The 144,179-nt window shown below is 43.4% G+C and overlaps 1 protein-coding gene across 3 annotated transcripts; it reads left to right on the plus strand.

Moving 5' to 3' along the window:
* Nucleotides 1-5,819: 5,819 nt before the first annotated feature.
* Nucleotides 5,820-111,607, plus strand: Alpk1 (alpha kinase 1). 3 transcript variants are annotated; one of them, XM_085835536.1, is made up of 15 exons: nt 5,820-6,152; nt 48,441-48,671; nt 53,304-53,458; nt 83,979-84,177; nt 90,805-90,864; nt 92,081-92,167; nt 93,083-93,159; nt 93,959-94,054; nt 95,328-95,432; nt 98,374-100,465; nt 102,221-102,374; nt 106,575-106,737; nt 107,511-107,697; nt 108,985-109,173; nt 109,246-111,607. In XM_085835536.1, exons 2-15 carry the CDS (start codon nt 48,551-48,553, stop codon nt 109,302-109,304), a joined length of 3,744 nt encoding a protein of 1,247 aa, XP_085691662.1. In that variant the 5' UTR covers nt 5,820-6,152; nt 48,441-48,550; the 3' UTR covers nt 109,305-111,607. The 3 variants fall into 3 exon arrangements, 2 of the variants coding, with proteins under 2 accessions (XP_085691662.1, XP_021013894.1); XM_021158235.3 differs by having other exon boundaries at nt 108,985-111,607; XR_015046667.1 differs by lacking the exons at nt 102,221-102,374; nt 108,985-109,173; nt 109,246-111,607 and having other exon boundaries at nt 107,511-107,658.
* The last annotated feature ends 32,572 nt before the right edge of the window (nt 111,608-144,179 follow it).

Consider the following 144,179-nt stretch of genomic DNA (forward strand, 5'->3'; position numbering starts at 1 on the left):
AGGTCCATCCATTTGGCTAGGAATTTCATAAATTCATTCTTTTTAATAGCTGAGTAGTACTCCATTGTGTAAATGTACCATAATTTCTGTATCCATTCCTCTGTTGAGGGACATCTGGGTTCTTTCCAGCTTCTGGCTATTATAAATAGGGCTGCTATGAACATAGTGGAGCATGTGTCCTTTTTACCGGTTGGGACATCTTCTGGATATATGCCCAGGAGAGGTATTGCTGGATCCTCCGGTAGTACTATGTCCAATTTTCTGAGGAACCGCCAGACTGATTTCCAGAGTGGTTGTACAAGCTTGCAATCCCACCAACAATGGAGAAGTGTTCCTCTTTCTCCACATCCTCGCCAGCATCTGCTGTCACCTGAATTTTTGATCTTAGCCATTCTGACTGGTGTGAGGTGGAATCTCAGGGTTGTTTTGATTTGCATTTCCCTGATGATTAAGGATGTTGAACATTTTTTCAGGTGCTTCTTTGCCATTTGGTATTCTTCAGGTGAGAATTCTTTGTTCAGTTCTGAGCCCCATTTTTTAATGGGGTTATTTGACTTTCTGGAGTCCACCTTCTTGAGTTCCTTATATATATTGGATATTAGACCCTTATCTGATTTAGGATAGGTAAAGATCCTTTCCCAATCTGTTGGTGGTTTTTTTGTCTTATTGATGGTGTCTTTTGCCTTGCAGAAGCTTTGCAGTTTCATGAGGTCCCACTTGTCAATTCTCGATCTTACAGCACAAGCCATTGCTGTTCTATTCAAGAATTTTTCCCCTGTGCCCATATCTTCAAGGCTTTTCCCCACTTTCTCCTCTATAAGTTTCAGTGTCTCTGGTTTTATGTGAAGTTCCTTGATCCACTTAGACTTGACCTTAGTACAAGGAGATAGGAATGGATCGATTCGCATTCTTCTACATGTTAACAACCAGCTGTGCCAGCACCATTTGTTGAAAATGCTGTCTTTCTTCCACTGGATGGTTTTAGCTCCCTTGTCGAAGATCAAGTGACGATAAGTGTGTGGGTTCATTTCTGGGTCTTCAATTCTATTCCATTGGTCTATTTGTCTGTCACTATACCAGTACCATGCAGTTTTTATCACAATTGCTCTGTAGTAAAGCTTTAGGTCCGGCATGGTGATTCCACCAGAGGTTCTTTTATCCTTGAGAAGAGTTTTTGCTATCCTAGGTTTTTTGTTATTCCAGATGAATTTGCAGATTGCACTTTCTAATTCGATGAAGAATTGAGTTGGAATTTTGATGGGGATTGCATTGAATCTGTAGATTGCTTTTGGCAAGATAGCCATTTTTACAATGTTGATCCTGCCAATCCATGAGCATGGGAGATCTTTCCATCTTCTGAGATCTTCTATAATTTCTTTCTTCAGAGACTTGAAGTTTTTATTATACAGATCTTTCACTTCCTTAGTTAGAGTCACGCCAAGATATTTTATATTATTTGTGACTATTGAGAAGGGTGTTGTTTCCCTAATTTCTTTCTCAGCCTGTTTATTCTTTGTGTAGAGAAAGGCCATTGATTTGTTTGAGTTAATTTTATATCCAGCTACTTCACCGAAGCTCTTTATCAGGTTTAGGAGTTCTCTGGTGGAATTTTTAGGGTCACTTATATATACTATCATATCATCTGCAAAAAGTGATATTTTGACTTCATCTTTTCCAATTTGTATCCCTTTGATCTTTTGTTGTCAAATTGCTCTGGCTAGGACTTCAAGTACTTTGTTGAATAGGTATGGAGAAAGTGGACAGCCTTGTCTAGTCCCTGATTTTTGAGGGATTGCTTCCAGCTTCTCACCATTTACTTTGATGTTGGCTACTGGTTTGCTGTAGATTGCTTTTATCATGTTTAGGTATGGGCCTTGAATTCCTGATCTTTCCAAGACTTTTATCATGAATGGGTGTTGGATCTTGTCAAATGCTTTTTCCGCATCTAACGAGATGACCATGTGGTTTTTGTCTTTGAGTTTGTTTATATACTGGATTACGTTGATGGATTTCCGTATATTGAACCATCCCTGCATCCCTGGGATGAAACCTACTTGGTCAGGATGGATGATTGTTTTGATGTGTTCTTGGATTCGGTTAGCAAGAACTTTATTGAGGATTTTTGCATCAATATTCATAAGGGATATTGGTGTGAAGTTTTCTATCTTTGTTGGGTCTTTTTGTGGTTTAGGTATCAGAGTAATTGTGGCTTCATAGAATGAGTTGGGTAGAGTACCTTCTGTTTCTATTTTGTGGAATAGTTTGTGAAGAACTGGGATTAGATCTTCTTTGAAGGTCTGATAGAACTCTGCACTAAACCCATCTGTCCTGGGCTTTTTTTGGTTGGGAAACTATTAATGACTGCTTCTATTTCTTTGGGGGATATAGGGCTGTTTAGATCATTAACCTGATCTTGGTTCAACTTTGGTACCTGGTATCTGTCTAGGAACTTCTCCATTTCATCCAGGTTCTCCAGTTTTGTTGAGTATAGCCTTTGGTAGAAGGATCTGATGGTGTTTTGGATGTCTTCAGGATCTGTTGTTATGTCTCCTTTTTCATTTCTGATTTTGTTAATTAGAATGCTTTCCCTGTGCCCTCTAGTGAGTCTGGCTAAGGGTTTATCTATCTTGTTGATTTTCTCAAAGAACCAGCTCCTTGATTGGTTTATTCTTTGAATAGTTCTTGTTTCCACTTGGTTAATTTCGCCCCTCAGTTTGATTATTTCCTGCCATCTACTCCTCTTGGGTGAATTTACTTCCTTTTGTTCTAGTGCTTTTAGGTGTGTTGTCAAGCTGCTAATGTGTGCTCTCTCTAGTTTCTTTTTGGAGGCACTCAGAGCTATGAGTTTTCCTCTTAGAAATGCTTTCATTGCGTCCCATAAGTTTCGGTATGTTGTGGCTTCATTTTCATTGAACTCTAAAAAGTCCTTAATTTCTTTCTTTATTCCTTCCTTGACCAAGATATCATTGAGAAGAGTGTTGTTCAGTTTCCACGTGAATGTTGGCTTTCTATTATTTATTTTGTTATTGAAGATCAGCCTTAGTCCATGGTGATCTGATAGGATGCATGGGACAATTTCAATATTATTGTATCTGTTGAGGCCTGTTTTGTGACCAATTATGTGGTCAATTTTGGAGAAGGTACCATGCGGTGCTGAGAAGAAGGTATATCCTTTTGTTTTAGGATAGAATGTTCTGTAGATATCTGCCAGATCCATTTGATTCATAACTTCTCTTAGTTTCACTGTGTCCCTGTTTAGTTTCTGTTTCCATGATCTGTCCATTGGTGAAAGTGGTGTGTTGAAGTCTCCCACTATTATTGTATGAGGTGCAATGTGTGCTTTGAGATTCACTAAAGTTTCTTTAATGAATGTGGCTGCCTTTGTATTTGGAGCATAGATATTCAGGATTGATAGTTCCTCTTGGAGGATTTTACCTTTGATGAGTATGAAGTGCCCCTCCCTGTCTTTTTTGATGACTTTGGGTTGGAAGTCAATCTTATCAGATATTAGAATGGCTACTCCAGCTTGTTTCTTCATACCATTTGCTTGGAAAATTGTTTTCCAGCCTTTCATTCTGAGGTAGTGTCTATCTTTTTCTCTGAGATGAGTTTCCTGTAAGCAGCAAAATGTTGGGTCTTGTTTGTGTAGCCAGTTTGTTAGTCTATGTCTTGAAGGCCAAGCTGCACATCTGCTACATGTGTGTGGGGAGGTCTAGGTGTAGCTCATGTATGAGTTCTGTGGTTGGTGGTTCAGTCCCTGAGAGCCCTAAGGGTCCAGGTTAGTTGACTTTGTTGGTCTTCCTGTGGAGTTCCTATCCCTTTTGGGGCCCCAGAAATCCTTCCTCCTATTCTTCCATCAGACTCAAATAATTTCTAACACTTCTTTTTCTTGCCTGCTCCCAAACAGAATTCTTTTAAAAAAAAAGTCACATATATTGAAGTTGATGTTTGTTTTTTATTATAACTTTAAATAATTACAAAAGATCTCTGTGTGGTTTTCCTAAACAAAACTCTACATGTCCTTCCTTCCTTCCTTCCTTCCTTCCTTCCTTCCTTCCTTCCTTCCTTCCTTCCTTCCTTCCTTCTCTCTCTCTCTCCCTCCCCCCCCCCTCTCTCTCCTTGGGACCAGATCTCACTATGTAGTCCTCTAGGACTCACTCTATATGCCAGACTGGCCTTGAACTCACAGATATTCGCTTGCATCTGCCCCACCCCCAAGTGCTGAGATTAATGGTGTGTGCCATAAGGCCCATGCATATTCTTTTAAAGGCCAAGCAAAATTACATGTCAAATAATTTGGCACCCCTAACATCTCTCTATAAAGGCATGAAGTTTTCTTTTTAACAATTGTGAAAATTTATATTATTCTATCTCTCTAAGTTTCTGTTTCCAATATGTTTCCTTCATAGACTTTTCTCATAGTACAAAACTTGCTCTTATATCTTTGTGTTTTCCTCATTTATATACAGTAAAATATATATATTAAAATTATTTCTCTTCTTTGCTACAGACACTATTGAATAAACATTCTACAGACAGGCCTATTCAATGCTTACAATACATGTATTTTTAATTTTTAATTTATTTAAAATATAAATACAAAGTTACATATTTGATGAATGCCAAATAACAGAGTGCTATTTAAAAGTGCATTTCTCAATGAGATTGATGGTATTTAGAAGTTAGTTAACAGATGCACATTATCTATAGCTACAATAAAGCAACATTCCAAGAAAGAACATACATTTAAAAAGGATACTCTTGTTATGTAAATAAATGGAAAGTTTTGTTATAGCAATTCTATATTCTTACTTGAACAACTTTTTTATTTTTCCTGTTTGCTTTTTCTTTTTCAAGACAGGGTTTCTCTGTGTAATCCTGACTGTCCTGGAACTCATTAATTAGACCAGGCTGGCCTTGAACTCACAGAGATCTACCTGTCTTTACCTCCTAAATACTAGGATTAAAAGAGCACACCAACACTCTGGCTTGCTGAACAACTTCTAAAGTCATGGGTGAAGAATTATTGCCAATCATAAGTCAGTGTTTAGGCAATCTAGCGTTTGACTGCTTGGATCGTTCCTTCCACTTGGTTGAGAAGCAGAGCTGGAATCCGTCCAACTGGCTAAAGCATTTGCTGCCCAGGTTCGGAGCTTTTTGTGTTCTCATTTTCTGGGTCATATATCAAAGGCTTTACCCAAATGCTTCCTGTTGGTATTACTATATCCATTCCTGCCCTGGAGAGTTGGCTCAGCGGTTAAGAGCACTTGTTGCTGTTGCCCTTGTAAAGATGCCCAGGTTCGATTCCCAGCACCCACACAGAGGCTCACCACCTCCTCAAGCACCACACCATGTGGTGCACAGACACATATGAAGGCAAAGCACTCGTACACATAAGATAGTAAAAATAAACCTTAAAAAGAAAAGAAAGTCCATTCCTATTCTTTCTAAAGAAACTTCCTCAGCACAGCAGGCTCAGAAAGGCTGGAGAAAGTTAAAATATTGTTGACCTCTTAAAACTTTTCCAATAAAAAAAAATGTTTTTTGATAAACATTTTAACATCTTTTCGTGTACTTTTGACATGCTTTTTGTCAAAACTTGAGTCTCAGATTTCATTTGCTTCATCCGTTGAAAGACAAACCAGTTATCAGAGGAGTTCCTTTCCTTGTGAAAGTTCAGGGAAACTCCTTATTTGGACTAGGGCAGAACGGAGTCATCCAAGAGTGAAGGAAGAGACTGCCAATGAGAAACCAGGAACATAATGACACTGTTTTGATGTCATCAAAAGACAAGCTCTCCTTGTCCCCTTTCGGGGGTCGATCTCTGAATTGGAGCGCAGAGGAGAAGTAGGCGTCGCAGAGGCACGTGTATCAACATGTTTATTTGCACTTGAGGCAAGCTGGGGTTTTCCTGGTGGACGGTGCCAGAGTCAGTAACAGGACTCCCAGAAGACCTTTCCCGCAACAGTCCCTAACGGGGCGTGTCTTGGCGTGGCGTTACACAAGCACGTTCTGAGCAAGGAAGGACTTTTCTTTTCAGATTCCGGTTTCCTGAAACAGAAGCTGTTGAGGAGAAACGCTGTGTTTCCGGGAGGTTGTACCGGAATAAAGAGTCTCCGGAGTCAGACTGCTGCTCTGAAGTGGTTTTCTGAGTGAGTATCAGCTTACAAATGAGAACTTGCAGGAGGTGAGGTGCAGATGCTCGCAGCATGGGGGCGGCAGAGTTTTCTCAAAGGTGATTATGGTAGACTTGGTGCCTCCTCTGTCTCTGTTGCTTTTAAGTAACTCTTGAGCCCTTAGAAAGGTTTGTGCTTCTAGAAGTTCCTCAGAAGGGACAGGGGGCAAAAAGAGCAGAGGAAAGGCTACCTATGGTTCAGTTGTTGTGAAGAGGAGAAAAATATGAACCCTTTAATGTATATATATATATATGGATTAATAGCAATGTACTTAGTCACAAAACTTGCCAGACCTGCTAGCCTTACTGCTCACAAAATCAGTGTCTGATGAAGGCATTAAAGGATTGTGGGGATTACTTATTTGAAACTGGGTTTGGAGCACATAGGAAGCTATCAAAGACGCTGCCACTTGTATGATGGAGTCAGTAATTTCTTGACAGGGCACAGTTATGTGAATGTCACTCAGCATACTTGGGAAGTAGGGACAGAAATTCTGGGTGTGGGCAAGTCTTGGTTACAAAGAAAGCGCACATAAAAAAAATTAAATTCCTTTGGGTGTCTAGGTAAAATGGTCCTATCATTAAAAAATTGTAACATTTGAAAGTAGCACTCTAGCCTGGAAAGTCACAAATTAAAACCTCTGAAGTTGTTAGTATTTACAGTGGGTACCAGCACAAAGGCAGGACCAGATGAGCAAATTTTATGTCACAACACAATGTCACCTCCATCCTAATACTTGCTTCTTGGCATTTGAAAAAATCTTTGTGCTTCTAACACTCCTAAAAGCGACAATATTGACCTTTGCCTGATGAGACCTCATAGCTAAAACCTATTTCAAAGTTTCCTGTGTCTGTTTGTTGCTTCTGCTCAAGCCTACACATGTCTCCATGCGCCTTACTTTGCCCTCAATGTTCCTGAACATTTGAGAGCATTCGTGACTGTAGAAGCTTCAAACATGAGTCACACTGTCCCCAAAGTATAATACCCATGCTACCAATTTTACATGACACCTGCCAAGCCCTTACCACTAAAGCATTAGATTACATTTTTAGTTTAACATTCATTATACATCCCATGATTAATTCTGGAGACATGGGTTGTTATCAAGCCTGATGACCTGGGTTCAGTCCCTGGTACCTGTATGGTGGACGAAGAGATAAAATTCTCACATGTCCTCTGACCTCCATGTGGGCTGTGAAGGGTGGGGGAGGGGCAGGCAGCTGAGAACACTGCCACACACTGAATGTCTCTGATTTGAAATACTTGTACTTGAAGTATTTTGCAGTTTGGGCTGACATATACAGAATAAGATATTTTTGGCAAAGATGGTCAACTAACAAAATCCACTTATAGTTCTTCCATGGTTACTCATAACCTGAAGGTAATTTTATAGACCTATATATATCATGAGGTCAGGTATGGAGTTTTGCACTTGTGACGTTACGTCAGGGTTCAAAGAGCTTTAGAGTTCTGGATCCTTTTGGATTTCAGATTCTCAAGTTAGGAACCTTCGATCTGTAGTTGACATTTCTTGTGGCTGTCTGTCTGCACAGCAATCCCTTCATAGTTTTCACTGAAATCTACTTAACACTAGTTTGTAGACAAGGGGGGGAAGGGGAGGAATATAAACTTTGCCTGCTATGTGTGCCAACAGCACCCTAGTCAGACTCTGTCTCTACAGACCTCTGTAACCTGGACATATTCATTTGTGAGTGTTAATATTGTGTCTACATTTAATTCTCGTATCTTGAATCTCCCCTAACCCAGTTTGTCTGTTTACTGTAGAGCCACCCATTGATCCATAAGCATCCATCATCTGTCAAATGGCAAGAAAATCCTGTCAGTTCGCCATTGTGTTTCTTTCATACTAAAAAAAAAATTTAGAAATTTAGCATGGTTTATTTTTCGTCCTGTGTTGTTCCGTTAACATAGGCTGTATTTAAAGTTCAGACACTGCAGGCTGTCATTTTCCAAGGTAATGATCTCAAGATTTGCTCTCTTGACTCATGTCCTCCAATAATTATAAAGACAGGAGACACTGGGAGTGGGTACCGATGAATCATGCCTGGTGGCTATTTCGATGTGAGTTGCTGGTGATTTCAGTAACTCCTCTGTGTCCAGGTTTTCTATCCCCACTCCTTTCCTGGTGGGCAAGAGAGACAGGCATGAGGATGTTGTGCCATGGGGGTAGCTTGCCAGGGCCTCTCCGCAGCCATGAGAGAAACCCTCGACACTCTCACTTTGTGCTATATGGGCAACAGCTTTTGTCTATCGAGGAGACTGGTCACTTCGTACTCTAGCTTTCTGGGAGCACCTCTCTCGATGTATTTCCACTCAATAATATGAGAGCATTCATCATGTTATGCCCAAGCAGACGGTCTGAGTACCAACTTCATGAAGGACTTAGGGGACATAGGTACCAATGCGTACATCACTTCCTCAAGCCCCCACTGCTCTTTTCCCTTGTCTGTGTAGACAAAATTTCCTTTGGGTCTTAAGCTTTTCTGCCCCAGATTATCTCTTCACCCCATCCCCACTTACTTTTTGAATCAGATCCTGGAGTTGGCAGTTACTAAGATACACTGTAGCTCTCCATTCTAGTCTTTCTTTATTACTACTGCTACTATTATTTATTTATTATATGTAAGTACACTGTAGCTGTCTTCAGACATCCCAGAAGAGGAGAGCAGATCTCATTACAGATGGTTGTGAGCCACCATGTGGTTGCTGATATATGAACTCGGGATCTTTGGAAGAGCAGTCAGTGCTCTTAACTGCTGAGCCATCTCTCCAGTCCTCAATTTTACTCTTCCATATATATATATATATCCCTTCCTCTTCCTCTTCTTTGCCTGTTATCTGTTTGGTATTGGTGATAACACCTCTATGTTCTAGCCTACTTTTCAGAAGGGTTTAATACATGTTAAAGTTACAAAAATCATAATCAGTGCTATCAAACTGCCACTATCATTCAACTAATGCTTTGACTATGCCCAGGTGTGCATATGTGTGCTTTTGTGTGCAAATGTGTGTACTCACATGCGTGTACACACATGTCTGTAAACACTCATACACATACCCATGGAGGACAGAAGTAGAATCAAGATTTCCTACTTTGTCACTGCCCACTGGTCAATGGAATGATTCAATGTCCCCAAGTTGGCCAAAGTGGCACAGATTTCATTGCATTGCTCACAAGAATATGTCACTTAAAACCATGTTTGCCTCTTCTTTCTGGAAGTTTCCATTGAATATTGTGAACCACAATCAACTTTTGAGAAATAAAGATAAAATATAGATATTTTATATAAAATCTTTATATAAAATAAAGATAAAAAATATCAATCCATGAATAAGAAGGTTGCTGTGATCGTTGTAAGTAGAACGCATCGTTCACTGAGACATACATGTTGACCAGGTCGTATGGGTCAAACATTCAGGTCACATGGGTCAAACGTTCTACTACAAATTGCACATGCTTTATCTTGCTCAATACCAACTCAATTTTATGAGTCAGGCACTCTTATTAGTAGTGCTTGCTCAAGAACCGGAAGGGATTGCCATCCCTTCCTCCTTACTGGTCTGTAGCACCACTCAGTTCCTCATCTTCATGTTGTATACTCCGTCTGCAAGCCCCGTCACTTGCCACTACTTTGTGGGTTTTCTGTATTTGCTTCATGAGAGCTGGCATTCTCTCCAGACCAGACATTTCCCGGGATAGGAGGATTCTTTCCCTTTGAACGCTGGTCCTGGCCTTAGGCACTCACATCCTCCCCACCACCAGCAACCATGAGGGCTCTGGATTAGGATGCAAAGGATGTGTTACTGGGACAGGCCGTGTGTGTGTGTGTGTGTGTGTGTGTGTGTGTGTGTGTGTGTCGGGAGAGATGACAAGTTTTAAAGAAAATCTGAAAGAAAGAAGTTTGTACCCATCAAAGTTGTCCAAGTCCTTAACAAGGACACAAATGAGAAGCAGTAACCATCATTTCTGCACACACCTGAGCATTTTAAATCAGACTGCTTGGGTACCCTCAATCAGGGAGTATTACATCAAAGTTATACTTTATAAAACCTCACTATAACTATAACTATAGCTATTCTGAAACATAAGGATGTAAAAGATTTGTGATGCTTATTTCTTGGTGGAACCATAATTAATTTTTATTTTCTTTTTATGTCAAACTTTCCATGATAATAGTTTTTGCTCTCATAAGAATACAGTGTTTTGATTTTTTAGACTTATTTATTTTATTTTTATGTGTATAAATATTAATCTACACATAGGCATGTGTGCAACACATGTCTGGGACGGGAGGCTGTCAGAAAAGGACCTTGGGTCCCTGCAGCTGCAGTTATGGATGGTTAGAAGCTGCTGTGTGGGTGCTGGGAACTGAACATGTGTCCTCTGTAAGAGTAGCAGGTGCTCCTCACTATGGAGTCATTTCTCCAGCCCAAGAATACAATGCTTTAAAAGTCCATAGTTTTAAAAAAGGCCAAGAATCTTTATGACTCTTGAAGACTTTTATGACTTAGCCCTCTCAGAAATCTGGGAGCATTCAGTGTCTTCTCTTTCCAGGTAGCTACAGTATATGAAAACGGAAGTCAGAATAAAAAACAAGAGGAGAAAATATAACTATTATGCAATATATGGCAGAAGTTCCACAGTGTCCTAACACAGCTATCCCTCAATAACTGTGGGTAAGAAAAAGCCTTTCTGATGGGAACTGCACATTCATGAAACAAAGTATCAGACTGTGACCGAGAAGTTTGTTGTGAGCATTTTAAGTGGACCTCACTGTTCATTGAGACAAGTTTGCTGAGTAGGAGCAGTAGAACATGCAAGGATTCCTAGCCGAGTTCTTTGCACAGGGTCCAGGGTGTATCCCTTCAGGTGCTTGCATCTACTCCTTAGAGCAGCAGTGACCACATCCATGAGCAGGATACCCTGAGGCCTCCACAGAAGTACAATGTGGACATTTTAAGGATGCCATGTCTGGGGATGGAGAGACAGCTCCATGACTAAGATCACTGGCTGCCCTTCTGGAAGACCTGAGTTCAGTTCTCAGAACCCACATGGTGGCCCCACAACCATCCACTCCAGGAGATCTTGGACCTTCTGGCACACATACAAGACACTACACACGCAGGCAAAATACTCATATATAAATAAAATAATCACCAAAGAAAATATACCAATGACGTTCAAGAGAGAGGTTTGGGCTGGACATGGGAATCAGATGTTACAGGGTGGGTGTAGTGGCACATGCCTTGAATCTCAGCAGTTGAGAGGCAGAGGCAGAGGCAGGAGGATATTTGTGAGTTCAAGGTCAGTCTGATCTACATAGCAAGTTCCAGGGTAGTCAGTGCTACAAAGTAAGACTATATTCATCTCACAGAGCCCCTTATATCTGCAGCTTAACTCTCCTACTTATGTTGACCTAGTTTCCCTCCTCTGAGGCCCAGGCCATTTCTGTCCCACTTCTCAATGATCCTGACTGTTCAAAGAACCTCAAAGAACTGGGCTTAGACAGCCACCGTCCGTTTGGGATTTGTTTCTTTCGCTTAGTTCAAGACATCTATGTTTCCCCCATGCTGTAGCATGAGTGTTTCCTGTTCATGCTCACTGTATGTATGTATGTATGTATGTATGTACAGATTTGGGTTACCTGTTGATGAACTGTGGATGCATACGTTGCTGCCACCTTTTGGCTATTGCAAATACCATCAATATGAACATGAATATGCACAGCACCGTCTTTGAGACACTACTTTCAATTCTTTGGGAGTACACATTCACAAGTGGGATTGTTAGATCAGATGGTAATTCTAGGGTTCCAACTTCTCCACTTCCTCCCCAAACACTTGTGATTTTTCTCCTCATAGTGGATATCTTAATGGATGTGAGATGATAATGCATTGTGGTTTAGGTTCGGATTTCTGTAATGGTTAATGGCAATGAGGACCTTTTTTTGGTGTTCTTGTTCATTTGTGTATCTTCCATGTCTGTTTAAGGACTTACCCAGAATTTTAAAATTAGGTCATTTTTCTTGTGTGTTATTGAGCAGTAGGTGCTCTTTATATATTATGGATGTTAACTCCTTAGCAGAGATATGGCTTATAAACATCTTTCCCATTTTGCAAGTCTCCATTAGGCTGATAGTATCTTTTGACACACAGACGGTTTGAATTTTGAATTTTTTTCTTCTATTGCTTGTGCTTTTGATGTCCCATCCATGCAGTGATTTCCAAGTCCAAGGTCATGAAGCTCCACTCCTATGTTTCTTTTTTTTTCTCTAAGAGTTTTGTAATTTTAGTTCCTACTTTGCATCATTTTGAGGTAATTTTTTTGCATAAGGTAAAAGCCTAACTACATTCTTTTGCCGTGTGGTCATCCGGTTTCCCCAACATTATTTACAGAAAAGAATTGTACTTTTCTCCCTAAATGTTTGCATCACGCTTGCTGAAATCGCTTAACCACAGATATGGTGGTCTGCTCTGCAGCCTCTCCTTGGTCTGAACGTTTGTATATTGTGATTTTTTTTTTTTACTATTGCAATAGCTTTGTGGTAAGTTTTATTTATTTTTTTATTTTATGTATATAAATGTTTTGCCCACATGTCTGACTGTGCATCAAGTTCATGCAGGTGCCCCAGGAGGCCAGAAAGGGATGTCAGAGCCTCTGCAACTGGAGTGACAGACTGTTGTGAGAAGCCGTGTGGGCCTGTGCTGGGGACTGAACCAGGACATCTGAAAGGGCGGCCAGGGCTCTCACCCCGCCAGTCATCTGGCCAACCTCTATAGCAAGTTTTAAAATTAGGAAGTATGAATTTTATAATTTTATTCTTCTTTAAAAAGATTGTTTTAGCTGTTCATTCAGGGATACTTCACTTTCTATGTGAGTGTTTTGCTGGATTTTTAAAAAATTTCATAAGAATATTGGTCGTCTTCAATTAATTTTTAATGTTTTAAATTTAAGTTAACATACAAAGGGGGGTGTTTTGCTGTATCATTTTTATACACATATATCATGATACATGTTTTAGTTCATTCTTCCTCCTTTTAGTTTACTTTTTAAAAAAATAGCTGCTTTCATTATATAAGAAATTTGTGTTTACTATATATTTACATATAATATTTATAGTATCTTACATTGTGTTTGCTATTATATTTACTACATATTTATGCCATTCAAAGAACAATACAGAAGCATATTTTCAATGATTAAGCACAGAGCAGTACACAAACGGACGAATAGTGAAAGGCTTGTAGATATTTTATTTCAAATCACATGGTCTTTGTAGACTTTAGATGCTACACAAGGGAAATCAGATTGGTGACATCTCAGTTTTAGAACACAGAATTTATACTAAGAAGGAAAGAATCCAAGAGTTTTATTGAAGTATAGGCCTATATTAAGTTTGAGAAACCACAGCAATTCTAGAATTTATTTACTTACTCAACAAATATTTCCTGAGGTTTTTATACCTGGAGAACATGTATTACATAGAGTCTTTGCTTTCGGAGGAAATAAATACCAAGCAATTCTAAAATTGAATGCACACCTAAACATGTCGTGAATTTTCTCTCTCATTTGTAATGTTTTTTTATAAATCAAGGGAGTAGTTTTAGTCTCATTGAGACACCGATAAAACTAGACTTGGGACTATACCTTTAGTAGCCCAGTACTTGCCTAGCAATCATGGTGCTTAGGATCAATCCTTAGTACCACCAAATAAATGACTAAATTTAACAATACATAGTAAATAGATACGATGAAATTAAAGGTCACTGCAGAAAATCAGATCATCTCACAGACAGTGGCACAGTTAGTGGCAAGGCCAGGAGACAAGTTCAAGGTTGTCAGCTGTCAGCCCTCAGGCATCTGCTGTCAGCTTTTTACTCACTACGGGGGTTTCTCTATGCACTTAGGAGATAACTTCTGTGAAGTGAACACAAATGTCATGTTTGGCCATAGATTTCCCCCCTATTAGAGGCAATGACAAGGCTGAGAGAAAAGCTGACGGTTTCACTACATTAAGACGGAGAGAAGACACTCCACCCATTTATCCACACGCAGCCCTGCACTGAGCTTCTTCAGTGCTGGTCACAGTATTAGACACGGAGATCAGAAGAGAACCTGTAGGATGCTGCTGCATCAGCAAGAGGCGCTGTCTCCTGGGAGGAGAGTAGATTAACTTCTGGTAGAAGGTGGTGTCAAATCCTGTCACAGAGTTGGAAGCAAAGCATAGAAAGCAAATGGGCAAGGGGGTGGGGTGAATATGGGCAAGGTACAATGATAGGTGTACGAAATATCATGCTAGGGGCCGGTGAGATGGCTCAGTGGTTAAGAGCACTGGCTGCCCTTCCAGAGATCCCGAGTTCAATTCACAGCAGCCACAAGGTGGCTCATAAAAGGGATCTGATGTCCTCTTCTGGCATGCAGGTGTACATGCAGACAGAGCACTCATATGTAAATGAATAAATAAATTTTTAAAAGTTTAAGAATTATCATGCTAAAACCCATTTATTTATACTACTACTACTACTAGAAAACAGGTATCAAGGACACATTTCCAGGGCACTAAGGTCAAGTTCAATATTGCAGAACCTATACAAATGACAGGCCATGCTAAACCAGCTGATTAGAGTTGAGGAGCTTGGAATTCATTTGGTAGGCAACACACTCTTCTTTTAAGCAACAAAGTAACATTTTCTTTTTCTTTCCAAGAAGCTACCTGACAGCGCAAGAAGGATGTGCTGTGGGAGCTGGAGAGATGGTAGGAAGGACAGTTTGGGAGTTAACAGTCTACACTGGGGATTGACAGAGCCTGGCACAGGAGACATGAAGCAGGCTTGAGAGGCAAACCACATTTATGAGGTGGCGTTAGCCAGCTCCATCAGCTGTCAGGAGAGGAGAGAGAGAACAGAAACTTGGAGCGTGTTCTGAAGCACGTGAAAGCTCCCTGGAGCATTTGATAAATATATAAGGCTCTTTGCCTTATTGATGTTTTCTTTACGGACGTAGCCATTCTAAAATAGTTGTCTAATAGATACCCCTAACCCCCACATGCACACACAAATAGTTTAAGTATCCACAGATTTGGTGGCAAATTCTGTCTCCATAGATGGCATAGAGATGGCCTTTGTCCTCACCACACTGAAGCCCTATAGATTGTTGAGATAATCCATTAGTAAGTTGTTTTCCAAGACGAAGTTGTAGACAGATTAATGCGTTGTTACAAAAATGAATCCCCAGAAGATTATTGATCAGGTTAACAATATACAAGGATATTTTAATGCCTCATAAAATTTCCTCTGGGCCCTCACTTGTCTTGTAAACCACAGGAGTGGCTTGCTTTATGTATGTATGTATGTATGTATGTATGTATGTATGTATGTATGTATGTATGTATGTATGTATGTATTGATTCATTTATTTATTTTATTTTTGCTCTTTAGAGCACCCTGTTTGTTTTTGTTAATACGGAAATAGAGTTCAAGTGTATGCTGTTATGTTCCACCACTAGAGGGCGGCAGTGGTACTGTAGGAGGAATGGATTTAAGCAGCTCTGAAACTGGCTTTAAAACAGGCAGGATAATGGAGAGGGCACAAACAGCCTGCATCCTGGGTCCTACTCAGAATGGACTCTCTTTCAGTTCCAGAAATAAGCTGGCTAAAATTCCAGGTCATCTTATGAAATACCGTAGTGTACCGAAGTAGCATTTGTGGAAATTTCTGTTAATACTGACAAGGACTGAGATATTCTGAAAAATTTGCAATTTTTTCTTTTTCTATTTTTGTAGAAAAAGGTTAGAGAGTGACTTAAAATTAAGATTTTGGGTCTTGTTGGGAGTAGAAAGAAAGACTATAATAGTTGAAAAACTAGTATCTTATTTCCTTGGAACATTGCAGATGTCTTTGAAATAAAAGGGCATGTTTCCAACTTATTAACAGTAAGAGATGCATAGGAACAACCACCTTGTAGTGGTTTCCCATTGGAACCCACACTGAACAGCAATGGTGGGGTTGTCTCAGAAGTACGAGAAACTAATGCTAATATTAAGAAACACTACTACTGCCAGGTATGGTGGCGCACGCCTTTAATCCCAGCACTGGGGAGGCAGAGGCAGGCGGATCTCTGAGTTCGAGGCCAGCCTGGTCTACAGAGTGAGTGCCAGGACAGCCAGGGCTATACAGAGAAACCGTGTCTCGAAACAAAACAAAACAAAACAAAACAAAACAAAACAAAACAAACAAAACAAACAAAAGAAACACTACTACTAGGTTCATAGAAGGAAACAAGACAGATTATTCCTGGCTGTCTTAGAATATTACATTGTTGTAAGGAAGAAAAATATTTAATAGAACCGAATAATTTGCTGGTTACAGTTGAGAGAAATTTAAAAAAAAAAAAAAGAAAGAAAGAAAGAAAGAAAGGAAGAAAGGAAGGAAGGAAGCCAGTCTACTGAAGTGCTCCAAGTCAGAGTTGATGTTGAAAGTGAAGTGAAATTGAAATAGGATTCAAGGAGAAGCCATTTTTAAGTCAGTTAGGTTTTTTTTGGGGGGGGGGGATTGAGGGAACTGGGTTGCACTCCTGATCCTCATGCTTCTAACTCCTGGAGCCAAGATTACAGTCAGTGCAGTGCAATTCCCAGCTGCTGAATTTAAGGTTGTGTGTGTGTGTGTGTGTGCATGCTTCAATTCCAGAAACACATTTGCTAAAATTTAAGAAAATCTTATGAAATACCATAGTGTGACAAAGTACATTTGTGGAGATTTCTGTTAATATTGATAATATCTATCTATCTATCTATCTATCTATCTATCTATCTATCTATCTATCTATCTATCTATCTATCTATCCATCCATCCATCCATCCATCCATCCATCCATCCATCTATCTATCTATCTATCTATCTATCTATCTATCTATCTATCTATCTATCTATCTATCTTTTTGTCTGTCTGTCTATCTATCTATGAGGGAGAGAGAAAGAGAGAGAGAATGGATAAGGGGCAAATTCTTGAAAATCGGTAAGTATTGATTAATTGTTACAACAACTTTGCCAGCTTACAGAGCTGTAAAACACCCCAAGCCCCCCACCTCCCTGTGACTGTCTTCATGATTCAAGTCAGGTGTCACTAACATAACCATAGCTGGAAAACCTTTTCTTTTTTTTTTTAAATTTATTTATTTATTTATTTCAAGACAGGGTTTCTCTGTGTAGCCCTGGCTGTCCTGGCACTCACTTTGTAGACCAGGCTGGCCTTGAACTCAGAAATCCGCCTGCCTCTGCCTCCCAAGTGCTGGGACTAAAGGCGTGCGCCACCACGCCCGGCTTGGGAAACCTTTTCTTAGGCCACTCATTCAAAGCCCTGATTCCACCCCGGGCCCTAAGGTCTTGTGTTCCCTGTCTTTATGGGCATTATCTTCACCCTCCCTAATTTCCAGTCTGCTGAGTCTGCCTACATTTTGCTGACCACGTGAGTTGGTTGTGTTTTTACAGTTCCTTAGACTTGTTCTGCCCCTTTCTGTCATGTCAGTTCCTGGACCTTGGTTGACTGAGCAACTGGGACCAGGTTGGAGACAGTGCCCAGTTGGCTCTGGCTGATTTTGGATGAGCCCCAGCTGGCTTTCCAGTACACACCTTGGCTCGTTCGTTCTCCTTCTCCAATTGTGTCTAGAACATCTATTTCAATGCCCAAACCCTTTATTCCAAGCCATACTCCCTCCTGCTACCTAATGCCCAGATTTGCCTCTCTGAAGTTTAGGGTCCCTGGTTCTCTAGGAAGAACTCTTGGGTTGCCTGTAAACCAACAGACATTATTGTATCCTGCCCTCAGTCTTGGGGAGACACATGTTCTGGTTTGTATCCAAGCCCAGTTCTCACTAGTTGCTCCGGATCCTCGTGTCACTGTTTGGGTAGAAACCAAACTAGGACAGGAATAAACTTCCCATGTATTTACCACATGCAAACTCTGAGGTTCCATCTTCTGTAGACCTTAAAGGCAATTTGTAAGCCGTGTGGCCTGTAGATGGCGAGCTTGGATAATGGAAATGCTGAGCAGTGCCAACCTCCTGGAGGAGAAAGCGGGGGGGGGGGGGGGAGGGGGGTTGGAGTTTGCAAAAAGGAAGAAAAGAAAGAGAAAAAAGAAAGGAAAAGAAAGAGAAGGAGGGAGAGAGAGAGAGAGAGAGAGAGAGAGAGAGAGAGAGAGAGAGAGAGAGAGAGAGAGAGAAGAAAGACTAAAACGGGTACATTAGTAATGGTTGATTGTGGGATTGTGGTTCTACAACAAAAGGATTCCTTAGGGCACGAGGGAACCTTCTCTGAAGGGACCGTTCATCTGCCCAGGGAAGTGATTTTGCTCTGTGACACACACTGTTGAGGGTTAGGAGGAAGGGTCTGGCTGAGAGTCCACACTGGCTGTGGTGTCTGAGGCTACAGAAAGGTCTGCCAAGCAGAGACCAGAAGCAGCTTCAGCAGCAGCCTCTCCAGTATATGAACACACCAGTACTGGACAACCCAAATCCAAGCTGTGTTCCCAGGGTCCGCACCTTTTTTAGCTAGATAAATAATTATGTATGCCGGGCGCTTGCTTGGGGCTTCTGGTGAGTGTTTGTTCTTCCAACTCCCCGAGGTAACCCTTTAGAGACCAATTCTCATCCTTTATTGACATCGTTTTCTTGCTGGCTGACAGAGATTTCCCCAGTGACACACCAGGCGTTCAGCACTCCTGAGGGATCTCTTTAACACTCTCAAACAATCTATTTGCTCTATTGCTCTACTTGAGAAAAAAAATTTTTTTTTCCTCAGTTAAAAATTCTACCTCAGAGTAAGGTAGAGTTTTTACCACCCCAGGCCACAAAGAAATAGCTGTGAGTTTGGGGGGTTGGGGGGGGGGGGGGAGCCGGCACAACTTTCCAAAGTGTGCGTATCCGTGCAGTGGCCTGAGATGTTTTGTTGGTCCTTTCAGCTAGGAAAGGCCTGCAACTCCCCCAACATGATAGATGGGTGACCTTTTGCTGCATTACGAATCAGGGTCACTGTTTCCAAAGAGCCTCTTGGCTTGTGGGTCAGGTGAAGGGACATCTCTGGGCTTCCATGGTCCGTCTGCCCGGCCATTTATCACTGGGATGTAGTTATCAGCGCCCCCCCCCGACACACACACTAGACTCCCCACCAATGCGTGCTTCTGGAGTCCACACAACAGAGCCTTAGTTATCTGTCTCCTCTTTGCTTCTGTCTGGCATGCACCCTGGAAAATGCTCTGTGGGTGGAAGAATAAAGCCTCATGCTTGAATATGGTAAGAGAGGGAGTAAGGTGAAGATAATTTTAGAAGGGGGAATACAAGCCAACTGCTTATGGATAATACCCAATATATGTAATATTAGACAATATAATTCCTCAGAAATAGAAAAAATAAGATAAGTAGGGTGTGCTTAATCTAATTTATTATTTTTACCCATCACATGCTCAAGAAGCTGAGGTAGAAGTGAGTGCTTGGCGACTATTTCCCAGCATGCCGCCTGCCACCTTCATGTTTGCTTGCTTTTATCATTGTCCTTTCCTAAATTGTGAGTTTCATGTCTTCAAAGTAGAACTCTTAGCTCTCAGCATGGGTGGTTTTGGTTTGCAGGCAGCTTTTAAGTCCTGAGGGTACAGTTCACTTACGATATGGCAAACCTAGAAACTACCAGAAAAACTTGGAAATGATGCTATGTCGGAGTGGATTTGGCTCAGCAGTTAAGAGTGTGTACCGACCTTACAAATGACCCAACATCCGTTCTCAGCACCCACTTAAGACAGCACACAACAACCTGTAACTCCAGCACCAGGAGATCTGATGTCTCTGGCTTCCACAAGCACCTACACCCCTGTGCATGTACCCTGACGCATGCATACCTACGTTCACAGATGCAAATGAAATAGATACCCTTTTTAAAAGATTGGATTTTAAAATGCCATCAGTGAAAGACAGACAGGAAAGAGAGATGGTTGAAGAGGAATTTCAAGAATCAGACTCTTACTGACAACCCAAATAGAGATAATGTCCATGTCACCCCCAAGTAGTGGCCCTAGAATGGACAGTGGGGTATCTGGCATGAATATAACAGACAAGGACACAAGGACACACACACACACACACACATGCAGGACTGCAGTGTCTACCTATGGCAAGCACTCAATAAAGACTAGTTAAACAAGCTTAGTGGCAGAGCCACTAAGTGAGCAATGAGTGGTCTCGCTAAAGGCAAGGCTTATTTATTTGCTTATATAGTAGTTACGTAGGTACTGCTATAGAGGAAATAGCATGCACTATTAAAATGTACTTCAGTAAGTGCAGGAGAGACTAGTGTGGAAACTTGGGTGGCAGGGACTGGGGAGATGGCTCCGTATTTAAAGTGTTTGCTGCCCAAGTGTGAAGACCTGAATTGATATTCTCATAAATAAGCCCCACATAAATAGCATAGTGGGCACAGCCGCCCACCCATAAACCCAGCTCTCAGAAGATAGAGACAAGTCAGAGCAAGCTTACTAGCTGGACTAGCGGAATAGGTGAGCTCTGAGTTCAACTGAGAGACCCTGTTTGGATGAATAAGATGGAGAGAAGCCAGCACTCACACATCTGTATGCCCACACACATGCGTGAACGCCACACATGCATACACACAAGGGGAAAAGAAACTTGTACAGTAAGCTATTTAAGACAGAGCCAATACCCTGGGAGGGGAGGCGAACGGATCCACACAACAGGAATGATGAGACGTGTCGAGCCCTCTGACAAGCAGTTAAAAGGGAAGCATTGCTAGAGCACATGGCTCTTAGCGGCTTGCCAAGGAAGTGTGCCCATTTGTCTGAGATGCACACACCCTCTCAGAAGTTATCTCTAGCAAGAATTTACTTATCAGATACGTAGAGACGAGAAATAAGCAGTCCCGTGAACACTACATATGTGCCGCTCTGGACTACACTATAGAGTTAATGAGCATCAGTATAGCCCATGTGAAGCAGCAGACATCAGTGTGTGTGTGTGTGTGTGTGTGTGTGTGTGTGTGTGTGTGTGTGTGTGTGTGTGTGTGTGTAACTCGTGTGTGGGAACTGCATACCACTGCACGAGCAAGAAAGTGTGAACACTGGCAATAGTTCGTGATTTCACGACTGAGCGTGAGGCTGGATTTATAATTTACCGGATTGCAAGGTGTAAAGTGGGACTTTCACTCAGTGGTAGAATGTTGGGCTAACCAACATGAGGCCCTTAGTTGAAAATCCATTACACTTCCTCCACCCCCCCAGTGCGAACTCTATTAAATTTAGTCTTCTTGCCAACGAAGAGAAGGGTCTGTATACGCCTCCCCCAGCCATTCTTGTTGCCAGTCTTTCAGTCTTCTTCCCTCCAGCTTTTTTATCACTAAATCTTAGGGGTTTGTGTGTTTGGATCAGCACTGTGGGTAGTTTTCCTTTGGGGCAGAACATACAATTGCATTCATGGGTGGGAATTCCCATCACTGGGAATGTAGCCTTACTTACCATTCACTGACTGTATTAGGAAAAGCCTTTGTGCAGTATTAGTTTACCTATGGAAGGCATTTTATGTATAATCACCAGAAAAATCAGTCTAAGATTTTCTCTGATCAGAAAGCCATCTCCAGTAGGCTGTATATGTGGGCAGAAGCGGTGTCATTATGAGATTGGGTGCCATGGGAATTTAAACCAATATCAAAGAAACTACTGCGTGCCTACTAAAGTCTGGTTTGTATATGTCACTTAGTGTGATGGTGTAGAGTTACTAGTTTCACAGCTCTTCCCATTCAGAAGGGCCTCTCAGCTCCCATGCACAGCAGTTCACTGCCTGAGACCAGGAGCTATCAGGACCCACTAACAGACATCAGTGGATTTTTCTCAAGGGAAGCAGTTGTTTTTTCAAGGAAATAAGGGTTTACTCTCAACTCTTAGGGCTGTACTGGGTTACTTTACATCAGAACTTCGTTAGCTCCATATATATCCAGGCTCACCACAAACGTGTGTACACTGTATTTCCTTCCTTACAATATCTAATTGGTTTATCCTTTAAACTGAACCATCTTTGTTTGGGGGTCTTCCTCATGTGTACAAAGCTCATGGTTTATTAAACAGGTAACAGGAGCTGTGCAGTATCAGCCTTGCAATATCATTTTGGTGGGAACTCACCAAATCTATATACCTATTTCCCCCCAAATTGCATGTGAACTATCTTGCACAAAACTCATATTAACGGGTGGATTTGTAAATCTCTGGTCATTTGTTGGGCTCCTCTCTGATCCTGACACATCCTTTGTCAATGCGTAGTCTGGACTTGACACACTCCCTGCTAGCATGCTCGTTGATTTATTTTCCCCAGTGGAAGAAAAGCAAGATGCCCAGGTCCTCACATGCTAGCTAAACGATGTACAACACTGGCCAGGGGCCAATGCAGAGGCTCTAACTAGACAGGCTACCTATAATTCCACATCTGGACTTGGAAAATAAACACAGCCTAAATCTGGAACGACCACTTTGAGGTGTATTCGGCCCCAACCTCCACTTACTGACCAATCCCCTTAAAATAAGGTTCTGGGCTTGAACATACTGGGCGAGTACCTCATGAGCTACAGCCCCAGCTCTACCTCATGTCTTTAGTCTGGGTGGGTTGTGTAGAAAGGATTCCAATAATAGCTAACAGATCACTGTTTTTGTTTGTTTGTTTGTTTGTTTGTTTTCTGCTTTACATTCACCCCCTGAAAATCACCTCATAACTCCCCAAGCTACTTCCTCAGGGCTGCCCAGTGTGTCAAACGCATCGGCTCTGGAAGAAAGTAAGAGGTTTTGGATCTTCACTGTGTCCACACAAGTCGCACTTCCATCTGCCACGTGGGGACTTTTGGCTCAAGTAGACCTCAGTGGCTGCCCTTCTGTTTAAGGTGAAGCAGAAGATCCTTGTTGGTCAAACCACTCTGATTACTGTCCTGACTCTGCCGCTGCACAGCCCTGTCCGAGTTGCCTCCGGCAGCCTCCAGGCTCCAGGCTACCTCTTTGATAGCCTCTCAATTCCAAAGAGAGTCTGTCTGCAGCGCATTACAGTAACAGCATTCATCCATTCCAGACGTAAAGACTCAGCTGCCATCTTGCTTTATGGTGATGGTAGGGGTTTAAGGAATGGTAATGAAGTGCATTAGTAAAGGGCTGAAAGAAGAGACCATTATAAAAAACATCCATTCTCACATTCAGTCTCCTATGTGCGTGCGTGCGTGCACGCATGTGTGTGTGTGTGTGTGTGTGCGCGCACATGTGTGTGTTTCTTAAACATTTTACTAAATTTCTAGCATCTTGACTTCATTAACTGTGGGTCACTGCTAAGTGCAACCTGAGTGATCACAGGCACCTCTGATGGTTGATATCACTGTCTGTTTGACAGTCTCCAAAGGACCTCTGGGCATACCTGTTGAGGATTCTCTTGATTCCATTCATTGCTGTGGGAGGGCCCATCTTAACTGTAGGCAGGACCACTCCCTGGGCAGCGGATCCAGGACTGTATCCGTGGAGAGGGCAGACTGAGCCCTAGAAAGCAACCTGTTTCTTGACTGTGCGTGCAGTGTAACCCGTGGCTTCCAGCTCCTGATGCCTCAACTTCCCCACCACAACGAGTCATGCCTCAAACTTTGAGTCAGAAAACACTTTGTCTCTCAGCTTGCATTTGTGGAGTTATTTTGTCACAGAAATAGGAAAAAAATGTGTGATCTAAATATCTTGGGAATAACACATTTCTAAAACGGGAGGCAGAACTTGACATCACAGTAACTCAACAAATGACAAACGAATTCTTCATTAGATCGAAGGTTAGTTTTCTTCTTCAACCAGTTTTAATAGTCTCTCAAATTCTTCCTTAAAAATATACATATATTTCGTGAGATTTTAATTAGATTTGTATAGACCATTTTCCCCCCAATATGGTCTCATGTAGCTCAGACTGACCCTCCTTGAACATGCTGTGTAGCCCAGGATGACTCGGACCCTTCGATCCTTCTACCTGCATATCTGAGTACTGGGACTGCAGACCTGCACCACCATCCCGATTATTCAGGGCCAGCCCTGGGCTTCCTGCATGCAAGGTTATGTTCCAGCCCATGGTAGTTCTGTTTGTCTATTGTTTTATGTAGTTATTTTGTGATTGTGTCCATTCAAGCCCCTGGCTGTTGCCTGTGAGTCTCTTTCTACTGCTTTGCAATGAAGGCTGATTTTAAACTTCACTGTCCCTATTAGAGACTATGAAGCTATGACTTTTGATCTGACTATAGTTTGGTTGCCATGTTTAGTTCAGAAATGTATTGAAAAATGATAGGATGGTGTCTAGGGGGTATTGATATTTCCAACTGACTTGATTATAAAATTTTAGTTCCCTATTAATAGCATAATGCTTTTACACATGAGTCCAGATTTTTCTCCTCTTGCGAACTCATAATATTTCCTTTGAGCCTGCTATAGTATTAATTTTTTGAGCTATAGTATTAATTTTAGTAAAGTTCATTAGTTCCATATTTCAAACATAAATGCACACATAGACACACATATATTTATATAACATTCTAGGGATATACTTTAAAAATAATTTTGATTAGTGGACTATTTTATGTCTTTTTTATTGTTAAATATAACTATCCTCCAAGTCCATTTTATTTTTGAGTAACTTTTCTTGAATAGATGCTCAACTATTCATTTCTTATGCTGCGTGTGAGGAAGTTGACCGAAACACACCCTCAGGCCAGAGCCTGAGAGAACTGGAGCACTCTTGGAAACGCTGGCTGATGGCTTTCTGAGCTGCCCAGGCTCAGGAGACACACACACACACACACTCCCAGCATGGGAAGTGACTTGCTATGTGGGACTCTCTCTGGGGTGGGTGTCACTGCAGGGAGTGATTACATCTGCTAGAGAAGAGACATCTGCCTCATCGTGCCAGGCAGCTCCCATGCCCACAAGGCTGAGTTTCTGGTGCATTTCTCAAGGTACAAAGTGAGCTGAAAGAACAGTGATATAGTTATCAGTGCGCTCCTGCCTCATGGTCACCTCAGCGGAGGAGATGACAAGTGTGTACCTGACAGCAGCTCTTAGTCCTGACTGCCTTCCTGTGATCCATGGAACTTATAACGCACACGGCCATATTTAGTATACTATTGAAAAAACTATGTGCTTGAAGCTGCATATGCTTTTGGCTTATTTGTTTTCTTGAGATGTGTGTGTGTGCATATGCATGTGCATGTGTGTTCGTGTGTGCATGCCCTGGCTCTCCTAGAAGTGAGGTCTGCTGTAGAACAGGCTGGCCTCAAACTCAGAGATCAGCCTGCCTCTGCCCCCTGAGTGCCGGGATTCAATGTGACTGCCACCGCCACCCAGCAAGCTTCATGCACTTTAAAAAAATACTTGAACTTTTTCTCTCTGGAAGACACAGATGTGTTCAGTACTACTGAGCGATGGGGAAGAATGAAGAGCCAGAGTCAAATGTTTTATACAAGGCTGTCCACGTGAGAAGTGCTTGGAACTGAGCACAAAATCTAGTTCTGAGTTTCCTGGGCCTAGAGGCACATGTGATGACGAGGGTTAGAAGTTTATAATCAATTGCACCATTTGGCATGGAAATCAAAGGGTCGCTTCTGTTGCAGTCATAGAAATTATGGGGTGGACTTTAAGGAAAATCATGTGACTAGTATAACAGACCTTAAGAATCAATTTTTACACTGTAATTTTCAAAACTGCAAACCAATAATTTTACAACCAATTATATATTTATAAGTTAGTTATCAAAAATAAGGAAAACATGGCCAGCCTTATTTTGTGATGTAGGACTGTCTTGTTCTTATACAGTCTAAATATTAAGGGAGCATCATGTAAATTTCTGTGTGTGTGTGTGGTATAATGTGTGTATGTGTGTATGTACATGTATGAGGTGTTGTGGGAAGTTATGCGTGTAGTATGTGTATGTAAGATATGTGTGTAGTGTGTGTGTGTGTAGTGTATGGTATGTATGTGTACATGGTGCGTATATGTGTATATGAGGGATGTGTATGTTGTGTGTGTGTGTTTGTGTGTGTATGTGTATAGTATATATGGTGTGAGTATGTGAAATGTGTGTGTGTGGTGTGTATGATATGTGTGTGGTGCGTGTGTGTGTAAGGTAAGTAGTGTGTGTGTGTGTGTGTGTGTGTGTGTGTGTGTGTGTGGTGTGGTTGTAGTGGCATGTGTATATGAGAGATGTGTATGGTGTGTGTGTATGGTATGTGTGTGGTGCGTGTATGTGTGTGTATGTAAGGTATGTAGTGTGTGTGGTGTGTGGTTGTTTGTGGTATGTATATGTATATATGAGGGATGTGTATGATGTGTGTGTGTGTGTGTGTGTGTTTCTTCATGTGGAGGTCAGAGGACATCTTGTGAGAATCTGATTTCCCCTTCTGCTCTGGTCCTCAGGTTTGGCAGCAAACACCTTTGCTCATCCATCTTAGTAGCCTTCTTTCTTTGTTTTCATTTCAAGGAACAAACAAGCAAACAAACAAACAAACAAACAAACAAAACAACTCATGTTTTTTCTGCAACGTTATACAATTTCTCATTTGTTCTGTTTGTTGGCTTCTGATCCCTGAATTATCTATCTACTTCTTACCTGGCTGTTGTCAGCTCAGCTGTCTTGTGGGAAAGTGAGCTACCTACAAACTGCATAAAAGTTTAATGCTATCCAGTGAAGTCCAGGGAGAGAGGCTGGTGACATCACTAAGCCTGCCTCTCCTTATTCAGGAACAGATTCCCTGGTTAGAAGATGTGGTTAGCACTTGATCCTAATCAAAGGACCCAAAATACTTGGATCTAGTTCATTTTAATCTTAGTTGAAAAGAGCGTGGATGGACACTTAGGAGAAAGTGAAGGCAGCATAATATCTCCCCTTCAAGTGCTGTGCAGCCTTCAGAATGGGGCGTGGATTTCGGCCTCGTAATTCTCCTTGAAGCAAACAGAAGGGTCTCACAGCACAGAAAGCAGCGGTTTAGGAGGGCCGTACAGACAGCCGCACAAGAGGACTCTGTTCATGGTCTTCAAAGTGAGGCAGGGAAGGCATGGCTGCTGCTGTGGCCACATGTAATATCGCCTGTAGCTCTTTAAAGAGGATTAGCCCAGCGTGCTGAGACCATTCAGAGCTGGATTTCATGTAGAGCCGAATATGCTAATGAGATGGTAATGTGTAAGGCAAACATTTCGTAATATCAAATCCCCTCCGAACTCAGCTTTGTCCCTTCCACAGTGGGAAACCAAACTTTATCATATCAGAAGGACTAGTTTTCCTCCCTTATTTATCTGCTAAGATAAAAGATGGAGATAAATATATGTACAGTCATATTTAAGATAAATTCAATTCCAGTGTAAGCTGAAAATTAAAGCCTGTTTATAGACAGTCACTCCAAAAATAACTACGTCTACCTGCCCACAGGGTTGAATGTGAAATAATTTATCCTTGCAGAAAGTAATAGCTATAACATGGAATTTTAAAGAAAAATTTAGGAACACAGAGGCTAACTAACAGAGACCACATTCTCCAACTTCTGTTTAGAATTTTTTCCCTGGCCAGTATTCCCCTGCTTAGAGTTGGGAAGTGCTGCATCTTCCAGATGGTGTCTCTGCTCCTTTAGATTAGAGATTTGCAGTTTCTTAGAGGTGGTGGCTACCTGCTTGACTGAAGACACATCAGTTTCTTTCAACTTGGTATTTCAGTTTCAGGACCTAGTGGGCAAATTCATTGCTAGGATGTGACTACAAGCCACACGTAGCCACGTACATCATCTTTGCGAACGTGCACATGGCTCTCGGAGATTGAAAACCCCCTGAAGATTTCCTAGCAATGCCTGGGAAATATGGAGCCAGCCAACACATGGCGCCCGCTGCCCCTGGCTCCATTTCTAATGTGTGAGCTTTCATCAGCTATGATCGTTTCGCTGCACTTGACTGAGGGGCTTAGAATCCCTTGGCTTTTTGTTGGTTAGAAATGGTGTGTGTGTGTGTGTGTGTGTGTGTGTGTGTGTGTGTTTATCAAAGTTTTGAAGGGTTTGTCTGTGGACACAGAAGGACGGTGATACATATTCATGAAAGAACGCACTCTCCACTCCCTGTTAGCACTGACAAAGCCTTAGCTGTTTCACACAGCAAGCTGACTGGGATTGTGTGTGGGGGGCTGCATGGCCAGATTAGTGCAAACAGCGAGCCCACTCCTCTGCTTGTTAGGCCTTCCCTTCCTGACAATTTCCCCAATTGTCGCTTGTGACAAGGCTGTCACTAGGTGATGGCTTCTTTTGGCCATTTTCAGATAAAGATAATTTCCTTAACTTCCATTTTATTTGACAACAAGCACTGTGGGCGAGAGAGGAAGTGCTTCCCAAGGGTCAGGGCTTTGCCACTTCAAAGGCATCTTTGATCTAAAAATATGTGCTGTACCAAATTCATTATGTCTTTCCTTAAAGAGCTTTTAAATTTATTGATCTTCTCCTCAATTCTTCTCCTTTTACATCCAGTAAGGATGTATAAGGCGCAGTGTTGGGAAGAGCCTAAGGAGGAGTCGGGGGCTGCAGCCAACTGGCCACTTCTAAGGTCATTACAAGAACCAAACAACAGGTGCTTTTGTTTCCCTTCTTCTGAGTCCCTGAGCAACAGAGCCCCACTCCTGCTTGCCAGTGCTCTTAGTGATGCCAGCCCCAGCATATAAGACAGAACAATGTTTGATATTGCAGCTCAATGAGGAAAAAAAAACTCTATAACAAACTTATGGCAATGGTCATCTCGCACCGTGCCCGCTCACACCACGCCCCGCTGTGCCCATGATGTGGAAAGGCAGCTCACAGGGATGGTGCCGGGATGGAGAGACTCCTTTGTGAATGAAGAATTTGACTTCCACCAGGAGCACGCTTCCCCTGAGCTGACGGTTAGCTTGCGTTAAGTTTACGTAATTGCACGGACAGAAGATTATACAAGGCAGAAAACGGGATAAAAATCTCTTCGTAAACACATGAAAATGTCCTTTAAAGTAATAGCTCAGGGCTGATCTGGGAGGGGCCCCAGGAGCAGTGAGGGGGTGATATGGTCAAAATACTTTGTATGAAATTCTCAAAGAAGGAATAAAACACCTTTAATGCAAAAAATCGTCATTTTATTCATAGACGAAATATTCGGAATGGTTTGAGAAGAATGTCTTGTGGTATTTTTAACTTACTTTCAAATAGTTTAAATCCATACACATGCATACATACATATATAAATAAGTGTATGTGGCAAAATGTTATGCGCAGGGTAATTAATTAGACTTCATTATTCTTTGAACTTTACCGTATATAAATTTAAAATTTTTCATAATACAAAAAAATTCAAAATAAAATATTAGAGGAAGAGAGAACAAGGGCTTCAGTGCGAGGAACATTCATCATGTGGGGAGTAGGCCCTCTTCCTGGAGGCTTCGCCTCTGTGGATTTCCTTTTGTGCTTGCTGTTCTGAGCCATAGTTACACGAAATCGGTGTTTTTAAACAACAGAACAAAGGGGGAAACAGGTCCCATGAGAAGTATCACAATCAACCATTCACATCAGAAACTTCACATAGAACACTCAGTTTCCAACCAAGCACAGTCCCAGGGTTCCTGCCTGCCTGCAGGGAAGAGAAGTTTCAACAGCTTAACCCCAGTTTTCTCGCCCCAAGTACACTCTCCCTCACAGTTCCAAAATACCTAGGCATTTCTGATGGTTGGGAAGATAATTTTGGCAAGTCATAATTTCAAAGTCTTAGGCATTAAGGAAATGATGTAATTTCTCCTCCCAGTGCTGGAGATCAATCCTGGAGTCTTTGCTAAATTACATTCCCAGTATGGAAACATGAAAACAAGGGGCTTGGAGAGATGGCTCAGCAGTTAAGAGCACTGGATGCCCTTCCAGAGGTCCTGAGTTCAATTCTCAGAAACCACATGGTCGCTCATAACCATCTGTAATGAGATCTGGTGCCCTCTTCTGGTGTGCATGAAAACAGCAATCCTATACATGAAATAGACAAATTAAAAAATAATTTTTATCATGTATTGTTAAAACTTGTCTTTAGGCTTCTAAAAGCAACAGAAATTGCTTCTTTTGGAAAAATCACTTCCCTGAATTTGTCTTGAAAGGGAACCAGTGTACCTTCGTTCCAGGGTTCCCATAGCATCTCCCTGTGTTAGTCAGTTCAACCCCACTAAGAGGGAGATACTGTGATTAGCTCAGGTTTACCCATAAGAAATCGGAGGTTCTGAAAGCCCTAGTGATGTACCCATTTCTCACACCCAGTCAATGGTACAACCAGAATTCAGATTTGGGAGCCTGGGATCTCAAACTGTGTTGCTAATGTGGGGCCAGAAGGCATAGGACTTAAGCTCTGCGAACAGCCTCTCCTGTTCGCCACTAACACCAAGCAAGGGCATGTTGCACTGTCTTCAGCCCCAATTCCTTTAGCTCCTCCCAGTCTCCTTCCCTGTGACCTCCCGACTTAGACTGAGATGTGAAGACAAGGAGGGCCGAAGAGGAACCACCGCTTCTCTCTGGTTTCTCTAGCGTTCTTTCTCCCTCTTGCAGACACAAGAGATTGACCTCTGAGGTCTGCTCAGTGGGACCACAGGATTCAGGATCCACGGCTTTGTGTCACAAACAGCCACTCATCGGTCCCTCTAATGAAGACCGAAGGACTCTGATGTGATTTCTTTCCATGTCTGTGAAACCCAGAAACCTTGATTTTGCTTTCCTTGTGAAATTGGTGAAAGGAAGAAGAAGGTAGCCTGGTCTACAGAGAGGAAAGAAATCACATCAGAGGCTTTCCATCATCGTCGGAGGGTCTCTGCACAGAGCAGGGTTCACCTGCTCTGTGACATGTAAATGAGCCACAGAAGCTGGCAGACAGCAACACCATCAGCCTGCCTCGGAGGAGACAAAAGTAAACACTCTCAAAGAGATTGCGCCGAAATATGATATCAGCTGCAAGAGAGGGCCATCTCCTCCGGTCAAATGAGAAAAATCATATTATCCTCACTGTGGTATACAAATCGCTTGTAAGCCACATTCCCCATTTTGAATGGTGACAATGAAGTGCTAACCTCGAGGCCGCAGGCCAGCCTGATCCCATCTCCAAACACAAACACTTCTGCCTGGGTTTTGGCTTGGGGGCTGTGCGGTGGCCTCCCAACCCTCCCCACCTCCCCCCCACCCCCTGTTAATTGGCTGAGACCACCAGAATTCGGAGGACACAGATGTTACTGATAGCTTTCCTAGGGAACACATTCATGCCCATCTGTTGCCGCCGAGAAGGCTGTTCATATATCCACAAGGCCTTCATTTAATTCTTGTCAGAAAGTAATGTAAATCCAGTTTACCTCAGAGGTCGCAGCCGAGATTTACGCCAGTGAGCCCCCTGCAATTTACACACACTGTAGTTGTATAGGATGAAAAGAAAGCCTTTCATGTTGGTGCATATTAAGAAGAGCGTCTGCCTTCCGAAAGGCTTTTTGACTGAGCTCCCCCCTGGTTTTAATACAGCCCATGCCAGTTGGTGTACCCAGCTTTGGAGGGGGAAAAAAAGAATAAGAAGGAGGAAAAGAAAACCTTAATCTCTAAAGTTTCTTCTTTTATAAGAGGCGCAAGCGAAGGAGAGAAATCCTAGCAAGAGGCAGTAACTCATCGGTAATTATCTGTTAGGAGACAGGGTGCCCCCGCCCTTTGAGAGACTCTGACAGGAGAGCTGTTCTGGCTTGAATTATCGAAGTAGAGGTCTAGAGAGAATTCAGTTGTGAGCAATTATCTTTCAGTGTGAAAACGGCAGGACTGTCCCATTGAATTAGTCTCCTGACTTTTCAACTGTCTTTTTTTAGTATAGATGGAGGGGATGGATGGGATTGGATTACTTTTATTAAGAACAAGGTAGGTAGAAATTGATTCATTGGTAAAAGTGGAAAGAGGTTGTGATTTTGGTGCAAGTCTGAGAGCAATTCAAAGAACTTCAATGGATCCTGTCTTTCTGGGTATTGATATATTTTGAAATATTCAGGTTTGTGGCCATAGGCTGGTGGGCAAATGGCTTTGAAAATACACTTGGGATCAAAGTGGCTTTGAGATTCCGATTACAGCCCCGTTAGTGTGTATGATCTTGGCAAGTTATTAACCTTCATGACCCTTAATTTTCTCATCTCTAGAGTGGGGATGAAGCCCACATCTTACAGATTTGAATCTAAGGTGGACAACACAATATCTACACCACAGGAAGTACTTAGCCACTGGCAGTTGTCTCTTCTTCCCTGTGCCTGGGACAGCAAATTGTATGTTGAAAAGGAGGTGACAATAGTACAAAAGCCTTTTTTTTTTTTTTTGTTCTTCTGATCACTACAAGGTTTTTCCATATCTTAAAAAAAAATTAAGGGGAGATAAAATTCCTTTTCACCGTTCATAACTTTTGTTTTCAGTTGTTGAGGTTGTTTGTTTGTTTGTTTGTTTGTTTTTCTGTTCTGTTTTGTTTTTCTGCAGATATGCATACACCTGGGTCAGAGAAAGCCTGACTCCTCTCCTCGTTCAGTTACAGCTTCTGACTTCCCAGGACGGTGTCACTGGGCAGCATGCTTCCGGGGAGACCATGTTCATTTGCTTGTACTAAGCTTTGAAGTATACTGGGATGATTGCTTTGTGCGTTTAACCTTTTGTTTGTATTTTGCTTAAGATAGTATTAAACCCCGGTGTGATTTCCAAGCACACACTAATGAGACCTTGCAAACAGAGGAATCTAAGAGCGTTCTGTGGCAGGGCTGGAGGCCCTTGGGCCCTGATTGAAAATACAGTGTATCCTCCGTCACACACAGAGTAGATGGTCCAAATGGGCTCAGTGTGGGTTTAATTGCAGAACCGGATGAAGTAGGAATTGTATTTTGTAGGCAAATAGGCACGGGCTGACATCCAAGGCTGTTTACTACCAAAACCAGGGAGCAGAAAAAATATATATATAATTTCAGAATGGAGGGTACAGGGTGACTTAGTGAGTATGTTTCCTGTGCAAGCATGAGGGGCTGATTTCGAATCTCTAGCACCCACATAAAAATCCAGGCACGTTGCATGAAACACTATTATAATAGATTGTGTATATTATTTACTATTCGAAAAAAAATATTTTTTCTAACCAACCCATCGGCTTCGAATGAAGTTCGATGTGTGAGGCCATTATATACGAAACAGGTGGAAGTGAGCCTGTTCTTGTGGCCTTGCTGCCAGCCATCCCTCTGAGTCATCTCCCCTCGCGTGGAACACGGAGGTTTTAGAGTGCAAAGGGCTTCTTATAGATGGACACTGTTCTCCTATTGTGATGTCAGAACAAGGTAAACCTGGGGCGGGGTGCGGGGAGGATGGTGGAGCAAAAACAAGTGGGCTGGGCTTGTGACAGCTTGGACCGATTTATTTCCACCCATGTTCAGCTTCCTGTTAAACAAAATGTTTCACTTAAAGTTACAAATGGATTCATCACAATGGGAAAGAGCCAGTGTGCTCATAAATAAGGACCCCACTTCTCAGCTCACTCCATCGAGGCCTCCTGGGAAGAGGTATATTGCCTTCTGTCAGGGTTAATCTATAAACGCCTTCAGTACTTAGACCTCATTAGTCTTTGCTCCCTTCATTGGTCCCTCTGGAGTCATATTGTCACTTGTATCAGGTGAAAATTAGGATCCTTTCTCCCTGGGAACAATGTATCATTTAGTACTTCAGAGCTGAGCGTACACACTTCTGCTTTGAGTGGCCTGGATTGTGGATGTGGATAACGGAAACCTTGCTAATCAACGTTTTCTCTTTAGGGGCGGGATTCTTACATTCTTCCCAAGGGGAAAATTAGACGCACAGATCTCATGTTAAACCATGGATTGGATCTAGCTCATGCCCTGTAATCCAAAAGAACTCTTGTTTAAACTCGAAATATCTTTGAACCTTTGAATTTTTACAAGGTTTTATGTGTGTGTGTGTGTGTGCTCACACACAAGGCCCATGTGTGTGTGTGTGTGTGTGTGTGTGTGTGCGCTCACACACAAGGCCCATGTGTTTATCTGTGCCTTTGAGAGTGCATGCACATGTGTGTAGAGGTGCCCTAGGATGTCACCAGGTCCCTTGGAGCTGGAGTTATGGGTGGTTCTGGATGTTGGGATCTGAACTCTTGTCTGAGCATCTGATGTCCTTGACTACTGAGCTCTCTTCAGTCTCCAAACTTCTGAGTTCTCAATTTTTAAATAAAGGCTTCTTGCTGCCAGTGTTATAATGAGTTCTAATGAATGGTCTCATCACAGTTTTGTAACAGCAGGATCATCAACCCACCTTTTCTATTTTCTTTGTCAAGATCTAAGTGTTTGCACTCTCTCCTCTAAGTCAGGCAGTGGTAAGATGGATGTTGTGAGTTATAAGGCTTCTCTTAGTTTACACAAACTGACCCCGTACAGGACTGTTGACTAGGCAAACTTATTTAGAAGTTGAATTATGTATGTGCGTATTCCCAGATATTTGTCACTGTGGTTGAAAATGTTTATTTTGATTCTCTGGTAGGCTTCAAAACCATTACACACAAGATAATACTGTGTGTGTAAGTCAGCAAATGCTAAATGTTACTTCAGAGTTTCCAGATAATCTGTCTGAAACTTCTAAATTAGTTACAAATGCAAACAATGGGAAAGATCTAGGAGCCTGGTGCACGCCTTTAATCCCAGCAATCAGGAGGCAGAAGCAGGCAGATTTCTGAGTTCAAGGCCAACCTGATCTAAAGAGTGAGTTCCAGGACAGCCAGGGCTACTCAGATAAACCCTCTCTCAAAAACAAACAAACAAAAACAAACAAACAAAAAATATAAAACGTAGACGTCTAAGAAATGATCATTTTCATCAAATTGTATAAAAGCTAATGTTTCATTGTGTACTTTTATTTACTTACTTTAACATTTTTATTGTATCCCTGTTAGTATAACACCGCCAAATATTTCATTAATTAAAAACAAATAAGTGGATTCATACTGTCTACGATCAGCATCCACTTTATTAGGAAAAGAAGAAAATGAAAGTTCCACTCCCTGCACAGCTACCAAGAAAAAAAAAAATAGAGTACTTCAAAATCAGATTCCCCTCCCCCTCCCAAATCGGATGTTTGATGCTTGAAGCATATTGTTGTGTAACTCAGAAGTATTTCTGCAGAAATAGAAATCTCACAAAAAACAGAAGCCAAAAGCCAGGAAGCTGGCTTAGTGGGAACAAGTGATTTTGGCCCAAGCATGAGGACTGGGGTTCAGAGCGCCATCCCCACATACAAATCAGGCATGCGGTGGGTGTCAACCTGGTGCAGGAGGATAAGGACAGAGGATCCTTGCTGGTCACTGGTCAGCCAGTCTAGTTCAGCTGTGAGTTCCAGCTTAAATGGCTAAAGTAGATGACAATTGAGGAAGATACTCAGTGTATGCCTCTGGTGTGTGTGTGTGTGTGTGTGTGTGTGTGTGTGTGTGTGTATGTGCCTAAAGGCAAACAGATGATTACACCAAGTTATCTAGGCTTGATTTTTTTTCCTTTTTTGTTTTAAGCACATTTCTCTTCAAAGATATCTAACCAGCCATACTTCCCAGTTTGCTAATAGAATCTATATTTGTTAATCAATTGTGGTACCGAGGAATTGTTTAAAGGGTGATTTCATCTTCATGTAGCTTAATACTGGTTTAAAAAATGAACTTCAAGTTTGAATGGATGAGCAACTCAAGTTCCAGGAGACCCGATGCCCTCTTCTGGCTGCTGTAGGTACTGCATGCAAATGGTGCACATAACATTCATCAGACACACGTAGTAAACCATTTTTACTATGCCGTATTGCACACCTGACAGCTTCCTACCAGAGTACCCTATATGCCATCTTGATAGATGTATGACACCATCACCTGGCTCTCTTCCTCCAGCCCACATAGATACACAGCATTTTGTCATTTAATTGTTAATACAAGCTGGGGATTTCCACATCTCACCCACTGCAACACACAACATATAACCAGGCCATGCCATTTCTTCTCCTAAAAAGTGACTATCTTCCATCAAGTTATTCTTGTTGGGTTTTTTTTTTTTTCCTGGTACTATTTAACAGGAAGCGAAATAGCAATGTGCTTTGAGGTCCGGGTGCTAAACTTTTATCGGCTCTCAGCTTTCTCTGCTCAACCTTCCTTCTCTTCAAGTGTCTTACCTAGAGTTTGGGTAGATGGTGTCTGCATCTCAGAGAGCAAACCTTAAATGAAAGCTCTTCAAAGTTTACAAAAATACTTTCCTTCTTCACGAATGTGCCTCACCTCGTGGAGTCTCTGGATTAGGAGATATATGGAGTATGTCTCTAGCTGTGCTTTCCTGTCAGTTAGGATGCAAGTATGCAGAGGCAGAGCTACTGGAAGGACCACTGCCAAGTCATCAGATCAGGAGCCTGGAGCCAGGACCAGATGGCAGGCTTGGCTCACCTTGACCTGAGACGAGGCTCTTCAGCCATGGGACCAGGCTAATAACTCTTCAGATGTCACCATGGCTGATGGAGCAGGTAACTGTAGCCGGGGAGCAGCCACAGCTGCCCCTGCAATGTGGCCTTTTCTTTTCCTCTTCTTCCTTCCTGGGGCCACTGCCTAGCTCATTTGTGAACCAGAACACTCTTATTGCATTTTCGTGCACAGTCAAGTTTGGAATTGGAGAGGGTGGGCATGGGACAAGAGAGGAGAGGCAGAGCCATAAGGCAGCTTTGCCAGGCAGTCTCCTGTCCCTGTAAGGTATGACCCATAGGCTGGAAGTGGATAGAAAGAGATATGAAAAAAAAAACAAATTATTTTCACTTACAGAGTTTCATGAAATCTATTTGTCTTAAAAAAAAAATCAAAACACACCTTTGTTTTTGTTTCCCACCCGAGGAGAATGCCGGGATGATTGAAGGATTTCATCTTCAATTTAGAGTTTGTTTACCTAGTGGTTCAAACTGCCCATTAAGGCTTTCCGGGACTTATTTATTGTCTACCACAGGAGAGTCTTTGCCCATGTCATTATCCAAACCCCACCCTGACCACAGTTCCCTGCCCAGAGCCGCCTCTGCTCCGACAGGCTGTATCTCTAACCATATCTGCCTGGAGAAATCTGCTCCAACCCTCAGGGCAGTAGCTGGTATTTCTTAGCTGTTCAGTACACCCAGGCTTCAGTACAGCTTTATACTTTTGGAATTTTAATTGTCAAATAGACATATAGACATATAGACTTCCCAGACTGACGCTATATGTGTGGAACACAGCAAGCACAGGAACAATCTGGGTTAAGCAAAGCAAAAGAGCGTACTGCCTCATGGTTACTATTATATCTCCTGTGATCAACTCAATCTTGACTTCTTCCCCCTAAAAATCCTTCTAAAAATCCACGATTCTAGATAGCGACTTTATCATTCCTTTTGATTTTTTGAGATAGAGTTTCTCTGTGTAGCCCTGGCTGTCCTGGAACTCACTCTATAGACCAGGCCAGCCTCAAACTCAGAAATCCACCTGCCTCTGCCTCTCAAGTGCTAGGATTAAAGGCGTGCGCCACCACTGCCCGGCTCATTCCTTCTTTGAAAACCTTTAAATTATTTTAATTAGACACATCTGTAGTACAGAGTGTTAGTTTGGTGAACGTAGATGATTTCTTGTTTTACTTTGTGACTTGGATGCCTGTATCTGTACCCTGCTACCATCTATTGCTTAGACACAGTGTTTATGAGATGTACATCCATCCGTGCCCACGTGTGACCCACTGGCTGTTTATTTTCCTAAGCTCCACTGTGGTGTTTCCTGAAACTGCTCGGCGTGCCTTTGCTCGTTCTATTCCAGTGTAAGGATGTTTTGTCTCCTGGCTAGTACAGCTGGCACCACTGAGGACATCGTTGTGTGTGTCAGCAGGGCTCAGATTGGAGAGTTACTCTAAGCTGGAGTTCAGACCTGAGCGTGGGCAGTGGGGATGATGTCCATTTACGATTAATTACATTGGATGATGCCAGACCGGAAGTCTGGCTGTGGGGCATGGGGTAAGCAACACTGTTCTCCTCAACAATAACTATCGTAGCTTTTTGAAAGTGTTTTCTAATCAAGGGTCAATAGTTTTTCGTGGGACAGAGCCTCACCCTTCCTGGTAGGTAATGAAGTTGAGCATTTTCCGTTTTTATGAGCTGATTGATGTGCTTCATCTAGTGTGAAGACATTCCCAAGTCCTTTGTGTATCCTTTCCTCACTGCACAGCAAGTTCTTTTCTTGTTGGCTAAGGGGAACTTTTTTTTTTCTTGTTGGCTTATAGTCTGGGTGAAAATCTTTTGACAGTTACCAAACTTACAACTTCTTCCTTTCCCAAGGCATGGTGGTGCAAGCTTTTAATCCCAGTACTCAGGAAGCAGGCAGATGAATCTTTATGAGTTCAAGGCCAGCCTGGTCTACATAGACAGTGTGAGGCCAGCTAGGTGTACCTAGCTGAACCTTGTCTCAAAAATAAACAAACGAACAAACACTTTTTTCTGGTTTGTGATTTCTCATTTTGTTTCCTTTAGGTTGTGGTTTTATAACTCAGAAATTTGTCTTTTGTAATTTAATTAAATATATCTTTTCCCTTATAATTTTCCTCTCTATTTTTTGGCAAGTATTTAAAATTTCTTCCTTAATCAAAGGTGATTTGAAAAAAAAAACCCTCTTAGATTTAACACCTTACCCACAGTATTTTGTATGGCAGTGTGAATACCAACCACATTCACAATAGAAACATGAAGTCAACTGAAATGTGGCCAATGTATGAACAAGGTGGCCACTCAGCCATGAAGGGAAGCGAATTGCTGGACTGGGGATGCAGCTCAGTTGGTAAGGTGACTAATATGCATGAAACCCTGGATTTGATCTTCAGCACCAAATGTATACCAGGAATGGTGGTACTAGGAATGGTCGTGCCAGGCACATGGGAGGTAGATGCCGGAGTAGCAGAGAGTCAAGGTCACCCTGGGCTACAAATGGAGTTACATGTCAACCTGACATACAAGAAGTGCTGCCTAAATAAATAAATACAACACCAACAACTCCAAGAAGTGCAATACTGATTCATGCTACAGCACTAACATGGGAATAGCATGATACTGCCCAAGAGAAGGGGAATAAGTGGTGTGGTGTGACCCCATTTCCACAAATGACCGGAACAGGAACAGGCACATTCATGGATCTAGAGAGCAGATTGGTGGATGTGGGGAGGCGAGGGAGGATGCACAGTGATTCCTAACTATGTATGAACCTCTGTTTTGATGCTGTAGAATATTCTGGGGATATATTCCAGAGATGGTCATACTGTCACCCACTGAACTGTAAACATCACAGTAGCAGTGTTTGGTATGTGAATTCTACCTCAAAAAGTTGTCTTCACTTTGGAATTGAATAAAAATTTTAAGCATACCTCAATCCTTCAGTGAAATCCTTTAGAAGCACAGTTTTACTTTTCACGCTGGAGCCTTTAGTGCTGATTTTTAGAAAGTAGCATTTTAGCCCAGTGCCACACATTTCTCTGTAATGATCAAGCCTCTATAGAGGTGTGGCTTTCTGTTGGGCTCCTTGTGGATTTCCTAGGTTGATTTCTCTAAGTGCTAATAATAATTTCTATAATAATTTCTATAATCTAATATCATTTGATACTAACTATTGGCATTTGGTGTTGCAATTTTCTCTCCTCCATTATTTTTTTCCATACCTGTTATGTCTAGGTTCTGTTTTAGTTGGTTTAACCCAGCACACTCTACCACGGAGCCACATGCTTAACCCTTCATTATTCTTCAGTATAAATTTTAGGGTGACCTCTGAAGTCACACATGAATACACATGCAGAGATGTTGGGATTTTTATTGGCATTACCTTCAAGTTATATATTAATTTGGGAGGAATTGGGTATCTTAACAATACTGAGTTCTTCAGGACACACATGTGAACTACCATCCCATGAACCTGGGACATCTTTCAATTAAGTTTTATATATCTCCTCTAAGAGCCCTGCACATTTGTTAAAGTATCTAGGCACTATCTATATAGATAGATATAGATGTATAGATAGAGATATAAACACATGGTTTTTATGATACCACATTGTGTATTTTATGCCATGGCAACTGTTTACCGTTAATTATATTTTACTTTTCATAACTCATTGCTTTTAGGATTGGATCTTTGGTTTGTTCATTATATGGTGTTCCTATTGTTCTTTCATAGAAAAAAATTTAAGTTACTCACTAAATTTCTTTAAGATTGTAGAATCATTTCTATTATTTCTAATATTTTAAATTTATTTATTTTATTGCACATAATTGATGTTTTGTTTGCACGAGAACGTCGGATACCTTAGAACTTGGAGTTACAGTCAGCTGTGACCTACCATGTGGGTGCTGGGAATTGAACCTCTGTCCTCTGGAAGAGCATTCAGTGCTCTTAACCACTGAGCCATCTCTTCAGCTTCAATTCTAATATTTTATTAGCTTTAAAAAAGACTCTATAATATTCTCTCTCCAGATTTTTTATTCCTGGTCTAGTTTTTTTGTCTCTGATATCTTGTTTGTCAGCTGTTGGACAATGTTAGTCTTCCTTTGACAGAGTCAGTTCTTAATTTTGTTGGTCTTCCTGTTGAATTTTTTAAAATCTGTGTCTCTGTACACAGGTGTGTGTGTGTGAGCATGTGAGTGTGTGTGTGTATACACACGTGCACATGCATGTGTGTATGTACGAGAGTCAGCCCATTCCTGCTTTGGCACACTTGTGGAGGTCAGAAGACAACCTCAGATGTCTGTCCTCACCTTACACTTTGAGATTGGGCCCCTTCTGCCACTGTGTGCTGGATTAGGAGCCTCTCAGCTCACTGCAGGAGCAAGGTTGTTCTAGCTTCTGTGGGTTCTGGGGATCTGACCTGAAGCCTTGATGCTTGTACAGCAAGAGCTGTACACTCTCAGCCCTTATGTAAATCTCTGCTGTTTATTCTGTTCATCTTTTCAGCCTTTTCCTATTTGCCTCAATGCCCAGTTTATGCAGTGCTAGGAATTGAATCTAGGGTCTCATGCATGTTCAGTAAACACTCTACCTACTGGGCTACAGCCCAGCCCTCTTCTTGAAGCTGCGGGGGCATGTGTGCACGTGTGTGCATGTGTGCCTGTGTGTGAGTGCATGCCTCTCTCTCTCTCTCTCTCTCTCTCTCTCTCTCTCTCTCTCTCTCTCTCTCTCTGTGTGTGTGTGTGTGTGTGTGTGTGTGATGCTGGGGATAGAGTTATCTCGAAGCTTGTGTATGATAACTAAACAACCCAGCACCTAGCTCTGGCAGCTTTTGGCTCACATGTATTAAGTCTATGAATCATGCACACAAGGTTAGAAGTGCTGTGATTCCTGGTAGCCTGACCATGAATCTAATGATTTTTGTCTGTAGCAGTAGCTTGTGCCCATCCGTGTATTTTATCAGATGTCTTGTGCAGCTGCATTGGTTTCCTCTCTGTTGTCTTTCCAACACATCTTTCCCTGCCTTTCGGGGTTCTTTCTATATTTTTCAGCACTCTTATGCTCTAGAAAATGCAGATAACTACTCTAGGGAAATTTCAATGACTTTTTATTTCACATGTATGGGTGTTTTGCCTGAGTGTATGTATATGTGTATGTCACTTGCTTGCATAGTGCCTGTGGAAGCCAGGAGAAGGAATCTGGCTTCCATGGAGGCCAGAAGACGGTATTGGATCCCCTATATCTGGAGGTACAGAGTGTTGCAGGCTGACATTGAGTGCTAGGGAATGGAATTGAACTTGTGTTCTCTGGAAGAATAGCCATTGCTCTTCCATCTCTCCAACCTCCACTTCTAATGCAATGCATCTTTACCGTTTAACTGAAACCATTTTTAGAGATACTAATATTTTTGAAAGTTTGTCCTTTGAGTTCGTTCTTACTCGTCCTTCCTGGTTTCAGTTTCTTCCCCAATATTCATTTTTTATTCTACTAGTTTCAGAGTTTTGTGTTTTATCTCAAATTTTATGAATTGTGTTGGACATTTTATTACTGTCTAAATTAAACTCTCCCTCCCACCTGGCCAAATTACAGACCTAAGATCTTGTGAATGTCAATTAATCTTACGATATATATATATAATGTTTGTTATTTTTCACTTGTGTGTTTTCTTTGTTTTGCCCCCATGCATGTGTGTGCGTATGTGGTACCCAGGGAGGTCAGAAGGCATTGGATCTGCTGGAACCGCAGTCACAGATGGCTGTGAGCTGCCACTTGGGTGCTGGAACCCAGAACCTCTGGAAGAGCAGCCAGTGCTCTCAACCATTGAACTGTCTCTCCAGCCCCTAATCTGTTCTTTTTCCATTGACAAAGTATACAGCACTGTGGCATGACTCAGAAAAGCTTAGTGGTGTGTATTATTATGTATTAATTTTTGTGGTGAGATCACTTAAAAATTCACTCAGCAGTTTTCAAGCATTTAACATGACATCGGCTATAATCACCACACTGAATGGTAAGTCCCTTACCATTCAATTAGACTCATGTCTAACTGAACATGTATATTCTTTGGCCAGCATCTCATTCTACTCTCTCCATAATGCCATCCACATTGACGATCATCATTGCTCCCTCTGCCCCTGTGGACTTGACGTGTTTACATTGTACACACAAGGGAGGTGGTGTGGCACTTGCCCTTCTATATCTGGCTTGCTTCATCCAAACCCATGTCCTCGAGGTTCAGTTTTATTGTCACAACTGGCAGGTTTCTTCCTTTTTCACAGTTAAGTATGGTTCCATTGTGTACAGCTGACAAGATGGCTCAGATGGTAAAGAAGTTTCCCGTGAAAACCTGGTGACTTGGGTTTCCTCCCTGGTACCCACATGAAGGTGGGAAGGAATGAACTGGATGCACAAAGTTGTGCACTCACACTAGGAAAATTTGTACTTTTAAAAGAAAATTTACATCTAGCTAATTTCTTGGCTTAAAAACCATCATTCTATGTCCACCTGACTTCATGGTTGATGACAGATGAGATTTTCATATCGTTTCTTAGCTTTGTGTTTCTGATGTCTTGACTGAACTGTGCTGTGGGGTTCTACTCTGATCATGTCTACTGGAGTCGAGAGTGCCTCTGTGTTCTTTCATCTTTCTCTTCACTCTTTTTCTACCATGAGTAGTAGTAGTAGTAGTTGGTTGTTGTTGTTGTTGTTGTTGTTGTTGTTGTTGTTGTTGTTCTTCTTCTTCTTCTTCTTCTTCTTCTTCTTCTTCTTCTTCTTCTCCTTCTCCTTCTCCTTCTCCTTCTCCTTCTCCTTCTCCTTCTCCTTCTCCTTCTCCTTCTCCTTCTCCTTCTCCTCCTCCTCCTTCTTCCTCTTCCTCTTCCTCTTCCTCTCCTCCTCTTTCTCATTCTTCTTGTTCTTGTTCTTCTTGTTGCTGCTCCTGTTCTCCTCCTCCTCCTTCTTGTTCTCCTCCTTCTTCTCTCTCTCCTTCCTTCTTTCTTTTCTTTTTTACTTTTTCCCCTTTTCCATTAATTTATTTGTTCACATCCAGACTTCAGCCCCCCACACAATTCCCAATACTCCCTCTCATCTAGTCCTTCTCTTCATCTCCTCACCTCTGAGAAGGGGGAGCCCCCCTCAACCAGGGTACCAGCCTACCCTACAAAACTAGGCTCATCCTCTCCCACTGAGGCCAAACAATGTAGCCAAGTTAGGGGTACAGGATCAAAAGTAGGCAGCCGAGTCCAGGACAGTCTCTGCTCTAGTTATTACAGGACCTGCATGAAGACCATATTTTTACCACATATGTGGTGGTGGTGGTAGTGGGACGTAGGTCCAGCTCTTTGCTTGGTGGTTCAGTCTCAGAGCCTAAAGGTGCAGGTTAGTTGACTCTGTTGATCTTCTTGTGGAGTCTCTATTCCCTCCAGGCTCCTCAGTCCTTCCCTTGACTCTTCCACAAGACTCCCTAAGCCCCATCTAACATTTAGCTGTGGGCCTGTGCATCTGTTTCAGTCAGCTGCTGGGTGGAGCCACTCAGGGGAAAGCTATGCTAGGCTTCTGTTCATAACAGAGTATCATTAATAGTGTCAGGGATTAGTTCTTGCCAATGGGATGGGTCTCAAGTTGGGCCAGTCATTGATTGACTATTCCTTCAGTCTTTGTTCCATCTTTGTCTCTGCACTTCTTGGAGGCAGGACGAATTTTGGGCAGAAGGTTTTATGGAGGGTTAGCATTCCTTACCCCTCCACTGGAAACTCTGCCTGGCTATAGGAGGCACCACTGCAGGCCTCCATATCTTCCACTGCTAGAAGCCTCAGCTAGAGTCACCCATATAGACTCTCTGGAGCCTCCCCATCCCAGGTCTCTGACTGTCCTGGAGATGCCCCATTCATTGGGGATTTCCATTCACTGTCTGGGCCCTCTCTGGCCAGCTCTCCCTGTATCTGATCTCCTCCTCCTGTTCTTCTCTCCATCCCCTCTCACACCCAGTTCCCTTCCTCCCTCCACCTCTGATCACTATTTCCCCTTCTGAGATTCAGGCATCCTCCCTTGGGGCCTTTTTGCTATTCAGCTTCTTTGGGTCTGGTCTACCGTGGACTTTTTGGTTTGATTTCTTGATAGAATTCCAGGTGTGGGCATTGTGGTCTGTGATGGTTTGTATATTCTTGCGCCAGGGAGTGGCACCATTTGGAGGTGTGGCCTTGTTGGAATAGGTGTGACCTGGTTGGAGTAAGTGTGTCACTGTGGGTGTGGGCTTAAGACCCTCAGCTTAGTTGCCTGGAAGTCAGTCTTCCACAGCCTTTGGATGAAGACATAGAATGCTCAGCTCTGCCTGCACCATGCCTGCCTGGATACTGCCATGCTCTCACCTTGATGATAATGGACTGAACCTCTGAGCCTGTAAGCCAGCCCCAATTAAATGTTGTTTTTTATAAGACTTGCCTTGATCATGGTGTCTGTTCACAGCAGTAGAACCCTAACTAAGACATGGTCATTCTTCATGTGGTCACATGGAGGCTGCCTGTGCCTTTACTCATATTTTCTATGTGGTTATTTAGTTCTATGACCAAATTAAATATATGATTTGTAGCCTATACCTGCTGACTCCAGTAACTAAGCTCTGTGGGTCTGATTTACTAAGTATTGTTTCTCCCTCTCCCCCTCCTCCTCCCCTCCCCCTCCCCCTCCCCCTCTCCCCTCCCCCTCCCCCTCCCATGTATATTTTGTGAGATTTGTCCTTGCCAAGGGCAGTTCCCCTGGAAGATGGGAGGAGGAGTGAAGGTTTGTTGTTCCTCTCCTCACACTAAGGGTGCAGATTGTTGGGACCTAGGGTATGGGTGGCAGTGCTCTCTCACCTTCTTACCTTGGGGGATATTATCATCTCTCCAAGACAGGGAAAGCCAAAGTTTAAACTCACAGGGTTTGGTAAACACACATTTCTCATGTTCACATGCTAGTAAAGGCAGGCCTGTGCGTGGCAGAGAAATCTTTCCATTTCAGCATTTGGTTGGCTTTTGGTTTGTTTGATTTTGTTGTTGTTGTTGTTGTTGTTGGTCTTTCAATCTGGTCCTTGACATAACTACCCCTTTCCTATGCTGTTAATCCATTTGTTTCTGGAGATTTTTAAAGGGATCTTCTCACAATTCAGTGGAGAGGTTGATAAAGCCGTTTTCTGCATTGCTGTAAATAGAAATCTCTTTGAGTCATTACAACTTTCTTTTCCAACTTTTCCTCTTTTGACAAAGCTTAAAAATGCTAACAAATGGCTCAAGAGCATCCAAGCCCCCCATGCCTTATTCTCCTTAGAGTTCATCTTCTTCCTGTCCCACTCTGTGCTATCTCCTATCAGAAGCTACGTGCTGGTGGTGGTGATGGTGATAGTGGTGGTAGGTTGTGTACATGTTCGAGTGCTCATACACATGTGCATGTGCATGCATGCGTGTGTGTGCATGTGTTAGTTGCTCAGGGAAAATGAACCGGTGAGAGGCTAGGTTGTCACTGTCAGTGTCTATAACATCCAATATTCCCAGCAGTCTCCATCCAACTTCAAACCAGGCCTGACCCAGCTTATCTTCCATTTTCAGGATGGAACAGCTATAGACAAGGATTCTGTCTCTGAGAATCTCCTTTCTACTTTCTTTTCTTATGAGCTCTACAAGACTATGGTCTTCCCTTTATAATCAAGGATGCTAAGCTACTAGGACCCTATTGTAAAACAATTTTTTTTTCTTTCTAGTTCTCCACATTCCATTGTTATGTAACCCTTTCCCCCACCCCCACGGAAAGACAATGATTCTAGGAAAGATAGCCTGCTTCTTGCTTTAATTTGGGATTTGAACAGCAGTGAATACCCAACTTGCCTGCAGGTCAGGTCCAGCCGTTTTCTCTTTCCTTTCTGAAGTGCAAGATGCTCGTCTCACTCGCTGAACTTAAGCCCCCATTGTAGCCAATACCTTCCTCTTTCCTGGATGGTGGGGATGTGATGTTACTGGTTACAAGGTCCCTTGCCCACTCCAGTCCACTAATTACCTCTTGTTTGCTAATTGCAGGACTCAGAGGGTGTGAACAGGTCTTCATTTGTTTGTAACAGAAGTCTGAGGATAAAATTCTGACTAGCCCTTGAGACCTGTTCTCTTTATAGCTAGACACAGTAATGGCCATCTGATTGCACAAAACATCATGACTTACAGACACTTGATTTAAAGGGGGACTTCAGGCACAGTTTACGGCAACAACAACCTCATTTGTGCAGGAATCCTTTCTGAAACACGCTAAGTGAAAGAGAGAGTAAATAAATTTACATTCAAGCTTAGATAATTCCAGTAGCCAATTCCTCACTCTCTTGCTTGTGTGAGTGCTCTTGGAATGTGGTAACATTTTTAACTCGAGAATTTTGCCTGTGTTCATTAATAACTACTTGATTATTTTGAGTGGAATAAGTCTCTAATACCCTGTTTGATTTAAACAAAGGTCAGGGGGTAGAAGGGCACATTTAATACTAACTCAGAAATTCTGCTTTAATGTGATTTCTTCATTGCATGAATGAGCTGAGTATCATCATTCTTGTCACTGGTACCACCTCCCCTTTCAGACTGTGCTCTGGTAATACACCTCTGTATGCCACCCCACTCCAAGTGTCTAAACTAAGCTGGTAGTAGTGGCGCACACCTTTAATCCCAGCACTTGGGAGGCAGAGGCAGGTGGATTTCTGAGTTCGAGGTCAGCCTGGTCTACAGAGTGAGTTCCAGGACAGCCAGGGCTATAGAAAGAAACCCTGTCTTGAAAAAAACAAAACAAAAAACATAACAAAACAAAACCAAGTGTCTAAACCAGAGAAATGTCACTCCTTATTCTGGGCAAAGAGGATAATTTCTTTTGTTCGCAAGGGACTACATCAACAAAAGGAAGATAGACCAAAGTATTTGTTAGCCAAGTATTGCTTCTGTCCATTGGCTAGGCATATTCATGGTGCTGGTAAATTATTTTGTCCACAGAGTTACGTTGACTGCCACGGGTCCTTCTATCTCCTTCACATTCTGCATAAGGAGTCTACTGCTTACCTGTTATCTGGCAACATCCATCAACCCATCCATCTACATGATGGATCCATCCACATCGGAGCTCCGGGAAATTGAGTTTTCTGGAATACCGTGTTTCCACTTCTCTTGGCAGAGTGCCTGGCAGTGAAGAGCTTTAAATTTGGCATCTGTCACTGCCTGTCTTGGTCCAAATGATACCGTGCTAAATACCATGAAGAATACTGCACAGGGGAAATCAGTAGTGGCTTGTGAGATTGGTGAACTTCATATTACCATGGGGCTATTAGAACTGTTAGCCAGATGCTTCCTGTAGACTTCCAGAAAGGGGAAAGCTCAGGGCTACTGGGACCCAGAGGCACCGAGTGAAAGATGCAGAAAGTGAATAAATCACAGGGCGCATTCATTTCATTCGGCCCGTGTGAGTTCACCAACCTCGCCGTGGGTGACCAAGCTCTATAGCTAGCCTCTCTCCCTTCTGCACTGTGTGCCTTCGAGGTGCTGCCGTCATTTCACACACTCCCCGAACAGCATCCTCAGGACCCGGCATGTATTTTCATGTGTTTGCTCTATTATCCCTCCCTGCTTGAGACTCGCAGATAATTGATGATGCTTTAGTTAATCATCCTCCCCCCTCTTTTGTTCACCAGGTACCTCAGCCTTCAAGGGCCTTCTTTATTGAGAATCAATGCCTCTCCTAGGTAATTGATCACCAAAGACCCAGGGAGACTCAATTCATCCTGGAGTGTGGGTAATCGTCATGAATAATCAAGATGCCGTGGCTTCGATACTGCATGAGTGCAAGCAAGCACTGGATCGTCTCTTGTTGGAAACGCCAGATGTGTCTACAGAGGACAAGAGTGAGGACCAGCGGTGCAGAGGTGAGGTTCTGATGGGAGACACCAGGGCTCGAGCCGGCAGGTTCAATGCCTGCACCCTTGCCTGAGCGACATATTCTCCTCTCTGCCCTACTTTTCTTCTCCTGGCAGATGACCACCGAGAGATGAGTGGATTTCTAGGGCATGAATGGGAAGGGCTGCGGGGAAGAAGCCCACTTTGTTGCAGAGAATTGCTGTCAGTTCTAATTTTAGGCTTCAGTACACTTGAGGCTACGAGAAACAGTTTAGTTCAGGAAAGAACAAAAGGGTCCAAGTTGGCCGGTGCACGCAAATTTCAATTATTAAAAAAAAAATGGAAGCAACTTCTGAATGGTGGCACGCACTCATTCTCAAACAAGGATTTTGTGCTTCATCAGTTTCCATAGACTTCTGTGGCTTCCAGAAATATGTCACCTCGATACTGAGAGCAGTCTCTGTTTTCTTGGTCCCCAACAAACTCCTTATTCCATTTGTAAAAAAAAAAAATTAAAAAAAAAACAAAACATTGATCTCAAAAATGACTCTTTACATCACAACCATGATCTGGATTTTTGCCTGCTTCCTGGTTCGTGCTGTCTATAGTTACTGATATTGCTTGAGAAGAAGTTTCAATCACAAAATCTAGAAAGCTACAAAAGACGTATTTCTTCTTCGGCCAGCTATGGAGAGGCTCCCTCTTTAGGTTCTTTTTAATCGTTTGAATAATTTTCTTTTCATTTGTTTAGCATATTCTTAATATGTGCCCTTAATATTTTTTCTAGTGTACGTTAAAGTACTCAAGACACTAAAGTGTTTGGGTATTTCATTTGAGAATAAGATGCCTGAGTAAAATTGTCTGTAATGGGAAGCTTTCCCTTAGTGGTGGTACACAGGCACATATGTGTCTGACAGGCCATTTTAGGTAGCTATGACACTCTAAGCTATGTAACCTGTCATTTGACTGCCTTCTGGGTGAAGCCCTGTACGTGTAATCAGTCCTCAAACCAAACCGCAGTGGCTTGTGCTCCCATTCTTTCCTAGCTGACTCAACAAGCATGTGATTGTCTGCTTGCTGCATGTGCTAGTCAGCCTGAGATCACAGACCCCTCATGTCAGCGCCTGGTCCTCAACTATAGTTTCTAGGCTCCTGGCCAATAAGGGATAGCTGGCTCTCTGTCTCCCTGGGGCTAAGTGTCAGGTTGGGTTGTTTTTCTTGTTTCTCTGAAAGTTTTCTTAGTGTCCTCTTCCTGTTACGTGGTGCGTGCCCTCATTTAAGCCTCAGAGTCTCCCTGTGGACGTGCAAGGCCTCAGTCAGGTGCCATTTTCTTCCCAAGTGACACAGAATAGGAGAAAAATCAATTTAGTCTCAAATAAGGCAAGTCAAGGCTGTAAAATCTTCAGACAGACATGGCCTTTCAGGTAAGCTTCTAAGACGGGGGCCAGATAGCTAGTGAGAGAGGAATCCTCACACACAAGAGTGGAAAATTGCCCAATCCCTACTGTTCTGTGGCCTGCATCTGTGCAGAACCACTCCTGCTCAGGTGGGCTGATGGTGGTGAGTGGCTTTGGTCCTTTGGTTGTGGCATTACTGCCTGGGATCAGAGAGACAGACATTAATACAGAGTCACTTTATGTGCACAGCAGCTGGTAGACTTGGGGACACCGACACAGCATATTCTCTTGTCTCTCCCCTTAACCCCATCTCCTTCCTCCTTCCTACAAGCCTGGAGAGCTTTGAGCTAGCACCTGGGAGACGGGGAAAGAACTGGAATTGAGAACTGAAAGACAGGTCAGCTTGAAAACCTTTGCTTTAGGGGTACACTGTATTTTAGTGTGCCCCACTGGTCTGTTTACAGTTTGGCAAGGGAGACTAAAACTATTGATAAAGAGCAAGCTTTCTATAGGCTGGGCATGGTGGTGTATACCCGTCATCCCAGCATGGGAGGATCAAGAGTTTGAGACCAGCCTACGCTGCACAGCCATACTATGTCCTGTTAAAGTCATAGAAGAAGGCAAAAGAAGCACTCTCTAGTACTGTGAAGAACGTACCCATTCCACAGCATGATAGAAGCCTATGGACCCAGAAATGGGATTTCCAGTGTCAAGTGACCGGCCTTCTCTTTGTGTCTAGATGTTGGCCATCCAAATGAGACCCCGAGAATGGAAAGGGACATCTTAAGTCCACTTGGACCACACAGGACAGTGCTCTCCAACAGTCATCTTACCCACTGACATTTAGAAACCCTCTTGAAGAAACTGCGCTCTACACGAACATTGCGTTTTCAGAAACGGAACACTGTTCACTAGCAGTAACACACAGATTTTGCAGCCAGATGTGATCACATTGGTCCTCACTTCTAGCGCTCTGTTTCCATGGGGATGTTCCTGTGGATGGAGTAAGGGTCCAGGAACTGGTGGTCTGGGAGTCACAGGATCATCTCTGGTCATCGACACGGGTCACTCATTGGCATGGTGCTCTCAATGACAAAGTGTCTTTCCCTGTCTAGAAGCATCCTTATCTTTACTCATGGGGTAGCAAGTTCACATAAAGATATCTAGGACTGAGACAGGCTCTCTTCCTTCTTTCTGTTTCTGCTCTTCTGTCATGTCTGTTTTCTCTGTTTAGTGTGTCTCATGTACATTTAGTGCTATCTTGGTCTTTTAACTGTTACCCTGTGCTACCACTGTGATGTGGTCTACCAAAAGGGATGAGCTATGAAAGATGATGGTTGTGTTGAGGATGCTTCCAGCCTAGGAAGGCAAGGAGATGTGATTACAGAACATTGGGATGCAGCCTAAAGGGAACATACGCCTGTGGGTTTGGAAGTACTTGGAGGAGGTATTTCAATCCACTGGAAGGTGATGACAGACTAACAGGAGTGAGATAAAAATGTCTGTTTTGAATGCCAAAGACAGTGCGCCTGAGTTTGGTCATCAGGCTTTGGGGGTAGAGCAATTACAAAAAAATATTGTCCTGGTCTACTTTGTTAGAGGGGGAAGAGGGGATCAGCAATAAAAGAAGCTTGTGAGGGTGAGCTGGGACTATCAAAAGGAAAGAGAAGATGAGTTTTAGGATCTGTGGGATTTGACAGTTAAGTTGATTCAGGGAGGGAAAGCAAACAGCTAGAAGGGTAGACTTCAGATCTGGGTGACTCAGTGTGTGGCGGTCCCATGCATCCAGGGAGAACATGGAAGGAGATGGGGTTAGAGCAGAGCTGGCTGGAGGGGTTCTAGCCAGCTCACAGACATGGCTCTGGCAGGCCCAGCCCTTCTCACCGATTTCTTCTGCCTCGCTAAAACTATTAGATTACATTCCTGATGCTAACCCCGAAAGTCTAATCCCTTATCTGGCCAGTTTCTCCTCCTCAGGCTGACTACAAGGTTCAGCTAAAGAATTAAAGTCCAGCAATCAAAACCCTCCTCTGACTCACCTAATTAACGTGTCCAATTAAAATTAGACACCTCACCCGATGCAGTTTACCCCCCCCTTTGCTTTGATAAGCTACCATTTCCTTATGCGCTTGTGTGTCTGTCTCCTCTCTGTACAGAGGCTGTCCTTTGTTGCCTGTCCCCTCTCCCTTGTCCCCTGTCTCCTGTCTTTGTCTCTTATTCCCTGCCCTCTGGAACAAATAAATCTCCTTTGTGCTGAGAACTTGGTCTTGGGCATCCTGAGCCAATGCTGGTCCTTACACTGATGAATTCGCTTCAGAATGTGTTTTCTTAGAGACACAACACACACACACACACACACACACACACACACACACACACACAGAGAGAGAGAGAGAGAGAGAGAGAGAGAGAGAGAGAGAGAGAGAGGTCTATGAAGAACTTTGTTCAGATCTGAGACTGTTTGGGGAAGGCTCCTGTGGAGCATGTACCACATACTACGATCTTAGTCAAAGCAGATGGTGGGACTCTTGTGTATAAGGATAGAACTTCTTGCTGTGAAAGTTTGAGTGTCAGTAAGATAAGAAGTCCTACTCAATGCTGCCGGGGTTTGGTTGTCAAAATCAGAGGGAACACTTCCAGTTTCCGGGTCTCTTTTGTGTTTCTGACGTTTGGACAGGAGACCGTCAGCCCAAATATTTAAGATTGGCGCACACGGAGATTTAACACAGTCGCTAATATGAAATGGGACCATTTCACAGTGAACTGGTATCACTCAAATTCCCATTTGTGGGGTTGTGCTTTTTGTCTGTACTGAAGCATCCTCAGTAGTGAAAGGGTAAGATGGGTCTAGGTTTCGAAGAAGCAAAACAAGGCTGAACAAATTGATTGACTTCTCGGGTGCCACAAGCTCCAAACGCTCTCTTCCACTTGAGCCCGGTTCTCACTTTACAGGGAAAAGAATATTTCCTCGGTGCCTTTCTCTGATTCCTCATGCAGAGACAGTCACTCAAGTGCTTTACTTCCTGTGAAAAACCTTTCTTAATGCCTGACTACCCCAATTTACCTGTAGGGCAGAGTAGACTCAGGCCACCCCTGACAGATAGCTGCCTGCTATTATTCTTCAAGGCAGCTCCCAACAGCTTGGACCAGCCAGGGACAGATAGGAAAAGTGTTTTAGCCACTGAGGTGCTTCATCATAACATGGGGAGCTCAACAGCCTTTTCTTTGACTGCCATTCCCTTAACTGAACTCTGACCTTTTCAGCCTCACTCCCCAGCGAGTTAAGGACCCTGATCCAGGAGGCAGAGGAAATGAAGTGGCCCTTCGTGCCTGAGAAGTGGCAATACAAACAAGCCATGAGCCCAGAGGACAAAACAAACCTGCAAGATGTGATTGGCGCCGGGCTGCAGCAGTTACTGGTAAGGAGAATCCCACCACCTGTCCCTCTGACGTCCCCAAGAGAGGCATTTAGAGTCTAAGTGGCCTAACGGATTAAATTTCTCTGAAGTACAAGATAGCTCCTGCTCTTATGGTCAGCTCTGCCGGATTGACTAATGTGGGGGAGACGGCTATTTAGAAAGTGTCATTTTCCTGTGTTAGAGAGATGAACCTAACATGAATGATGAAGAGTGGGTGGAGGGTACGGAATGAAACCTGTCACCTTGAAGTAGTCCCATCTTCTTGGCGAGCCTGACTTGATTTGGTTCTACTGTGCCTCAAGACATTTTTATTTTGAAATGACACTTTCTAGATGTTGGATAAATAATAAAAATAGTAATAATAGTAATAATAATAGTAATAATAATAGGCTTCGCCCATCTCATCTTGATTTCTAACCTATTGGTCCATGTCATGTTCATCCTGCCTACCTGTTCACTCTCTTAGCACCTCATGACTAAGTCTGTTCTAGAAACATCAAGTCACAGATGTGCTTATTTTTCACCTACAAAATAGAAAGAAACCAACTAAACCAGTGGTTCTCACCCTGTGTGTCTCAACCACCTTGGGGCCACATAGCAGATACCCTGCATATCAGATATATACATACAATTCATAGCAGTAGCACAATTATAGGTATGAAGTAGCAATGAAATAATTTTATGGTTGGGGGTCACCACAACCTGAGAAACTGTATTAAGGGTCTCAACATTAGGAAGGCTGAGAACCACTGAACCAAACTGATACCTCCACCGTGCATGGGAAGGGTCATCAAGGAGAGCGTAGGGATTATTAAAGAAGAAAGAAATCGTGAAGTTGGGACATCTGGGAAGAGTCGTGGAGAGGAATGGAGAGGTGAACATAGGATCAAAGTCTAATCCATGCGTTCGTTTTCAAAAACCTATAAAAAAATTTACATTTTGTAAGAACAGCGTAAGAAGCCAGGTCAGGCTGGAGACCCAGGCCTGTGTTCTAGGGGAGTACCATTTTCTTTTGTGGGAACATTACTTTTTAAAAGGGTTCATTTCTTTTTCTTCTATGTGTATGGATGTTTGCTTGCATATATGTCGTAGTGCCACTTGCATGCCTAGTGCTTGCGGAGGCCAGGAGAGTGTTTAATCCCCTGGAACTGAACTTAAGATGATTGTGAGACACCATACGGGTGTTGGTAACAAAACCCAGGTCCCGTGTGAGAGCAGTGAGCACTCTTAGCCACCAAGCCATCTCTGGAGCCTCGTGGTAACATTATTTTTTTTTACCTTTAATTTCTCAGATGACCATCAAGGAAATTTACTAACTCAAATGTATTTTTTTATATATATCACATACAAGATCTATTTGTATGGAGATTGGGTATAAAAGCAATGACAAGAATTTTCACTTTGCTTACATGGCTTAATGTTTAGGGATTATTCCCAATGAATGAATAGATAGTTTTTCTCTTGTTGAAGGAAAAACTCTCATAAAGACCCCTTAATCTATGAGCACACAAGAGCATCTTAGGGAACTCCTAGAAAGGGTAACGTAGGTTAAATAGACTGGAGATTATTGGCAGAGGGAATCAAATCCTTGTAAAGAACTAAGTGCTGACCTGTGGGTTTTGTTTGTTTGGTAGCCCAGGCTGGCCCTGAACTCTAGATCCTCTTTCTTCATTTTCCCATGATGGAGATTAAAGGCGTGTGCCATCAAACCCATCTTCAATGGGGAATTTTAGTAAGTGTGGTGGCTATCAGGGTAAAAGTAGAATGAAATAATAACTAATAGTTTGCTTATTGTGGAATTTACATAGGCATCAGATCTTGCTGATCATAATAGCCCTGTAGTGAGTATTACCGTGAGCAACTTCTTGGTCAGGGGACCAGAGAGGACTCCTCTGTTTTGCTTTGGTCTTCTACCAGCAAGTCGACGGTGAAGCATCGGAAAGCCAAGGCTGTTAATCGTGAGGGCAATGACTATGAGCTGTCCACAGAACTCTTGGCAGCCATGGGAGTATTCAGCATTTGAGCTTTCCAATATGGCAGCCATTAGCCACATAGGGGTCTTGACACCTGAAGTGGTCGGTATGGCTGAAGAAATGTATTTGTAGTTTTGTTGACGTCTTATACATTTCTCTGTGCATAGGATGTCAACAGACATTGTGTTTGCCTGTGGAAGTTAAGTGGCCTTGATATACCCAAGAACATCTCAGGCAAACACCAGAAATGTCAGGGCTGTCATTGTCGTTCACTGGCTAATAATACATCCCTCTACAAGGCACAGGACTGTGTTAGAATCATGCAGCTAATACATGCCTAAAGCACTGGTTCTTACAGTGAGACCCCATGCACAAACACACACACAGCATGCATCATGTGGGGATTTGGGGATTCAAATTCTTTCCCCCCAATCAAAACTCTTACTGGATCAGGTGGCAGGATGCAGTTTCCCTCCCTGGATCCAAAGCAGATGGTGGCATCAGGGGAAAGCAGAAGCTGCGGGGATTAAGGGTCCAGTCTCTGGATTTGGCTTTGCCACGGTGAGTTAGGAGGAAAACTGTTCCGGGGTTGTCCGAACCATTTCAAGAGTAAGCATATTCTTCCTCCTACTGTACTCTGTAATCCATAGAACTCTATACATTATACCGATTCCCAGCTGTGGAAAGAGAGGCAGCAAGAATAGGAGTTTGTTCCCTTCACCGGGTCACTCTGGGGCAGTCGTAAGAATTAGCCCACAGGGCCACCTCTAGACCCTAATGCATTTAACCTGGGGGCTTTCTGGACTCTGAGCATCGTTTTTTTTTTTTTTGTTTTTTTTGTTTTTTTTTTCTTTAGCTTCCCCAGCAAGCTATAAATGAAGCCACCACACCTCCTCAGAGGTTTAGGATGCTTTCCTGGTGGGCCAGACCCCAAGTGCCCAATTGCTCAACTACTCGGTTTCTACATAGAGAGAACCACAGCTCTCCACGGGCTGTGCTCGCTATCGCTTTCTGCTTTTGAGACTGCAGCTTGCTAGGAGTGGCTCCAGCAAACCCCGTGGCTTGTTTGGGTCCAGTATACTAACCATGTCAGGGTCACAGTTTGAAGGAGCTGAGTTCTCCTATTTTAATAACAACCATTGAACCTTCAGACTCTGCTCTCACAGGAAACATAATTAAACATCTCACGCTGCCTTTTTCCACTATTATTTCTTCTTACATTTCCTATATAATATTACCAATCTTCCTCTCCAGTCTCCAAAAGAGGCATTTTGCTTAGACTGTAAACATTTTGTGCTTCCGTTTATCTCACAACCAAGAGAGCCAAGCGAATTATAAAATGCTGGAGGAAAAAAAAAGGAAGCCACAGACAGCTCTTCTGCCATTTCTGAGCTGGTAAAACTGAGGGTCCTTTAGCTTGGTGCTGGCTACACCTCCATGTCATCAACTATATTTTGTGTATCTTGTTCTCTGCTCTCTGGACACCGCCAACCCGCCCCTCCCTCCTCACCCTTTCTTTCCTCCCCCCGACCCCCGAGTCTCCAATCCTTTCCCCTTTGGTGTGTGGCCACCGACAGAAATTTATGACAGGGGCCAGCCTCCTTTGCAGTCCACACAAAGCTCGCTCACTTGAGAGACTTTGTCAGCGCTCTCCCAGAAGAAACACCTGCAGGAAGCTCTCTGAGAAACCTGGAGAGATGGGAGATTAATGTGGCTGTAATAGCCGGGCAGGGGTTTGGGTATTATACCCTCTCCCCAGGTAGGTGGGTCTTTTCTGAGATGATACCAATTATTTATAGCTGAAACATCTGTTGATAACTGCAGCTGCCCTTGTAAAACAAAGGATATCATGGGGTCACAGGCTACAGGGACCTAAAACCCTACCTCATGCTAGCTTTGGTCTATTGAGTGCCACCCCCAAGTCCATGGGTTACCGTCATCTTTAATGTCTCATCGTGCCATGGCAAACACTTTGTAAACACCGCGCTGCCCTGCCCTGTGGGCTTTGAAGCATTATTTCATCTTCATTGGTAATTTATATCCCAGCGCCGTTGTGCTGTGGGAAAGAGAGGGGGAGCCCTTTTTGTCTTCCATTTAATTGTATATTGCCTGACACTTTGACCTGTATTATTAGTATCAGTCAGAAAAAGGATTTTCTCTCCCTCTTATTTAAAAATGAAATTTCAAGGGAAAGTCAGCACTCCTTCAGCTCTTTTCACTCACAACAATGTTTACACTCCAAGAGGAGAAGATGAAAAGCGAGAGCAACTCTTTTTCAAGTGCCCGAGCAGGCCAGTGCAGTTTCTGAAAGAGAACAGTACGGCCCTTATAGATATCATTCAGGGAAACCTTTGATGGAGTTTTCAAAACCCAGTGAAGGCATTTGGCTCTGGCTTCTGTGGAGCTCTGCTTGGTCGCAGCGCGGACTAGGAAAGCTTGTCTTCCCTCCTGAAGCACAGGAGGAAAACGGGTCCCAGCTGCTGTGTAGATGCCTCTTTGGGGGTATGTTACCAGTGGCCTTCATTTTCCTAAAAGTAACAATTGCTACTTAATCAAAGAGGAATCTGGAAATCAAGCATTTTTTTTTTTTTTAAGGACGGGGAGAGAGAGCCGGAGTTTGCATGTCTATGGCAGTTGGGAGCAGAGTTGATTGCTCGACCCTGACTTAGAAGTTCCCTGCCTTGAGTTGGGAGTCCAGTTGGTGATACTAGACAGGAAAAACCCACTTGTCTCGGAGAGAGGGGAACCTGCCCTTAGTCATGCCTGTCTTTAGTGTGGCTCCCCATGCAGGAGGTAGGCTTGAAGCTCATGGCTTGACACAAAATTACAGTCAGAGAAGATAAAGCAGGCTAAGGGTAGATTCTTTTTTCCCCCTATTTATTTTTGTGCTCCAATATGGGTAGTCTATAGTATTTTGCTGCAGAAAAAAATTTGGAAGATTTATGCTGTGTAGGAGTGATTTCAAAAGAATTCTCCTCCGGAAAAAAAAAGTTTGATTTTTTTCCCTAATGTTTAATTTGAATAATAATAATTAAAAAAACCCTCTGGATAATACATTTAACATCCAGAATATTTTTCCAAAATATCCTTGATGTTCTTTAGGTAGCCTTAGTGCCTTTAACTTCTGATCTGTAATTTTTAACTGCTTGAGATACTAAAGGAACAAGAGCTAAAGCATAGAGATGAGTAAATCTGAGTTGGTCATCTCTAGACCATAGGGAAATACTTGTAAAATGTCAGCTGTGGGTTAGGCAAGATGGCACGGGGTCAAGGTTCTTGTCACTGTACTTTGAGTCTTGAGTTCCTTTCCTAGAACTTAGCAGAAGGTGATACCCAGCTCCTGAAAGTTGTCTTCTGAGCTCCATGTACCTAGTGTGACAGCCACATGCTGAAAACCCTATACACACACACACACACACACAAATATGTGTAGAAAAAAAATCTCTGTTATAGCCAACCCGAGCCAAGGAGGACGGAAAGAAGGGGATATTTAGAAATGAGGTGGGTAAGACAATGTAAGGCACACACAGCAGCTTAAAGGGCTAGAGACCACCGGTGGGAACAAGAGGGCCTCACCCATAAATGCACTATGGTTAAAAGATATTCTTAAAACTAACTAACTCGTTCGTTCCTGTTACCAGCTTTCCTATTAGAGGGTGACAGTTAGATTATTGTCCACTCAGCAATGATTTTTCCCAAACTAGCTTTCCAACTTCAACTGTGTGGTTTGGGCTTTATCGATGCAAACCTTTTTCATTTGGACAGGAGGGATGCATGGCAATAAACTACAACTTCACCACCTTCTCTACCAAATCTCAGAGTGTTACCACATGCTGGACACTTGGCATCAAACACTGAAAGGTGACAGCATGGGGCTGGAGAGATGGTTCAGTGGTTAAGAGCGCTGGCTGCTCTTCTGAAGGACCCGGGAACTCTGGGCACTCACATGGCCACACTCTCACCTATCTGGAACTGCAGTTCCAAGGTCCTGACGCCCTCGCCCGAAGCATGCAGGTTAAGATGGTTACTGCCTCTTACCAAATACCTAATCTGTAAATGGAGCAATAGATAGTCTTCTAATTGTCATGTGAGTGTCATTAATCTTTTTTATAGTTAAGAAAATGAACACTCAGAAATTTTATAACTCAGCCAAGACTATGACTTGTTTTCACCATATGAATATCTCTACTCTTTCCATTCATGGCCTATTGCAGACCCAGGCTGCCCTTTGAGATGCTGAGGTACCAGAGGCTGAAAGTAGCCATTACCCAGAGCCTCCCACGCCACATTCCTTCCCTGACGAAGACCCTCCCGCTCATCTCCAGGATCTGAAAATGAAAGGGTAGACTCCACTTGAACCTGCTCCAGTCAAGTGATGTGTCCAGGATTTCAGCAAATATTAAATATTGATAGGTCTGATCAGGAGGGCACACATCTCAGAAGTAGAGTTAGATGTGGGGTTCATGCTGGCTGGGCTTTATAGCTGGGTGGTAGGCTACTTGCCTAGGATGCAGAAGGCCCTGGGTCTAACCCTCAAATCTTCAAAATTTCAACAAAACAAAATAACGTGCACAGAAGAATAGACAATATCCGTACTAGTAGTCAAGGTTCAGTAGAGTAACAGAAATCTAAGCGTGTGTGTGTGTGTGTGTGTGTGTGTGTGTGTGTGGTATTTATGGGATTTATTATTAGAATGACTTATAGGCTGTGGTCCAACTAGTCTAGCAGTGACTCCCTATGAACAGAAGAATCCAGTAGATGTTCAGTGCTTGAGGCTGGATGTCTCAGCTGGTCTTCAGTGTATGCTGGAATCTGGAAGAAATGGGCTCTAATACCATTAAAGGAATGGGCTTGCTGTTGTGTTTTATAAAAAGAAGCCAGGATATGTTTGGTAGAGCACAGTACGGTGAGTTGTGGGGGTGCCTCAGTGGGGCCAAGCTGATGCATTCCTTCCCCCTGAGGTACCAGCCATACAAGGGGTTTATTTAGGGCATGGGAAGGGAAGTTGAGATGGGAGGAGAGAGAGAGAGAGAGAGAGAGAGAGAGAGAGAGAGAGAGAGAGAGAGAGAGAGAGAGAGAGAGAGAGAGAGAGAGAGAGGAAGGAGGAGGGGAAGTGTAGAGAGGGAGAAAGGGGTCAGGGAGAGAGGAGAGCAAGAGAGGAAAGGGACAGAGAGAGAAGAGAGTGAGAAGGGGCCAAATAGCCCTCTTTATAGCAAGTCAGGCCTACTTGGCTGTTGCCAGGTAACTGTTGGGTGGAGCTGAGAAGGAATGCCAATGCTTGCTAGCAAGGCAAGAGCAAGTAAGCAGAGAACAAAAGCTTTCTTCTTCCATGTCCTTACATAGCTTCCAGCAGAAAGGATGGCCCATCAGAGATGCGTTTTTCCCACCTCAAATAGATCTGGATTAAGGGTATGTCTTTTCATCTCAAAGATCCAGAAAAAAGGTGTGTCTTTCCACCTTGAAGTGGATCCTCCCTCTTCAAATTAAGCAAAAGACCTCACAGGCTTGCCACTCCATGTCTGGGCTTTAGTTAATCCCAGATGTAGTGAAGGTGACAACCATGAATAGCCATCATCATAGCATGTGCTAGCCAGTTGCATGTGGGTGGCAAGCCCCATGATAGGTTCCCAGCCTCAAGCACAAAGGTCTTGGCATGATTTCCTAGGGAAAAGGTACTGGAGACAGAACTGTGTGTTTCTTTGACTTCTTGGGCCTCTTCTAGGCACTCAGACTCACAAGCCTTCTCTGCCCGGCTTCCAGATAGAGTCCTCGTCTAGATTGCACTGAGTGGAACTGCCAGCCACTTAGTAGCACGCAGGAAACTTCAGTCATTTTCTACTCTCTTGCCTGCCAGTAGCTTTTGCTTATAAATAGCTCACGAGTTCGCTTCTACCCGATCATTATCTAACAGGGTCTTCATGCTGTTACCTCTCAGCAGATGCGAAAGTGTAAGAGAGGTTGGAAATGAGAAGGTAAACCCGCTCTCATTATAACTAATCCATTGTCACGGGATGATCAAGTCCTCTTGGCCCAGTCACTTCCCATTAGGCCCCATGTTCAGACACTGCTGCACTAAGAACAGGCATTACACACATAATTCAAGGGAATCATTCCAACTCCAGCACCTCAAGCTGCACTCAGACCTTGACAGGGCCTCCACCTCTGCTTCCTGAGTTGTCCCTCATGTCTCCAGCTCCACATCCTTTCCCATGAAGAGAGCAACGTGCAGGCTAAAAAACCTGGTTGTACCGCCTCAGTCTACCTAGGACCACCCAGCAGTACAACACGGCCTGCGGCCCACCAGATGCAGGCCTCACCTCTGCCATGGCTGCCCACAGGACCCCGTTCATCCCACACTCCTACAGTGGTTATTCCACGCGCGCAGCTGCTCTCCATTCCCGCAACACTCTCTGCCTTCGATGTGTCTTGTGTGTCTATCCTCCTTGAATTTATTCATCACGGAAGCTGTCTTTCACTTTCATGCCTGGATGAACACTCTCGGGTCACATATTCTATTACACTGCCACTGTGTGCTTACGTTGGTTAGAGGAACTTCTTTTATTGTTATTTCTCTCTCCTACTAACAATCAGCTCCATGACAACAGGGGCCCTGCTTGTCATGCCTTGTTTCCATGACATTTATATCTCTGATATTTTCACAATAAATGCCGTTGGTTCTCTTCTTCCATCCTGTGGAATCTATAGGTAGAACTCTCAGGCTTGGTAGCAGGCACCTTTAACCTCTGAGCCATCTCACTAGTCTTTGAATATAAACATTGAACAAATGAATGAGTGAACAAATGAATGAATGAATAAATGAATGAATGAAATGTATATTACACATGATATCCATATGGAGTGGTACTTGGCATGCATGTATGTGCCATACAAATTAGGTTGTCTTGTGTAGCCTACACACAATTGCCTGGGCAGAGGACAGGGTATAATAACAACATCTCTCCTCAGAAATGGAAAGTATTTGAATAAATGCTTTCTTTACAGGCTTCCTGACAGGATTAAATAACTAAAGAAGGTAGTCGTATTTGCTGTGTGTATTATAAATTGAAATTCAGGGGGGAGGGGAGGGAGTTTTTGTTTGTTTGGGAATACACATGAGACAAATTTTCTAAAGACGTGCAGATGGATATTTCATTTACGTGGTGGGGCTCCTGGTTACTTATATTTCCTTGATTCTCCACAGCAAGCATAAAAGTAAAAGATGGAAAGAGAAAAGGGGGAGAGATGGAGATGGAGACTTGTTAATCTGGTATCTTTAGCTCCAGGTAGGCTCAAACATACATAAGCCCACTTTTCCCATTTACTTAGCAGTTACAGGAAATGCTGAGCTGTGCATTATCCCAGCAATGGAGGCGCTAAGACCCCAACTGACTCTGGCCATGCCTCTTGCCACCAAATGAAATAAGAATTCTGAGCACAGCATTTTGATTTCTGCATTTTTTTTCTTAACATGGTGGGTGGCTTGCTACAGGCTGAGTCTCATCACTCCCCTGTGTACCTTCAGAGATCGTTGTGCATCCACAGGGACTCACACACACACTCTTGTGAATGAATAAAGTGGTCGGGGGCTGGAGAGATGGCTCAGTGGTTAAGAGCACTGACTGCTCTTCCAGAGGTCCTGAGTAAAATTCCCAGCAACCACATGGTGGCTCACAACCATCTGTAACGGGATCTGATGCCCTCTTCTGGTGTGTCTGAAGACAGCTACAGATGTACTCACATACATTAAATGAATAATTCTAAAAAGAAAAGCAGTGAGTTGGAGATTCTCTCGTTTAAGTCCGTTGTTGGATCACTGAAGAAAATAAAACACAGAAAGATTAAGTGGACACATTGTCATGACAAGGCAGCAGGCTTCCTACCTGCTCCAGGAAGCTCCCTGTCTACACAGACAGAGCTGCTGTTGGGCCTGGGACAGATTTTTGGGTTTGTTTGTTTGTTTGTTTGTTTGTTTTGGGGGTTTTTTGTTTGTTTGTTTTTTGTACTCCAGTTCTCTCTGCTAATAGTAACGAGGCCTTCTGTCTTTCTAGTTTTTGAACAGAATTAATTTTAAAAGAAATTTATAAAAGCTAACCACCAGTATTTAAAACTTTAATTTCTGGGCCAATGAGATGGTTCATCCTATAAAAAAAGACTCTTGGGGGACAAACCTGACAACCTGAGTTTTTGATTCAGACTCCCACAAGTTTCCCTTCGATCTCCACGTATGTTCAATAGCACGTGTTTGTCATTGTGTTCTCTCTACGTATGCACAGTGGTATATGCTTACCATGTACACACACACACACACACAAACACACACACTAATAATAATAATAATAATAAATTAAATTTAAAATTTTGACCCTTAATTTTTTTTTTACTGATTATGCTAGTTCTTGCTGTGAAAAGAAGTCAGAGAAGAACTAAATGTTATTTAATAAGTCAAAAGGTGCTGCCAAGGGAATGGGACTATGAAAGAGAAGTAGCAGTCTGAAAGTTTATGTATTTTCAGAACTTATATATTTAAAAAAAAGAGTATGACGAAATCCACTGAGGATTTAAAGCCTACTCTAAAACTCTGCCAAGGGGTGGGGGTGGGGTGAGCTTTTAATAAAGTGCTCTCAAGTTTCAATGGAAGGTAAATTAAAATGGTGTGGCTTGTCTTTAATATTCTACCAACGGAACTCTGGTTGCCACAGAATCAGGCATGCAAGTTATCCCTTTGATGAGGAGGGCTCACCCTACAGTGTGAATTTCATGTCCTCTAATGAGGGCAGAAACGGAGCCAAGTCCTAGAAGGATTGATGCAGCCCCAGACGTGTAGGCAGAGCAGTACCGTGCTAAGTGCTAGCAGAAAATGAGCAAGGTCCAGTGTCGCACAAAGAGGCAACCTTCTGAAAATACATCGTACCGGGAGTGTGTCCACCCACCCTTGAAGGCAAGCCAAGCGAGGCTACCTCTCAAAGTCGCTGTGGTGAGGAGCTTTTATGAGGAGCTTAAGCAATAATATCATCTTCATTGATCTGGCAGTTTACGCAGGCTGAAGCAAACGAAAATGTCACCGTTGTGCATCAACATATCAAACACTGGATTTCGTATGACTGAGCTGACAGTCTTTATGACATATTTTCCTGACTTCCTAAGAAGTCCTGAGTGGGATTTCTTAGGTCCATTTTGAAAATGAGGTGAGGCATTTGGCTTCATGTGCTACAAAGATGCTCCAAGCAAAATGTCAAATGCACTTAAGAAGGAAATGCATCCTTGTGCTCCCTTGGTGCCCTGTCCCTGCATCCCCACCCACCATGCCCTGTTACCTGCCTGCTCATAGAGCAAGCTTGCCCACACACAGAAGAAAACAAATGTTCCCCTTTTTTTGGAAGTTTATACAGCACAAGAGGTATTTCCATGTTCCCATTGATGTATTCATGGTGAATTAATTATCTGTACTTTTTATTTCTCATCCTATGAGTAAAAATTTATTTCTCTCTCCCTACCATCCCATACCCCAGGTGTGTGTGTGTGCATGCGTGTGTGCGTGCATGTGTGTGTGTGTGTGTGAGTGCACGCATGTGGGTGTGTACATGTGTGTACCTGTGCGTGTGTATGTGTGTGTGTGGGTGTTTGTTTTGTGTTTCAAGGTGAAATCTCACTTTGTTACCCACAAATGATGGAATTCTAGGCTTGCACTGCTGTGTCTCGAGTCCATCAGTAAAAATTTTGAATAAGCACCATGACAAAAACTCCAATTATACGATATATTTATAATACGTACATTTTGAGAAAACAATGCCCTGTATCGTACACACACTGGCTTTTTAAACTTGTGATCCTCCTGCCTCTCAGATATGGCTTACTTATTTAACTGTGTGCATGCCTTGTTTGTTTTGTTATGTAGGTTTCTGTAAGCTATACAGTGAAAGCTGAGACAGACTAAATCGCTATCTAAAAATAATTGTTATGGTTGCATTACTGGCATAAGTATCTTTTTGTTTATGTCAACATTGTGGTTGGCTATATTTAGTTACAAAAATCTTGATTAGCGCTCTACTTGGAACCTGTGGCCAGGACAATTTATTTTAGTGTGTGTTTGACTTTAATTGCTGTCACTATTGAAAAATTACATCCACAGATAGGTAGAGCCAGCTATGCTCAGCTATGCTCAATTCATCCAGCTGTAGGGAGGAATAAATCGGCAACACCATAAACACTGGAAGAACAGCCACAGTAAGCAGCTCTAAGGGCAGGCATAAGCAGTTCTGTTGTGTTATATACCTACCACTGTGCTTGCGCGTGTTTGAGGTAACAATGACAAAGCTGGTCTGGATAATTTTTGACGGTAGAGTGGGACTGGGACTTTTGACTATGGACACTTGAATCTGGCACTGCCGGTTGTTAGCCTGGAGGACACTGAGTTCCACTTCCTTCACCTGTAAAAACAGCAACTACAGAAGCATTCTGCGGGGTTGTTGCTTTGTTTCGTTTTTTAGAATTAAACAAGTGGCTAGCAAGCACCCCACATTCAAGGAATGGAATCACCACTAGTTGGTTGACAAGCAGACAAAGCTTGGAGTGAAATAGAATTTTTTTTCTTTTTTCATTTGTACATATATGGGTGTTTTGTCTGCATGTGTGTCTGGCTACCATGTGCATGCAGGGCCTGCAGAGCACCAGAAGGTGTCAGATTCCCTAGAATGAGGGTTACATATGCTAGCGTGGGTGCTGGGAATTAATCTAGAAGAGCCGCCAGCGCTCTCCTCTACTGAGAATCTCTCCAGCCCCCTAGATAGGACTTTTGTAGTCAAGAGGCCAGACATAAAGAGGCAACAATTGGAGCAGCCAATCCTCCTACAGAATAATACTGTAAGGGGTGAAAACATATCTGTGACATCCATGTGATATCACAGTGATCGAACTGAGCATGCAGACTGTCTTCTAAAGACTGCAAGCCACTGAACACTCAGGGTCATGTCTGTGAACCTGACAGTGTGAGGTCATGGTCCCCTCGGTCAGTACCATTCCTTTTTTTCCACCGATCAGGCTGGCCTCCAACTTACAGAGGTCTACCTGCCTCTGCCTCCCTAGCACTGGGATTAAAGGTGTGTGCCACCATCAGCCTGGCTATTATTATTATTATTATTATTATTATTAGCATGTATCACTGATGTACTAACCTATCTATTGGAGAACCTCAGATGGCAAGATTCCCACTGGCGGACTGACCCTTCCAGAGCAGTGCACTAACAGACGCTAAGCTAGCTGAGTCTGTTTGATGTAGTACCCTGGATGATCTGTTAGACTGTCTATGAGGAAAGCCTGACATTCCCTTGTCTTGACCCTGATACTATTTATGTGGGATAGATGTAGTTCCCAGGAGATAAAACAAAAAACAACAAAACAAAAACAAAAAATGCCGCCATCCCTTCATCAGTCGCACTGGTTTACATATTACATAGGACATTTCTTTCCTTTTGATCTGTCTCCATACCTCTTCCTGGAATCAGGTGGAGAGATTGGGTTCTGGGAGAGAAAGACATCATCTTCATTAGGAAACTCTCTTGGAAATCTTCCTATTGACTCACAGTCAATGTTAGGTCACAATCTTAAACTTAAAGTCAAAATCTTAGATTATTGTTTGAAATGCTGGCATTAGTCCATTTTTCCTTGCCTCAAGTTTATTTGTAAAAACAGCATAGGACACTGGTCATCTGCAAACAGTGTGTAGGTAGGTGTGCCACAGCAGTCTGTCTGTCTTCTCACTGGCAGGAGCCTTTTCTATGGGGCCTTCACAGGGGCCTGGGCACCTTTGGGAGCCTGAGCTGGAGCTGAAGCCTGAGTCTTAGCTGGAGCTGCAGCCTCTGCCTTGGTTTGAACCTTGGGCTTTGGTTGGCAGAGCCTATACCCCTTGACCATGTAGCTTTAAGTCTGCTTCTCAAGCTTTGGGTGAGCAATGAAAGCCAGACCGCTGAGTTTGCGGCTGGAGCCTTTTGGCATCTTGGGCTTGACGGCCTGAGGCTTCACCAGGGCCTTGATGGCCTCTACGCACGCACGCATTCACTGCCTTTGTATTGTTGGCCTACATCTTCTCCAGGCCTTTTTTGTTGAGCTCTTTGACAAAATGCATGTACCCCAGGAACTGGGGGTCAGCCACTTAAGAGTTTTATATCTTTGTTACCGGGGTTTCTTGATGCCGTTTCTGTGCCATTTGAGAGACTGGTTGTGTGTGGTGTGGTTCTTGGACTTGGCCATGGCTGTACGATAACCCGCTGCTCCCGCAGCGCCTGGGACCGGAAAAGCCATTTAATTTTTTTTTAATATATATACCAGTCAACAGGCAGAAATTGTCAGCCTCTAAATGCTCCTAAGTAAGGTGACACACCATGTCATTCTCCATTACTAATGTGTCTTCAGTGTCTGTCACCTGATGCTTGGTGGCAGAATGAAGGAACCACTGGTGTCTTCTACCCAGCATCACTAGGGAGATACCTGGGTGCCGCTGCTGTTTGCCCATAGTAATGGAGTACCCTGCAACAGGGAGCTCTTCCTCGTGGTTGAGATTTCAGCTCTGCTTTGCTCTATGTTGCTGTGATTTAAAACACCCTAACCAAAATCAGCCCGGAGAGAAAAGTATTTAGATGTCTAATTCCTCAGAGTCGGCTCTGGGGAGAAGCCAGGGCAGGAGATCAAGGCAGAAACTGGATCACTGATCATGGAAAGAAAGCTGCTTAGGAGCTTACTCCCTCTGGCTTGCTCCGCTAGCTTTCTTCTACGTCCCAGGCCATCGCCATGCCTAGGGACAGTACCACCCATAGTGGACTGGGCCCTCCTATACTAATCAACAATCAAGCCCAATGGCCCATCTGAACGAAGCAAGTCTATAACTGCAGCTAACTCTTCCCTGGTATGTCAAGCTGATTACAGAAGCTGACTATGGTCCTACACAAGTCAGTTCTGTTCTTGGCAAAGCGTTTTTGTGAACTGATATGGACTTTGATCTTACTTTCTATACGGTCATTTCCAGTGGCGAGATCTCTACATAGAATTTTCCTGAGGACCGGGAGGAATACTCATAGTTAGAGACCCTAACGTAGATGCTCCACATGAACAAAATAAATACACATTTTGGGAAATTCCTAACCAATGCTAAAAGCCAGGGCTTTTAGGGTCAGCTTTCTCTTTTTGTTCTGACAGAAACTAAAATGGAAGCCAGGCCAGGGTATGACCCTGCTGTTTTGTATTTATTTATTTTTTCTTTTTATTGTGTGCTTAGACAAGCTCTCTCACACTGAACCCATATCCCTAGCCCTCAAAAGCCTATTTTTATAGGTGTCTCCCTTAGAAAAACAAATATATTCTGTCTTCCTTGTTGTATGCTTCTTTCTTTATTAATTTCAGTTTCATTCTATTCCCCAAATTTTTGGTCCACCGATATTTTTTACTTTCATCTCATATAACAAAGAAATTGTGATCTAAAAACTGAGGTGTCGCTGGCTAGCCATCCATACATATGTGAAAATAACCAAGTCAGCAAAACAGCCAGAGAGCTGTGAGCCCAAGTCACCTATCGCACTTACAGCTTCTCTTCAAGCGTTGACAACGCAGCCGTGCACAACCAAAATGCCTGGTGTTACATTCCATGAGATTTAGGAGCTGTGGGAAGATAGGAAAGAGGTATGTTCTATAAATGACATTACTCATAATTGATAATTAATAGTAATTAATGATATTACTAATGCTCTATTACTGACTAGTGGAGAGCAATCAGGGCTATGAAGGTCAAAACAGCAGCATCGTGGGACAGTGGGTACTGTGGATGTTTTTTAGAGAAACTTTAGGGAACTCTTTCTAGAAAGAGCGACTGGAGTTGAGGCTTGAACTGGGAGCTGTGCTGACAACCAGCGCAGCGGCCTCGCAGATGGGGAGCAGCCAGTGCAAATACTCAAGCTCACACTTGGCTTGTTCTACAGGCAAAGCAAGGAGGCTGGAAAAGAGAAGGACATGATGGGAGTTAGAGGAACTAGGTTAGCGACCCAGGAAGAGATGCAATAGTAGGACAACTACTATTTAGTCGTATTAAATTCCACTTTTCCCATTTATTTGTGACTGTGTGTGTGCCCACGCGCACACCAGTGTACACCCACCTACCTCTAGGAGCGTGAATGAAGTGAAGATCAGAAGGAGTACATCGGACTTGGACTTTATTGGCAACCTTAAGAGAATGTGTTTAATAGAGTGTTGAAGATGTGAGCTATGGGAAAAAGAAAGTTTGGAAGTGAGGGAGGGAAGAGAAAGAAATGAGATGACTCTTGAATTTGGCACTACTGAAAGACCATGAAAAACAGACCAGAAGGCCCATTCTCTACAGCCGTTAGGCACCTCACTGTCAAAATGGCAAGTTTGTTTCAGTATGTTTTGTTATTATAACTAAAGACTAGTACTGGATAGCATATGAAGCAAAAAGGTTCTAAGGATGCAAAGTCAAGGCATTGGATTCAGAAATCTTTTTGATAGTGAAGACTTGGTGTACAGTCCCAGGCTGACATAAAACAAGATCATCAAACACAAGAGTTTGTGGGCAAGTGAGATCAGTGTGCCAGATAAATCATCAATGTGATTATTGAACTGGCCAAAATTTATATCTGAATTCAAGAGGCCAAGAGTCCAGAGTCCAACAAGCAGGTGGCTCAGCAGTTCCCAGAAGACACAGGTGGTAACAAGGTTGCCTATTTTGATACTTTGTTGTTCCCTAGTTAGAGTCACACCAAGATATTTTATATTATTTGTGACTAATTTGAAGGTTGTTGTTTCCCTAATTTTTTTCTCAGCCTGTTTCTCCTTTGTGTAGAGAAAGGCCACTGATTTGTTTGAGTTAATTTTATATCCAACTACTTCACCGAAGCTGTTTATCAGGTTTAGGAGTTCTCTGATGAAATTTTTGGGGTCACTTATATATACTATCATATCATCTGCAAATAGTAATATTTTGACTTCTTCCTTTCCAATTTGTATTCCTTTGATCTCCTTTTGTTGTCTAATTGCTCTGGCTAGGACTTCAAGTACTATGTTGAATAGGTAGGGAGAGAGTGGGCAGCCTTGTCTAGTCCCTGATTTTAGTGGGATTGCTTCAAGTTTCTCACCATTTAGTTTGATAGTGGCTGCTGGTTTGCTGTAGATTGCTTTTATTATGTTTAGGTATGGGCCTTGAATTCCTGATCTTTCCAAGACTTTTATCAAGAGGGGGTGTTAGACTTTGTTGAATGCTTTCTCCGCATCTAACAAGATGATCATGTGGTTTTTGTCTTTGAGTTTGTTTATATAATGGATTACGTTGATGGATTTCCATATATTGAACCATCCATGCAGTCCTTGGATGAAGTCTACTTGATCATGATGGATGATCATTTTGATGTGTTTTTGGATTCGGTTTGCGAGAATTTTATTGAATATTTTTGCGTCAATATTCATAAGGGAAATTGGTCTGAAGTTCTCTTTCTTTGTTGGGTCTTTGTGTGGTTTAGGTATCAGAGTAATTGTGGCTTCATAGAACGACTTGGGTAGAGCATCTTCTGTTTCTATTTTGTGGAGTAGTTTGAGGAGTATTGGAATTAGGTCTTCTTTGAAGGTCTGATAGAACTCTGAACTACACCCATCTGGTCCTGGGCTTTTTTTTTTTTTTGGTTAGGAGACTATTAATGACTGTTTCTATTTCTTTAGGGGATATGGGACTGTTTAGATTACTAATCTGATCTTGATTTAACTTTGGTACCTCTACCAAAGATTCGAGCAGAGGAAGTGGTGGTGGGGGGCTGGGGGCAAACCAGTGTGTTCTCTCTAGGTCCTGAGATGCAGATCTCACAACTGTTGTCGGTGAATCTGCATTTTCCATTGGTAAAAAGGAGAGTTTGTGACAGTTGACAGGCCCTGGGCATTAATCTTAAGATGTGTCTGTTTTTTTATTGTTTCCCTCTTTAGTAGGTAGACTAACGTGGAACATGCCACATTTGGTCTTCCTTTGACCTTCAGTCGTCTGCTTTGGTGGGTTCTACACTTATCCCTTACTGTTGTCTGCCTTGATACACTCCCATGCCTACATCCATCACTTTTCATTGGTTTATTTTGCCAAGTCCTCGCCTCAGAACCTGCCCCTCCCCACTTACATCTTCTTCTTTCCTTTTTCTCCATCCTCCAAATTGTTATGCCGCAATAATTTCCCTTCACGCCGCTCCAGCCAATTACAGTGCCAGATGGCACGGAGACCCTTCACCCAGCCCCTTGAGAACAGCTGCCATTGTAGTTGCTGTGAACACGTTGTGGCTTTGAACTTGTAGCTGGGACCCAAACTTGAGGCTCAGAACTGGGAGGAGGGGCTGCTGTACAGCCTCGGCCCTTAAAAAGACAGGGCTCGTTAGCATTTTTTTCAATCTTCTGTGTATCGAAATCTCTTTGTGGAGTTTAATTCCTTCACCACCTGACTCGGCTTCCTAGCCATGAAGTTCCTTTTGTGCCTAAAACTCAATTAGAATCCCGTATTTCCCATCCCACAAACAACTGTGGCAACACAACTCTATGTTTGTGGGCTGTCGGCACGTGTAGCTTTGTGTGCGCAAGTGTGCGCCTGTCCCCTTAGGAATCTAGTAAAGTCTCTTCACCGTCTCTAAGTACCGTATTTAAACATGGTCACTCAGCAAGAAGAATACAGTTGCTGTCTGTTCTGTCCGGGAAGACAGCCTCTGAGGAAAGATAGAGGGGTAGGATTCATTTGTTTCTGAGCATAAGATTGCTGGGGTCACAGCAACACAGAAATTCGGTTGCTGTGGCATATGATCATAATTTTGAGTCACCAGAGATGGCAAGTCAGTCATGGGTCTAAGAACCCAAACTACCACTACCAACAACAAAGATTCATATGTGTGAACCAATATCCATTTCAAAAGCACTACTCTATTGTAAGCCATTGGACGAGAGGAGTGTGTGTGTGTGTGTGTGTGTGTGTGTGTGTGTGTGTTTCTTTCATTTGGGGGGAATTGGGGAGGGCCAGGAGCTCCCTTTCATTTTAATCTAATTGTGCACAGCCCAGGCACATTTTGCCACGCAGGGAGATTCCTTAGTGTCCCTTCCCTACCACACACTCCTGCGTCTTTCATTCTTCCCTTCTCATGTCAGAGCATACCCCTCACCCTCCTCCCTGCAGCCTAGCCTGTGGGGAGATTCCCAGAAGGCTGATGTATTCTGCCTCGCTGCTGAGGAATGTACTGTCCCCTCACTTGGCAACAAATGAAAGTGGGTATTAATTTCTCGAGAAACAGAGAAACGGAGAGCCGCGCTGCAAGAACCACACCACCCAAATCTGCACGTAGGACGCAGCACGCTGCCACTTCAAAGGAGAGAGGCTGAGAAAAAAGAGAGCGAAGAGGAGAGTCTCCTGACTTGACGTCCTTGTACTTTGCTTCATAGGTTTTGGATAGAGATGCGAGAGGTTCGGGCCCCGAACGGAGCTAAATTATGCAGCTGCGGGGACGCCAGGGCCTCCAGAATAGGATGCTTCGTTTAGATTTTGCACAATGCTATTGAAGTGCTTATTTTCCTCCTGAAGAGACACAAACAGATGCAAACTTCTGTAAACACTTTAGAAATGAATTCAGTGAGTTTGGCCTCTCAGCAGTGCTCAATAGCTGACAGAAAAATGTCTAATTAGTGCAAGTGGAAATAATAGGGCCACTTGGATTCCTTCCATCGTTCTCCAAGTCTCCTTCTCCAAGAAACTCAAAGGCCCTTTTGTCTGGCAGGTCACCCTCTCTCGGGCTTTTGTGCTCCGATCTATTAAGAGTAGAAGGGGAGAAAATAGATTAGGCAATGTTCCCTGCTCAAATATATGGCGCGTTCGGGAGGGATGCAGAATGTGCCTACAGGTGCTGGGGGAGGGGTTTCCCGGTTTAGTGACAGCAAAAAGTAACGCGCACGCGCAGGAGAGCGCTGGGAGGGTCCCTTGGAAGAACTTGCTTCCTACATGCTCCAGGAACACAGGCTGCACAGCTTCCTTTTTCTTTCCCAGTCTCAGAGAGGTTAGTACTCAGGGTCGGTGAAGGGACGAAAAGATGAAAATGACGTGTGAGGTTTCCCCATGTTCCTGGAGAAAATTTATAGATTCAATTTGTCATTTCTGTTTAAAGTATTGAAACTCCACTGCAGCTTACGCGGGAGCGTAGGGGTGGAGTTTCCATGGGTTTATATTTTGCTACACAAGAGAGTGGCGCTGAGTGACAGATTTGGTTGGTTGGTTGGTTTTCCCTCATGGTGTCTGTCGCCTCGTTTATTAAGCAGCCCCACCATACTGAACACTCAAGGGGGAATTTTCAATAGTTCTGAAACCGCACTGCAAATAGCAACGATTCAAGATCAGATTGGGGAGATTATGCCATTTGCTAAGGCAACCCACAAGGAGCTAGGATACAGAGGCAAGTAGAGAGGCGCCTCTGTTGGTGCAGGGCTCAATTTCATGCACGAGGCCCTACATTTCATTCCCAACACCAGTACAAACAAATGAGCCACAGACAGCTGTGGCTTCATCTCAGGAATTACTTTTTTTGTTTTGTTTGTTTTTTGAGACAGGGTTTCTCTGTGTAGCCCTGGCTGTCCTGGAATTCACTCTGAAGACCAGGCTGGTCTCGAACTCAGAAATCTGCCTGCCTCTGCCTCCAAAGTGCTGGGATTAAAGGTGTGTGCCACCACTGCCCGGCTTAGGAATTACATTTTTTAACCTTTGATTTAAATGATTTTTTTACATCTTGCATTTGCATACCTAATTTTTACTCTACCCTCTGGAACAGTCTCAAACAAAGCTGTGATAACTGCCTGTCCTTTGGGGATTACTTTCTATAGATTGTATAGAAAGTGCTTCTTTCACAACTGGTAACTTCAATTCATGTTAGTCTTATAAATTTTACCTTATCTCATGGTGGGTGTTTTGTGGATTTCTTGATTTTTGTTCTGGGAAGCAGCTTAGCTCTCATGAAGCTAGTTTATAAGCATCCAGACTCTGACGTCATCTCATCTCTAAAGCCAGCCCTTCCAGAACACACTGTGCCATGCTCTGTGAAAGGACAAGACTAACAGAAAGACAAGCTGCTTAAGACCTAAAGAGGACTTGAGTTTTGATCCCCAGCACCCGTGTAAAAACCCAGACACAGAAGTACATGCTGACAGTCTCAGAACTAGGGAGGGAGTCTGCAGGAAGGAACAGAATCCCTGGGACTTACTGGCCAGCGCAGCTAACCAGTCATTGAGCTCCAAATTCAATGAGAGATCCTGTCTCAAAAAATAAAGCTGAGAGCAAGAAGGAAGTAACTGATCTAGGATGTTGGCTTCTGACCTCCACACAGACACATGGATGCCTGCGTACCTGTATACAAGTAAACAAACACACGTGAAAAACACTTGTGTAGATACACGCAGACAAATACATGAGCACACAAAGAGTTACTGTACATCCGTGCTGATGTCGGCACCATTTGCAATAGCAGGAATTAACCTGAATACGTGTTGATGTACAAACAGATGAATAGCGCACATTGAGTTCATACACACGGGAGCACACTATTTATCCTCAGCAGGGGAGGGAATTCGTCCTATCCTATGAGGATGACATTTAAAGGAATCACACTGAAGTATGATGTCACAAATAGACCAATGCTGTGTGATTCTACTAGATATCTGAACCAATGTAAGTCTTAGAAACAGGGGGCAGAATGGTGCTTTTCAGCAATGGAAGCATTGTTACGTTTGTTCTTTCAAATTCTCAAGATTAAAAAATAAATGTGTCTTGAGCATAACTGAATTTTGCACTTTAAAATTGTGACAGTAAGTGTTGAGAGAGATTGGAACTGAGCCTGGCTCCTATATAGCTCTGATGCATTTGATTTGTAACTTAAAACAAAACAAAAAACAAAAACAAAACGCTTAACCTCTCATCTCCCTTTTTAGTATCAATTCTAAGGCCACTGCAGAGTTCTGGTGAGAATGGTACATGAGGATCTCGCAGAAAATAGACGTTGCCACTAAGATGGGACTCCGTAGTATTGATGAGGAAAGAGTGGGGACCACATCTGGAAAGCAGCTTGCCCCCAAACCTGGGTTCCGAAGGCTGCTGCAACTGCCTGAATCAAATGGACTCTGAGGAGAAAGGAGCAGAACTATAGGGGCAGCATGTACTGGAGTGCCATGTCAGAGCACATCACGGAGGACCTTCTAAGGTACAGGGACATACACAAGCTGACAGGAAGAGAGTGGTTCTGAGCAAACTATGAGGGGCATACAGTAAGAGAAAGTTCCTGCCACCTGCACATGGTAGCCGAAGCTGCTAACCAGAGGACAGCCTTCATACGGTGCCCACAGAAAGAGTTCTCGATCAGACACTGGCCTTATCAGACAGACCTGAGTATGCGTATAGCTGTTAACTTTCTTTTCTCTTTTGAACCTACCCTTTAGGACACTGAGACAACCGAACTGGTTGTGACATTTGTTTCTCAGTGTGATGTTTACTTGAGAAATAAAGAGCTCAGTAACATTATATCTTTGCTCGTTATTGTGGTAAATAAACTCAAGCAAACTCAAAATAGCGTCCATAATCCTGAAATGAAGATAGGCTGACAAAGGGAAAATGTGACTTCGAGACTGCACTCAGGGAGGCGAGGAGCTGATGGGTCATCCTTGAGAGTGAGTTCTGCTCCTGCAGAGAATATGGGTTTGGTTGCCAGCACCCACATCAGGTGCCTTGCAAATACAGCTCGAGCTCCAAGGGATCTGATGACCTCTTCTAGCTTCGATGGGCACATGCATGTGTGTGTTTATGTGTGCATGCACACACGCACACGCACACTGAAACATGCACTTCTTCCCCTCCTGAAGTGACAAGTGATGTCTTTCTACATGTCTTAGTTTGACATTTCGAGGTTCACTTTCCCATGGTCAAAACCATGTGTCACACAGCTATTCTCAGGTTTACTGCGCTCAGGTGGGGCCAGGGGTGGAGAAGGATATCAAGAAGCAAAACGCATGGTTGCTTCAAAGACAGGGACATGGACTATGGGTGACTTTTAAAAGAAAGGTAGTATTACTGTCATGATCTTTGAGAATATCCCATAAATAATCTCTCTTCCTATGCTGGATTCTGAAAGAATTCAAAAACAACTCAAAGGTGTGGCCAATAAGATATTAAATATTGTCATGTGCGTGTTTTGTGATTTCTATGTGTATATGTATACTCTGTACCTTATTCCGGTGAGACAGAGTCTCTTACTAAACCTAAAGCTAACCGTTCAGTCAGGCCAGTTAATCAATGAGCCTCCAGGATCTACCTGTCTCTGTTCCCTCCTCACCCTCTGTACTGGGGTTACGAGAGAACACGGCCACATCTGCCATTTGTGTGGATGCTGGGATCCAGAGACAGATACTGCTGCTTATACCGCAAGGCCTCTTGGTAGCTGAGCCATCTCCCCATTCTAAGAGATTAAGTGTTACCTTCAATCTTGACAAAGGCCAGGTTGGGCAATAAAGCTTCATATTAGAGCATAAGAGAGCTACCATGTGGCCTGAACGATCGAATATACTTCCATAGTCACAGAAATTGCCCAGCCAGGCAGAGCATCCCCTGTAAGGTGGCGACTTGCCAGGTGAGACTTGTCATATAGAAGAGCAGAAAAAGATCTGTTTCTTTAAACAGCTTGTTCAAAATTAAAAAGGAAAATGAGCGAAGACCCTCAGCTATGCTGACTAGTTCCAGTCGGAGTCACTGTGCCTCCCATGAAGCAAAATAAAGAACTGGAAGCCAGAAATGCAGTAGCCATTGACCTCCGGTAACGGGAAAGAAAATGCTGAGGCAAGGTGCGAGGTTTGCAAACTAATAAACAAGCGGAGGAGGAAGACGAGGAGGAGAGATAAAGGCCGGGATTTTCTCTACTAATGAAGACTTAGGACAGCAGGATAAATTTAACTAGAGACTATCATTTCCATACTAGTGAAGGAATTGATGCTTAATGAGCCAAGAAACCATCACTGTGAAAGAGTGGAGTAGTTGTACTGTCATTAGTAAGCACTGAATGATTCATGAATGCTGATGTACAGAGAAGGGGAGGGGACGGAGAGAGGCAGAGGGGAGAGGGTGGAGGGAGAGGGAAGAGGGGAGAGGGAGAGGGAGAGACACACACACAGACACACAGGACATAGTCTATGCTTAAATGTTATTTTTTATGCAATGCTGTATAGATCTTTAGATAGAAACCAAAATATAACCCAGAAATCAAGCCATGTAGACAAATACCATAGCTAAAACCCAGCATAGACCAGAAGTAAAAGTTTAGGCCTATTTTACTTAGAGTTATGCAAATTGTTTAGTTAGCGTTCCATCACTCTCAGGAAAAAAATGACTCACACATAGAACAGGGTTGTTTGGCTTCACCGTTTTGAAAGTTGTGACCCACAGTCCATTGGATCTGCTGCTTAGGGGTCTCTAGTGTGCATGCTCACTAGCGACTATGGACATCAACTGTTCTACTCTTGGCCAGAAGAAAAAGAAAGGTGAGGGTGGCTCCCACCATCTTTCTCGGGGACACAACTCCAGTACCAGGACCGCCTTCCACTAAGCCTTACCTCCAAAAAGTGTTCTAGCACCCTACCTGGGAACCAGACCTTTCCCATGTAAGCTTTGGGGTCAGGAGAAAGTTTCAACATGCAGACTACAGCCTGCAGAGCCCTTGCTAGGAAGGTTTAATGAGCAGAGAGCACTTTCGATGAGAATGCATCTTTTCTTACTGTTGACAAGGGAGAAATTCTGAGATAGTCTAAATGTAAAGACTTGGTTTTATTTTTTATTGTGTGCATATGTGAGGGGTGTGTGGGTGTGTGTGTGTGTGTGCAGGCATTGGATCTCCAGCTGTAGTTACAGGCTGCTGTGAGCTGCCTGTACTGGCTAGTTTTGTGTCAACTTGACACAGCTAGAGTTATCACAGAGAAAGGAGCTTCAGTTGAGGAAATGCCTCCATGAGATCCAACTCTAAGGCATTTTCTCAATTAGTGATCAAGGGCAGAGGTCCCCTTGTGGGTGGGACCATCTCTGGGCTGGTAGTCTTGAGTTCTATAAGAGAGCAAGCTGAACAATCCAGGGGAAGCAAGCCAGTAAGGAACATCCCTCCATGGCTTCTGCATCAGCTCCTGCTTTCTGACCTGCTTGAGTTCCAGTCCTAACTTCCTTTGGTGATGAACAGCAGTGTGGAAGTGTAAACTGAATAAACCCTTTCTTCCCCAACTTGCTTCTTGGTCATGATGTTTGTGCAGGAATAGAAACCCCGGCTAAGACAAATTGGTACCAGCATAATGGGGTATTCCTATGACAACCTGACCATGTTTTGGGGAGGACTGTGGAAGGACTTTGGAACTTTGGGCTAGAAGATCAGCATTACAAGCTCTGTGGGATGTTGTATAGGAGCTTGGAAGATAATGTTGAGAACAGTGCAGAAGATAGAGGCCTGGCTTGTGGAATTTCAGAGGGAAGATTAAAGACTCTTATCAGGGCCATTGATGTTTTTGATTGTGAAGATTCTGTAGTTCTGGTTAGCTGGAGCTGAAGAATCAGCTGTGATTAACAAGATACCAGAACTACTACAGCAAAAACTTTGCCTTACTGGGACTATTGATGCTGGTTAGCTGGAGCTAAGAAATTAGCGATGATTAAGAAGAGACCAGCATTGTTGAGGTGACATCTTCTGGGAAATGTTTTCTGAGAGCACAGAGGCTGTTCCAGAGATAGCCAAGGTTGTACCTCATGCTGCAGTGGGACTTAGTAATGTGTAAGAGTCACCCAGATGGTACTGGTTTTGAAGGCATGAAGGGGTCATGCAAAGCAGCTGAGGCTCCTCACTGTGAGAGGCCATGGAAGGCTATTGGTGAAGGTGCAGCCTCAGTTGCAATTGATGGCCCAGGACTGAAGGGGTCATGCAAAGGAGTTGAGGCTTGGCACCGTTAAGAGAGCCTATTGTTGAATCCAAGTTACAGTGGAAGACAACAGCATTTTGGAGATGCCAGTACCATGAGATGACCACTAAGAACAACAGCAGCAGTGGAGTACAGGCATCTGGAGCTTAGAGGAAAAGCTGTGTGCTACAAAGGGCATGGCTGGAGAAGTGACCCAAGCCCTTGGAGGAGCCCAGAAGATCGTGAGTTGGATCCCAGACATTGGACAGTTGGAGATTGATTTTTGCTTTTGATTGTGACTGTGCCCTGATATTTTTCCCTCTTGAAGGAAGTTTTTTAGTGAAGCCCACAGTTAAGTGACTTTGAATTTTAAAGTACTTTGAATTTTAAAAGATACTGGATATTTTAAAGAGATTGAACTTTTAATATATAAAGACTATGGTACTTTTAAAGTTATTTAGATCTTGGAGATGAATAAGAACTAAGGGTTGAGGCTTACTAGTGATGTGTTTGTGTGTCAAGTTGACAAGGTGTCAATTGTACTGGCTAATTTTGTGTCAACTTGACACAGCTAGAGTTATCACAGAGAAAGGAGCTTCAGTTGAGGAAATGCCTCCATGAGATCCAACTGTAAGGCATTTTCTCAATTAGTGATCAAGGGCAGAGGTCCCCTTGTGGGTGGGACCATCTCTGGGCTGGTAGTCTTGGGTTCTATAAGAGAGCAAGCTGATCAAGCCAGGGGAAGCAAGCCAGTAAGGAACATCCCTCCATGGCTTCTGCATCAGCTCCTGCTTTCTGACCTGCTTGAGTTTTAGTCCTAACTTCCTTTGGTGATGAACAGCAGTGTGGAAGTGTAAGCTGAATAAACCCTTTCCTCCCCAGCTTGCTTCTTGGTCATGATGTTTGTGCAGGAATAGAATCCCTGACTAAGACACTGCCTAATGTGGTAATGGGAACCAAGCCTGGGTCCTCTACAAGATCAGAGCATGCTCTAACTGCTAGGCCATCCATCTCTCAGCCCTGATATGTCCTGAATTTAATTAAAAGGACTCAAGGATGGACAGAAAGGGGAGCAGAGGGGCTTCACTATTCTACAAGCTCAGGCCAGGAGGAGCAAAAGTCATTCTATATATTTTTTTTCTTTAAAACCTTAATTAAAATCCTGTCACCAGCGCTAGGTGACACCATCTCTTACTTATGGCCTAACCAAGTAGGAGCATGAGTCTCTGCTCCCACAGGGTGAGGGTTTGTTCTCCACCTTGTGCTTTCCCACACTTCCTTTATAGCTAACCTGTGGGCACCGTGTGAATAACCTTGCTTCTCAACATAGAAAACTGTCTTAGCTCATGTTTCACTGAACAGTCTGCACTTCTTACCTGGGCTTCCTGGTGAGAGGAGGTGAACTTGGCCAAAGAGTTGGTCCTTTTTCTTGCTAGCTAGCATCTATAACTACTACTGCGTTCCTCCAAGATGCTCTCTGAGTTTGGGTTGAACTCTTTCCGAGTATTGAGTTGCATCCTGCTTAGTTCAGCAACTACTGCAATCCTGACTGCATCTATGGTACTGGCAAGCATGATTATCAAGTAATTGACATCTGTCAGACTCCTCTAGCTATCTTAAGACTAAGAGATAGGAGCTTGGTTGATCTGTATTCACCTAAGCTCAGCTCCTAGGCCCAGGTCTTGTAAGCGTGACTTCTTTGAGCCTTCAGGTTTCCCTGTTGTAAATGGGATTGATAATGGAATCTGCCTGGGACTGGGGGATTGCTGTGGTAACTGGACAAATTATTCACAGAATGTATTTAGTGCTATGCTTGGGTGCCTAGTTCAGTACATCAAGGGTTAAGAATCAGAGCTCCCAGGGACTAAGCCACCAACCAAGGAGCACACGTGGCTCCAGCTGCATATGTAGCAGAGGATGGCCTTGTCAGGCATCAATGGGAGAAGAGGTCCTTGGCCCTCTGAAGGCTCAATAGATGCCCCAGTGTAGCAGAATCAAGGGCAGGGAGGTGGGAGTGGGTGGGTAAGTGGAAGAACACCCTCACAGAAACAGGGGGATGGGGGATGGGATAGGGGGTTTCCAGGAGGGGGGAAACCGGGTAAGGGGATAACACTTGAGACTTAGAGTGTGGTTATGAAGCAAGCAGGGCTGAGTGTGGAGCTTGTTGAGGTCAGAAATCACTTCCAATGCTTTCCAGGCTTCATGTGGGAGCAAAACAGCCTAGGAAAAGACCCAGGTGGATTCTGTGCAGAAACTGGTACTACCCTCACCCACACTGACATAGTGATCCTCAGCCTTTCCATCACTACTTTCGTATAGTTTATGTCGCGGTGACCCCCAACCACAAAATTATTTTCACTGCTACTTCATAATTGTAATTTTGCCAAGTACAATTATTTCATTGTACGTCATAACTGTTATGAATTGTCTTAGTTAGGGTTTCACAACTGTGAACAGACACCATGACCAAAGCACCTCTTAAAAAAGAACATTTAATTGGGGCTGGCTTACAGGTTCAGAGGTTCTATCCATTATCATCAAGGCAGGGAGCATGGCAGCATCCAGGCAGGCATAGTGTAAGAAGAGCTGAGAATTCTACATCTTCATCTGGAGGCTGCTACCAGAATACTAGCTTCCAGGCAGCTAGGATGAGGGTCTGAAAGCCCATACTCACAGTGACACACCTACTCCAACAAGGCCACACCCTCTAATAGTGCCAAGCATATACAAACCATCACATGAATCCTAACAAATCTGTGTTTTATGATGGTCTTAGCTGACCCCTGTGACCCGCCCCCACGGGGTCATGACTCACAGGTTGCGAAATGTTGCCCCAACAGATGGCAGTATTTTCCATACAAGTTCTTCTTGTTTATTTTTATTTGTCTTAGTCTTTTTTGTTTTTCAAGAGAGTATCTAGCCCATGTCAACCTCTAACTTGCCATGTAGCCAAAGGTGACGTTGAACGTCGGCTACCACATCTGGTTTATACAGTGCGGAGATTCAAACCCAGCACTTCACGTGTGCAAAGCAAACATGCTAGCAACTGAGCCCCAGCCTTTGTTTTCACTTCTCTCTCATGCTCCACTTCCAAGTCATAGTTGTTTTCCCCCTTTGCTTCTAACCAGTTATATGTGACTTATACTAACAGGACAATGAAAATCAAATTTACATTTTGAGCTAATATACTGTCTCTTAATTAAAATATATGTAATAAGGGTGGGTGTGACAGCCCATATCAGTAATCAAAACACTTAGGAAGTTGAAGTGAGAGGGAGGATCAGGAATTCAAGCCAGCTTATGTCAAATATATGTGTACAGTCTGCCCAGACTCTTGTCTGTTGCACCAGCTCCTGCCACAGACCAACCGGTGCAGAATAATTCCGCCCTCATTAGGAAGGCTTCTTTCTGCAGTAAAGGTCAGTTGAAATGAACGCCAGGTCAACGTGCTCAGCCCTAAAAATGGGGCAGCTTCGACCAAGCTGAGGGATCACCAGAGGCAGTGGACATCTGCTGTGTAACAGTGTGTGCTGTTGCACGTATGAGCTCACAGCAGCGGTGACTGCGTACACAGTACCTGCACGTGACCAGGCTAGCTGTTATCTTAGCATGAATGAGGAGGTGCGTCATGAAGTTCCATCGCTAGCTGAGGGGCTATTGGCAATGGACAGAGACTCTTCTTTAGGGATGTGGTCCCTGGCCGTGCTCCAGTGCATTGTCCTGCTCCCAAGCACACTAAGTGGACAGACTTGGAGCTTAGAAAGGAGAAGGAAGAGTGGGGAGGGGGAGAAATTGGAGGAGGGTAAGGGGGTGGGTTCGATCAAAACACATATGCATATATAAAATTCTCTCTCTCTCTCTCTCCCTCTCTCCTTCTCCCTCTCCCTCTCCCTCTCCCTCTCCCTCTCCCTCTCCCTCTCCCTCTCCCTCTCTCTCTCTCTCTCTCTCTCTCTCTCTCTCTCTCTCTCTCTCTCTCTGTGCGTGTGTATAACGCATCCAATAAATGAAGGTAGTTGTTACAAATTGTGTATGAAAGCTCTCACTGATATAATGATGCCTAAAACTAAGAGGCCAGGAATTGTACAGCCTGATATGAGTGATCTCATTAATGAGAGACAGAGAGGGAAAGAGTCCAGGCAAGATGGAGAGTCAATTCTTGTCCATGTATGCATAAAAGAGAGACATACCTGCTCAGATGGGATCTGACCTAAATTATCATCATGGAGAAGGGAAATCAGAGGAGTCAGAGGGAGAGAACAGAAATAAATCTGATAAGGAGTTGGGTTATGGTATACTTTAAGTCTGTGCCTCACTTCTGTATTGTTTCACTTAAAAAGCAATACGTTAGACATAAGAGGAAACTCCTATGAAGACGATTATTTATCAAGCGTGTTGAACTTTTTCCCTGGTTGTTGTTTCCTTCTTAGGATTTGATCGCTCATTAAAGTATGTTTCTCCCCCTAGCTACAAGCTCGGTTGTTGCTTTAATGAGAAGTACCTAGATGGCTAGCTAGGCTTGGTGCAGGGCAGCCTTCTTGCCTGCGGTGTTGTCTCTGGTTCATTATGTCCTGTGGTCGCTTCTGCAGGCAGCCTTGCGAGCCTCCATCCTTGTCCAGGACTGCGCTGCCGCCTCCGCTATTGTCTTCTTGATGGACCGGTTCCTGTATGGACTCGACGTCTCCGGAAAACTCCTGCAGGTCGCCAAAGGCTTGCACAAGCTGCAGCCCGCAACGCCCATCGCCCCGCAGGTGGTCATCCGCCAAGCCCGGGTCTCCGTCAACTCAGGTGGGCTCCATCGCTTGGCGCCGGCTGGTCCCCAGCCCGCCTGCTCCCGGCTACTTGACCTCTACGGGCGCCCACGGGCCCCTGCGGGCACCGGCGGGTGCCACCTCTGCCGCCCCAGCCCGCGCTGCCCCAGCACCCGCCTCTCGGCAGGCACAAAGGCCTGGCGTAAAGGGTTTCAGAGCCAAAAGCAGTAGAGAAAATTGTGAAAGGGTGTGGAAAATACTAATTGGAGCCTTTGTCTGCTAACAAATCTGTCCCGCTGCTTTCAAACAGGGGCATCTGAATTGCTATACTTCTGACCAAGAGCCTTTAAAAAGCAGATTAGAAATCGACTCCTTTCTCTTAGCGCTCCTGTCTCCTTTCTGTAGGGCCACTTGACTAAGCCAACAATGGAGCTGACAGCCCACTGAAGCAATTTGAGGGGTTTTCATCATTGAGAACACCGGTACAGTACCTGATTAGGGCTGAAAGTATCTTTTTTTCCCCCTGTCACTTTGAATGAAATGAAAACTGAGGCTGACAGGCCAACTTACGTCGTAGAAGGGGAGTATGGGTAGGGTGGGGGCTGGGTGTGCGGCAGCACAGCCCGCTCCCACACAGGTCTGCAATTATTTGAATTACTTATAATCTGTAAATTTAGAAACACTGGAGTATGAAGACAGAAGTCAAATCACCCCTCTCAGAAATGACCACCTCCACCCTCCCACTCCCACCCACCTTTTCTTTTTTTCTTTTTTTCTTAATTTCAACTATTGCTATTATTTTAGTACTCTGGTCTGTAAGAGGCTAAAGTTTCTTTACTTCATTTCTTTTGAATGGGAGCTGCAGTAACTATACTACATTTAGCTATTCAGTAATTAAATGGGACAACTGTCTGGTGCAGAGGGGACAGAGATAAGATAGCCCGTTTTGAAGGCCCGGGTTCAGCTCCATGTAGAGCCACTTACCTGGCATAGGTATAGCCCGGAGTCAAGTCCACTCTGGCGAGTTCTAACTGCCAGAACTCTAATCATGCTTGTGCTTGTGTCTCATTCTTGACTTTCCCAGAGTAACTCTATAGAAAGCTGCACATTGGGAAAACATCTACTCCCAGATGTCTCTGAGGCATTGATGGTGTTTGGTGCATGAGGGAAAACTACCAATCAATGTGGTTTCTGGTGGTGTCTAAGGACAGTGGCCTGTGAAGAGCTCACTCTGGGGGGGACAGGCAGGTGATACTAGATGCAACAGCAGAGTTCTAGTGTCGGCTCCCATCAAATTGCCCTTGCAAGAGAGCCATGGCTCATTTTTTGTGCACACAGATGCGCTGTGATATAGAATGAAAACAGAGGTCAGATGATAGGAAGGGGTGTCCACAGCTTTGTCTTCTTTTTTATGTTTTTATATTTTTTATTTATTTTTTAAAATTTTTATTCTTTCCATATGTTACATCCAGAGCCCCCCACCACACACATATACATGTACACATTTCCAAAACACATTCAAGATATGAAAATGGCAGGTATCAGGGAGACAAGTGAAAACTCCCTGGGTCTGCTGCTCCGCTCACAGTGAGACAGGAAGCAAGTATTTCAAACCACAGTGGCAAAGAAAGTCACAGACTTCTGGTTCCATAAAGATGGAGGACTGAGCCAATACAGAACCTTCCCCCATTACAAACATGTAAATACTGCGAAGTAGAGATTTTTAAGTGCCTGTGATATAGTGGGCGTTCAGGGTCAGTCTAGTTCAGAACCCTAGAGTATGGCTCTATACAATATACATTCAAAGGCGTTTGTGTTTCCACACATACATAGCCCTAAGGAAAGGGATTGTGGTTTGGGTCCCTGTGCAAAGGCCAAAGACTGGACTCTGATTCACCCAGGGGAGAAAAAAAAAAAGCAGATGCAGAAAGGTGGAATTCCTAAGGCCTTGCACAGGCTGTGAAAAGAGACTGGTGGCTCTCCCAGACACTGTGGAGAAGTTACAAGGAAGGTTGCTCTCTCCCCAAGCTCTATGCTAGAGACAAAACACACAAACTTTCCAAAATAAATAAAAATCCAAGTCTATGCTGCATGCAAGAGAGGAATTTGAATTTATCTGAACCACAAAGCTAGAAATCTCCACCAGGAATAATGATGATGATGGTATTGATGATGATGATGATGGCGGCTCAAGAGTGAGATCCATACTTCTGAGATCCATGAGAAAAGTAAGTATAAACTGTGCTGAGGAAGAACAGCCACACATCAGGGCAGGAGAAGCCCACAGCAAAGTAGCCTTGGTGGGTGATAACTTTCTATTAAAATTCACAAGGAGAGAAAGAAAGCAAGAAAGCAAGAAAGCAAGCAAGCAAGCAAGCAAGCAAGCAAGCAAGCAAGCAAGAAAGAAAGCAAGAAAGCAAGAAAGCAAGAAAGCAAGAAAGCAAGAAAGCAAGAAAGCAAGAAAGCAAGAAAGCAAGAAAGCAAGAAAGAAAGAAAGAAAGAAAGAAAGAAAGAAAGAAAGAAAGAAAGAAAGAAAGAAAGAAAAGAGAGAGGGAGGGAAGGAAGGAAGGAAGGAAGGAAGGAAGGAAGGAAGGAAGGAAGGAAGGAAGGAAGGAAGAGTATGTGTGAGGGATCAAAACTATATATAATAAGGAGGGAAAGTAAGGTTCAGAAATGGAAGAAAACATACAGAATAAGGAGAAAGACTCAGTCTTAAAATTAGTATGCTCAAATGAGTATGGTGTAACAACAAAAGAAAACGAATTTACTAATCTGAAGGGAAAAAAACCTAACTAAATCAGGCATACGTACTGACTGGATCAGCCAATAACACTATATATTTGAAGGTAGAAGGATCAGTTTATTGCCCCTTTGGGCTGTGGGACCCTGTCTCAAAATCAACAAACAAACAAACAAGCAAACAAACAAACAAACAGCTGCTGAATTTACCGGTCAACACAGTAATCAGCAATTAGTTACAGGGGTCGAGAAAACCCACAACAAGCAGGTCACACATGTGCTGTTGGCTTTTTTATTTGTCCCTAGATAAGGGATAAAAAATTAAATCATAAAATTGTCTGGAACAGTGGTTCTCAACCTGTGGGTCATGAGGTCATATGTCAGATATACTGCATATTAATATTTACATTACAATTCATAACAATAGCCAAATTACAGTTAATGAAGTAGCAACAAAATAACTTTATGGTTGAGGGTCACCATAACGTGAGGACTTGTATTAAAGAATCACAGCATTAGGAAGGTTGAGAGCCACTGGTCAAGAGAGCTGGTGAACCCAGAAGATCTCCCCACAGATGGGCTAGGCTGCCAGCATCTCATGGACGAGAAGGATGCCCAACTGCTGTTGAGGTCATGGCAAGATAAGTGAAGAAAAAGGGAAACATATTTTAAAAACTTAAGTTTCAAAAGTTATGCACTTGCTGGGCAAATGACAGTCAAGTCTTTCAGTCTCCTTTCAATCCATTCATAAAAAAATGAGCAGCAACTGGGGCTCTGGAGCAGTGCTGCCTGACTTCTATAGACCCTGGGGATGTGATGAAATGACATCAGATCTGAAGGTCTAGGGCTGGTGCTGCTTACTGGAGGAGCCAAGGACCATCTGACATCATGTGCTTGCTGTGCCCCCAGGGACCAGCTGACATCATGTGCTTGCTGTGCCCCCAGGGACCAGCTGACATCATGTGCTTGCTGTGCCCCCAGGGACCAGCTGACATCATGTGCTTGCTGTGCCCCAGGGACCAGCTGACAACATGTGCCTATTGTACCCCCAGGGACCAGCTGACATCATGTGCCTACTGTACCCCTTACTGTGTAACTGGTAACAACCTGGAAAGGAAGATGCACACTCCCTAGGTGCTCCAACCCTGACCTCATTTCCTGTGTTCCTGCAACAGCTCCAACTGCAGGAGGGAATGACACAGCTGAGCATTAAACATAAAGAACATCCTGAGAATTAAGAAGGGAGATGCAAATGTGAAGGAGAAGTCTGAAAGCTAAAAGAGCATTAAAAAAAAAAAAAAACCACATACACACAAGAATGAGAGGATTTACAGAAGGATCAAGTAGATCTAGAAGCAAGACAAATCTAGACCCAGTGTGGCAAAATAACACAAAAACCAACAACAAGAAAATCTTAAAGAAATCAGAAAGAAAAGACAAATCATTAACATGGAAAACATAACTAGACATGACTAAAAGCATTACATCAGAAATAGCCCATAGTGGCCTAGAGGGATGGCTTAATAGTTAAAACTACATGCTGCTCTTGCAGAGAACTTGGGTTCAGTTCCCAGCACCCATGTTAGGTGGCTCACAACAACCTATAACTCTAGCTCCGGGGTATCTGATGCCCCCTTCTGGCTTTTGTGAGCACCTGCCCTCACATGCATATACCCTACCCACTCCCATCCCCTCCCCAAACATACACATACATTCAACATAATTAGAAATAAATCTTTCACAGGTATGGTGATATATACGCCTTTCATCTCAATACTCAGGAGGCAGAGACAAACAGATCTCTGAGTTTGAAGCCAGCCTGGTATATATGCAGAGATCCAGGCCAGCCAGGGCTACTTAGTAAAATCCTGACTCAAAACAACAGCAACACAAATCAAAACAAACAAACAAAAATATAAAAAATAGTCTAGAGAAGAAGGAGGAGGAGGGAGAGGGAGGGAAGAGGGAGGGAGGAAGGAGGAGGAGAAGGAAGATGAAGACGAAGATGAAGGAAGGAAGGAAGAAGGAAGAAAGAAGAAGGAGAAGAAGAAGAAGAAGAAGAAGAAGAAGAAGAAGAAGAAGAAGAAGAAGAAGAAGAAGAAGAAGAAGAAGAAGAAGAAGAAGAAGAAGAAGAAGAGGAGGAGGAAGAAATACTTCAGAAAGCACTGGAATTAACACAAATCTAAGACAAAATAACTTGAACCTAGAATTTTATAACCAGCAAAACTATCATGTAAAAGTGTGGGCAAAGCAGACATTTTAGAAGATGATTTTCCTAAGGAGAAAACCAAACACAGAAAGATGGACCTCTTACTGTGCCAACTAGGTAAGATGCACAGTGTCTATTAAACCATGTGTCACTGCTAAAACAGATCACAAGGCCAGATTATGGTCAGGAAGAGAAGAAGTGAGCTCTGTGGTCCACTGGTTAGTGGGGGGACAGGGGTGTGAATGGAAAATAATGCTGCGGTCTTTAGAAACACAACTGACACAACCAATCTGTGTGATCAGGTAAAGCTGGAGGAGACGATGACATTTGGAGGGCTTTTTTGTTTTTTTTCTTTTTAATCTATGTGTATGAGTGCAGGTGCCCATGGAGGCCAGAATTGGATATCACATGCCCGTGGAGCTGGAGTTACAGAAGACTATAAGCCACCCAAAGGTCTGGGACCTGAAATCTGTGAGAGCAACAAGTGCTTTTAACCCAGTGGTTCTCAGCCTGTGGGTCACCTAAGACCATAAGAAAATACAGATATTGACATTACACAACATTCATAACTAGTAAAATCAGTTATGGAGCATCAGTGAAAATGATTTTATGGTTGGGGTCACCACAACATGAAGGACTGTAATTATTATTACTATATAAAAACAATTTTATTGGAGGCTGAAGATTTCATCTTCATTGACATTTTATGTAGAAAGCCATAAATGGCACACCTATTTGCATGGCATCTGATGTATGCAATTCCTGGCCTGATTTTAGAGTTGGCAATGGGGGCAGAGTCACACTACATAGATTTAAGTGATAAGGAACTTATTAAAGTCACAGCATTGAGAAAGTTGAAAACTACTGTTTTAACTGCTAGATAAATCATGGCCTCAGCCCTATGACAGTCACATTCTAAGGAAGATTAAAAGAAAGAGAAGGGTGAAGGGCAAGTCTTTCCAAATAGTTGTGAGTCTGGTGACCTAGATGTGAAAGCTGGGCTTAAAGAGCCACAGGGTAGCAACGGTGACAGAGCAAGATGAGAGGGAGAAGAGAGAACTCAAGCGTGAGCACAAAGTTGGAGGTGAGTCCAGGCTGGGCGGGGCTTCAGGTTAGGTGGGGACGGGGTGGTAAATGAACAAGCGGCTGAGATTCCTGCTTATGAAAAACAGGAACCAAAACAAACAAAACAATTTGAAAACAGAAAGAAGGAGGAAGGAAGGAAGGAAGGAAGGAAGGAAGGAAGGAAGGAAGGAAGGAAGGAAGGAAGGAAGGAAGGAAGCTCCAAACCTGAAGGATTAGGGATGGATAATTGTGTGCAAATTATGCTGTTCTTGGGTAGCTGTAATCTTTTGTCATACAGCTTTCACAGAGAGAGGACATGCCACCTTTGACCAGGGTTTGCCTCTGCCATTCAGCATTTCTGTATCTATTGTGTGTGTGTGTGTGTGTGTGTGTGTGTGTGAGAGAGAGAGAGAGAGAGAGAGAGATTACCTCTTCAGAAACTTATAACTTCCCAGTTTGCCAATCCTAGAAACATATCTTTCTTTCTCAGTTTTATATATGATGTAGTTGTTGACTGAAATGTTAAATCTGAGTGTTTCCATAAAGAGGGCAGGGTCCCTGAAAACAGCGCATCAATCCTAGAGCAGAGGCTATAATTAACTATGCAGATGGTTGAAACCAACACTGTGCTGTGTGCTTGCTTGCTCTCAGGGAAACTGTTGAAGGCAGAATACATCCTGAGCAGCCTGATAAGCAACAACGGAGCAACCGGTAAGTGTCGGGAATCCTAAGTCGGCACGTTTTCCAAAAAGACTTTGAATGCAGCTGTATGTGAGCTTTGAGTTCAATGGGCTCAGATACATTGGCTCTTGGTTCTTGAAATTTGTGGAGAGCTCCAAGAGGAAGATAGGCTGGGGTGTGGATACATCCTCTCATTTGTGGCCCCCGGCACCAAGCCAGTGTTCGCATATTCTGTCTTCTACACTATACACACACCAGACAAAGCCATGTTCACACACACATACCCTACACAATTCCCCCACACAATAAGCACACACCCCACATACATACATATATACATACATACATACATACACACACATTCCCTTCACAGTTCCCCCACACATACACACATTCACACACTACACAACAACACACATCTACATATACACACCCTATACGCACACACAGGAACTAGGACAAGAACTGTGCAGTGTGGCAGAACACTTAAGAGCCCGATTCTGTTTCTCACCATTGGCACTTGCCATCCGTTTGCCGCCCACTGGGCCAGCTGACAAATTAGAATAAAATGAATAATGGAGTACATAATGCAGTATATTATATGTGCTAATACAAAGTTGAAAACCTAACCTACTTGCCCACAGACCACAGCCCAACTTCTCAGAACTTTACCCACCTCACCCAATGACCACCATAAAAAAATCATAGCCACTCACTGCTCCCGTTACTCAGCCAATGACCAGCCTGAGTGTCAGCTTGGCTCTCCCTGTCAAGTCACTACATGGGTAATGAATTTTTTCCTAAGATTTTTTTTTTGTCTGTGTGGAGTCATCACCTTCACTATAGAACTGACCCTGCAGTCTTCCAGACAGACACAAATGGTGGGGTCACTTTGGGCAGGGTAACCTGGAGTTAGGAACCTGGAGAGCCTTCGAGACAAATAGCACTGAATCTGGGACCTGAGAAAGACAAGGAACTCTTTAAGACTCCAGAGAAAAAGATCCCAGGTGGGGATGAGGAGAGTACAGTGCTTGAAGCGGGAGACACAGATGAAGGCCTTAGGGATGGAGAACTGTTCATAAGACAGTGGCAGACCACATGGAAGCCATCTCCTGTGGAGTCATGAGGAATAGAGCTGTCTCTCAAATCTAAGTCAAGTGTGTTAACGAAGACGTCTATGAAAATCGGTATGCCTTACCTGGCTGTTTCCTTACTGACTACAGGCTATGCATTCCTTTCATTGCAGGTACCTGGCTGTATAGGAATGAGAGTGACAAAGTCCTGGTACAGTCGGTCTGCATACAGATCAGAGGGCAGATTCTGCAGAAGCTAGGTACTGACTGACGTCAATCGTCAGCCCCCTCGGAGCTCACAGCAGAGGCTGGCTACAAGAATTTACTAAGGAGTTTTCTTATTGTATCTGGTTAAAGCTGTGACACCCCCCTTCCCATAGTAGTCCTCTTGAGAAGAAAATGACATTAGGATACCTGGAGCTGAACTGAGTGTGTCTATGCACACTTGTGTAGCCTGCTGTGTAGACTGAGGAAAGAAAAGAGCTTGAGGCTGGAGGTTGGGGCTCGCCTGGGCAGCATAGCAAGAACTCATGTCTTTAAAAATAAATCCTATAATTGTTAAGGTTAATAGGAGAAAATATATTTCTGTTTTGTTAATGAAATTTACAGTTGTGAATTGTCGCTAGTCACTGACTTTCATTACTCATCCATCCCTTGGGATACTGACAAATTTTGAGCAGTTTTCAAACCCTAATTAGACTAAAAGGTAAACCAAAGCATTTGGATTTTTTAATATAAGATAGCAAATATTATTCTTACAGTGGAAATGACTGTAAATTGGGCTTCTGTATATGTGTGTGGTTGTGTGTGTGTGCCTTGTGGCAGGCTCCTGCCCTGCCTAAGTTCCTGTCCTGACTTCCTTCAGTGATGGACTGTGATGTGGAACTATAGCCAAGTTGCTTTGTTTATGATGTTTCATCAGAGCAATGGTAACTCTAATTAAGACAAATACCGAAACGTATGATAGTTCTTAGTTTCTTGGTGACAGTTGGCTTTGTCGGTCGAATCTAACCTGAGTCTTCCTAACAGGGTCCCATGACTCTTCCTAATATATTTCCTTTCTAATTTCTTCCTACTTATTTACTTCTTATAAATGTAAACAATTATGATTTACTTATCTGTCCACTGAGGCACAGATACTAACAGTCCATCCCTATTCTCCCCTTGTGTTTTAGGCATGTGGTATGAAGCGGCAGAATTGATATGGGCCTCCGTCATAGGATATCTGACACTCCCTCAGCCAGATAAGAAGGTTTCGTGTCTACATGCAGTGTCGACTCTCCTCGCTTGTCTTTGGATAGTTGTCTTTTTACAGCACAGTTAGCTCCATCCTTTATCAATTCTGTCTGCACTGTCTAATTTATTCTACACAAGCACAAGACCAGGAACATTTAGGAACCTCTTTCTGTGTTGTGGTTAGACTCTATCTATGATGGGCTTGTGTAATAATCTCTAACCATCCAATTATAAATTTAGGTCTCTGGCCCACTGTGTGTATCCTGTCACATTATAGAGCCTTCACTTGATTCTGTGACAAATTGTGACACAATACTATGTGTAAAACCCTTTTCCAAGAGTCAATCGAGGAGAAACTCCCCTTAATTGTTGATGTAGCAGCATCTTTAGGAAACTAAGAATCAACCTTTGCTTTGATGTTGGTAGTTTCATTCTCTATAATTTTGGCACTGTCCCCTCGTTAATTGAACCCTCCATTTCCCAGAGATCTGTCATTGATGTGAGGCCTATCCTTCTTTACAACACAGACAGAGAATACTATGAAATCTCTTCCTGTACCAATTGTTCAGGCCTGTTATTTAGATAAATTAACACCGATAACCCAGTAGAGCCCAACTTCCAAGTAGCCATGTTTCGATTCATCCTCAAGTCTTAGGCTATGATGTTCTCTCAGTCCTGGTGATGTTAGTTCAAAAGTATCTCCAACGTCATAGTCACAGAATAATAACAAGCAGATAGTTCTGGTGGTATGGAGTCCTTGGCTGTAGGACATGAAATGAGAGAATTCCAGTCTGATTTGTTTCTTTTCCTGACAGGGCATTTCCACATCACTGGGCATACTGGCAGACATCTTTGTTTCCATGAGCAAAACCGACTATGAAAAGTTTAAGAAGAGCCCAAAGGTTAACTTGGTAATTGTCGTTTGTCCAAAGCACAGTTCTGAGTGGCATGCCTGCACACCTGTCAGGGCTGTTCTTGGTGCTGGTTATCTTCTCTCTCCCAGCAGAGTGGGTGTTGGGAGCTGAGTCCCTCCTAGATTAATGGGAGCAGCTCTAGTAGGTTCTATTTATCTTGGTTATCCCAGCCTCTCTCGATGAATCAGATATACAAAAGGGCACCAACAATCTTCAAGCAAAAGAATAATAGAATATCCTCGGAGTTTCCCGTGTATTTCCTTTCAACATGAACAGAATTCAGTGTCTAAACTTGGTTTTAATTAATAAGTTAGTAAAGTAATAAGTTAATAAGTAATAAGTTAAAAACATAAAATATTATGGTGATGATCAAGGGACATGACTCAGTTGGCAGAGTGTTTTCCACATAAGTGTGAAGACCTGAGTTTGGTCCCCAACACCCACATAAACGCTAGGCATGATAGCATGTCCTTGAAATTCCAACCCTGGAGACATAGAGGAACCTTGGAGTTGCTTGTCAGCCATTGTAGCTAATCTGTGAGCTCCAGGTCCCAGTGAAAGACTTGTCTCAAAAAAAAAAAAAAGTGGACATGTCCTGAGGAGGTCACCCACCCACACGTGCACTGTAAACATGTGAACACGCTAAAAAATGGGGTTTGTTGTGCAAATCATACAATTGAGGACTTGCTCCATATTCTTAGCCTAATATTACTGCTCTTTTTATAACTGTACTGATCATTTCTTCAACCCAGTAGAAAATAAGCTCCTTGCAAGCTTACAGTCACTTTATCTTCAGGGCTAGAACTGTGTCTGACCCATTATGGTGCCTAGTATATGCTCCCAGAATGAATGGATGGATCCTCATTGGTGTGAAACCATAAGAAGCCCTTTGTCAAGGGCGACACAGAGATTATCGATCAGTCTGCATGCGAAGTGTACAGGTTCCATGGAAAAGGAACTGTCTCTGTCTCCCAGGGGGGCTCATCTGGTTTACATTGCCTAACTGTTGTACATGCTGCACTCTCAGGGCTGGGTATGCAGGATGGGGATGTGGGATGGAAACGGTTGCTAGGGGAAAGGACGCCCAATGTTCTTGGGTCTTCCAACCCTCTTAGGTTTTCTCAGCACCATCCTGGTAGGTTCCTGAGGGTTCATGAGGAAAATAAGGAGTCCTTCAGAATCTTGAAAGAAAAGCAATGGGATGTCACAGGCTTTACTTGCTCGTGGAGAAACAGTGACTGCTGCTTCACTTTCCCCGCTTTCCCCACAGGCCCTGCTCAAGGAGTTTGACCACCATTTGTTGTCAGCCGCAGAAGCCTGCAAGCTGGCAGCTGCCTTCAGTGCCTACACACCCCTGTTTGTGCTCACGGCTGTGGTAAATACAGGTTGTCCCATACAGCCAGCGGGAGGGAAAAGTCTATCCTTGAAGTAGGTGCTGGCTCTTCATTGGCAATTATGACAAGACTCCACACCTGGGGTTGGGGGTTACTATTAGTTAGAATGACCATATCCTGACTAAGTTATTTCAGTCCAAATGTATAAAGCTGACTATTCCAGGACAAGGGTCCCAAAGGCTGGCAGCAGATCAGAATCACCTACAGAGCTTTTCCAAGACACACAGATCCTAGGATCTACTCTATGCCCATTATATGCATATCTCTTGGATTAATATTACAAAAATCTTGCATTTTGAAATATAGTTAACTTTGGGATTGACAAGCGGGCTCAGCAGTTAAGAGCAAGTACTGCCCCTGCAGAGAACCCAAGTCAGGTTCCTAGCACCCATATCAGGTGGCTTGCAGCAGCCTGTAACTCCAGCTCCAGGGGATTCACCATCCTCTTCTGGACTCCATGGGCATAAACATGTAAACAGACACACATACACACAAACGGTTAATTAATTAAAGAATATATATGGTCTACTCTATATCTGCAATTCTACACCCTTGCGTTTCATCAACTTGGGATCAAAGTTTTTTGCATCTGTACAAAACACATACAGACTCTTTGTTTTTACCATTCCTAGACAGTGAAGTAGTGACACTGAGTTACAGAAGTGATCTACAGATGCTGTGTGCGCATGGCTTATATGCATACTGTTTTACGCAAGGGACTTGAGCATCTACAGATTTTTTTTTTTTTTTTTTTTTTTTTTGGTTTTTCGAGACAGGGTTTCTCTGTGTAGCCCTGGCTGTCCTGGAACTCACTTTGTAGACCAGGCTGGCCTCGAACTCAGAAATCCGCCTGCCTCTGCCTCCCGAGTGCTGGGATTAAAGGCGTGCGCCACCACGCCCGGCCGCATCTACAGATTTTGGTGTCCATATGGTATAAGGAACTGACTCTTAGCCAGCTGGTTCCATACACAAATTTAAAATCCACTACTCTGTTGTTTGGGTTATAACTAAATCAATAGCTTTATTGTATAGATAAATTAATTATGTTTATGTCCTGGGTGGGTGGAAACTGTTAGTGAGACTTGTTACTGTGCCAAATACAAATACTGTGAGAAACAATGTAAAGGAAGACAAGGACTGTTCTTTTTGTTGGTGGTGGTGATGATGATAATGTTGTTGTTGCTTTGCTTTGCTTTCTTGTTATTGTTGATATTGTTGTTTGCCTTTTTGCTAATAGTTCCAGAGGTTTCAATCTGTGGTTCATAGACTCTACTACTTTGGCCCCAGGATAGGATAAAATATTATAGTAGCAGGAGCTATTAAGAACAGAAAGTTCAGCCTCAGTGCTAGCAGGCATCTGACTTCCCCTTTCCTCTTTTGTTTCAAACTCATTCCTGGTTATTGGATTGTGCATCCCACCTTAAAGGGGGTTCTTCCACCCCTTAGGTGATTGTCTCTGGTAAGTCTTCACAGAGTTCTCAAACCAAGCAAACAGACAATCCAACCATCATAAACCACTTGCCAAAATAACAAACAACAGCAGGATCTGCCATGCTCAGGCCACAAGCATCAGGGTCATGGCAGGATGAAAAATAAAGATAATAATGTTTTACTCCCCATCTCAGTCAATGGCTCAAGGCTCCATTGCTTCTCACCCACCAAAAACAAAACAAAACCCTCACATCCTCCATTAAACACTCATGAACCTCCTTTAGAAAGTCTGTGTTGTGCATTTTCTTTTCTGTAATATTTTAAGTGATTGTCCTCTGGGTAAAAGGGTTGCTGGGTGTGGTGGTGCACACCTTTAATCTGCACTTGGCGGGGCAGAGACAAGTGTGTGACTGAGTTTGAGGCCAGCCTGGTCTACATTGTGTGATCTGAAATAGCTAGGGCTACATAGAAAGACCCTATCTAGAAAGAAAGAAAGAAAGAAAGAAAGAAAGAAAGAAAGAAAGAAAGAAAGAAAGAAAGAGGGAGGGAGGGAAGGGGAGGGGAGGGGAGGGGAAGGGGAAGGGAGGAAGGAAAGGAAAGGAAAGGAAAGGAAAGGAAAGGAAAGGAAAGGAAAGGAAAGGAAAGGAAAGGAAAGGAAAGGAAAGGAAAGGAAAGGAAAGGAAAAAGGGAGGGAAAAGGGGAGGGAAAAGGGGAGGGAAGGGAAAAGGGGAGGGAAGGTAAAAGGGGAAGGAAGGGAAAAGGGAAGGGGAGGGGAGGGGAGGGGAGGGGAGGGGAGGGGAGGGGAGGGGAGGGGAAGAAAGAAGGGGAAGGGAAGGGGAAGAAGGAAGGGGAAGGGAAGGGAAGGGGAAGAAAGAAGGGGAAGAGGAAGAAAGAAGGGGAAGGGGAAGAAAGAAGGGGAAGGGGAAGAAAGAAGGGGAAGGGGAAGAAAGAAGGGGAAGGGGAAGAAGGGGAAGGGGAAGAAGGGGAAGGGAAAAGGAAAGGGGGGAAGGGAAAAGGAAAGGGGGAAGGGGGGAAGGGGGGAAGGGAGGGGAGGGGAGGGGAGGGGAGGGGAGGGGAGGGGAGGGGAGGGGAGGGGAGGGAAGGGAAGGGAAGGGAAGGGAAGGGAAGGGAAGGGAAGGGAAGGGAAGGGAAGGGAAGGGAAGGGAAGGGAAGGGAAGGGAAGGGAAGGGAAGGGAAAGGAAAAAGGGGGGGATAGAAGTTTGTCCTGATTCATATCTAGTACCCAATGCAATAGGAGGGGGAGGGGGAGGGGAGGGGGAGGGGGAGGGGAGGGGAAGGGGCAAGGAAAGGAAAGGAAAGGAAAGGAAAGGAAAGGAAAGGAAAGGAAAGGAAAGGAAAGGAAAGGAAAGGAAAGGAAAGGAAAGGAAAGGAAAGGAAAGGAAAGGAAAGGAAAAAGGGGGGATAGAAGTTTGTCCTGATTCATATCTAGTACCCAATGCAATATCTGACCTCATTTGCTGTTTTCCACAGAATATCCGTGGCACATGTTTGTTGTCATATAGCTGTTCTGCTGACTGCCCTCCGGAAGTGAAAAGTGTGCATCTGTGTGAAGCCAAAGAAGCTTTTGAGATTGGCCTCCTGACCAAGAAAGATGGCGAGCTGGTTAATGGCAAGCAGGAGCTGCACAGCTTCATCAAAGCTGCTTTTGGCCTCACCACGGTGCACTCCAGACTCCATGGGGAGACAGATGCAGTTCTCGCAGCAAGGCAGCTATGCAGTGAAGCTGTGGGCAAGCTCTACACCTTCAGCACTTCTCCCACAAGCCAGGACAGAGAAGGCCTGTCTCAGGAAATCATGTCTCTCATCAGCCAGGTGAAGAGACATCTACGAGTTCAAAGCTTCCCAAATTTAGATGCTCGCTCTTATGTCCCAGAGAGTTTCAAGTGTGGCTTAGATCGACTCATCTTGCATGGACACGTGGATTTCCAACAAATTCTTGAAACCTATTCCCAGCACCATACCTCAGTGTGTGAGGTATTTGAAAGCACTTGTGGGAACAGCAAAAGCAACCAGAGAGACACAAAATTGGAGGTCTGTATCACCACTCTGAAGACAGAAACAAACACCGCAGATACTATGGGTGCTACTCTAGAGAGGGTGAGTTCCCAAGACAGCAGGAATACAGCTTCTTCCAAAATGTCTAAGAAAGATCAAGGGAAGCTCCAAAGAGAAAGGGGGAGAAGCTGGACCCATTCCAAGGCATTCAGAGTCTCCCTGGATCTAGATATGGGGACTGAGACTGAGCCACCAAACCACAGCAACGGAGGGACAAATGTTTCCAACAAGTCTCTGAGAGACAACTCTAGCTCCAGTTCTTGGGGCAGACTGTCAGGGCTCAGCTCTTCCACAAGCTGGGAGGAAGTGAACTGCGCTGTTCAGGATGTAGTAAGGGAAGGGTCTGGCCAAGAAGAGCATCCTGTGGAGGCGCAAAGCTCCTCGGCAGCGTCTGAGGAGCCCAAGAGGAACAGAAGCAGCAGAGCTGTGTATTTGTCTTCAAAGCTCCCTGGTGTCTCTCTTCAGACAACTGGAGATGACAACTTAGAGTCTTCACCAAGTCAGTTACACAATCACACGTCCATCCTTCCTCTCAACGCAAAAGATACTTGTTTGGCCTCGGGTTTAGGACTGGTAGAAACCGCTGAAGGATCTAATAATACTTCTCTTCAGTCCAGTCATTCATGTGGTTCTGAATCCTGGTCGTTGTCTAGTTCAGGCAGGTTCACGGATGTGACCACGAATCCTTCAGTTCAGGAAGAAGGACCCTCTGGAATAATGGGTGACTTCCCAGAATCCAAGTATGACTTTAAAGACTGGCATGGAGAAAAGAATGGGGGGAAACTCACTGAAATATGCACAGGACCTGAATTAACATTTGCCCCCTCTTCAGTTGACCCAGAAGGAGAAACAGCAGAAAGCACAGACGATGGACTATCACCCTCTCAGGTAGCCCTAGGATGTTTAGAAGGCAGCCATTCAATGTCTACACGTAGAACTTTCTTTCCGGATGGGTCAGTTCAAAACGCTGACTCAGCAAAGACTGGCTGCTCAGTCAGAGACCAGACTGTCGACCCTGATGCCTCAACGGTGGATGAGGAGGGCCAAATGCTTGACAGCACAGAGGTCTGCTCCATTAGCCAGGATGGCGTTCACAGACCACGTGCTTTGAGATCCGGTCAGAGTGCTGAGGGGCCAAAGTCCTTTGTAAATGGCTCCCGTCCTTCCCTTGTCTTCGATGAAGACTTCAGCACCACAGAGGAAGGAGAGGAGCTTGGGAGCATGCTGAAGAGCAGCCAGAACTCCAGCTCATGCTCACCATGGTGGCTAAAATCACCAGCCTTTTCCCGCAGTTCGTCAGATGGGGAAAGCTCCTGGTCTCTGCTGAACTCAAGCAGAAGTTCCTTCGCCTCGCTGGCAGGGCAGACCAGTCAAGAGATCCTTGAGGCTCGAACCCTACAGCCTGATGACCTTGAAAAACTTCTGGCGGGCGTGAGGCATGATTGGCTGCTTCAGAGACTGGAGAATACTGGCGTTTTGAAGTCCAATCAACTCCAACAAGCCCACAGTGAGTACAATCCTCCCAGTCTCTAGCTCCAAGTTTTAGGGAGCATCTGCTAGAAGCCTCGGGAAGAGCTGGCTGGGGAACACGATCATAAAGGGTGAACTTTGTGAATTGCCGGGAAAATTGCCTTTCTAGACATGCAATTTCCTGCCTGTGAGAAGTGAGATTTCAGGACCACATCTTTTTTTTTTTTGGAGATAGGCTATTCCCCAGTTGTTGTTGTTGTTGTTGTTGTTAATTTTACTAATAAGAATTAAAAGTCAAAAGGGATGGAATAGGGGCAAAGTTTTAGAATATGTTCTCCTTCCATTCTCTCCTCTTGATTCATCATCTCAGATTCATCTGTCACTGAATGTGAGCAGCTACATCACCTTCTCTTTCCATCCCAGCAATACAACTCCCATTACTCACTCGACTGGCTGGAGGTCACTCCCTTCCCACACCTGTGGATTTCTTTTAAGTATTTTCTTCTGTTTACCTCTCCCAAGTCACCACACAGCACAGAAGGTCTTTGGTCACTCAGGTTTGTTTTTGTTGTTGTTATTGTTGTTGTTTGTTATTGTTATTTTTGTTTTTAATGTACACTGTCGCTGTCTTCAGACACACCAGAAGAGGGCATCATTTCCCATTACAGATGGTTGTGAGCCACTCAAGACCTCTGGAAGAGCAGTCAGTGTTAACTGCTGAGCCATCTCTTGAGTTCTGGTCACTAAGTTTTAATTTAAATATCAAAATAGCATACATGTCTTCTGTGGGGTTCATGTTGACCTTTTCCCTGTAAGGGATGCTTTCTAGTTTTGTGCTTTTTTCTCTCTTGGTTTAAAATGAAGACAGTGTTACTTTTTCCCCCCTTCACCATCTCTTTCAATAAAGTTGGCATCTTTGTTGAGTAAAAGATGCCACACTTTCTGATGTGGTTTCTCTATCCTCCTGTCCCCAATTCAAAAGGAGTAAGAAGACATAAGGGCACACTGCAATATGCAATCAAGAATCCCTGGCATTTCTGGGAGCCTGTGAAGCAATATTATTTTATGTTTGTGTGATCTGCCCAAGGTGGTAAACTTGGTCCTCTGCTGTTTCCAGATGTTAAGACGTTGCAATCACATGCTACATACGCCAGCACAGTCTCTATAAGTATCTATAAGCCTTCGTTTTTCTATGCTACATACACCACAGCACAGTCTCTATAAGTATCTATAAACCTTTTTCTATATACTTTCTATATATTTTCATGCAGAAGCGCGTCTTAACTTTGTCTTTGGCCATATTTAACGGAGCAAGAATCAAAAGCTATTCCTTTTTGACACTTATAAAGTATCACATTTTCATTGAGCTAATTTTTTTGACCATTTTTTTTAAGATTTATTTATTTATTATATGTAAGTACACTGTAGTTGTCTTCAGACACTCCAGAAGAGGGCGTCAGATCTTGTTACAGATGGTTGTGAGCCACCATATGGTTGCTGGGATTTGAACTCAGGACCTTCGGAAGAGCAGTCGGATGCTCTTACTCACTGAGCCATCTCACCAGCCCTGAGCTAATTTTTAATAGGAGTTATAAAAAGGCAAACTATGAGGGAGTACAAGTTGGACAGTTCTGATGAGGCAATTTAGGACTCATGTTCATTCAGCATATCCCATGATACCAGTTTGAATCCCTGGAGCTGCCAGGACCCTACAGTGAGCATGCAGAGTGTGCTTGCTGGTTACCAAGCCCTGTTCAATATGGTTTAAGGAAGCCTTACCTTTTATTCCCAGGTGCCCTTCTTCTAAAATATTCCAAAAAGTCTGAGTTGTGGACAGCGCAGGAAACTGTGGTGTATCTGGGAGACTACCTGAAAGTGAAGAAGAAGGGCAAGCAGAGAAATGCATTTTGGGTCCACTATCTCCATCAAGAGGAAACCCTGGGGAGGTATTGCTGGAACCCATGTGTTTCGTCAACTTATGTCAGGCTAGTTCTCTGTTTGGTGAAGTAGTCACTCATGAGATTTTGAAAGGGTTGAAATGTGGCCCAAATATATGACTTCTCTTCTCCATCATTAGTCAATTGACAACAGTTTTCATACATCACAGAATAATGCCAGATGAGTGTCTGGATGCTGTATATACATGAACTCAAGCCCACCATGGAAACAGCTTTAAACCCACTGGATACACAAGAAAATTAGACATCTTAGCCATATGGTTGATTGCCATGTTATTTGTATTTTTTAAACCCATGAAAAAAATAATGCATAAGTCTGCTGGGCAGTGGTGGTGCACACCTTTAATCCCAGCACTTGGGAGGCAGAGGCAGGCAGGCAGATTTCTGAGTTCAAGGCCAGCCTGGTCTACAAAGTGAGTTCCAGGACAGCCAGGGCTACACAGAGAAACCCTGCCTTGAAAAACAAATAATATAATAATAATAATAATAATAATAATGCATAAGTCCAACTTTTAAAGTTGACGCTGTTTGTCATCTAAACCCTAATAATGTATGAAATCGGGGGAAAAAATAGAGAAATTGGGTAAATCCAAGCAGTTCTAGAACAGCTGAAGGTTACAATAATATATGCCCCAGGCCCTATTTGAAACGACTTATACTAATTCAGCCAGTTTTCAAACACCCTGTAAAGTAGCATCAAGACTGTTTGTCTTGATTTTTACAGAGATGACAGTTAAGCCCCAGTAATGTTAAGAACTTGCCCAAAGTCATATTTAAATGATAGAATGAGATGTTACAAGTTGAACTGTGTCATCTCAAATCCATATGTGGATGTTTCAGTAATCATATTGGGGAAACGAGAGCAGTTCCAGCTGCAGTTAATATAAAGTCATACTGTAGTAGGGTGAATCTGTAACCTAACACAGCCAGGTCTTAGTCACTGTTTATTGGTGTAAAGTTAGCTATAACCAGGGCAACATGTACAAAAGAAAACATTTAATTGAGGATTTGCTTACAGTTCAGAGTGTTCGTCTATTATCATCATAGCAGGAAGCATGGCAGCAGGCAGGCAGGCAGGCATGGTCCTAGAGCTGAGAGCTTTACATCCTGATTCACAGGCAAAGAGTGGTGGAGGGAGGGAGGGAGAGAGGGAAGGAGAGAAGGAGGGGGAGAGAGAGAGAGAGAGAGGAAGAAGAAGAAGGAGGAGGAGGAGAAAAAGAAGAGGAGGAGGAGGAGGAGAAAAAGAAGAGAGAGATGAGAAGGAAGAGAAAGAGGAGAGAGAGATGAGAAGGAAGAAGAAGGAGAGGGGGAGGGAGAGAGAGAGAGAGAGAACACCTGCCTAGCATGGGCTCTTGAAAACCCAAAGCCCACCCCTGGTGACACACTTACTCCAACAAGGCCACACCTCATAATCCTTCTAATTTTTTCAAACAGCTCTACTCCCCCACAAGTAAGAATTTAAATATCTGAGCTTATGAAGACCAGTCTCTTCTCATTCAAACCACAATAGCTGTGTCCTTTAGGAAAAGAAACTTGGAGGTAGGCCTGCACACAGTGAGAGTTCATGTGAAGATTAGAACTATGCTGAAGCAAGGCAAGGAAATTCCACAAACCAAAGCAAGGCCGAGGGCAGAGCTTTCCTTCTGCATTTAGAGAAAACAGTGCCCCACTGACATTTGATTTGGGACATCCAGGCTTCAGAACTATGATAGAATCTGATTCCTGCGTGTGCTCCATTATGGAAGCTAGTGCACCAAGGTATTGCAGGATGTTCTAAGATGAGAAATAGATTGGATATGAGAAAAATTCAGAATGGAATGAGGGTGTCTAAGACACATCTGATTGGAAGAATATAACGGAGAAAATAGAACAAACGCAATGCTGGAGCAGAAAACTTCTGGTTACTTTCCAGAACTGCCAAAATACACCAGTCTTCAAAAACGAAAATCAGATTGGACTCAAACGGGCTGTAAGATGAAATGAAAGAAACAGGAAGGAAGGAAGGAAGGAAGGAAGGAAGGAAGGAAGGAAGGAAGGAAGGAAGGAAGAGAGGGAGGGAGGGAGGGAGGGAGGGAGGGAAGAAGGAAGGAAGGAAGGAAGGAAGGAAGGAAGGAAGGAAGGAAGGAAGGAAGGAAGGAAGGAAGGAAGAGAGGGAGGGAGGGAGGAAGGAAGGAAGGAAGGAAGGAAGAGAGGGAGGGAGGGAGGGAAGGAGGAAGGAAGGAAGGAAGGAAGGAAGGAAGGAAGGAAGGAAGGAAGGAAGGAAGGAAGAAGAGAAGGGAGAGACTTCAGACTTCTTGAAACAACAAACAATCTTAAATCTTGCAGGCAATCAAAGCAGTAAAGCAAAACTATTCACATACAAAGAAATGTCACTTAGACAGCTGACTTCCCAGTAGCAGAAATAACAATCGTAAACAATGGAAGTCTCACACTTGAAAGTATCTAATGGAAGAAATGTTAAAGACATTTGCATATTAAAATAAAAGTGACCACAGGAGACCGATGCTAAGGAAAAACCGCATAAAATGAAAGAAAACAGCGTCTTCCTAGCCACTAGATGAAGACCCATAATCCTAGAAGAATGTTCCAGAAATGGCACCCTACATGGGTAACCCGTTTTTGCACACTGCTGCTGGTCTCAGTCGATAAATGAAAAGCTGATAAATGAAAAGCTCTAAATTGTTTTGAGCCTTCTGCAGGCCTGCACTCAGCACTCGGATGCCACTCTCCGGATGCTCCTTCTCTCTGGGATGCACTCTAATACCACAGAGGCTCCATCTGGGTGTGCCCTTCCCACTGCCATTGCTCCCATCCTCCCGAGTCTGAATGGCCAGGACTGTAGCCTCCTTGAGTATATTAGATTCAGAGAGTTCTGATGCAGATTTGCCTCATGGTGGTCTAGGATGTTGGCAACTCCCTCTGATTTTGTAGGACCCTCCAAGCACATGTGACATGACTCATAAATTCATACTAACTTATAGCAAGTATAAATTACTACAGTGACATGTAGTACTGTAATTATGTGTTATTTAGTTACTTACTATCTTGTATAGTCTCTGTCCAATTATACTATGAACCCTCGAAAGTTACATATCTAATAGCTCATGATAAAATTGGTAAAATATCTAATAGCTCTTGGCAAAATTGGTATTCACAGAATGAAATCATCATTTCAAGAGAGGAATAGAGGAGGTACTGACTAGGTGACACAATTAAGGCCACACTGCAGATGAGACTGTCAGGCTCCAGAGTCTGACCATACTCTGGTACATTGTGCTGAGCCGTGGTTTACACACAGGCATGAAGAACTACCACCCTGACTGGATCGTTTCCCTCCATATTAACATATGGAGGTCACATAGCAGGAGCTGTGCTCTCTTGTAGACAAGGCTGCTATAAAATGATTTAGATCTGCAGTTGAGAGAGTTGATATTGATTAGATAAGGAATAGACATTATCTTTTCTAAAAAGAGATTTATTTCTCTTATGTATATGAGTACACTGTAGCTGTCTTCAGACACACCAGAAGGGGGCATCAGATCCTTTACAGATGGGTGTGAGCCACCATGTAGTTGCTGGGACTTGAACTCAGGATCTCTGGAAGAGCAGTCAATGCTCTTAACCGCTGAGCCATCTCTTCAGCCCCTGAAATTGTCTTTTATACTTCATATTTCTCCTTTTTTATTAGTTTATTTATTTATTCACTTTACATCCTGATCGCAGACCCCTTCTCCCAGTCCCCCATGTACACATAGTCTCTCTGCACTGCCCCCCATCCCTCCTTTCCATCTCCTCTGAGAAGAAGAAGCTCCCCACCCACCTTAGGTATCAACCCACCTCGGCACATCAAGTCACTGCAGGGCTAGAAGCATCCTCTCTCACTGAGGACAGACAAGGGAGTCCAGTTAGGGGAAGAGAATCCACAGACAGGAGGCAGAATCAGGGACAGATCCTGTTCCAGGTGTGGGGCGACCTATATGAAGACCAAGCTGTACACCTGCTACATATGTGTGGGGTCCTAGGTCCAGCCTGCGCTTGCTCTTTGGTTGGTGGTTCAGTCTTTGGGGTGCCCAAGGGTCCAGGTTAGTTGACTCTGTTGGTCTTCTTGTGGGTCCCTCTATCCTGCTTATATAGTCGATAGTAAAGATCGGTTTCACATGTTGCTATGTGGGTTCTGTCCATCCATAGATACGTTGGGAAAGAATACAAAGAGAGGAAGGGGCTCCGGTACCACTTCACTGATGTGGAGCGGCAGATGACAGCGCAGCACTATGTGACAGAGTTTAACAAGAGACTCTACGAGCAAAAGATTCCGACTCAGATATTCTACATCCCCTCTACAATATTACTGGTAAAGCATGAGTTAATTAAACAAGCCTGCAGCTAGATATTAGATTAGATTTCTATTACAAGTCTACCAATGGTCCAATAAGATCTTAGACGTCTAGTTCCTAGGCTCCTTCCTCTGCTTCATCAACTCCATCCTATTAAAAAAAAAATGAGAAGAATGACAGTCTGCCCCATCCAGCACATTAATTTGGGCTGCCTGGGTGACATCAGAGTCACTGTTGATCCCAGCATCTGGTTAAGTCAACCTTCTTACTCGACTGTTCTTGGTGTCTTGTCTCTCTACAAAAGGACCTTCCAGGTTGTATTTTGTAAAAAAATTATCCCCTCGGCATGAAACATAAACCCCTTGTTTTGCATTTCTTCCTCTCAATCTTTGCAACCAAGTGATAAAAAGATGTACCTTAAACACATTTATCCAGGGAAAACCATAAGCACTTCCCCTTTCAAAGAATTGTAACTGCTGGGCCCAGTTTGTCGTCTTAGATTCGACCCAGCCTGTCTTCTGTCTTGGATTTCAGAGATGTTGGAACCAAACTCTCTTCACTAAACACCACGTTAGAGGAAGTGACTCCGGGTACTTTGTATTTATTGCATCATTGAACCATTTTGACAAAACTAATGAGGAATTGTTATTCCTCGTAGTCCTAGCTCTGAGGACATGGAAGTCTAGAATAAATCCCCATGGCAGAAGCTCAGTCCACACAGAGATCCACCCCACTGCAGAGAACATGGTGCTCCCTGTTGTGAATACTCCCTCCCGTCTCTCTGTTGCAGATTCTGGAAGACAGGACTATAAAGGGATGCATCAGCGTGGAGCCTTACATCCTGGGGGAATTCGTCAAGTTATCCAATAACACCAAAGTAGTCAAAAATGAATACAAAGCTACAGAATATGGCTTGGCCTACGGCCATTTTTCTTATGAGTTTTCTAACCATAGAGATGTGGTGGTTGATTTACAAGGTATGCAAAATAAGGGTTTATTTTTTTTAATTCTGAATATTGCAACTGATAACACTAATCATATACCATAGATCATTCTATGTGCAGGGTACTGTTTAGAATTAAGGTAATTGATTTTGCTGTGTGTAGCAAATGATTCCCAAGTGACTTGGGCACCTCATGATCTGCGAGCCTGTGGTCTCTTGGGCTCAGTTGCAGAGCGGTCCCTACAAACTTCCACTCACTTGAGAGGATGCAAGTGAAGTCAGTTTCTTACTGCTACATTCCACTTCAAAATTCTCTCAACTTCTTCCATGGGGCTGGAGGATGGCTCAGTGGTTAAGAACCCTTGCTGTCCTCATATAAGGCCTGGGTTCAATCCCAGTGCCCACGTGACTGGCTGCTCACAACTCTCACTCTAGTTATCCAACACTCCTCCACAGGCAGATCAATAATTACTTAATTGAACTTAAAATCACCCCTGCTTTTTTCTCTAGCCCTTTATTCATCTTGAAAGCTAATATTTGAGTTTCATACTTGGAAATATGAAACAAGAAGCTGTGTGTACTTAAATTTGAGTTTTCTTAAAATCTGCATTAATATTAGTGATTTTTTTCAGTTTGTTGGTTATTGTATTTATGATCATTCATATCAGAGACTATTCTAGCAAGAGACCCTCAATCCTCAGCTCTTCCCCCACAGCATTTAGAGCTGTCACACTGTATGCTTCACGCACCCACAGTTTATTATCTGTCTCTCTTCGTGAGCATGTTTGCTCGATTGGTACAAACGTTTTTGTTTATCTCATTCACTCCTGTGTACCTAGTATATAAAAAATGTACACTTTCTGTACTCAAGACATAAGTGTAGGGTAGTCAGGCAAATATAGGGCCTAGTGAATAAGGTATTAAAAAAAACTTCTAAATCAAGACAAATGCTCAACGTTGAGATTTTAGTAATTATTCTAAATGAACGTTATGCTTTACAATTCTGTGAATATTCAGTATCTCAGTATGTCATACTTGATATATGTTACAATGCAGTATTCAGTTATCTTCCTACAGTTAGTAATTAGGATATTCATCTCAAATGCCTTGGCAGAAACGTACTAAGTCATGGAATGACCAAGTTTTCAATGTATCTCTTTAAGCATGTGTGTGTGTGTGTGTGTGTGTGTGTGTGTGTGTGTGTGTGTGTGTGTGTGTATGTGTGCATGTGTGTATATATATATGTGCATGTGTATATATATGTGTGCATGTGTTGACATTTCTAGGGCATATGGTGCTCAGATGTATCATTCTCTTTTAGGTTGGGTGACTGGTAATGGAAAAGGCCTGATCTATCTCACGGATCCTCAGATTCACTCTGTAGATCAGAAAGATGTCACTACAAACTTTGGAAAGCGGGGAATATTTTACTTCTTTAACAACCAACATGCAAGCTGTAATGAAATATGCCATCGTCTTTCTCTGACTAGACCTTCACTAGAGCAAACAAGTAAGGTATAGCCTGTGGGTTGGGAGCTTGACAAGGCTTCAAGAGCCTAGCATCAGATCTGTCTCCTTCCAGGCATGCAGAGTGTATTGACATATTTATTGATTGGGCCTACGGATGATTCTGGTCACTGACTTATGAGGGGAATTCACAAGTGTCGATTTCAGGCCTACCCTTGCTTGCCAGGAAAAGATCCTACAGACCTTGTTCCCTCTGACACAGGGACATGTCTGGAGGCTGTCCTAGGCTCTACAGTTGTATATGATGTTCAAGATCCTGAGTTGTATGAAGACAACATGGAAAAGGGCCCCAACCAACCCACAATGGATGCAGATCTCAGCTGAAAACAAACTGCTGTCATTAAGCCGTTGTGGTTTCAGTTTGTTTTGTTGTTGTTTAGTAGGTTGGTTATGGCTTGGTTTGTTTGGTTTTTGTTTGTTTGTCTGTTTGGAGAGTTTTGGTCATTACCTGTTAAAACTGATACTGTTGCTGCTTTCATATTAACTTGAGAGCTCTTTGTGAATTTAAAACATCCAGACTCCTGAAAAGATTTCAAACTTTGTTTCTCTTTTTACATTTGCCATTTGGTAAAGCTGTTATCCATTTAGACTTTTTTTAAACTGAGCTGTCGTTACCAATCTTCTTTTCATGTTTGTGTGTGATACCAGATATTTCTGTATTCTGGGTTTCTTTCTGATTCCCCCATGCTTTCTTCTAGTATATTTCTATCTACGAAAGGTGTGATAGAAGAGTGGTCATGGACCACAGGGTCACCACAGCCTATTGCTTTCCCCATCCATCTTCTTCACACAAGATTGGTAATTATTATTTCCTGCTGAAAGCATTTGTATAAATGCTCAGTGGTACCACACACATTTGCGGTATGTCTTCTCGCCTGGGTTAACACAACCCAGGAACTCCCTCATAGACAGTCTTAGAGCTTTGTCTCCTAGATATTTCTAAATCTTGTCTAGCTATCAATATTAACTATCACATACTGTGCTAAGGAAATCTAGGATGAGGGGTGGTCATTAAGGGGTACCACGGATTCAGTGTAGAAGGATGGAAAGAGAATTGTATATCCTAGAAAGAAAACAAAGCAGAGGAACCAAGAGTGACAGATTGGAGGGATGTGATAGCCAAAAATGTCAAGGAAGAGAGTGACAAGCAGAAGAAGGGAAATGGGAAGCCACTGAGAAAGAGAAGCATCGGAGGATGTCTCAGAGCAGAGAGGGTGAGAGGGTGGGGGTAGGGGACACTCCAAAAGTACAACCTTTGTTGGAACAGAAAAACAGCTACTAGCAGAATGGGCAGAGGTCCAGTGCCAGAAGTCCTCCCAAGAGCTCTGGGTATATCCCTTTCTAGGGTCCTAGGCCCCACTTCTTCCTCACTAAGCCTGCCCCAGGATATCTTCCCTTGCATGAGAAGACTTTGCAACAGCTGCAAAGCCTTGGGTGCTGAGTGGTGTGCATGTGAAGAGCACCGCTGGGAGCACCAAGCATCCCCTCTCAATGTACAATTAACCTAAATTCCCCTACGCCCTCCCTCAAGAGCATCCTCCAATCCCACTCGTTTTGTTCCAATACAAGATTTTATTCTTTGCTGCTGGATAATATTCCAGATGAGCCTGTTATAGCTGGCTCCTGAGAGGCTCTGCCAGAGCCTGACAAATACAGAAGTGGATGCTCGAAGCCAACCATTGAACTGAACTCAGGGGTCCCCAATGAAGGAGCTAGAGAAAGGACTGAAGGAGCTAAAGGGGTTTGAAACCCCATAGAAAGAACAATATCAGCCAACCAGAGCCCCTAGAGCTTCCAAGGACTAAACCACCAACCAAAGAGTAGACATGGAGGGATCCATTGCTCCAGCCACATGTGTAGCAGAGGATGGCCTTGTTGGGCATCAATGGGAGGAGAGGCCCTTGGTCCTGTGAAGGCTCAGTGCTGCAATGTAGGTGAATGCCAGGGCAGGAAGGTGGGAGTGAGTGGATGGGTGCAGGGGGTGGGGGACACCTTCAATAGAAGCAGGGGGAGGGAGGATGAGATAGGGGGTTTCTGGGAGGGGAAACCAGGAAAGGGGATAACATTTGAAATGTAAATAAATAAAATATCCAATAAAAAAAATCAATGTCTTTGCTAAAAGTATGACCATTAATCAGGACTGAAATAACATTTTGAGGACATTTAGGACCTTTGCATATGGATTGAGCAATAGATGAAATTGCCGAGTAATGAAATGTCCTGGTGAAGGAGAGCGAAACAGTGGGGGAAGGTCTCAGAGCATCATCCTTCTCTTGCATCTGCACGGAACCAGATGAAGGGCACATAGGCTACATTATACCACTCTGTGTACTTCTTCCCAGATTCCTAATTTCTGCTACCGTGTCTTCCTACCATGATGGAATCCTCCCTCTGGAATGATAAGCCCAAATAAACTATCTCTTCTATTATTAGTTTTGGTCTTGATGTTTTATCCCAGTAACAAAAAAGTAACCAATGTAGGTCTCCATTGCAGCCTTCCTTCACCTTCACAGAGTCCTACAATGGCCTCTTGGAACTTTCAGGCAGGGATTCCCCAACCATACACTGCCTGACCTCAGCAGCAATCTGAAACCAGAGAGAAAGAATTCACAATCTCTTCCCACCTGCATCCCTCATGATTCTATAGCCAATACCACTTGGGCCACACTACTAAGTTTGGTGGCCAGTTTGGAATGAGCCCTGAGCCCGTTGATCCCATTAGCAGCAGTGAAGTAGAAATTTCTGGTTTCTTTAACAGCTCAGTTGCGTCATGTGATGTTTTACTGGAAACTGTCTTTCTTTTTTGTTTTTGTTTTTATTTTTTGCTTTTTGGTTTATTCAAGACAGGGTTTCTCTGTGTAGCCCTGGCTGTCCTGGCACTCACTTTGTAGACCAGGCTGGCCTCGAACTCAGAAATCTGCCTGTCTCTGCCTCCCAAGTGCTGAGATTAAAGGCATGCGCCACCACCGCCCTGCTTAGAAGCTGTCTTGAGAGAGGGCATGTGATATTTTGCTGGAAACAGACACTTGAGAGGGCAAAATATGTTTAGAAAGAATATAAATAGAACCCCACAGCCGGTGAGAGATGCTCATGCATTGCTAAGCCATGTAACACTTTGCTGGACTTCGATGGTCTGGCTTCTTCGCTGGACACAGCAGCTTTTGTCTGAAATTTCTCTCTAGGAGCAGGAAAGCCCTTAAGCCAAGAGCTCAGTTGGGTAGGTCCTGCCCGAAGAGCATCCCATTCCTTACTCCAGCGTAGAGTGGGAATCTTCTCCTTAATGGCACTAATTGCCTTATCTCGTTCTACACAGCCTTTGCTGCAACATTAAGTTCAGTGATGTCCTTTTGGTCTTCAAGCTGTACATTTTGTGTTCCCACCTTGCTTGCTTTTTCTCCTTATAGATCTATGTAGCATTCATTAGTAATAACTATGTTGGTGGACTGGAAAGATGGCTCAGCAGTTAATAACACTGGCTGCTTTTCCAGAAAACCCAGGTTTAATTCCCAGAACCCACAAGACAGCTCACAACCATCTGTAACTCCAGTCTCAGGTGATTGTTTCAAGTCCCTCTTCTGGCCTCTGAAAACATCAGTTATGTATATGGTATACAAACGTGCATATAGACAAAATACCTATACACATAAACTAAATTAAAATAACAATAATAATAATACCCATGTCATAGACTTAATGTTATGCTTCCTTGAAATAATAAAATAACAATAACAGTAACAACAACAATAATAATAATAACCATGCTATAGATTTAATGTTATGCTGCCCTGAAATTGCTTCCACCAAACATATTATTAGATTATTTTTTAATTTAGCCTTAGACAAGTTCTTAGGAAAGAGAAAGAAAGCAGTCAGATTCTTTGATGACATATCACAGGAACTGTTTCTAGAGAAGTTGCGAATATTGCTTTATGCTGAAACCTCATGAGCTGAACGTCCACAGTCTACACTGCTCTCAGCACGGCCATCTTCCAAGCACCTTCTAGAGTGGCCTGTCCACTCACGGACAAGGACACAGAACTAAAGCTCCTTTTGTCCTTTTATTGTGGCCTCTGAGAAAGTCTTCAGTCAGTCTGGCTCCCAGCACAGACACACACACACACACACACACACAACCATGTAAGTATGTCATTGCAGGAAAATGTTAAGCAAAATAAGCATAACTCAGACCAATTTGTCGTGTCTCCATATGAAAGGCTCAGAAAGTAAACAAACATACAGTCTTCCAAAGTTTTAAAACATAAATATTCACAAGGCCTCCTTCCCAGGGTTACAGAGGCATTTAAAATTTCTGGAGCAATTTTAATCTTTGACCAGATTGGAAGAGCTGTCAGGGAGCTAGCTCTAAGGATACAGCTGTCACTCATGCTGGCATGGGCTTTTTGGTGGCAGTAGATGGCTTTGAGTCACCCATGCTGTAAAGTAACCCCAGTAAACCCACAGTAAGCTAGATTTGAGTCGGGTAATTGCTTTGCTTGGTTGCCAATGCTATGTCTAGGGGTGAACAGACATCTGTCTACATCTTCCCAGGAAAGTCACAATGAAGTGACTAAGGTAACATCATCTTGTTCTGACTCCATTTCGTGTTTGCTTAGACACTCTCCTTAGCCCTCTGCCTCAGACAGTCGTACCTGCCTTGCCTTGACAACACACTTGACATTCCCATCACTTTGGCCATGATCCTGATGTACCAACCAAACTAGTGAATGTAGACTAACAGAAGAAGGAAGGTATGAAACAAAAGTAATTGCCGTGGAATGTCTGAAGTCATTTCTGTGACCTGCCAGAATTAAGACCCTCATCCAACTTTGATGTGAGTGATGCTGTTCGTGAGCTCGGCTTTAAAAACACTGTATCTCTGAGCTTCAACCCCAAGAGACTCTGATGCATGAGCCCATTCTTGGGCACCAACTAGGAAAGGACTCATATACTCTTGGCTTAATTAGCATGGCTATCTGTATCTTCCTTTTGTGTATTCTTACAACACAAAAGCAATGACGGGGAGAAGGGCAAAACTTTCTGGAGGAAAATGTCTTCCCTAAGAAACTTATCATAACCTATGGAAGCCTACTTTAAGCTCCAATAACTGAATAGTCACCGCTGTTCAGCTAACATCAATGCGAATATAAGATTGGACCATATTATCCATACAGCAGGTGAATTCTAAATGTCTTTCTGTTATTTGTCTAATACTATGACTAACACAAATAATATTTTCAAATGAGAAAGGCTACCAAACTGCATTTGTTAACTACCTTGTCGTTTGCATAGATTGGAAGTCAGGGTTGCCTTAGGAAGTAGTTCAGACTAGGGGGGTCTGATAGGTGATGGTCGAATGTCAGTGGGGCTGTAGTCACCAGGGAGCTTGGCTAGGCCTGGAAAATCTGCATCTATTGTCTCACACAGCCATTGCTGACAGAGTGGGTCAGAGGCCTTGGTTCTTTCTCCTCCTCCTCCTCCTCCTCTTCCTCCTCCTCCTCCTCTCCTCCTCCTTTCCCTCCCCTTCCTCCTCCACAGGACCTGACAGTTTGCTTCAGGCTGAGTGAGAAATACCAGGCCAGATATACAGAAACCATAGCACATGTAACACCTCACCCCAGAAGTTACACCATCACCTCTATATTGTGTTGTTCATACAGACACAGCCTGGACCAGTACGGGGAAGGAAAAAGGGACAGGATGGGATCACTTGGGGCCTTAGGGACATGGCTGAATGTCTTGCCAGGCTGTACTGGGCCCGAAGCTTATATTGCTTAAAAAACTTAATAAAGGAGGGGCCTGGTGGTGACTCTAGGCAGCTCTCATGTTCAGTGCCTACTGCTCCCTTGTGAGGAGCCGCCCTCACATTCGCCATTACAAGATGGCGCCGACATCCTGTGTTCTAAATAGTAAACAAATAATCTGCGCATGTGCCGGGGTAGTTTTCTACTCCATGTGCTCTGCCTTCCCCATGACGACAACTCGGTCGATGGGCTGCAGCCAATCAGGGAGCAACACGTCTGAGGCGGAGGACAATTCTCCATAAAAGGGACGGGGTTTTGCCATTCGCCCCTCTTCTCCTCTCGCTCCTGAAGAAGTAAGCAATAAAGCTTTTGCTGCAGACGATTCTGGTTGTCCTGAGGGTGTTCTTGCCGGTGGGGACAAAAGCTCGGGATACTCCCTCCTCTTGCTACAAAGGCAAGAAGCAATCAGAAAGTGGGACAGTGGGCTTCAGAAAATAACTCTGTAGCCAGGTGGTGAAACGAACTGAAAATTCAAATATCCTCAATCCAACCTTTAGTTTATACAGAAACCTAGTTTGCTAGAGTGTTAGATGCTTTCCAACCTCCTTCCCCATCCTTTACCATCGAGAGACACTGAGAATCCAAGGAAGTCTTCAGAATGCTCCATTATCATTTTTTCCAATGTGAACTAAATTTGATTTTACGCTCTCAATTTTTGAATATGTGGAATTTTCTTTTAAAAAGCTGAGTCCCAGGAATTAAGTTCAACTTAAGAAGAATTCATCTTGATTGCTTCTGAGACCAGAAACATCAGGCTAGCATTACTGACTTTAGCATCACCGGCTTTAACGGGGCGGTCGTTCTGAAAACACGTTCGTTCTGTACTATCTGGATACACAGACGTCCCCGGCCTGAACAGTTCCGTAGAAACTAGGTGTAACGTGTGAGCAACGAGAGAATGAGAGAGAAAAGAAATCTCTTTATTATGGTGCATAAGCCTCCAGTGTGTTAGAGCTCTGCAGCTGCACGGGAAAGAAAATGCATTCAGAAATATAATACAAGTGTGAATAATCCTCTCTCGAATGCTGTCTGCAGACCGCCCCAGCTTTGTCAGGTGAACTTGAACCGGGCCATCGGCTTTGCCCCGGTTCCCACTGCAGGCTCTTGTCTGTCACCCCGGGGCATTCACCATCTTGACTGTTGTTTAAAGGGAACAAGCAATCCATCATTGAGCCAGGGAGTCACTTTCTCATAGAAAAGTAAAATCAGCATGTGACACTACTCAGCCCCAGTGTTTTACAGATTAAAATGATACATGGCGACTCACGTGTTACTAGGAAGATTAAGTCGGTTATCTTGTTCCAGAGCCCAGACAAAAGAATCCCCCTCAAGCAGTGCGGTGGCAGCTTCACAGAAGCCGGAGACCCTGGGCTCGACTACTAGGTGGTAAGGCAGAGAATGTGCTAAGAAAACAGAGAAGGAAAAAAAAAAAAGAAAGAAGAACATAATTTTACAGTGAAACACCACTTTTATTCTCTGCATGGGCTAGCACAAAGAGAACCCCAGCTTGAAAGGGGGAGCTGTGAAATCTTTGTACAAGTCTTTGCTGTTGAAGATGCCAACTTGATTACCAGAGATGGGCCACACAATTTATTGTCTGATTGCCTCCCCCGATTGATTTAAATTTGGTGAAATAAATGAGCAGCCGTTGGCCCCCGGGCGATGGACTTCATGTGAGGAAGTTGCAGATCTGTCAGGCACACAGTGTCCAGTGATCAAGGCTGCTGTTCTATTGTCCTCGTTGCTCACTAATCACATTTTCTACAAATCGCTTATAGACCTGAGTTCACAGTGAAACACAAGCGATAGCCTTTATTTCCCAAGGCAGAGGCAAATAACTGAGTTACACAAAGTTATTACTTTTACATAATCAAGTATGTAACAGTTACTCTTGTTCTTGGGGAAAATGTTAAGTATCAGAGTGTTTTGTGGCACAAGAAATAATTGTATCAGTTAAAGTTCACAGTGCAAGAAGAGGCCTTTTCTTTCCACAGGGGAAAAAAAAATTAACTAAAAAGTTTTCTCAAGTTTAATTTGAGTCTTACATGTAAACCTTACCAGAAATAACACTGATTAAAAATAATTCTGTGTTTTCTTTGGGTTCCATTATTTTAGGCAACACCACTAAAAATGTCTTCATTATTATGTTTTTAAAGTTTAGTTTTTATTTTCATAGGGATTTTAGTCAAAGAATATCCTAGTTTGTGATTTTCACCTAAGTTTTATTCCCTATAATGTAAAAATATGTACAGGGTATATACTCATACAAAGTACTTTAAATGAGCATGTGTTTAAGTATACTGTATGATTAAGAGTCAGCCTGGACTTCATAGATTTTTCTCTGTTAAAGACAGTCATAAGATTTAAACTCTTCTCCTACACAAATCACCAAAAATGAAAGGGGCTGTTTAAACACTTTTGTTAGACATTCGCCATGGTCTTTTTCACATAACAGAGGAACACACAGCGACTGGCTTTGAGAGGCCATGTTCCCAACGCGATTTCAATAGGGAACATTCTCTCTGGACTGAGCACCTGGATCATGGGCTGTGTTCCCTTGGGCTGGACAGCAGTCAGTGAGCCACCTGCACCAGAGAGGGTAGAAGAGGAGGGCCAGGAGCCTCTGGCCAGCTGTATCCTTCCCCAGCCTCCAGGGCATATCCATGCAGAGAGCTAGGCTGGACCTCCACACAAGCATCAGAGGGCCAGCCTCAGAGTCATCCTAGACAAGTTAGCAAGATCTGTTAATGGGGATGCTTAAAAGCTCAGAACAGTAAAGCCTAGAAGCTTGTGAAAGACTCGTAACTATATTTGTCTGCTAAAAAGCAGTTGCAAATGCTTAGGACGTACAGACAAGTACCACTGAGGATAAACTAATATAGTGTGGGATAGTCAGAGCTGCACAGTTCAGCCACTGGCAGCATGAGCTCTGGGAGAGACCTGAGATTCTGTCTTCACTGCACACTTAAGTGCCCCTCATCTCTGGCTGAGCTAGAATACATTGAATCGATGAAAAGTTCTTCCTAAGCCTCTTTAGACACAGCTATGTACAGGGTTGACTTACTCTGCAGTCTGTAGAGCTCTGCAGGTGTCGCTTTTACTGCACTCCACTCTTGGCTCACAAGCAGAGAGGAGATACGCAGGTGATCGGAAAGACTGTTGTTTAAGACCCAACCTATTTAGATCAACAATGTTTTGGTTTTTTTTTTCTACAGTGGCTAAATTACAGCTGATGACCAGTGACAGGTAATTCTAAATTGCCCAAGGCATCAAAAGACGTTGTCATTCATGTTTTTAAAAGTTTGATTAAAGCTGGGCTCACACCTTTGACTCCAGCACTCAGGAGCAGAGGCAGGGGATCTCAGAGTTCAAGGTCTGCTGGTCTACAGAGCAAGTTCTGAGAGAGACAAGGCCACACAGAGAAACCCTGTCTCAGTGTGTGTGTGTGTGTGTGTGTGTGTGAACTGAACACATTGGTCTTTGGGATGTATTGACATTTACCTATGGGATCATTTTTGAAGATTTGTCCAAAAGGGTCCAATTACAAATATTTTCTAACCAGCATGCATACCAAATGTTTAAGAGACAAAATTGAAAAATATGTAAAAAGAAAGTTAATGTCTGTATAGCCACTGATCTTAATAGACATTTCAGGATTCAAGGAAATGATGCTTTCAGGGAATATTATTCTGGCTCTGTCATGGCATTGCCAAAGGGGAGCTGGATAAGGGGTTGCTTGTGTACCGCGGTGTCTTCTATCGCAAAGATGAATTACACCCTCTTCCCTGCTGAAGCATCTCTCCTTTGCCCCTGCGATATAATTGGAGTCATTTCCTTAGTCACACCATGCCAAAATCATACTTATCCAAAGTGCTAAGTCTCATAGAACCAGAGAACCCAAGGCTAGATTCAAACTGATATGAATTGTTTTGAATTTTTATTATTTCTCTTTTAATGATGTGTATGCTGGGAGGTGAGCACAGACAGATGAATTCAAGCGCCCAGTGAATTCAGAAGAGAATGTCTGGAGCTGGAGTTACAGGTGGTTATAAGCCACCCAACCTGGGTGCTCAGACTCAAACTCAGGTCCTCTGCAAAAACTGTGTGTGCTCTGAATTGCTAAACCTAAACATTAAAAAAAAAAAAAATACTGACTGTGAATGGTTGCTTCTCAGTTGGGAAAGTTTCTCTAAGTGCATTGTCTTCAGCGTTAAGGAGGGAAGAGCCTTGCCATCGATCTCAGCAGATGGGACTTAAAAAATAAAAAGCCACACCCAAAAGATGGTTTCTAGAATAGACCACTAGGATACCAGAGGAGATATTGTTTTCAGGCCTTCCCAGAACTCCTGATGCATTGATCTTGCTGGGTGCTGTAGCACTTAGCAATGGAAGCCTGAGGATCAGCAGGGTCTCAACCTCTCTAAAGGAATGGTGACATCTTCTTACTTAAAAGGTCTAGGATCAGTGGGAGGGGAGGCCCTTGGTCCTATGAAGGCTCCATGCCCCAGCATAGGGGAATGCTAGGGCGTTGAGGCAGGAGAGGGTAGATGGGTGGGGGAGCACCCTCATAGAAGCAGGGGGAGGTGGACTGAATAGGGGATTTGCAGAGGGGAAATAGGGAAGGGGGGTTGAAATGTAAATTTACATTTGAAATGTAAATAAAATAGTCAATTAAAAAAGAAGTCTGGGGATACTCTCTTACTGACTTGTTTCAAATTCCCACGGACCATCCTCTTGACTACATATTCCTTGCTCTGCATGTTTTCTAAGGACATAAATTGACAAAGATATGATGACCATATAACTCTCTCTCTTAATACACACCCAGTTGCCAGAGACATCACTAAGCACAGTGTTTTGCTCTTGTCACAATAAACAAAGGGTTTAACTAGAGAGCCAGCTGGGTCCTCTACAGGGGATGTCAGGGCTATGGATGGTGACTTGACCTCACGATTACAACCATGTTTCCACACCCGGCTTCTATAACTTATCTTCTTTCTCCTTCTCTGAGGCTGAAAATATAAAAAGAAATTAGTAAACAGACATGTGCACTCTGAAACGATTCCTGGAGTTGCATGTCCTTTCTGATCCTTCCTCTTTGGGACAGTGGCTGGTAAACTTCAGTTGGTGATCAATTCCATTTTTACTGCTTGCAGACACCTTCGGGCCTCTGTGAAGGGCAGTGTCTAGGAAATTAGACAAAAATGCATCTAAATCTACCACTCACTAGCAAACTGGTCCCAGTTAAGTCCTCTTGGCCACTTGGAGCCTAAGCAGTCCCACAAATAAAAAGTTAAAAAAGAAAAAAAAAAAGACTCACCATAAGACTTAGAAATAATATCTGTGAAGGACTTGACACAGTGTCACATTTTGGTTGGTGTTTGAAAAAGGACAGTGTTGTTTTTCTTTTGGTGAAACTGTGGATATGAACCTAGAACTTGGTGTATGCCAAGCAAACACCCTACCACTGACTTACACCCTAAGCTGCAGGAATAGCATTTTGTTGTGTTACTCTGCCTCTTTTCCCAACTTACATTTTGTTAAGTTCATGCCCCCAAGTCCAATTTTCCAAGATTATACAACTCTTCAGGGGTGGTATTGCATAACTAGAGGATCAAAATACACAGAACAGCTAAAAACAATTCTAAACAACAGAAGAACTGGTGGGCATATCTGCATCCCAGAGTTTAGGTTATACTACAGAGCTATAGTACTAAAAGTAGCATAGTAGATGCATTTAAGAAAAAAAGACACAGTGATCACTGGAAAAGAATTGAGGATCAGTCCATAAGTCCATGCACCTACAGATACCTGATGCTTGACCAAGAGACCAAAATTAAACACCGGAGAAAAGATGGTCCCTTTAACGAATGGTACTGATAGAACTGTAGAGCTACACGTAAAAGAAGGAAACTAGATCCCTGTCTTTCATCATGTCTGAAACTCAACTACAGATGAACTAAGGACCTCAACCTAACACCTGATATCCTGACTCTGAAAGAAAAGAAGTTAGGGAATAAGCTTGAACTCTTTGACACAGGAAAGGCGTTTCTCAACAAAAGCCTGTCAGCACATCAAGACCAACAAGCAACAAATGAGACTACATCAAACTCAAAATACTAAGGACAGCAAAGAACTGTAAGTCAAATGTAGAGGCAGCCTATGGAATGGGGAGGGGGGATATTTACCAGTTATACAGCTAACAGAGAGTTAGTATCCTGAGTACACAAAGAACTCAAAAAAACTAAAGATCCACAACAAACACACACACACACACACACAAACCTAAATGCCTCCAGTACAAAACAAGGCATGGGGTTGCTGGAGAGACGTCTCATCGGCTTAGAGCACTGGTTACTCTTGCAGAGAACACATGGTAGCTCTCAACTATCTGTAAGTCCAGTGTCATGGGCACATGGTTCATATACATACTGGCTGGCAAATCATCAGATAAAATAAATATTAAAGAAAAACCACACAAGGCATGGAATTAAACAGAAATTTCTCAGAAGACAGAACACTTTAAAGAGACAGAGAAAAACTTTAAATTTTTCAACATCTTTACTCATCAGGGGAATCTAAATTAAAAAGCTACTTGGGCGTTTCTGACCCCAAACAAAACAATAACAAAAGATAGTAGAGACTGTCGGTGACTTGGAGGAAGAGGGACACTTATTCACTGCTGGTGGAAGTGCAAACTGGTACAGACCCTATGGAAATCAATGTGGGCGCTCCTGCAAAAGCTGAAGGTAGATCTACTACCATATAACCCTGCTACAGCTCTCTGGGGCATTCTCCCAAAGGACTCTCTAGCTTATTACAGAGGTGCCTGCCCATCCATGTTTGTGACTGGTCCATTCACATAGGCCAGGAAATGCAAATGGCCTAAATGTCTATCAAAAGATAAATGGATAATGAACAACGGTGTCATATTCAAGCAATGCAATAGTATTTATACAACTGTTAAACAAAAATAAAATTTGCAAGTACATGGATAGAATCAGAAGCAGTCATTCCGAGCAAGGTGACCCACATCCAATAAATAAATAAATAAATAAATAAATGGCAAGGTGACCCACATCGAATAAATAAATAAACAAACAAACAAATAAATGGCAAGCATCATGTGTTTTCTCTCACATGTGGATGTGACCAAGCCCGCTCAGTCAACAGGTTCCCAGTGCCGAAGTGAGGATTAAAAAGAAAGAGACGATTAGACAGTGCTGCAACGTGACCCCAGTCAAGTCTGAGACTGAAGGCAAATTTAGTTTTCCCAATCTGCTTTCATACCATTTTAATTACATGCAAGTATAAAGGGCGAGCAGTACAATAAGTCTTGCGCGCGTCCCAACTCGACCAGCAAGAACGATGCTGCAACAGGATCCTTCTGCACACGTTTATTGGGAGAGCTTGATTGTAGAGGCGAATAGACCCAGAGCCCAGCACTGGTGCTGCTTTATATAGGCCTAGGAGAGGCGTGTCTCACACCCGGATTGGTTGTGCTTGGTTGATGCTTACCACCTCATTTGCATGCCTACATCTGATTGGTTAATTTCTCTCTCATCTGATTGGTTAACTTCTCTCTCATATGATTGGTTAACTTTTCTCTCATCTGATTGGTCAACTTCTCTCTCATCTGATTGGTCAATTTTGGTTAATTCTCAAAACCTCATCTTGGCAAAAAACTTTCCTGCCTATGTATGCGTGGTGGCCAGCAGAAGCCTGTGCCACTCTGCAACGGCACATGTGGCTTCCCACAAATAAGGAACTAGCAAGGCAGTAAGCAAAGCCCCATGATTACTCCTGTTTGTTGTATCCAAGGGCTTGTCAGAATGACCAAAATACCTGAGCCCACTTCCTTGCCCAAGCCCAAAGTCTTGTCTGAAGCCTACTTCATTTGTTCCACCCTAAAATCAGATTCTTCCTTGTCCTTGGCCAATGTCTGGTCCTTGCCTGAACTTCCTTCTTTGTCATGGCTTACTGTCAGATTCCTGCCAAATGGCACCCCAAAAGGCTCTCCACATGCATGTTAGCACTTTTAGCTCTAGATATGTGTATCTCCCTTGAAAGAACCACAGAAGTTAGGTAACTGGTAAGTGACCAGGAAATATGAAAGGTCTTTCAAGGAAGGAGAAATAGAATAAGGTGTTAAAAAAAATAAGTAGGAAAGGATGAAATTGTATGGGGGTGGAAGGAAAGAGTAGAAGAAGAAATATGGAGAGGGATAACTAATACTAAAGGCCTTTTAAAAAAACACATGGAAATGTACTACTATTGAAGCTTTCATATATATATATATATATATATATATATATATATATATATATAAACATTATATATTATCTATTATACAATTATATAAAATATAAACACTATATAATTATTATATGTTATATTGCATATAATATATATCATATGTACATATATATGTCTGTGTAGAAGAAAAGTTTAAGTGTGTTATCCTGTAATAGAGGACAATAACCTAACTAGACATCACATACTATTAAATAAAAACCCCAGTACCAAGTGTCTTAGTTAAGGTTTCATTGCTGTGAAGAGACACCATGACCAAGGCAACTCTTATAAGGAACAACATTTAATTGGGGCTGGTTTACAGTTTCAGAGGTTCAGTCCATTAACATTATGGCAGGAGTATGGCAGTGTCCAGGCAGGCATGGTGCTGTAGAAGTTGCTGAGAGTTCTGCATCATGATCTGACTGCAGCCAGGAGAAGACTGGCTCCCATGGGACTAGGAGGAGGGTCTCCAAGCCCACCCCCACAGTGACACACTTCCTTCAACAAGGCCACACCTCCTCCAAGAAGTCCACACCCACTCCAAATAGTACCTAGGCCAAAGGTATTAAAACCACCACACCAGGAATGGATTGCTGATGAGTAGGGTTCCATAGACCCACAAACATTGCAGTCCATTGATAATGGTCTTGATTACCCTTTAAAAATTAAAAATTGATAGTAAGCTCTTATTGCTAAACAAACCACATAGTTGAATGTAGTGACAATGTTGCTATTTGGACTCTTTAAAACACACACACACACACACACACAGAAATATTATAAGACTATGTTTTTGTTTTAATCCCGGATGTGGGATGTGTGATTGCTTCAAATTGTCCACATAAGCCAACTATGATTTGCCTCATGATCCAGCAGGGGTGTGATTTTGCCAGGTGCAGATAGTTTCTGCAATTGTGTGACATTTGTATTCTTGGAACTTTTCTGAGAGTATAAAAATGCTAGAGCCCAAGGGCTGGAAAGATGGCTTAGTGATTAAGAGCACTGACTGCTCTTCCATAGGTCCTGAGTTCAATTCCTAGCAACCACATGGTGGCTCACAACCATCTGTAATGGGATCTGATGCCCTCTCCCGGTGTGTCTGAAGACAGCTACAGTGTACTCACATACATAAAATAAATAAATCTTTAAAAAAAATGCTAGAGCCTCAAGAGGTGGGTTGTTTGTTGTTTGTTGTTGGTCATGGTTTGTTAAGTAGTTGTGTACAAACAACACGAAGAAGAAATTAGATATCCTGACAAGGAAAATCAAACTTGCCCCAAGGAATTTATTGCCCCTTATTAGCAGGAAGTAGTCTAATGATAACATTACTCTCTTTCTGACCCCTGACTTTATTCAGGGATCTCTTTCCTTTCCCCTCTATCCTTTTTCCTCTCCTATCTAGTATTAGGGGGTTGAAAGGGCAGAAAATGGGTAAAGAAAGGTGGAAGGAAAAACCTACAAAGTAGCAAAGATCAGATACACTTGAGTCACAGAATGTGGAGAAATCAAGCTGGACCTCACCTGGAAGTTTCATCCCACGAGCTGATGTTTACAGCGCCAGGAGTTAGAATACATGATGCCAGAGAAAAACCAACAGTATCACCCAGCTATGACTTCTGGGAACTAGAATAACAACCAGCCTGGGAAAACAGGCTCTTGGATGCAACATTGGCACAGTGTTATGGGGTAACCAATCACTCTTTAGAACTGGACTTAAGATAAGACTCACTGCACAAGATGAAACCAATAATTGACACTGTCCATTAAACCAAGAACCTGAGGCTAGGTAAGACATGGGCCCTGTGGGAAAAGCTACTAATATTTCTGCTAAATGACTCCTAATGACTCATTGCTATAGCTATAGCTACCTATAGCATCCTCAAACCCTCCTCAGAGAAGATTCTTCATGCAGTAGATGGGAATTGACACAGAAGCCCACAACTGGATAACATGCAGAGAGTAAGACTCATAGAAATGTCCAGCCTTAAATAGTATGTTGATACACACACACACACACACACACACACACACACACACATCCTCAAGACTCGGGGAGCAATAAGATGACTCCAAAGAAATGGTATCTTCCAGATACAACAGGGAAGATGCTAATATGAACTCATGGTGATTGTGAGTGCAGGCCTAAGACCTGTGCAAACTCAGTCCAGGCAGAATCCCAGCATAGAAGAGGAAAGCGGGTAGGAAGTCCCACCCCTAGCTGAGGGGCAATTAGCATCTTAGAGCTGCTGGAAGCGTCATTTTTCTTATTGATCTGACACATAGTGAATCCACTAGACTCCAAGTCAGTCCCCATTGTCCCAGAGCAGTCAGACAACACAAGCTGGACAGGATGGGACTGTTGGTTTTGTTCTGTTTTGTTCTTCTACAGAGAAGAGTGTAGCAAATGAGCCTTGGAAGGGTATGGAGGTGAGGAAGGATCTTGGAGGAACTGGAAGAAGGGAATGAATGTGGTCAAAATACGTTGTATGAAGTTCCTCACAGAATTAGTAAGAACATTGTTTTAAAAGCTATTCTAATATCAGGAAGTATACACAAATCGCCCTACATAATTCTCAAGCATGCTTCTTTCCTTCCATAGCTCTCCCACTTGAACTCCAGGTAGAATCCCATCTTCCCAGGCAAGCAGATCTGCTCTCAGAACTCTTTCCCTGCATCTCCTATGCTGACACCAGCCTGGAAAGGGGTCTTCTTCTTCAAGAGACTCTTCAAGGAGACCTTTTGTGGTTCCCCTAGGCACAACTTTCCCTAGTAAATCTCAGTCTCTCTCTCTCTCTCTCTCTCCCCCCCCTCGCCCCACTCTGTTTCTCTACCTCACTGTCTCTGTGTCTCTCTGTGTATGTGTGTGCGCCTCTGTCTCTCTCTATCTCTCTGTCTCTCTCCTTCCTCCTCTTTCTCCTTTTCTTCCCACTTTAAGCCACTGCAGACTTTTCTCATGGAACTTAAATTGCACAATAATTAGTCATTTGTCCCTACACCCCCCCCCACACACACACACACAATCTTAGATTATGAGCACGTGAAACCACCAAAGGCCATGAGTTCATTTTGGCAACCCCTGTGCCTACCCTGGCACTTCCTCGTTAATAAGGCCCCACTGAAGGAAAGAATTAAATCATTAAAAATCACAAGATTAATTAAGAGTATGAGTTTATGATTGGTCCATTGTGGGCCAACTCTCAGTGTAGCCAGTATTTAGCATTGTGCCCGGAACACAGCACGTGCTTATGAATGTTTGTGAGATGAATGCATAAAAGATGACAGGTGAAAATCTCTTAATTAGATCCAGAGGGCCCTCTTTATTTGTAAATCCGAATAAGAAAGGCATTCTCAGAGTCTGAAAAAGCTATATCCAAGCCCACATCTTTGTTTTAGAAAAGACTCATCTGAATGATAATGAGTGTGGAAAAGGGATTGGCTCCTGGGTAGACAGGGGCTTTTTTGTTTGTTTGTTTGTTGGATTTTGCCTGGGTTTTTTAAAAAGCAAAGAAAAAAAAAAGCTCGCACCCCTGTGCCACAGCTTGCAGAGACTTGTCCCTCTGAGGGTCTGTGGGAGTTTCTAGTGCTTATTTCACTAAAATTAAGTCATCCCTGGCACCTGTATCAAGCCTGGGGAAGTGACGATTACCAGTGTTGTGCCTCTGTGGGTTTATGTCATTGTTTATATATCTGCAAGCCTCACACCCAGGGGGCTTGAGGACCATCTGTTCTGCCACTCTGAAGATGTGATGTCATTATTTCTAGGAGTACTCTACTGCTGTGTAGCCAAAATGTACTAAGCTCTAATTTTCTAGAACCATTAACCTGGTCTGCTAAACTATATTCTATATATTCTTATATGTCATGTTGTCAATGAAACGACACACACTCATTGGCCAGGGGGAGACAGGGTCTCATTGTGTAGCCCTGACTGGACCGAAACTGCCTATGTATACAAGGCTAGTCTTGAACTCACAGAGATCCACCTGCCTCGGCCTCCTGAGTGCTGAGATTAATCATACCCTAGTAGTTAGGGTTTTGTTTTGTTTTTAATCATTCTATGTGGGTACGTGTCATGCATCTATGTGTGTGTATTCAAATGTGTATGTGCACACATATGTGTTGTACACATGCCTTGTGTTGGCATATAAGTGCACATATGTACAGGTGCATGTGCATGTGTGTGGAAGGGCATATGGGAACCAGTGTTCATACTAGATGCACCAGAACTTATTGACACCGCAAGTCCAGCAAACCAGCTTGCCCTGGCGATTCCTTGTCTCTGTCATTGAGTGCTAGGACCATAGGCTCAGATACGATCAAACTCAGGTCCCCAGATTTGCAAGGCAAGTGTCCAAGCATGGATTATTTTCAAAATATTCAGTGGCCATCAAGTCTAGCTTTCTTCATGCTTCATAAGTTAAAGGATTGTGACTCCTCTGTAATATACAAAGCATCCAAAGACCAAGGATCCCGGATGAAACGACAAAGAGTGCTTAAGCTTTCTCTGCCAAAATGGTGTTCTTATCTCGTCTCTCTTTCCTGATTAACTCAGGATTGTTCTTCACGTCCATTGACCAGTGGCTGAGGAGATCAATTGTCAGAATCAAAAGGAACACATCAAAGCTGCTAGAATACTACCTAGCCCAGAATGTGGGCTAGAGAGCAATTTACAGTGACTGTGTTTGAAATATTGAGTTTATTAAGCACACGGCAAACCAAAAGAGTAAATATATATATATATAGAGAGAGAGATGTGTGGGGAGAAAGAGAAAATGTGTGTGTGTTTGTGTATGTGTGAGCGCACACACAGGGATGCATCGTGGCATGCAGGTGGAGGTCAGATGGTTCCAGGGATCGACCTCAAGAAGTCATGCTTGGAGGCAGACACTTATACCAACTGAGCCATCTCACTCAATGTGAATAATCTTGGAAATATTAACTAACTGAAAGAAGCAAGGCACGTGCACACAAAGCAAGATACAATTTCAATCCTATAAACTCCCTAAAGCAGGCAAATTTGTGTTTGTTTTCCGGGAGGCAGGAGTGGTGTGGGACTGTTATGTAGTGGGCACAAACTCTCTGAGATGCTAAATAAGTTCTGGAACTGTACAACGGTGCAGATGTCTCTGCCCCATGAATGCAGCTAATTCTGCGCAATTGCTCTTAAAACCACTTAAAATAGGAGGCTAGAGAGGTGGCTCAGCAGTTAAGAGCACTGGCTGCTCTTCCAGAGAACCTGGGTTCAATTCCCAGCACCCACATGGTGGCTCACGACCATCTGTAGCCTCAGTTCTAAGGGATCTGATACTATCTTGTGGTCTCCAAGGTCACCGGTCACACATGGAGTACATAGGCATACACTCATACACATAAAATAATAAAAAAATGTTAAAATACTTATGATAAAGTTTGTGTTAGGTTTATTTCATCACAGCACAAGAGCAATATGTGCTTAGAGTTGAATAGTACCAAATGATATGCTATCACACACACACACACAAACACACACACACACACACTTTTAATATTTACTCTTTTGGTTTGCTGTGCATTATAAAAGTATCACCATAACTGTAGTCTGTTTTTGGTCAAAATTATGCTATACAATGTAGCACTGTTCTCCATAGCAAATCCAACTGAGATCATTGTCCAGTCCATCTCAGGAGGAAGAATGATAGCACAGAAGCAAGAAGAACGAAATGCTTGTAAAGAAAGCGGCCGTGCCGGGTGTGATGGTGCACACCTTTGATCCCAGCACTCGGGAGGCAGAGGCAGGTGGATTTCTGAGGTCAGGGCTAGCCTGGTCTACAGAGTGAGTTCCAGGACAGCGGGGCTATACAGAGAAACCCTGTCTCAAACAAAACAAAACAAAACAAAACAAAACAAAACAAAACAAAACAAAACAAAACAAAACAAAACAAAAGCGGCCATGGTGGGGTCCATTCAGGGAAGTAGATTACAAGTAAAATGGAAGCAGAGAGGGGGATTCTAAAGGTGGAAATGCTTACGTGGGGAAGAACATGGGGCGTTGGGGGTGGGGTAGAGGAGGAAAGGCATATGAAAACCACCATTTCACAACCCAATTTAAAAATATAATTGAAGCTTGGCGGTGGTGGCACACGCCTTTAATCCCAGCACTCGGGAGGCAGAGGCAGGCGGATTTCTGAGTTCGAGGACAGCCTGGACTACAGAGTGAGTTCCAGGACAGCCAGGACTACACAGAGAAACCCTGTCTCAAAAAAAAAAAAAACTATATATATATATATATATATATATATATACACACACACACACATATATATAATTGAAGACCTCCCAAACAGCACAGGCTGTTGGTCACCAACATGATAAGACTCCTGCTGCAAACACTACACACTTTAACCACGGAATGTAGAGAATCTGTCTCAAAGCACCAGGAAACATCTTCTCTGCTGGCTAGCTTTTACAGTGCTGGAAGGTATGCTGCAGGCTGCCGGAGGGGAGAAGACATCACTGATCTTACCAAAGAGCTGGACTCTGCCTGCTGCAGCACTAACCTGCTAGGGAAGATGGATCCTCTGGTGCAATTGCCTTGAATGACTATGATAGGGTAATGATCACTTTCCGATTGGATCTAAGTCCTGTTTCACAGGAGGAAACTCACTCTTAGTACTACAAACCTGGTTAAAAGCCCATGGCTGAAAAGCCCATCGGCCCTAGAGTGGAAGCTGCTGTTCATCTTTTTCTAAATATTTACGTTGTCAAATGACCTTCTAAGTATTGATGTTTATAATCATAGATGTGGGCTGCTGTTAGCCTGCATCAGAGAGGCTTTTTTTTTTTTTTTTTTTTTTTTTTGCAGTGGGCAGTAGTCAACGGAGAGATTCCTAAGTGGTCACAGTGCTGAGAGTAAGTGACTCTGGATGTTCAGCTTTGAGTGATACATCTATAACACACACACACACACACACACACACACACACACACACACACACACACTGCTGAGGCTCAGGGAGCATCAAGGAAGAGCAAGTGGAAAGTGGAAACTCTGAAAGAGGGGCAGGGGTGCTGAAGTGAGTCCTTGACATGGCATTGCTAATGCACTAGTGGATACAGAGCCCTTGTGGGGACCTGCACAAGGTCTGCACGAGATCAAGATGGCCACATTTCCAGGATCAACGAGGGAGGCTGCCGGTGCTTCTGTGGATGGCTCCGTACCCATGCACTTATGAACAGCACTCAGAACCGAGTGACTGAGTAGATTATGGGAAAGAAGTCGAAGGAGCAAGAGGAGAGGAGAGAATGAAATTGGGAGGGGAGGGCTGTTGGCTGATACCAAGAAGGAGAAATTCAAGTTGAGTATGATCATATTTTATGCTATATGTGTGAAATTTTCAAGGAATAAACTTTTTGAAAAGAAAAGAAATAAACAAGTAAAATTACTTGGTTTTTTTATTTGGTTGGTTGGTTGGTGGTTTGTTTTGTTTTGTTTTGTTTTTTAGACAGGATTTCTCTACATAAAAGCCCGGCTGTCCTGGACTCACTTTGTTGACCAGGCTGGCTTTGAACTCAGAGATTCACCTGCCTCTGCCTCCCGAGTGCCGGAATTAAGTAAGACCACAAAGTTAGCACAAGTTAGAAGTGAGACTGGAACCTGAGCTGATAGACTTAAAGGTGGGCACTTCAGAGTACTGAAAAGCCACTTTTCTTTTCTTTTTAGTGGATATTTTCTTTATTTACATTTCAAATGTTATTTCCTTTCCTAGTCCTCCCCTCAAACACCCTATCCTACCCACCTCCCTCTGCTTCTATGAGGGTGCTCCCCCACCCACCCACTCCCGCCTCCCCACTCTCGAATTCCCCTACACTGGGGCATCTAGCCCTCACACGACCAAGGACCTCTCCTCCTATTGATGCCTAACAAGGCCATCCTCTGCTAAATATGCCATGGGTCCCTTCATGTGTACTTTTTGGTTGGTGGTTTAGTCCCTGGAAGCTTGCGGGACGGGGGGGGGGGGGGGGGGGGTCTGACTGATTGATATTGTTGTTCTTCCTATGGGGCTGCAAACCTCTTTAGTTCCTTCAGTCCTTTCTCTAACTCCTTCATTGGGGACCCCATGCTGAGTCCAATGGTTGGCTGTGAGTGTCTGCCTCTGTGTTTGTCAGGCTCTGGCAGAGCCTCTCAGGAGACAGCTATAACAGGTTCCTGTCAGTATGCACTTCTTGGCACGCCTGTTCAATTGATTATTACAGCAAAATGCAACGCAGGCTCAAATATATTCGGGCTGGAAGATGTGCTCTCTTTCCCTTAGCTACTCAAGCAATTGTGTTTGTGTATGCTCTACTCTGAACCCCCAACTGGCTCTCTCACAGAATCACCGGAAGCTTCTCACAGAATCACCGGAAGCTTCTCACAGAATCACCGGAAGCAGGCTTCTCATCTGTGAAGGTGGATGAGGGTCTCACCTTGGAAAGATGAACAGCTACATAATTGAGGGGAGCCGAATGCTTCTGCAGACATCCTGTGATGCCTTCCTGTGTTACAAATTGAAGTCAACGCTTTAATGATGTGCGTCATAGGGAAAAAAAGAAAAAAGTAAAGTCCACTGATAACTCAACTTTCTGTATATAAATAGGGAAATAAAAATAAATTCTTGCCGGGCGTGGTGGCGCACGCCTTTGATCCCAGCACTTGGGAGGTAGAGGCAGGCGAATTTCTGAGTTCGAGGCCAACCTGGTCTACAGAGTGAGTTCCAGGACAGCCAGTGCTACACAGAGAAACCCTGTCTCGTAAAATCAACAACAACAACAAAAATAAATAAATAAAAATAAAATAAAATAAAATAAATTCTTTGCGAAATATTTCTTCATTTGTTGACATTAACTCAAATCTTATTTCTTTTCTTTTCTTTTTTTTTTTTTTTTTTAAATGGTTTCTCTGTGTAGGCCTGGCTGTCCTGGAACTCACTTTGTAGACCAGGCTGGCCTCGAACTCAGAAATCCGCCTGCCTCTGCCTCCCAAGTGCTGGGATTAAAGGCGTGCACCACCACGCCCGGCATTTCTTTTCATTTTAAAACATCTTTAGTTTCTATCTATATTGAGTTGGTTTCCAACTTGTGGCTTCAAACAATCTTCACACTCCAGCCTCCAGTGTTGCTGGGACTCCAGGGAGCAGCCACCACGTCCAGTTTTAACACAGGTTTCTTGAGGCCCTACTCTATGGGGGTGCTCACGTTAATGCTGGAGCTAGCACGATGAAACAGCGCACCTGTGGGAAAACACAAACTTGTCCTCCTGAAGAATTTACATTTAATGAGGGGAGATATTACAAACTAAGTTAGTTAGAGAGCATGCCTGTTGACGGTAATACATGGAAAATAAAGGTAATTGATTACAGTGGAAACAACGTACCTTAAAGGTGACGGCAGAATGAAAACTGAATACCAGTCTATACATTGCCACTCACTAAATTAAGTCTTTTAGGAGGTTAGAAGCTATATAAGGGAAATGTGAAAAAGGTAAGCTTCCCCCAACAAAAGGTTAATATTTTTACAACATATAGTGTAGTTGGGTGGAGGGTGGCACACTTTGTCAGCTCATAATTCTAAGCTGGTGCACAAAGAACACCGGCCCAGCGGTGAAGGGAAAATCTGAAGGCCTTCGCGGCTCCGTCTTGCAGATTTCATGGCCTCTCCCCTGCTCTCTGGCCCTCAGCTCAGAGGCCACCCTCTCCCCTCTTCAGCACACCAGTCTGTCACATTAATAAGAGCTGATCTGTAAATAGCGTCCCCTCACCCCATCTCCATCTCCACCACCACCACCCCCCCCCCCCCCTTGGCCAGGCTCCTACTTTTCAGCTCAATGGCACAGATGCGGCTTTGAGATGACGGGGACCAGGCAGCTATTAGCAGCAAATCCAGTGAGGGAAATTAATGAGGGGGACAACTAATAAAAGACAGCTCAGGACAGCCAGACTAACTTGCTCGGAGCAGTAATTAACTTTTTTTCCCCTTTTAGCTCATGAAGGTAAATACGCCGTCGGCACTCGTCCAGTCTAGCTCTTCCTTATTAAAAAAGAGCAGAGCTATTCATGAAGAGCCGAGACTTAATCTGAGCCCCCGCCCCTCCACCCCAAGAAGAGCAATTTTAAACGACCATGTGATGGGTTTACAGATTCACGCTGCCTAAATCAAGAAACACCTGTGAATATCAGGGAGGCAGGGAGTGAGGCAGCAGGCCGAGGGAGGGAAGTCTCTGAATGGAAGGGACCCTTTCCCTCCCCAGCTGGCAACCACCAACATATTTGGCTTCTCTTCAGAGATAAGTGGTACACCGCAAGTCATATGTCGGTGACAAACCTTCACATAGCTTGAAGGACACTTGTGGTTGGCTGCCTTCCTCCAGCTTTTATCTTTCATTTTCGTTACATTTGTATTTACCGTTATTACTAGCGTGAGGATGCACGTGTGTTACAGGGACTCTGTAACATCCTTCTCTCTAGATTTAAGTGGATTCTAGGGCTTGAACTCAGGTCTACAGGCTAGGGCCTTTGCCTGCTGAGCCATCTCTTTAGTCCCTAGCTCTTACTGAGATAGCCATAAAAAGCAACATTAAGGAGGTAGTTAAGGTGGTACTTGCCTTTAAGCCCAGCACTCCAGAAAGAGAAGCAGTAATATCTCTAAGCTTTTGAGGCTAGCCTGGCCAACAACATGGGTTCTTTGAAAACTAAAAGCTTTCTGAAAATAGAGGCTGGGTTGTAGCTCAGTGCTGCAGCATGTACTTAGCATGTGCTTAGTATGTGCCTAGCATGTGCAGGTGGCTGCGTTCAATCTGAAAACATCCACACACACTCAAATCTTTCTGAAAATAAATTGTTAGGTTTTGTTCAGCAAAACTTCTCTAGTTTGTTGAAAAATTGACAATCTTCTGGATTAAATCTTTGGAAACCTTATTTCAGATCTTAGATATTTGGTGTAATCTTGGGCCTGGCAGCCATAGCCACTCAGTAACAGGAAAGGCTGTGAAGGGGGGGCCTCTTGAGTTCATGAACTCTGGCTTCCCCCAAATGAAAAATAAAACAATCAACTAAACAAAAGAAAGAAAGAAAAAAGGAAAGAAGGGAAGAAAAGAGATAAAGCCTTATCAGACACTCTATGTTTCTGAACTCATTATAACACTTCAGTTTTTGTTTTGTTTTCTTTCTCTCTCTTTTTTCTTTTTTTTCCCAAGACAGACTTCAGTTTAATGTGTGATTTAACCACGCTGCCCACCCTTTTAGACTTAATTATCTCAGTGAATTTTATACCTGTGTCCCAAGGAACAATTTACTCGACATACTGCCCTCCGGCCCTATAGAACTGCCTTGGGCCCTTCCTAAAGCAAACGAGACAAAGCCATAACTACCTACTCTCTTTCAGAAGTAGATGCACGTCATTAAAAAGGGCCCAGACAATGAGAGAACTTTTCCAAAGTTGCCCTTGGTACCCACTGTGCAAAGGGGAGAATGTCTCTGTGCTATGGATCAGAAGGACTGGATGTGGGGAGGGGTGGGGAAGGACTAGGGGATGGATAGGGGAGGGGAGGGTGGGATTGTATGCATACCTCCCCATTGGTATTGTGAAACTATAAAGTTTAGTAAAATAAGCAAAAGATTGGGAAAAGAACCTTTTATGCTTGGGAAATAAAATCATTTTTGTTATATGAGAGATATTTCATTATCAAATTCACAGGAGCATAAAGTAGAGTTAACAGTTGGCCAGGAGCTGTGTGGAGGGAGAAATGGGGAGTTACCATTCAGTGGGTACAGAGTTCAGGTTTTCCAGATGAAAAAGATCTAGACTTCTGTTACACAATAATGCGATACCCATAGCACTAGTGAAATACACTGTGCACTCAAAAATTATTGATGTGTTTATTTTTATTGTGTGGTATAAGTGTTTGTCTGCAAGCGTGTGTCTGGATCCTCTGCAAGAGCGGCATGTGCTCTTAACCATTGACCCCAAATCTCTGGCTCAGTGGAACAACGAGCCAGTGGGGTCGCTCCCTGGGTAAAGGGGGCTTGCCGCACAAACTCATGGCCTGAGTTGGAGCCTCCTGGTACCCACACAGGAGTAGAAAGTAAAAAACATCCAAGAACTGGCCACCACACATGTGGCACGGTGGTTCATGTGCCACACAGACACAAGATGTATACAGACACACAGTAACAATAGTAATGATAATAATATTTGAATACACAGAAGGAAACTATGTGAGTCTTCATATGTTAAAGATTCTAGGAGGTACAGAAACATCTGAGTGGTATATACCACCTTGTTAAATGATACTTCATCTTGTGTTTTTGTTGGGGTTTAGTTTTTCTGAGATAGGCCCTCACTATTGAGCCCATGCTGACCTTGAAGGGAATATTTTTCTACCCATGTAGGGATGTGGACCATGCCACCAGAAACAACTACAATGCTCCTAATCCCCTTGGATTTGAGAGAAAGTCTCTAGGATTTAAAGGTGCACTACAAATAGAAAGAGTGTGAAGGTCAAGAAACAGATACTCATCAAAGATGTGGAAACATCATGGTTGAAATGTCCCAGTGTAAGGTTTCGCTCATTTTGCTGAGATAAGAAAAGAACACTATTGAAAGAAGAAATGTATTATGATGCCTATTTGGAAAGATAAAAAACCGACATGCACCTAACAAACTATAAACTAGCAGTTTCGCACCAACCTGCTTTTCCAGGTCTGTGGTCATTGCTGTCTTACTGCTTGGGAGTTAGGCAATATCCAAAAAAAAACCCTGAGGTCTGTGCAGACCAGGAGGCACGACTACCAGGAGCCCTGTGCAGCCCAGCTGCTCTTGCTGGAGTACAAAACAATTGTATCCTGAAAAATACATTGTATCTTGGGCATCTAGATAAGAATTCCTCCACAATGCTGCAGAATATGAGAGTGTACCCGAGAATGCAGTCAACTACCACCAAAAACCCTTTTCAAGTTATTTTTGTACAGAATAATCAAAGTCAGTTTTCTGGTAGCTGTAGATGTCTGTCTGGTGAAGCATTCCACATCTATTGAAAATTATGATGCTCCATTGCAGATCCTGTCAAGGGCTCCACTGGAAATCCTCGCCTGTGCACGTGTCCATTGTTATACAGACATAGTCTAAAGTCATCCTCTCCTAAATCAAGAGAAACTGGTTTTGAAGGGAGGATCTTGTAGAAGCATTAAGGTTTCACCAATACAATGTTTCTTATCTGTCACCAAGCTAGTAACAACATTGTAATGTTGAGAGTACAAAAAAAAAAAAAAAAAAAAAGGACTAATTTAGATTGATTTAATTTAAAAACACATTTGTGGACATGTTCTAGATACTTTGGCATAGGTTAAGTACAAATGAATTAATGCAGTGTTCTTCTCAACTTGGTGCTTAGCCATCGGCTACAAAGCTCCCTAGGCATGTTTAAAGCTTTACCACATTTGAATTCTTTTCCAAGATGATCAGGAAAGTAAAGCAAGAAGTACATGAGTTGTTACCCTCCCGTTTCATCTGACTTTTTGTATTTGTTTGCATGGGTGTTTCAGTAAATGCAATAGGTTGTAGAAAAATGCAAAAATAGTCCTTCATTTTTTAAATTGCTTCAATGCATAGTGAGACTTATGTATTATAGGGAGAAAATAATGGCAAGCTATAGGGTCCCTCCTTTGTCACAGTGCCACTGGTTTGTCTTCTTTCTGCTATTCTTATACCAAGGAGGCAATAAACCCCCTTGAGAGTCACAGAGACGCCTGCAGAGCCCTGTCAGGGCACACAAGCTTTTATGCCAAAATACAATACACAAAAGGATCATAAACACGTTTGAAAAGGAAGATGACCTCTTTGTCACATGGAATTAAGCTTTACTGCAAGCTGCTGCCATGGAAACCAGCTCCCGGCTTCTCACTTTTAGGACTCCTGTTTCCATTTGCTAGGGGTTTCACTCTTTCGTTTGTTTCTACATCAAATACAATCGAGAGATCAGAGCTCTTTACTGTTTAACGTCTCCAGGCCTTCTTCCAGGTAGGGAGCAAAGGAGACTGAAATGGAAATGGTGTGCATATAAGGTTGCAAGAGGGAGGGACAAATGGGAGGTGTTAGCTTCATTAGAAAGGAAGGGGAGTTGTGGACGACTGGGTGATTGAATCCATCAGATATCTCTTTCAAATGCCACCTACAGTGGGAACAGCTTCCCTTCCAGGAATGTCTCTAGAAATAGCTTTAACTCTTTGGTCTTCATTTCTAGAGTTGGGTGTACTGTGATGTGTCCGCCACGTACCAGCAGTCCCAATACCCTAAGTCAGACCTTGAGGATAAAAGTTCATCTAGAAGAACAGAAGAACGGGAACTCTGTCTTTCTCTCTATCTCCCTTCTTTTCTTTTTGTGGCTTTTTGTTGTTTGTTTGTTTTGGCTCGAGACAGGGTTTCTCCGTGTATCACTGGCTGTCCTGGAACTCTGTAGTCCAGGCTGGCCTCGAACTCAGAGATCCACCTGCCTCTGTCTCCCCAGTGTTGGGATTAAAAGCTTGTGCCACATTAGAAAATAAATACAAAGAAAGCCAAACATTTATACAGTTACAGCCTTGGAAAGTAAAATAGGAAAAAAAAAAAAAACAGAAAGTAAATAGAGCGTCGGTGAGCGGACCACGGTTGAAGCTTTGAGAACCAAAGCTGGTGGCCCACCTGAAGAATGATGACCCGGGCGGTGGTGAGAGGGCTGGGAGCAGAACACAGCCCTGGCGCGGGTGTTCCCAGGGCCCAACTGCTTCCCGACATCCATTTGCTCTTGGTGATCATATGAAGGCTGAGCTGGGCCTGGCCCAGGAGCGCCCCATCAGTGATCCAAGCCGTTATTCTCCCCCTTCTCGGTCTGAGCATCTGGAAAAGCCGAGAAAGAAAGAGATAGCAGGCAGACCGGCCCTCACCTTCTCCCCACCCCCACCCCCACCCCCCCACCCCCCCACCCCCGCACCTTCGTACCCGAAGCAGGAAAAGTCTTTTATTACAGCGCATGCACCATCAGGAAACTTTCCCACCGGGCCTCCCAATTCACGCCACCTTGCAGTGGGAATGACACTAGCTCGACAAGCCGGTTTTGGAGCTCTGCTTTCCGGATGACTGGGTCTCTCCTGTCCCGAGAAGGGCACCCTCTAAAACTGCCCCAAGCTACCTCCTAAGGGATCTCCCCCAACCCCACCCCCACCCCGCCCCTTTCAGACTGCACGCCAGGACTGAATCTCTACTCTGATCCGGATCCTCCATTAAAACAGCCCTGTCCATCTTGGCTGGATAAACCAACTGGGAAAACAAAACGCGGGGTAGAGGGGAATGTAGAAAGATTCACTACCATAGACCTTGCTTTTTTCTGGTCCCGCGGGACCCCTGTGGGGACCCTCTCCAAGCCACGTGGGGCGCCCTGAATCCAGGCGTACCCCGCCCCCCACTTCAAGAGCCTTGGAAAACAAACTTCTGAGGACAATGAACTCCAAAGGGAGAAGCCTCCGGAGAGGGGTGAGAACGTTCATCTCTCACACACACGCACACACTTTGGACGTTCCTTAAGTTTAATCATTAAAGTAGATCCTTTTAAAAGGGAGGCAGAGGCTTAACGTTGCTGTTAGTGACGGTCTACCCCACACACTCTCAGCGAAGTAAAGAAAGATCTGGATCTAGCTTTGTTGCTTCATTCCCAATAGCGGGACTTGGGGGGACACCAAACCTCTGATTTCTGGCCACATCAAAGCGCTGATTATGCAAATACCCATTTTTAGTAAGAATAAAAGAAAACGGAGGGGGAATTATTTATCACACAATGAACCCCCTGCCAGGGCTGGAAACAATAGCTCAGACCAGATAGCCCTTCTAGCCCCAGGCTTGGGGAGCGGGAAGGGAGGGGTGCTGCAGCCCTCACGTTTTATTGGCCTAACCTAATTTCACTAATTCTCTTTTCACACATTTCTTTTGCTGATTCGCAGGCCAGGACTTTCACGCTCCTGGGAGCTCCCACCACTGGCCCGATTCAAGGGCAGCCTGCTTTATTTAATTAATACATTCAAAGCTTGCCTGGGAGCCCTAGGCGGGTTGGGGGAAGGCCCTGGACCAGCGTGAGAAGGAGCTTTTAACGGGTTCCAGGTGTCGGTGCCCAGAAGTCACCACCCGCCTACGGCAGTGAGGTGCAGAAGATGCTCGGGACTGAGGGGCGCCACAGCTCTTAGCCTAGCCTGCCAGCCAGGTCCTTCTTCAGCCCCCGCACCTGCGACCGCGACCGCCCGGTGGCGCTGCGGAGACCGGCGTGGGCGTGAACGTCTCCGAGATACCCCGCCGACCAAACCCTAGCGGCCAAGGCCACCGACGACCCTGTCCTCCAGAGCCTGGAACCTCCTAGAAGCCCTGGCCGCGCTCCTCTGAAATCAGGCTCATCTCTGGGCCGGGTCCTGCTCTTTCTAACCCTTCTCAGTCTCGGGTAGTTTTATACTTTAGAACAAATAATGAATCCAATGTCGAGTCCCCTGCTGTCCCGCGACGACTAGACCAACCGAAGCTAAGCCCCTTTGCTAGAAAGATCTAGCAACAGCGGTGCAGTGTACTGTCCACTGAAGAGCATATTCCGAGAGCTGTTTGAAATCTGACTTCAATAGAGCCTGCTGAGATAGAATAGCATGCTCCCACATCAGTGAGACCATGACAGTGGGCTCACCACGACCTTACTGAGCGAGCAAGCAAGTGAGCCTCTTTCCTGCCAACTGCAGATGAAGCAGCAGTTTCAGTCCTGTGCCTATGTTCATCCTTACAAAGATTTGGGAGGACTGGGCCTCAGCACACTCTCTTTGGGAGTGACCGTGATTTGTGAACTCCCGGGGCTAAGTGCGCCAGAAAGAACCGCAGTGTGCATGTGTGCATGTATGTGTGCCTCTGTGTGTGTGTGTGTGTGTGTGTGTGTGAGAGAGAGAGAGAGAGAGAGAGAGAGAGAGAGAGAGAGAGAGAGAAGTGAACATTAAGACTCTCTCTCCTCACTTCCCATCTACTATTGTTCTGTTTCAAACGAGGCTGCCTGTAGAGCTGAGGCCTCGATTGCTGTTCCTTGTCCAGTTTGGTATGTTCATCGGTGTCATATTTGTTCAGCTCACATTTGGGCAATCATGTTGGAGACACTTTGTGGGTGTAGAGAGCACGCCAATCAGTTGTGCAGTGCCAAATTGTCAGCGCTGGAAACATACATACATACATACATACATACATACATACATACATACATATATACATGATGCATCATACAGACCGAACAGGTTGTATTTAGGAATATGTGTGTATTAAATATACACACATGCTTGCAATACCAATTAGTTTTTTTAGGAGGCCATGAATTTGGAGGAGAACAGGGAGGGGTATATGGGAGGGTTTGGGGGGAGGCAAAGGAAGGGAGATACGTTGTAATTAAATTATAATCTCCTAGGCCTGGCAGTGGTGGCACACACATTTAATCCCAGCACTCAGGAGGCAGAGACAGGAGAATCTCTGTGAGTTCAGGCCAGCCTGACCTACAGAGCTAGTTCTGTGTGTGTGTGTGTGTGTGTGTATATATATATATATATATATATATATATATATATATATATATTCTCAAAAGAAAAAAATAGGACTGAACCTGAGCTCACACATTGGACTTTGCTGGCCAGCCAGTAAAGCAAGCCCTGGAATCTGCTGTTTTCTGTCTCTCCAGTGCTGAGATTACAACAGGACTTTTTAAAACTTGGATGCTAGGGATCAAACTCAGGTCCTGCTACTCAGCAAGCATGATCTGTTCTGAGCCATCACCACATGATGCCTGAGACAGCATTTTTCACAACTGAAGATGATTAGACACCACAAAACCAACAGCACCAACCAACCAACAAACAAAACCAACAGCACCAAATTTGGTGTATAATAATCTGTGATTACGTGGGGAAGAGGAGTGAGAGGAGGGTTCTGGGGTGCTAAGTAAAAATGCCTGGCATGTAGAACAGGGTGCTTGTGTGTGGACAATCCGCAAGCTTGCACCTCCAGGCAGTGAGCAAACCTCTGGGCCTGAAGAAACTGTAGAGGTGAGACTGCCTGGGGTTGAGTCGCCAACCCATCAACCTGCTGTTGACATCACTCCAAGCCTTAGTGGCTGAGCCTAGACCTTCAGGACACCTGGCTATGGGACCCCCTCAACTGCTATTTCCTCAGGCAGTTTTCAGAGGAAGTTTATGGCTATAACCATCATCAACTGACAGACAAGTTTGTTTTCAAACTTTTACACTAAAGTCCTCTGCTTGCTAATTTAGACTTTTGATTGTTAAAAGCATAGACATGAGTAGAAAAATATCACTTTGTATCCATAATGCATCACCACATGAGAAAAGAGAAAAGAGGGGAATTGCTTTTGAGCAGGAAAGGCGGCTCCTTGGGAGAGTGCTTGCCTCGCATTCAGGACACACTGGGTTCAGTTCCTAGCATCTCACAAGAAGGAGGTGGGCCAAACAGGCCCTCCTTTGTCCAGTATGAAAGCTAAGCAAAATCATCAGGTTGAATCTTCCTTTGATTGAAGACAATGTAGTTATTAAGATATTAAACACTGGAGTTGCAGAGATGGCTTTTAAGAGCACTGGTTGCGCTCCCAGATGATGTAGATTCAGTTTCCTGTGACTACATGGTGGTAACTCTCTCTTCTGGCACTGCACACATGTGGCGCACAGACACGCATGCAAGCACAACATCCTATGTACAAAATAAATATTTTAAAGATGTAAAGGTATTAAGCCTCAAAAAATCCCTATGAGTGTGGACAGTTTCAGATGGAGACAGCAAAAGAAGCCGTAATTTCTCTATGCAAAGGAACAGAGCATTTAGCTCAAGGCAAACACAGATAGGACATTCATAGGAAGAAGACACATTCACCAACTAACTCTTTTAATTGAACGATTTTCTTTTTGCATCTGTTCATCCAGGGCTTAATTCTTGAATGTGGTCAATTTTTGCTTGGTCATTGAAGTGTTTGGAGGGTGAGGTGTAAGTCACAGCCACTTTTCCTCCTCTTCGAATAACTTTAACAGAGAATAGAAAGCAGAGCTATTTCTCTCTGGGTATTATTTGAATTTACACTAACTCTGAATGTCTCCTTTTCTCTAGAACTTTGACCTTTGAAGACAACTAGCTTCTTAAAGTGCCTAATACAAAACCAACCACCCATAATAAGCTAAAAAGAAAAAGATGTTCTATTAGGGATCAATATACAGTTCCTTCAGTTTAAAAATGGTCATAAAGAACACAGGGCCCCCAGTGGAGGAGCTAGAGAAAGTACCCAAGGAGCTGAAGGGGTCTGCAACCCTATAGGAGGAACAGCAATGTGAACTAACCAATACCCCCCAGAGCTCATGTCTCTAGCTGCATATGTAGCAGAGGATGGCCTAGTTGGCCATCATTGGGAGGAGAGGCCCTTGGTCTTGCAAAGATTATATGCCCCAGTAGAGGGGAATGCCAGGGCCAAGAACCAGGGGTGGGTGGGTTGGGGAGCAGAGTGGGGGAGGGGGATATAGAGGACTTTCAGGATAGCATTTGAAATGTAAATGAAGAAAATATCTAATTAAAAAATTGTTTAAATTTTTAAAAAGGCCATAAAGGAGAACCAGGCATGGTGGTGAGGCACTGGTCTTTAATCCCAGCACTCAGGAGGCAGAATCAGGCAGATCTCTGTGATTTCTAGGCCAACCTGTCTACAAATTGAATTTTAGAGCAGCTAGAACAGAAACTCCCTCAAAAAACAAAACAACAGCAAAAGAAAGGTGAAGCCAAAAGAAGTTAACTGCAAAAACAGATTTGCACTCTTTTCCCAAAAAATTCTTTTCTTTTCTTCCTTTCTTTTTTTCTTTTTTTCTTTCTTTCTTTCTTTCTTTCTTTCTTTCTTTCTTTCTTTCTTTCTTTCTTTCTTTCTTTCTTTCTTTCTGTCTCTCTCTCTCTCTCTCTCTCTCTCTCTCTCTCTCTCTCTCTTAACAGATATGCAATATCTGTCTCTCTACATAACCCTGGTTGTGTCCAGGAATTCACTGTGTAGTACAGGCTAGCGTCCAACTCATAGAGATTCACCTGTCTCTGCCTCCCAAGTGCTGGGTTAAAGGCGTGCATCACTACAGCCTACCCAACCTCCTACTATTAAAATAAAGCTTTTTCTGAACACTGGAGCCTGCTGTGACATAATTATTATTTAAGGTCCCCACTTTTGCTCTTCGTTGCCCAGGCGGCATGTATTTATTGATTTAAACATCCAGAGCAAGTGCTCCAGCACTGAACTTGTCCCCAGCTCAGTATGTTGTTAATTTATTTATTTAGATACAAGGTCTCACTGTGTAGCCCTGGCTGGCCTGGAATTCACTCTGTAGACTAAGCCTGAACTCATGGAAATCTGCCTGCCTTTAAGAAGTGATTTCTTAAAAATACAATGTGGGTTTGTGATGAATTTCATACTCCAATTTCAGGATTGGTGTTTCAAGTAGGATCCCATATTTTGTAATTTCTTAGTGAAATTCCACACCAAACATGACCCAAAATACAAATATACTCAATTCAATATGTGAAAACTTTAGTAAAATACAACTCATTCTGTGTTAAAAGCCACATCAGAAACAAACAAACAAACAAACAAACAAACAAAGTCAAAAGCCAAACCTCAATACAAACTTATGAAAATTAGATACTTTATTTATAGCTTAATCACAAAACAATTTTCTTGTTCTTCGGGATGTAAATACATACTAGAATAAACTCTGTAGAATATACAAAAAATACATACTTTTCCCATGAAATTTTTCTTCAAAATAAATAGAAGGAAACGCGTGTGTGGCTGATCCTGGCAATGCCCCGTGTC

The sequence above is a fragment of the Mus caroli genome, unplaced genomic scaffold, assembly GCF_978045245.1.
Source record: "Mus caroli unplaced genomic scaffold, Mus_caroli_1 scaffold_3, whole genome shotgun sequence".
Lineage (NCBI taxonomy): Eukaryota > Metazoa > Chordata > Mammalia > Rodentia > Muridae > Mus > Mus caroli.

Bases quoted from the DNA above. Each gene is read 5' to 3' on its own strand.
- Alpk1 (XM_085835536.1), top strand. From the start codon at position 48,551: ATGAATAATCAAGATGCCGTGGCTTCGATACTGCATGAGTGCAAGCAA. The intron at 106,738-107,510 runs GTAAAGCATGAG...TCTCTGTTGCAG, and splicing joins TCCCCTCTACAATATTACTG to ATTCTGGAAGACAGGACTAT. The intron at 109,174-109,245 runs GTAAGGTATAGC...GTCTCCTTCCAG, and splicing joins ACCTTCACTAGAGCAAACAA to GCATGCAGAGTGTATTGACA.